At 45.9% G+C, this 110,000-nt stretch overlaps 3 protein-coding genes and 1 long non-coding RNA gene across 13 annotated transcripts in view; 2 read left to right on the top strand and 2 right to left on the bottom strand.

The window, feature by feature from the left end:
• LOC121715028 (hemicentin-1-like) overlaps positions 1 to 409 on the bottom strand; it is a 125,387-nt gene extending 124,978 nt beyond the window's left edge. Inside the window, 1 exon segment of the mRNA XM_042100316.1 lies at positions 1 to 409. This exon segment is cut by the window's left edge and continues 274 nt beyond it. The gene's annotated coding sequence lies outside the window, so the exon portion shown is untranslated.
• Positions 410 to 4,410: 4,001 nt separating this feature from the next.
• Positions 4,411 to 68,908, bottom strand: LOC121715046 (neuronal calcium sensor 1). Of its 5 annotated transcripts, none has more exons than XM_042100356.1 (9): positions 68,812 to 68,908; positions 65,002 to 66,464; positions 50,276 to 50,300; positions 21,432 to 21,570; positions 10,263 to 10,341; positions 10,047 to 10,135; positions 9,579 to 9,656; positions 6,499 to 6,618; positions 4,411 to 5,773 (listed from the first exon to the last, which is right to left on the bottom strand). In XM_042100356.1, the coding sequence occupies exons 2-8, from the start codon at positions 65,063 to 65,065 to the stop codon at positions 6,520 to 6,522; spliced, it is 573 nt and encodes a 190-aa protein (XP_041956290.1). In that variant the 5' UTR covers positions 65,066 to 66,464; positions 68,812 to 68,908; the 3' UTR covers positions 4,411 to 5,773; positions 6,499 to 6,519. The 5 variants fall into 5 exon arrangements, with proteins under 5 accessions (XP_041956290.1, XP_041956289.1, XP_041956287.1 ...); XM_042100355.1 differs by having other exon boundaries at positions 68,781 to 68,903; XM_042100353.1 differs by having other exon boundaries at positions 68,753 to 68,893.
• LOC121715049 lies at positions 27,588 to 46,812 on the top strand. The gene is made up of 3 exons (XR_006033515.1): positions 27,588 to 27,706; positions 33,193 to 33,202; positions 46,801 to 46,812. It is a non-coding gene; the product is annotated as an uncharacterized LOC121715049 (long non-coding RNA).
• A 19,225-nt stretch (positions 68,909 to 88,133) lies between the features above and the next one.
• Positions 88,134 to 110,000, top strand: part of adamts13 (ADAM metallopeptidase with thrombospondin type 1 motif, 13) — a 36,381-nt gene continuing 14,514 nt past the window's right edge. For 5 of the 6 annotated variants that reach the window (XM_042100323.1, XM_042100320.1, XM_042100319.1 and 2 more), the window contains exons 1-17: positions 88,134 to 88,337; positions 89,387 to 89,453; positions 89,648 to 89,925; positions 91,380 to 91,614; positions 92,168 to 92,301; positions 92,523 to 92,606; positions 93,940 to 94,064; positions 94,490 to 94,636; positions 95,549 to 95,683; positions 96,054 to 96,204; positions 103,453 to 103,557; positions 103,746 to 103,897; positions 104,412 to 104,475; positions 104,957 to 105,083; positions 105,482 to 105,630; positions 108,530 to 108,650; positions 109,133 to 109,213. In XM_042100323.1, the coding sequence (XP_041956257.1) occupies positions 88,248 to 88,337; positions 89,387 to 89,453; positions 89,648 to 89,925; positions 91,380 to 91,614; positions 92,168 to 92,301; positions 92,523 to 92,606; positions 93,940 to 94,064; positions 94,490 to 94,636; positions 95,549 to 95,683; positions 96,054 to 96,204; positions 103,453 to 103,557; positions 103,746 to 103,897; positions 104,412 to 104,475; positions 104,957 to 105,083; positions 105,482 to 105,630; positions 108,530 to 108,650; positions 109,133 to 109,213 (2,245 nt within the window). In that variant the 5' untranslated portion in view covers positions 88,134 to 88,247. Of the gene's footprint in view, positions 88,338 to 89,386; positions 89,454 to 89,647; positions 89,926 to 91,379; positions 91,615 to 92,167; positions 92,302 to 92,522; positions 92,607 to 92,705; positions 92,742 to 93,939; positions 94,065 to 94,489; positions 94,637 to 95,548; positions 95,684 to 96,053; positions 96,205 to 103,452; positions 103,558 to 103,745; positions 103,898 to 104,411; positions 104,476 to 104,956; positions 105,084 to 105,481; positions 105,631 to 108,529; positions 108,651 to 109,132; positions 109,214 to 110,000 lie in introns of those variants that run through there. The other variant, XM_042100324.1, reaches the window with a different exon arrangement.

The raw sequence follows: 110,000 nt of genomic DNA, 5'->3' as shown, positions 1-110,000 counted from the left end.
TCTGAATCCCGTTAACAGAGAATCCAAACAAAAGGGATATGTGATTCAAAATTAAAGTTCCAAGTTATCACACTTGAGTTTCCTTGATCGAAGAAGATCTGAGATTATCTTGATCTTAATTGTAGACAATGCAGTCAGCAAATATTGGCTATGAAAGATATCCAGTTGCTCCTAATTAAGTTAAAGAACGTTAATGGAAAGTAGCCTGTTCGATACTCCACGGTAGGTGTTTAGCTGAGAGAAGCCCCTTCTGCGGGATTCATCCTGAAGAAAAATGAGAGGAAGTTGTGGAGGGCCGGAGAGTGTGTTCTCCCCCTGAGAATGATCCAGCGAGCAAGCGGCGAGGGGCGGGGACAGGGTGTTAAAAGGGTCCCGAGTAGTTACAACCTGAGTTTTGGTGTGTAACCTGATCCGACTGGAACTCCCAAATCACAGTGCACATCCTACCCCGCTGAGATTGCTGTGATTGGGGTTTTGCGAGCCCGGAGGCACCCTTCAGCCAACGCACAGACAAGAGTGGATCTGTTTTACGCACTCGCTCTCTGACGCAAAGTCAGAATAAGACTGTTTGAAGACACATGATAGGGTTCGACATTATTTGGCTTTTATTAATAGCTGTCGTTTATACTCAGCTGGCGCAAACCGCAGCTAATAATAAACGGGAGGCTCAGAGGACTCCTATCCCGGACGCATCAATAGAGAGGACAGGAGCCGAGTGTCATGTCCACAGGCACGCCAGATGGTTTTCACAAGGCGAGGCTCCGGATGCGCCTTTCGCGCTGTTTTATTTAGACAAAAACGAGGCCACTGCCTCTCTTCGTCATTTATATTCACAAGAAACGGCCAACGTCGTCTTTGTCTAAGTTTACTTGTGTTGGTAGCAGACCAGCAATAACAACATTTCCATGCAACAGTACTGAAGAGCTGATGGATCTTGATAGCAGCGGCAGGAGGAAGGAAAGGCTCTGCGGAGTGTGCGGTTTCAGTGACCCCCCAGTAGAAAGGAGGCATTGACTTAAGCCCTCGACATGTCATATTTGTCTCATTGCCAAAGCAAATGAGCGCATTCTTCTATGTTATCTATCCAAAATAAATGACATAAGATAAGCGGAGAGCTGCCATGTTTTCTTTCTGATTGCAGATCCAGAGCACGTCGGGAAAGACTCCTTTGTCCACCATTGATGTAATTGCACAGTCGGATTAACAATCGGCGGACTGACCCAATTAGGTTTGCTGATTCATCGCGAAACTTTCTGTAGAGCTCGTAAAGTGTATTACGATTTTGAGTTTCATCATCGCGTCTTCAACGCCAGGCTTCACATCTACATGCGGTCCAGCAGCTGCCATTGTCGTTCCGCTGGCGTGTTGCATTAGGCCGCCTAGATGTGTGCCAAGATGTCAGGTTTCATTGTGCGAGACGTTTCAGTGTACACTGAAATCCAATTGCCTCTTTAGTTATTTATGGTTTAACTTCATGTAGCCTAGTGCGTGTTTATCTCCCTTGCCCTGGCATTTGCATTTTGTGCCGGACTTCAGTTGCTGTAAATCTTTGGAAATGTACCATGATGACTGCACATTGTCATTTGTTAAATCTGGGAAGAGTGAACACAAAAGAGTTTTTGTTTCCTGTTTTAGTAGGAGAAGACAGATGCCTGACTGACGCCTTCCAGACCGGCTGTGTTCTCCACCGTGCCGGGACTCTCCGCAGACGACTCCTTGCCTGTAGGGCTTCGGGGGTGTGAAGTCTGTTTTCTCTCAGCGCTGGCTGCGGAGCACAGTCTGCTAATCGCGCAGGGCTCTGGGCTCCATCAGGCCCGTGCTCAGCGCTGCTCTGAGCGGATCACTGAGTTCGGCTGGGGTCTGGCCCTACTCTGGCTCAGATCCGGCTCTGCGCTGCGCCAGCCGGCTGGCCTCCCAAATGTTCTGCGCTCAGCCTTTAGCCAGTATGCTGTGTCTGCTTCACACGAGAGTCCACGGCACACCAGACGGACAAGTCTCCAGGCACCAGATGTACTCACAGACCCCAGGACTGCACATTTACTCAACTCAACACAAGAACACACCACAGCCAAACAACAGCCTTTTCAGACAGAGACATCTATCCATAACACAAAACACAACCCAAGCACACTGCAACCAATCGTCACTCTTCAGACAACACAAGCAAACCACAGCTAGACATCTCCATTCTCACAACACAATAATAAGACACTGTGTGTGTGTGTGGTGGCCCAGTCCCCCAGTGGCTGCATGTGTGTGTGTGGTGGGCTGGGTGCCAGGCTGGTGGGCACACATCTGGGCAGACTGGGTCTCTAATGGCTGTCCTTATCAGCCCACACACGACCTCCTGGCGGAGTGGGCGCGAGGCCATGCTGGGGCTAATGGGTGGCGGAGTGGGCGCGAGGGCACGCGGCCATGCTGGGGCTAATGGCTGGACCGGGCGACGCAGGCCTGTGATCTCCGCCGCCAGTAGATGGACACCCCGGCTGGGCCACTCAGGACCTGCAGCCCCTGACTGAGGACCGGCTCGTCTGGGTCTGGGGGAACCAGCCTCTGATCCGTCACTGGACGAGGTACTGTTTTTTTTTATACACACGTTTGGAATCTGTTTGATACAGACATTTAGCGTCTAATACACGTTTTGCATGTCTGTTTGATATTCATGTCATCTTTTATAATGAAAAACCCCTTTCTGAAGACTTTGTTTAAGTCATTTCTTTCAGTGTGCGAACTACTCCTCTCTCTCTTCAGCTCTTGGTTCAAACGCACCTGGCTCAACTCTAGATCATCTGAGCGCAACAATACTCCCCTGCATCCTGATACTCATGTTGAACATGCCTGTTTGATACTAATGTTGAACATGCCTGTTTGATACTAATGTTGAACATGCTAGTCTGATACTCATATTGAACATGCCTGTTTGATACTATGTTGAACATGCCTGTCTGATACTCATGTTGAACATGCCTGTTTGGTACTTTTCCTTGCAGTATGTCTATTTGGCATTTCAATGCACATATCAGTGTTGTTTTGTCATTCAGTAGCCTAATACATTTACATTTTTGAAAATGTATAAAATGTGCACATTTGATTTTACAATGTATGAATGAATCCTCTTGTGTACAGAATAGCAAGAAGCAGGTTGGCACAGAGATATACAGAGAACATGATTATCAACTGGCAGTGAAAACATTGAACTTTGCAACCAGGTTTTATGGAACAGTGCCTGGCATTGTCTTAGTGCTCTGGCTAGACCTCAGTCCACTGGGACGTGTGTGTGCCTTTGCTTCCCCCAGCAATAATATTAACCCATCATCTGATTGACCGATGCACAGCACATACTCTGTCAGTTTGACAGCAACACATTCAGACCTATCATCTCTGACTGACCTTTGCATACATATACGTCTAATTCATCCATATGAAGTCTAATTCAAGTCAACACTCAAACACTTAATGTGCAGAGTGTAGCAGGAGGGCAGAATGATCCATGTAAAGATGACTTTTCCTCTGTGCTGGTCTTACAGCGTGTGATGAGCCCAGTTATGAGTCGGGTCCTCCACACACACACACTAAAGAAACCCAGTCCCCTGGCAGAGGAGCTGCCCTGCGTGTTTCAGGCACCATGGTGAGATGGAGGCAATTCAGTTCCTTGCTGCGTCCAAGAGCAGTCAGCCGTGCTTAAGAGACGGCCCTGGTCACTGAGGAGTTGAGGACATACATTTAATGACAGTCAGAGTTGAGGACCTGATTTTAATGTGAATGAGAGTTGGGGACCTGCCTTAATCAGAATTAATACGATTTAATAATACAAATCAGAGTTAAAGGAGCAGTCAGTGATTGTGCAGGAAATCAAAATTATGTTTATATCTAAATTTCTTAGCAGGTGCTTTTGTCCAAAACGTCCATTACATTACAAACGTACATTACATTTTAACCAAGGATCAAACAAAACACACCAGAGGTAGCTAACCCTCCCTTCAGTATTCTCAGAGAAACTCCACGCAGGGTTTTGTTTTTGTTGTTTGGGAAAGGGCAGCTGGCGGATCATGTGGCAAAACATTTTATGGGCTTGAAATTGCGTAAAATCACGGACTGTACCTTTAAGGACCTGTCTTTTATGTGAATCAGTTGAGGACAAACTTTTAATGAGAATCAGAGTTGAGGACATGCCTTTAATGTGAATCAGAGTTGAGGAAAAGCCTTTAATGCGAATGGGGTGCAGGAGGAGTCTTGCCATGACATTTATGAGGGGTAATGGGAGAAGCGTTCTGCCGATGGATGTCACACAATGGCGAGAGCCTGAGGAGCCGCAGCACGGCCGTGAGTAAACGCCATAACAACGCCGCGCTCCGCAGGCTCTGTTTACCACAAACACGACACACAGGAAAGAGACACAAAGTCAACGGCTTGCGCAGGCTTGCGTATGTCAAGGGCTTTTATAAAGACGACGAGCACAGACAACAGGCTGCTTGTTTGTTTCTCAGAGTACACCATACACACATGCTAAATCAGGACAGTGTGTGGCTACAGCGTGCGTGTGTGTGTGTGTGTGTGTGTGTGTGTGTGTGGGAGAGGGCTACAGGGGGGTCTGTACAGACGAGTCAGTGAGACAGACAGACAGACAGAGATACAGGAGGAAACACATCAGACTGGGAACTGCATACAAGTATAATCAGTCAACGCATGACCACACTTCCCTTCTCTCTTCATAAGCAATATGAAATAATCACTCATTTCTTTTTCTCTTCCACACACACACACACACACACACACACACACACACACACACACTTTTTGCTAGCAATTAAAAACAAACAAATCAAATAAATTAATGAATACATCAAGCATGTAAACTATTATGTAAGTGCAATCATGACTTCAGCAGAATGGATGCAAAGCAGGACGGCAGGTTTAAATGTCTGCAGAGTATGCACAGGTCATGTCTGAAGTATACTCTATGTCTGAAGTGTGCTCTGCAGAGATGGCACAGGTCATGTCTGAAGTATACTCTATGTCTGAAGTGTGCTCTGCGGAGATGGCACAGGTCATGTCTGAAGTATACTCTATGTCTGAAGTGTGCTCTGTTGGGTACAGGTCATGTCTGAAGTATGCTCTTGTGGAGATGGCACATATGTACAGGTCATGTCTGAAGTATACTCTGTGGGGTACAGGTCATGTCTGAAGTATACTCTGTGGGGTACAGGTCATGTCTGAAGTATACTCTGTGAAGTATGCTCTGTGGAGTATGTACAGGCTGAGATGAGTTCTGTCCTCATTCCAGAGTCCGGTCCAGTCGACTGCTCCTCTTCAAGTGTTCTTCAGCAAACAGGAATCCACATTACAGAGCTCCTCAGCGTTCCTCAGTGTAAACAAATTCAGACACACACACAGACAGACAGACCCACACACACACATACATACATACGCTCACTCGATTTCCCATTCTTTACCTCTTGTTCTACAAACACAAAATGTGTGGTGGATGTACTAGTGTACACACACTCTCTCTCTCTCACACACACACACAAACACACACGCAGAGTCCTCTTAACAATATCCAGAATAAACATGGAGTCTGGTCTGGATGCATCCTCCACCTGGTGAAAGTAAATTAGGGCCAAAGTTTGCAGCAGTGACGATGGAGAAGAGGCCAGTCGGGTCGTTTCCCACAATCCCCTGCACTTCCCAGGAGTCCTCTCAGACACGTGGCTCTGTAACACTCTCCTTTCCACCGTGTGAGAGATGCCACTGGGGCTCACCTCTCACCCCTCTGAAACACACACACACACACACACACACACACACACACACACACACACACACACACACACACACACACACACACACACACACATTTTAATAACACATATACAGTATATTACCATACACCACAAACACGGAGAGAGAGAGAGAGAGAGAGAGAAAAAACACACACGAAAGCCTGAGCCAAGTCTGCTTACACAGCACATAAGCAGACACGACACAAGCCAACTGCAGCTCATCAGCACATGCCAGAGGTCATCCATGCCTGACCCGTACACCCCGCACACACACACACGTCCTGCACTGGTGTGTGTGTGTGTGGTTGTGAAGACTGGAGAAAGGGGACTGTAATGACACTTGCAGCAGCCGTGAGCCCCCATCACACACACACACACACACACACACACACACACACACACACACACACACACACTCCCTGGCTGCCAGTGATGAGCAGATGGGAGGTGAATAATTGATAGAGAAGTGAAGGGCACATTGAGTATACACAAAGGCCAGTGCTCTGTGTGTGTGTGTGTGTGTGTGTGTGTGTGTGTGTGTGTGTGTGTGTGTGTGTGTGTGTGTGTGTGTGTGTGTGTGTGTGTGTGTGTGTGTGTGTGTGTGTGGGCAGTAGAGTCTACACCGTAATCATAGCAAAGACAGAGCTGTGTGTGTGTGTGTGTGTGTGTGTGTGTGTGTGTGTGTGTGTGTGTGTGTGTGTGTGTGCATATTCACCTTGGGGCAGTGCTGTGGCATCTACACCAGTCCGTCGTAAAGAGAGAGCGCCTGCACAATGGAGGGATCTGCCTTTGAGCCCTCCTGGAACTCCTGCAGCGTCAGCTTCCCATCTGCGTTCTACAACACACACACACACACACACACACACAGGACATGTCAAGGTCTGATCAGCGAGTAAACACAGATAAAACACATATCCTGCTTTCTGTGCAGTTATCAGTACCACACACACACACTTGGCAGTTGAGGGTTATTCTCCCGTCTGAGCAGCAGGGGGAGCTGTCTCTCTCCCTCCTCATCTCTGCGGCTCCTCTGCAGAATCTCCCCTCTCTGCCCTCAACTGACCGTGCTTCCATCACAGCGTGCAGGCTGGAGCCTAACCTCCAACCACCCCCCCCCCCCCCCCCCCCACACAACCCCCCCCCCCCCCCCCCGCGACCCCAAGTGACCTGAACTAAACCTCCCCACACACACCCCCAGCAGCTCAACTGAACTAAACCTCCCCACACACACCCCCAGCAGCTCAACTGAACTAAACCTCCCCACACACACCCCCAGCCTCTCAACTGAACCGAACGTTCCCCACACACACCCCCAGCCTCTCAACTGAACCGAACGTTCCCCACACACACACCCAGCCTCTCAACTGAACCGAACGTTCCCCACACATGACCTGAGTCGAACCCAGCTCTGATCTTCCTCCTCCTCCACCTCCTCCTGTTCTGTCCAGTTTACTGTAATCTGACCGTGCTGCGCTTCACTTATCACACACACACACACACACACACACACTCAATCCCAAGAGGCTCATAAGGAAGTGCTGTTCCCTCTGGCACTACTGTTATATGGAGAGGAGAGAAACTTGCCAACACACCCCCCCCCCCCCCCAAAACACACCCATGCGCACACACACATATATACACACACACACACACACACACACACACACACTCCCCTCAGCACAACACTCCCATGCTGCCAGGGGAAATGCCCACGGGCCAGCAGTGTGTGAGAAACCCTCTGATTAACTCACACTGCTCAGTCTAATGCACACAGATACACACTCACAAAGAACAAACACACACAATCACTACTAGTGATGGGATAATAAATGGACTGGAGTGGTGGACAGTGCTAAAGCTCAGGACCCAGTTCCCCGAAAGCATCTTAAGCCTAAGTCCCTCTTACGAACGTCTTAAGATTTGCCGACTGTTTCCCGAAACCATCGTAGCTTAAGAGCGTCGTGAAAACTCTCGTAGATCTACGAGTTCTCCAGAGTACTCGTTACCGGCTAAGAGCGTCTTAACAGTACTTCTCACTGAGGTTTCTATTCTTTATTGTGTTTAGCCTACCTGTGATGAATCAGATTTTAGCGTACAAAATAGCCTATATTTAATGGTCATAATAATGTGATGAAAAGCGGACAAAAATGCAATCAAGTTATGAAACGAGACGTTGCCAGAATAGTTTGACATTATCTTTGCTAAGTGAAGGCTATATTTTATTAGGCCTATGAGGTAAAAAGCAGAGAAAGCAACATGTGGTTTAGTCTGTAGCCTACTGCATAAAAATCTAAGCCTACACATTTCCTCTCTTTCTTACTCGACCTCTTTCTTATCTTCAAACGTGTTCTTAAGTGACACCGCGAAAAATGATTGCATGGTGCAACAATCTAATCTTAAAATAATTACAATTATTTATGTCTGTGTGGTATATAACTATACTTGGGATGCTTACATGCAGATGTCAAAGTGTTTCTATTTTCGTATTGATGTGAAATAATGTGTAGATCCGAAGTTTAAACGGTAGGCCTATAGCTGTGACGTGCAGTCACCTGACATCACCGTCAAATCAGAGGATATTTCAGAACTATTAACGTGGATAGCTCCCCTTAAGAGCATCTTAAGAGCAGTGCACGCGCGTTCACGCTACGAGCATGTTCGGGAAACAGTCGGAAAAACCAAACGAACGATCGTAAGATGAATCGTAGAAAACCCTCGTAAGACCGTGTCTCCGTCGTTATCGGGAAACTGGGCCCAGGCCTCTACTGCGTATGTGTGTGGACTATCCATCATGGTGAAGATGTGTTATATGTGTGTGTGTGTGTGTGTGTGTGTGTGTGTGTGTGTGTGTGTGTGTGTACCTTATCCATCACGGCGAAGATGCAGTATGTGTGTGTGTGCGTACCTTGTCCATCATGGCGAAGATGCTGTATGTGTATGTGTGTGTGTGTGTGTGTATGTACCTTGTCCATCATGGCGAAGATGATGTATGTGTGTGTGTGTGTACCTTGTCCATCATGGCAAAGATGCTGTATGTGTGTGTGTGTGTGTGTGTGTGTGTGTGTGTGTGTGTGTATGTGTGTGAGTGTGTGTGTGTATGTACCTTGTCCATCATGGCTAAGATGAACTATGTGTGTGTGTGTGTGTATGTACCTTGTCCATCATGGCAAAGATGATGTATGTGTGTGTGTGTGTGTGTGTGTGTGTGTGTGTGTGTGTGTGTGTGTGTGTGTGTGTGTGTCTTGTCCATCATGGCGAAGATGCTGTGTGTGTGTGTGTGTGTGTGTGTGTGTGTATCTTGTCCATTATGGCGAAGATGCTGTGTGTGTGTGTGTACCTTGTCCATCATGGCTAAGATGAAGTATGTGTATGTGTGTGTGTGTGTGTGTACCTTGTCCATCATGGCTAAGATGAAGTATGTGTATGTGTGTTTGTGTGTGTGTGTGTGTGTACCTTGTCCATCATGGCGAAGATGATGTATGTGTATGTGTGTGTGTGTGTGTGTGTGTGTACCTTGTCCATCATGGCGAAGATGCTGTGTGTGTGTGTGTGTGTGTGTATGTACCTTGTCCATCATGGCGAAGATGCTGTGTGTGTGTGTGTGTGTGTGTACCTTGTCCATCATGGCGAAGATGCTGTGTGTGTGTGTGTGTGTGTGTGTGTGTACCTTGTCCATCATGGCGAAGATGCTGTGTGTGTGTGTGTGTGTACCTTGTCCATCATGGCGAAGATGCTGTGTGTGTGTACCTTGTCCATCATGGCGAAGATGCTGTGTGTGTGTGTGTGTGTGTGTACCTTGTCCATCATGGCGAAGATGCGGTCCACGCGTTTCTCTGGTGTGTTTTCCTCCTCTGGCAGCTCCACTGTGTTTCCCTGGAACAGGAAGAACACGCCTGACTTGATATCCACCACCCCACTCACCCCTTTAACCCTGGAGGAGGAGGAGGAAGAGGAGGAAGAGGAGGAGGAAGGAGAGGAGGAAGAGGAGGAGGAGGAGGAAGAGGAAGGAGAGGAGGAGAAAGAGGAGGAGGAGGGAGAGAAGGAGGAGGAAGAGGAGGAGGAGGAGGGAATGGAGGAGGAGGAAGAGGAGGAAGGAGAGGAGGAGGAAGAAGAGGAGGAGGAAGAGGAGGAGGAAGGAGGAGGGAGAGGAGGATGAGGAGGGAGAGGAGGAGGAGGATGGAGAAGAGAAGAAGGAGGAGGAAGAAGAGGAGGAGGACTCAAAGGAGAAAGTGCAGAGAGGAGGAGGATGCTGCTGTTGCTTACCACCATTTGGTAGATGGCATCCACGATGTTCAGCATCTCGTCACGAGTGATGTAGCCGTCATTGTCCAGGTCATACAGTTTAAAAGCCCCTGGACAAAACATACATCAACAGTTAAAGTGTGAGGATCTGGATGTGTGTGTGTGTGTGTGTGTGTGTGTGTGTGTGTTTATGTGTTTGTGGTTTGTGTGTGTGTGTATCAGGATGTGTGTGCTAACATCTCAGCTTCTCATCCAGGGTTCCCCGGGACGTGACTGACAGGGCCTGAATAAACTCTGAGAACTCAATACGCCCATCCTGCAGAGAGAGAGAGAGAGGGAGGGAGGTGGAGAGAGAGAAGGAGAGAGAGATGGAGAGAAGAAAACGAGAGAGAGAGAGAACTTCTTTATTAAACCGTTATCTGACTTTCTCACATGATTACACTTATGACAGGAGACATGGAGAAAGGGAGAGAAAGTGATATGCAGGGAGAGGGAGAGAAAGAGTGATATGCAGGGAGAGAAAGAGTGATATGCAGGGAGAGGGAGAGAAAGAGTGATATGCAGGGAGAGGGAGAGAAAGAGTGATATGCAGGGAGAGAAAGAGTGATATGCAGGGAGAGGGAGAGAAAGAGTGATATGCAGGGAGAGAAAGAGTGATATGGAGGGAGAGGGAGAGGGAGAGAAAGAGTGATATGCAGGGAGAGGGAGAGAAAGAGTGATATGCAGGGAGAGAAAGAGTGATATGGAGGGAGAGAAAGAATGATATGCAGGGAGAGGGAGAGAAAGAGTGATATGCAGGGAGAGAAAGAGTGATATGGAGGGAGAGAAAGAATGATATGGAGGGAGAGGGAGAGAAAGAGTGATATGCAGGGAGAGGGAGAGGGAGAGGGATATGCAGGGAGAGGGAGAGGGAGAGTGATATGCAGGGAGAGAAAGAGTGATATGCAGGGAGAGAAAGAGTGATATGCAGGGAGAGGGAGAGAAAGAGTGATATGCAGGGAGAGGGAGAGGGAGAGAGATATGCAGGGAGAGGGAGAGGGAGAGGGAGAGGGAGAGTGATATGCAGGGAGAGGGAGAGGGAGAGGGAGAGGGAGAGTGATATGCAGGGAGAGAAAGAGTGATATGCAGGGAGAGGGAGAGAAAGAGTGATATGCAGGGAGAGGGAGAGGGAGAGAGATATGCAGGGAGAGGGAGAGGGAGAGGGAGAGGGAGAGTGATATGCAGGGAGAGGGAGAGGGAGAGGGAGAGGGAGAGTGATATGCAGGGAGAGAAAGAGTGATATGCAGGGAGAGGGAGAGTGATATGCAGGGAGAGGGAGAGTGATATGGAGGGAGAGGGAGAGTGATATGCAGGGAGAGAAAGAGTGATATGGAGGGAGAGGGAGAGTGATATGCAGGGAGAGAAAGAGTGATATGGAGGGAGAGGGAGAGTGATATGCAGGGAGAGGGAGAGGGAGAGTGATATGGAGGGAGAGGGAGAGTGATATGCAGGGAGAGGGAGAGGGAGAGGGAGAGTGATATGCAGGGAGAGAAAGAGTGATATGCAGGGAGAGGGAGAGGGAGAGGGAGAGGGAGAGTGATATGCAGGGAGAGAAAGAGTGATATGGAGGGAGAGGGAGAGTGATATGCAGGGAGAGGGAGAGGGAGAGTGATATGGAGGGAGAGGGAGAGAGAGAGTGATATGCAGGGAGAGAAAGAGTGATATGGAGGGAGAGAGAGAGTCATATGCAGGGAGAGGGAGAGTGATATGCAGGGAGAGGGAGAGTGATATGGAGGGAGAGGGAGAGAAAGAGTGATATGCAGGGAGAGGGAGAGGGAGAGGGATATGGAAGGAGAGGGAGAGAGATGAGGAAAAGGAAGAAGAGAAAGAGAAGTAGGGATGCACGATATATCTGCCGCCGTTATATTATTGGCCGATAAGTGAAAACATTAAAATATTATTATCGTTTCAATAGCAGTATTCCGGCCGATAATTTGCGCTGATATTTTTTTAAAGCCCAAATTTCCCAACTAGGCGTAAGGCCTGGCTACACTGACCTACTTGAGCTTGGTTGTATTTCACCATTCGAACAAGATCTGTGGATCTGCATTGAAACTGTGCATCCCAAAATCCTCTTGTGAATGATCCTCCATTTAACCTAAGCAGAGTGGAGCTCAGCCTACCTAGAGCCGTCTTGTACTGGTGTGTTTGCGCTTTACCGCGCTAGTCGGGGAAACAAACAAACTCTTTGGTGGGACGAGTAGATAAGTTGTTCTAAGTTGTATTTTAGTATTATATTTGCATTTCGTTCGCTTTGGTTTTGTATTATTACCGAGAAATATGCTAACCATTCTTGCTTCAGTTCCAGACAGGTCATCATTATAAGTTATTAAAACCTTCGGGGCACTTTCATTTCTGCTGCCACAGGTTGTGCACAACAGAGTAGACGGACACAAGATAGAAAGTCAGGGTTTCCACTCTAAGTCAAATGTAAAATTCCATGACTTTTCCCTGACTTTCCCTGACAGAAAAAAAATAATTTCCATGACTTACTATACTATTTACTAACGTATAGCGTTCAAGAATATTTTACTTTTTAGAGTGAGAGATGAATAAATGGGCATTGAATAAACAAAGTTGGGATACTCAAGGAAGCAGTAAAGCAAATGACCAGTTCTGCGTGGAAAAATTTGTATTGATGTATTTTGGCAGGTAAATTTTAAACTGCTACAACAAAATTCCCTGATATTCCATGACTTTGACCCAAAAATTATAAAACAATTCCCTGACTTTCCATGTCTGGAATAGACTTTCCAAAATTCCATGATATTCCAGAAATTCCATGACCCGTGGGAACCCTGTACAGTCCGAGGAGTTGCTGCTTTATTACAGTAAGTTACACTCCTCTCATCTCTCGTCCCAATACACACTCTCTCTCTCTCACACACACACACACACACACACACACACACACTTAAGACAGATCATTTGAATTGCTTTTCACACTGTCTGTAATGTTTGGGTGTGAAGGGCGTGTTTGTGTGTGTGAGAGGGAGGGAGAGATGTGAGAGAGAGGGAGATAGATGTGTGTGTGTGTGTGTGTGTGTGTGTGTGTGTGTGTGCGTGTGAGAGAGAGAGAAGTAGAGGGAGTTTGCTGTGGACCATTGGATGAGGCTAACAGGCTGAAATAAATCTGAGTGGTTAGGAGGAAAACTGAGACCCAGAACCCAATTGTAGAACTCCAGGAGGAATAGAATAGGACACCAGAACCGGCTGGGCCTCACCGAAGTGTCTCAGTCAGACAGGGCAGACAGAGGAGACACACACACACAATATCTCTCTCTCTCCCTTTCTCTCACACACATACACACACTCACACTCACACACACACACACACACACAGACTCAGACAGACAGAGTCCTCTGGGGAGAGGCAGGTGTGGAGCTGAAATAGAACTAGGCTGTCTGCCTGCACGCAGATATGGAGAGATGGAGAGATGCAGGGTTTAAAGTGAAAAAAAAAAATCGTTTGACTGAACTTTTTTCAGGCCATAAGTCATACGTTGTTCATGTCTACCTATAGAGATATCACCCCTTTTGCGGTCGCGGCCTATTGGTTTTTAATGTACAAAAAGATGCAAACAGCAAAGTAAAGGGAGTATTCGCCTTATTCACACGGCGGCCATTGTTTACACCAAAACGAGGCTACAGGGTACACTTACTATATAATTAATGCCACCTACAGGTGAATGCATAGAACATAATAATCCTATGGTTTGTGTACCCTGTAGCCTCGTTTTAGCCGCCAATGGCCGGCATGTGAATAAGGCGAATTGAAAGTGTTCTTGATCGAGGTTTTCCTGATTAACAAAACAATATTTCAGTACCATCCCTGACCATTGCTGATTAGCCATTGCCGTTCTTTTCTACTGCAGCAATATTGTAGAAAGGCTTTAACTTACACTCTTATTTAATTACTTCAGGCCAAAAGTGTTTAAAGGGGAGATTTTTTTTCTTATTAATATGCAATTCAACACCAAGTAAAATCTATAAAATCAAGTTGGCAAGACTTGCCATTTCCTTATCAAAGTAATGAATCAGAACATTCTAGATATTGTTCATATTTCCATTTGTTGCCTCATCCGCATTTAATGAAAACATGGTAGTTTTGAGTTTTACAGACAACTCAGTTTTCCAATGAGCAGCAATACTGTGTGTGCTAATCAGGGGCGGTTCTAGGGGCGGGGCCACAGGGGCCCTGGCCCCACCTGAAATCTCATTGGCCCCTGAATGGCCCCTGTACCGTTAATCATCAATAAGTGTAATTGTTGAGAGCAATGATCAGAGATGCAACTCCATTCCCAAACAACTGGTGGCAGTAATGCACCTTTTGAAGCTTGAAAGCTAAAGCACACAGCGAACTGCTTAGGTCTGTGCACGAAAGAAAGAATACATTTGGCTAACCAGTATCAGCTAACGTGAAGAACCGATCAATGGTGTTTCATCCTCCACAGAAGTTTCTTGGTGAGCCACAAATCTCTATGTTGGTGACCATTAATATTAGCCTGGCGGGGCCATCCTATATCATTGAGATGTATAGTCTGGCATCGAACCATTCACCTCGCTTAATCCAAGGGGCGGGCAGAGAATTGTCTTTCAAACTGCCTAGGCATGCAATAGGCCAGCGCTACGACCATATCCGTATCTAGTTATCCGGTCGGCAAAACGGCAAATACATCCTTCTTCGAAAGTAATGACTTAAGTGCATTGTGTTGCTCAACTTTCAAAGAAAAGCACAAGTCCAACTCCTCCAAAGTTGACGCCAACGCCGATTCAAACAACCGCTCTTCGTTCGCCATAGCCACCTTCCTTGTTGTTCACAGTCGCAGGACTGTCGTTATCCTGTTAAACCCGCCTTAAGACTCTCTAACAAAATAGAGCGCTGTGATTGGAGAACATCCACGGTGCTAAGCCAATAGAAATCCCTATGGTTCGATACTAGACGTACAGGCTGAGCAAATTTCTAGGCTACATTAATATGTGAAAAGGACGTTTATTTGTTGCTGTTAGGTTTGTCAATTATGAAGCAGCAGCAAGCTGCTAACGTTAACTTAGTCAGTGAACTGTTACTTAACGTTAAGTTACTTGAGTTCAGGTTTGAATTCATTGTTAGCATGCTGATAGATTTTATGCATGGAAAGGTAATGTATGAAATGTTTGAAATGGTGTTAAATGAAATGTCACTGCAGAGAAATGGACATCCTGTTTGTTTGGGGTCCAACATTAATAGTATTACATGCGGCAGTGCGCCTTACCAAATGTAAGGAAAGTTCAATTTTTTCGCTTGAGGAACAAGTTTAGCAGCTGCTAACATTAACCTTAAATCTCATGAGAATGCAGGCCTAATTGAGGTGTAACGTTAGCCAACACTACGTTTTTGTAGAGTTAATGTGAGCTATCATTTCATCATATCAGCTATCAAGTTATTAACCACTATTCTGAGTTTATTTGATTCATGGGCTTCGCATGACTTCTGTCTGAAAGTGTTAGGACAAGGAGAGTTTCATTGAGATAAATTGGTTAAATTTTCTACCCTATTCACCCAAGCTTTATATGATTTTTTTTTATAATAATAACTGGTTTTACAGTTCCTAGACGACATGCTGAATACAAGTATGGATTTTGTGACACGCATTAGTGTTTCACCTACAGACTGGGATGGCGCAGGCTGAGATTGGAGCTGGTGACTTCAACCCACAGTCTTCAGAACCACCAGTCACCAAGCATAGCTGCTCCAAATGGTACGATGCTATTTCCTATTGCCACTACAGTGAGCATATTTTGTCATTCATTTTAGAAACACCATGTTGACAGTGCTGTTTAGACTCTATGGGCTAAGCCCCGAATGTTTTCAACTGCTGGCGCCGCCCCTGCTTCTAGCCATCAGTAAGCTCACGTCATGTTTGCTTGTCAAGTGCTCACCAGAAATGAACATTGCATGACACTTCTCTGACTTCTCTGCGATCCACAACAGCTTCTCTTCGAGTTGTTTGGTTTTTCGGTTTTTCAATATTTATTTTAACTAATCAAATGGCCTTACATCCTCATATGCACATCTCATTTCCAAATAATAGCCTACAGAACGGACACAAGTTACTCTCCTTCTTAAAGTGAAAGGCCCCTAGACTTACACACCACTTATATAATGTAATCATGACATTAAAGGTAGGTGTTAAAAGGTAAGAAAGTTGACGGTGGGTTATGAAAGTTAATAACAATTAAGTTACTCAAACTTGTTTCATGTTCTTCTCTCCAGACATTTACCATTATAGAGCAGATGGTTCTGTGCAACCTCTCTTAAAGGTATTCCGCAAGATACATCATGGAAATAGGAAGAGGCCACTCAATGAATTCTGATACAAAGACTTCAAATGGTAGGAGTATTCCATCTTTAGTGTTTTGCTACCCCTTCTGTAATTTTTTCGCTTCCAAATGCCCCATCGTCAGTCTTCAAATCAGAATCAGGCTTTTCTAACTGGAAGCAAGACGGAGGCTTCAAAGACCATTCCAAATCAGACCATTGTAAAAATATTTGTTGGAAAAAGTAGTTGTTGCTCATGTGCTGTGTGTGTGTGTGTGTGTGTGTTTGTTTACATGTATGCAAACTGGCAGTGAAAGTGGTTTCTCTTATCAATAAAAGGGGAAAGAGTTGAAGTAAAACTTGTCCAATTGAACAAAAATGCATGTGATTGAACAAATATGATGTATGATTTCTGTTTAAAATATCAATGCATTTCCACTGAAGTGTCTATTATATTTTAGTTTTATATATTGTGTTTTCAATGCACATTATAAATAAATAGGACATTTGTTAAGATTTAGATCAGCTTTTTAGTTTTTTAGCAAACGTATTTGAACAAGGCGAGACTGGTGAAATATATGCACCTTACTGCTGTGGTGTAGTCTAGTTAGCTGTAGTGGGTATACTGTGATCAACCCCAAATGTTAATACCTATCCTTGCCTATTTTAAGTGGGTATACTGAGATGGTGATGCTTTTTAAGTGGGTATACTGCATAGTCCTGCATATCACGTAGACTACACCACTGCCATACTGAACAAGGAATTTTCTGTGCTTGGATCTTGATCGGTTTTTGGCCCCTCAGTGTATGATGTGGCCCCTTTGTGGCCCCTGTCTCAGAAAAATCCTAGAACCGCCACTGGTGCTCATGCAGGAGGTCTGTGCATTTGATAACAATCTGGAGAGGGTGCTTTTGTCTTCAGCAACAGATTGTATAAGGTTGACAAGAGGTTGCGATATGGTGAGGGACAGGTCGTGTTGCGCTATGAAAGAACATGCGTAGCCTACTTTCTGAGCGCAAAAACGGTCAACCATAGATAAACGTAGCCTACCTCTGTCGTGGTGGCTAGTTGCACCAGGTAGGGAAGATGTCCTGAAGTGCACGAACGTTAACCTTATGGCGGTCTTCTGATTGGTGGCATGCTAAAACGTTTTCTTGCAGCAAACCGCGAAAAAGCAAACCCCTGGCACTTTAATTTCTTTACACCATGGCTTGTTAGTTCTCCCCCGTTTCCAACAGCCACCCATCCCCATTTATTTTTTAACTTTGTGCCTTTAGCAATAACGCATCCATGACAGCTAGTGGCCTTGCCAAATAGACGCACACAAATCATGACGCTAATATGCGAGGTTCTGGTACGCATATACTGGTTATGGTTTTGTGCTATAAATTAATAATAGCAAAGTTTTTTAGGTTGACTATTTTAATTGCATGGTTATTTTTTGTCAACATACACTCACAACCTACTGTCGTTAAAAGTGAGGCCTAAGCAAAATAGGCTACAAGGCTGTCTGTGCGTCACAAACACGACTGACCCCCTTACTCACGCCTATAATAATATTGTCATCATCGCGCAACAGCAACTCTACACCTTCCTCCTCTTCCTCCTTCTCTTCCTCCTCTCAGCACTCTACACCTTCCTCCTCTTCCTCCTCTCAGCACTCTACACCTTCCTCCTCCTCTTCGTCCTCCTCTTCGTCCTCCTCTTCCTCCTCTCAGCACTCTACACCTTCCTCCTCCTTCTCTTCCTCCTCCTCCTCTTCCTTCCTCTTCCTCTTCTCAGCACTCAGCCCCACTGAGGGTCTGAACAGCTGCTCTCACTGCTGGAGAAATGAAATCACCTATGCCCCAAGTCATCACACACACACACACACACACAACTGCTCCTTCATGTCCAGCAACACCCTGAAGCCCTGAAGTATTTCAGGCTGCCTGAGCCTTACCTCTGCACACACGCTGTGCTGCTGATCTCAGATCCTCCAGACACACACACACACACACTGTGCTGTCTGCTCTCAGATCCTCCAGACACACACACACACACACACGCTGTGCTGCTGATCTCAGATCCTCCAGACACACACACACACACACACACACACGCTGTGGTGTCTGCTCTCAGATCCTCCAGACACACACACACACACACACACACACACGCTGTGGTGTCTGCTCTCAGATCCTCCAGACACACACACACGCGCACTACCACTGGTTGTCACTGGTGGGCAGTGTGGAGCGCAGCCCCTGTGTGCCACACCTTCCTTTGACATTCTGGATCCAAGGCTTGTCATCGTGTTTCTAACATTAGAACAACTAAATATACACTCTACAGTCTGTGGTAGCCTAGCAACAAACATCCTTTACTTACTGGCTTTAGTTACTCGGTTACTAACGGCAACTATCTCTCTACCTCACCCCCCTTCTCTCCCAATTTTGCTTTTTTATTCCTCTTCATTTCCACAGATATCTTGACGAATCCTAGATCAATGTGTTGACTACTGCAATAATACTAATGGCTGTAGCGTGATGGTTATCGAGTGCAAAGTATTGTGTGTTATTAGTGTGTTACTCTGAAGAGAGGAGGTGAGAGAGGAGAGGAGGAGAGAGGAGGAGGAGAGAGGAGAAGGAAAGAGACAAGAGGAGGAGAGAGGAGGTGAGGGTGTGAGGAGGAGAGAGGAGGTGAGGGTGTGAGGAGGAGAGAGGAGGTGAGGGTGTGAGGAGGTGAGGGAGGAGGAGGAGGAGAGAGGAGGAGGAGAGAGGAGAAGGAAAGAGACAAGAGGAGGAGAGAGGAGGTGAGGGTGTGAGGAGGAGAGAGGAGGTGAGGGTGTGAGGAGGTGAGGGAGGAGGAGGAGAGAGGTGAGGATGTGAGGATGTGAGGAGGAGGAGGAGGAGGAGAGAGGAGGTGAGGGTGTGAGGAAGAGGTGAGGGGGTGAGGGAGGAGGAGGAGAGAGGAGGTGAGGGGGTGAGGGAGGAGGAGGTGAGGGGGTGAGGGAGGAGGAGGTGAGGGGGTGAGGGAGGAGAGAGGAGGTGAGGGGGTGAGGAGGAGAGAGGAGGTGAGGGGGTGAGGAGGAGAGTTGCATAAAGACTGGTTTGGCTTCAGTAGTAATGACAGAGCAGCTTGGTGGAGCTGCTCATAAATAAAGTAGACATGTGTGTGTGTGTTTGTGTGTTTGTTAGGGCTTTCAGACATCCGTGTAAGACCGGAGGTCCTGCGGATGTTAAACGGTGGGGCCGTATATTTGAACGACATAAACGGTCATATGGAAGTCCGAACTTAGCCGGCTCTTACACTGCTCCCCTCCTAGTATTTCCTCCGGACATTATGTAAATGTGCTGTGTCTGAACGAAGCGTAGAACATCCGGTTAAAATTCACACCTAATGAGAGGGCGTGTCGGTGACGTTTCTTTCGTGCGTCCAGGTGGCGGGGGCATGATGGAGTGGCATAGTGCTGTCCAGAAATTCTCCAACCTGGAAAGACGCAGACATTATAAAGCTACTGCATGCCCATGAGGGCAGACAGAGTTGTGATAAAACACATGAAGGGAACAGCAAGAGACACGTTGATGTACAACCGCATCGCAAGGCCAAAGGAATTCAAAAGACCAAATCATCCTAAGCAGAAGGCGCTGAAAAGGCAGTAGCCTACAATGACGTCGTTGACAACAATATCAGGAGTATTTAATAAATTGTTAGCCAACACGGTCGGTTTTCTGTTCATTGATAGCGTTCTCATGACTTCACTGCTGAGCCCGATATTTGTTGAGAATGAATATGCCTAGAAAATGAAAATGAAGAAAACCCAACTTTGTTCCAAGCTCCTTATTATGCACATGGGGAGAGGATGCTTTTGGAAAAATAAACCAAGAAAAAACGAACCACTTCACTGTTATGTTAGTATTTTGTTTGTTGTTTAAAAACATTGTATATGATGGCCTTGAAGTCTTGAGTTAGCCTACTGAATTGGCTGGTACCATAAACCCTACAAGTTTGTGCAACGCAAACCAGATTTGGGTTCCATAGCCAAGTAATTCTGCTACAGAACGTTAAAAACAGATAAATGTGTTTTGAAGCACACATACAAATACTGTAGGTCAGCTTCAAGTATGCGCACTTACGTGACTACTTCAAGTATTAGCCTACGCACAATAGAGTTTTCTTCTTTAGCCTACATAGCTTAATGCATACATTTTGTAAACAAAAACAGAAGCTGTGACAGCGGCGGCATATATTCTGCGTCATATCTCGCCTCTTGCGAACTCTGCGAGCCCCCACCCCTCACTCGACAACCACACGGAGATTCTGTAATGTGCGTGTATGTCGTTCACACATAGGTCCGTATAAGGTCAGTATAAGGTCCCCAGGTTAGCATCATATCTGAATCATCCGAAGGGTAGGAGCTCCGTTTGATAAACCTCCGCATATACTCCGCAGGTTATATCTGAAAGCCCTTTGTGTGTTTATGTGTGTGTGTGTGTGTGTGTGTGTGTGTGTGTGTGTGTGTGTGTGTGTGTGTGTGTGTGTGTGTGTGTGTGTGTGTGTGTGTGGATGGAGGAAAGAGTGCGTGTGCTTGTGGTCTCGGGGGCCATCTTAATCACCTCCATTGATCAGCAAGATAACAGCCTCTTTAGTGAATAATTACTGACTAGAGCAGCCATCAACAAAACACATTTCAAACACAGCCCATTTACTGCACTAAACTCCTAATGGCCTACATGTGCGCTCGCGCTCGCTCGCTCTCGCTCTCTCTCTCTCTGGGTGTTTGAGGTTCTGCCCATCACTGGCCCACTAGAGACCAGCCTGTGAGAGTGTGGTGACCCCTACACACACTGATAGGAAAGCGGTGACCCCTACACACACTGATAGGAAAGCTGTGACCTCTACACACACTCATGTCTGATGAGACCCCTACACACACGCGTGTGTGTTGAATCCTCTACATATACGTGTGTTACATCAGACAGACAGGGCCAGTTTAACACGTTCACTCACATATGTGTGATGAGACCCATATACACAGACACACACACACACACACACACACACACACACAGGTCTGCTGTACCTTGTTCTCATCGAACACGTTGAAGACGAAGGAGGCGAACTTGGTGGGGTCTCCGAAGGGGAAGAACTGCTTGTAGATCTTCTGGAAGCCAGCAGCATCCAGCTGACCACTTGGGCAGTCTTTGATGAAGCCTCGATACCTATGAAGACAGCACAGCATTTTAACACACACACACACACACACACACACACACACACACACACACACACACACAAACACATCCAGCTGACCCCTTGGCTCTTTGATGAAGCCTCGATACCTATGAAGACAGCACAGCATTTTAACACACACACACACACACACACACACACACACACACACACACACACACACACACACACACACACACAAACACACAAACACATCCAGCTGACCACATGGCTCTTTGATGAAGCCTCGATACCTATGAAGACAGCACAGCATTTTAACACTCATACACACACACACACACACACACACACACACACACACACACAAACACACAAACACATCCAGCTGACCACATGGCTCTTTGATGAAGCCTCGATACCTATGAAGACAGCACAGCATTTTAACACTCATACACACACACACACACACACACACACCCAGCTGACCACTGGGGCAAACAGCAGGGAGAGCTGGGAAGGATGAAACACGTTTTAATCAAACGTAATTTACAAAACAATCGTACCACACTGAAAGGGAGGAAACATAGTTTCTCCCGAATTTTGTTTAGCAAATTTGATAACAGTCAGCTTACATTTCGAATCATAGCCTACTTCTTTCTCTTTGTCGCCATGGTGGTATTGAAAGAAACACATTTTTAAAAAATGATAATGTCGTGAACCCTATTGTTTTGTTGCCAGCATAAAAAACAAGTAGCCTATAGTAGGGCTGGGATAAACGATTATTTTTTAAACAATTAATCTAGCGATTCATTTTTTCAGTCCGATTCGATTATCGATTATCTCCCCAATAATTGACTAATAGCAACTTATAAATGTTGATTTACATATCTGAATGAAAAAACATGAATTCCTTAACTCATTGAATGCCAAGCTGTTTTCAGGTTTCAGCTTTGAAAGGTGAGACTTTAAGCTCTCAGTGGGTGCAAACCGTGTATTTCTACACGCCTCTGTTCCTGAGAAATCCCAAGCTAAACAGTGGCTAGTTTTCATCAAAATCCCTGTTTTTTTTCTAGAAATGGAGATATTGCGTCTTTTATGAGTCACTATCACCGACATATTCGGCACTCTGGCAAGGGCGACTCGGCCTACAACCCACTCCGCTAGGCCCGGCTCGTGGTGGAGATGGAACTCCCTCCTCAGCACGGTGTTCAGTCACTCCTTGTAATGTTTTTGACCTGTCGTGGTCAGAGTCATCTTGTCTTAGTAGAAAGGTGGACTCATCCAGCGTTGTCTGGCGAAAACGCACCTGCTGCAATATCTTTTTCTTCGACCTTTTAATTTCTCCCTTCAGCACCTGAGAAGTGTTGCCTGCAAAGTTTCTGGGAAGAGATCTAACGAGACCTGCCACCTAGTGATAAACCCACGAAAATAAATGACCTGATTTTGACCTGGCGTGCATGTCACTGATAGGCTAATCAGTGACTGATTCGAAACAAAGCGGCAACCATCAAAAGCCGAGTTAAGATCAAACGTCCAGATAAAATGTCCAGATCTTGCGTTTTCATGAGTTTTCGATCGTCATATATTTCATTTCCATTCATCAAAGAGTTCCCAAAATCACATATAAGGTGTGTTAAGAGTGTCTAGTTTCGTAATAAAAAAAAAAGAGCTAAAAACGTAATATTACGTTTTTGGCACTCAACGCATGGGAAGGAAAAACGTAATATTACGTTTTTGGCACTCAATGAGTTAACATTGGAATATATGTTTATTGCTCTTAAGATTCCAAAATAACGGCTCCCACACACAGCTGCGTGCATCGCGTTGCTGGAGACGCATCCCATTCACTTTAAATGGGCTCACGTGATCCGTTGCCGAACTGAATTGTGGGTCCGTCGCGTCGCGTTTCTCCCGCCGCTCGCGTTGAGGAGTTCAGCTGTTGCTGCACCGACAGACGGCACCGTTCAATCTAGCCAATCTACGGACGGCACCAACCAATCACATTACGGTTTTACTTCAAGTCATTTGCATAGCTACCGTCGGGAACACCCACTGGAATGCGTTGACGGAACGCAGCTGTTTGTGGGAGCCGTAAAAGACTATACAAGTGCAAAGTAATGCATTCTTAGTCAGAGGTAGCATTCAATAAAGTTCAGTAGTGTATAGGTCTAATTAAGTGCCTGTCACTTTAAGACGTTCGTGAGGGAATCCTTGCAATTAACATTAACATAGTTAGAAGGCTGCTGATGTGTGGATGCAATTCATAACGTAGTTAGTTCAAATAACGGTTCGTACTTCTCCTTGGGACAAGCACTTTTGAGTCTTGGAAAACACTTTTCCATTTACATTGGGATTTTGCAAACATTCAGAGTCAATAAAATGAGCCCTGCATGAGTAACGAAATTGACAAGCAGCTGTAAGTAATCATACTGAACTTGACATCCAAACAGTATTCTAACGTTAGCTTTGAGATACTGCTTGATTGCATAACTTAACTTAGTTTAGTCTCCTCAATGTACTATGTTGTGATGAGACCTTAGCAGAATTAACTTGCAGCAGTTTTGAACAAATTTGCGCAGCATGGTCACGATGCTAAGCGGATTTAATAGCAATTCAGCCCGCCGTGTTCTATGCAGTGCTTCTATGTGGCAACAACAATCCTTCAACAATCGTGAATATTTTGTTAAATGCACATGCAGAGGAGGGGCAGCGGGCTCGTTACGAGAGAGAGCAGCCGGGGCAAGGAAAGGCTGCGTGCGTGAAAAGCGCAGCTCAATGATTTCGTGGCGCCCAGCCACAGATTAGTCAACGTATGGGAAAAACTGAAGGTGTAAAATTAAAAATATTTAGCGGCACACGTTATGCTTGACGAATCAACGCGCATATTTTGCGTCAATGTATTTTTTGCGTCGACGTCATCGATTACGTCGATTACGTCGACGCGTTGTCCCAGCCCTAGCCTATAGGCTTACCATCGGCCTATCCTTGTCATGACCAGATATAATATCTTGTCTAATGCGCAAATTTGAAACAAAATGGGATGAACTGAAGAATGTGCATTGAACATAGCAGAGGCATAGTCCATATGGATAAAAGGTTTGGAACAATTTGGAACTCTGGCTTTCACCACCGCAGTAATACAAACCGAAACTAAAAAACATACCAGGCCTCTATTTGAGACCGGCCTTTATTTATCCAAACCTGTAGCAACACCAGGCGTGTAAAAGAGATAGGCGTATATTTGGGACTCGGCTTTTGTTTGATGTTTTACGGTAATTACATTTTTGGAAAGGACTGTTGAGTTTTGATTGCAGTGTTTCATTTTGGCATAGATGAGTTGTTTATCTCAAGGTGCTATGTCTTGGCTGTGGCTGTGCGTAGAGTTTTGACATAATGAGCCAAATTCTGCAAAAAGTGTGTAAGCAATAGGCAAACACTGTAACACAGTATTGTTTGAGTACATATACGTGTGTGTGTGTGTGTGTGTGTGTGTGTGTGTGTGTGTGTGTGTGTGTGTGTGTGTGTGTGTGTGTGTGTGTGTGTGTGTGTGTGTGTGTGTGTGCTGTGCTGTGCATTATTCAGGGTTAAATCTGCCAAGCCTGAGGAGGCGGCTACTCCACAATGACATAAGAGCCCACTAAGCATGGATATCACTAAGGAAGGATATCACTAAGCATGGATCTCATCATGACATGAACCATGTCCTCAGGCACTACACCCACTGGCAACACTGCTTACGGGGACATACGGCTCCCTCAATGCTGCCTTACACACATACACACACACACACACACACACACACGCACACGCACACACACTGTGTACACACACACACACACACACACATTTTTTCATAGACACACACCTTCACAGACATAACACACACCTTCACACACAAGAGGAGACTAGACATACATGACAAAATGGAGAGAGAGAGAAAGAAAGAGAGAGAGAGAAAAAGAGAGAGGTGCAGTGTTGCTGTCATCAGCTCTACACCCCTTAAAGGTGTGAGATGTGGAAATTACACTTTACTAGGGGGAATCCCTGCACAAGGACACACACACACACACACACACAGGCGAACACTACTCAAGTATACCAAGCAACACATGCCAAGGAGTATAAATACACACTTACAAACTCATAATACACACTGATCTACATGGCAGTAAATCCTATACCACACACACACACACACACACACACACACACACGAGTTAGGAACAGTGTGTGTGTTACAGTAACAGTGTGTGTGTGTGTGTGTGTGTGTTGGGAACAGTGTCTATGTTAGGAACAGTGTGTGTGTGTTAGGAACAGTGTGTGTGTGTGTGTGTGTGTGTGTGAGCTCCTGGGCCTGCAGGAGCAACAGAAACTGTAGTAGAGGCTCTTCTGTAAATGTGCACTCCACTGTGACCTAGTGTGTGTGTGCGTGTGACTGAGTGTGTGTGTGACCTAGTGTGTGTGTGTCTGTGTAAATGTGTGTGTGTGTGACTGAGTGTGTGTGTGTGTGTGTGTGTTAGTGTGTGTCCATTAACCACACTGCTCTGTGATCTCTCTGTGTCCTGCAGCAGTAACGAGGTCCAGCTTTAATTAAGACCAGCCACTGAGAAGAAAGAGAGCAAGACCCTTACGCAAGCACACGTAATCTCCCCTCATTCAGGAGTCACATTTTCATTCTCTTTTCCTCTCTTCCTCGATCAATCTCTCTCTCACTCTCATTCAATCTCTCTGTTTCTGTATTGTTCAATCTCTCTATCGTTCAATCTCTCTCTCATTCAATCTCTCCCCTCTCTCTCTCTCGTTCAATATGTCTCCCTCTCTCATTCAATCTCTCTCCCTCTCTTATTCAATATCTCTCTCTCTCTCATTCAATCTCTCTCCCCTCTCTCTCTCGTTCAATCTCTCTCTCTTATATAATCTCTCTCTCATTCAACCTCTCTCTGTCTCTCATGTTCAACAGGGTATCTGCACATTTTCCAAGTGCAATTTTAAAGACTTTTAAGACCTTTTCAATACATCTAAATGAAAACATTAAAACTATACCACGGCAAAAAGATATATACACGACTGTTTAATCAATATTTTTTTTTCTTTTTCTAATTTTAACCCCCACCCCATTTTGGATGTCTACAGAAGTTACCAAATATATTTTGGCGAAAGAAAAATAATTGTGTGTGAATTACCTTGACTATAAATGCCCAATTTTAGGGTCTGGGTTGCTTGCTTTTGAAGCTGGCTGTACATATTTGGTTGTGCTTACTGGCTGAGGCTGACTGTTCTTCACCTGTGTCTGTAGTAGCCTAGGCTACTTGCCAAAGATATGTGCACTGGACTGGATTCCCTTCAATATTTTTTTCAAAGTTAGACTAAGCTATTTAAATATTTTAATAGGCCTACTTTATATCATTTACTATGTGCATCTAACCAAAGTTTGACTGAAACATTGTAAAACCATTGACTTGTTTTAAATTAATTAAGAGACAGGTCCTCCTCGCATGATCCTGCTGAAAACTGCTGGTTTCATCTCAAGCATGCACGTATTATGAACGCACGTTTTTATTTATGTAGCCAGTCGCCGACATTCAAAAAATATGCGCTTATATTTCACAACTTTTGCAAAGTAGGCCTACTGGGAAACGCTGGCAAGCAAGCTGCTGGCAGATATTAGAGGTATTATAACTTAGACATATATTTTCTTCCCTAGGCTAGGCCAGCAACACACGCTGGAAAGATGCAAACAGATCAACTTAACATGTACAGTATTTCCTCCTGATTGCGAAAACGCTCGTTTTCTTTTTCTGTCAGTCCGTGGTTCCTTCATAAATTGCGCAGCAAAATATCAGACGAGTGACAGAATTTCAGAATTCAATAATTTGACCAGCAGTCTTCGCGTCTATAGTTCGTGAAATGATGCTGCGTCCGAGCAGATCCTAGATGCCAAGTGCAACTCCAAAAAGGAGGACAAATGAGCGTCTGGTTTGAAGCTGCGCCGGACGCCAGACAGGGCTTTTAAAATCCATATGTCCGGCTTAAATTCGAACCTATCGCTGGTTTAACTGGTTTACCAACTCTTTCTCCCGCTCATTCTACCGCTCACGTAGGTTACCTGCCTATCTCTCAGGCCTCGGCTACACCACGAAAACGTCAGGCATATTTGTACATACTGTATTATTACCGTTTTCACACCTTTATACACACGTGAAAAACATCTTCACTCTCCACTACACTTCTTCCCGTAGTCACTTATACAACTGCGTTTGTACATTTAATACCTCTCTTTCGAAAATTCAAGACATCCCAGACAATTTAAGACTTTTTTAGGCCTTAAAAACCGAAAGTTATATTTAAGACTTTTTAAGACTTTTTAAGGATCCGCGGGAACCCTGGTTCAATCTCTCTCTCTCTCTCTCGCTCTCTCTCTCTCATTCAATCTTTCTCTCTCTCTCCCTCTCTCCCTCTCTCTTGTCATTCTTCGTCCCCTGGGCGTACTGTGTGGAGTGCTCCAGACAGCAGCATCAAGGTCTGAGGCTGAGCTGTGTTTTTACTGTAAAGGGAAACTCAACCTAGTGTCGCTGGGTCAGTATAGAGGGGTATCTAAGGGTGGGTGGGTACGGAGGGGTATCTGAGGGTGGGGGGGTATAGGGGGTATCTATGGGTGGGGGGGTATAGAGAGGTATATATGGGTGGGGGGATATAGAGGGGTATCTGAGGGTGGGTGGGTAAGTATAGAGGGGTATCTGAGGCTGGAGAGAGGGGTATCTGATAGGGCTGTCACTTTACGTTCGTAAATCGATTGCATAATCGATCAGACCAACACTATTAATTTTAAACTAACTAAACAAATAAAAAAGATAGATGTAACAAAACTCACAAACAGGTAGAAAAAGAAACTAAAGAAGTGCAGTAGGCATTGTGAAAGCTAAAAACAAATTCCCACAAAATGGTACGCACTGGGAATAGTCTCATAGTCTCAATCGTAGTGATGGGGACGAGACCGCCTATGCCGAGTCCGAGTCAAGACCGAGTCTTTGAAGGGTCGAGACCGAGTCGAGACCGAGTCTGTTGGTTTTCAAATACAGTCGAGTCCGAGTCAAGACCGAGTCTTTGAGGAAGCAAGTCCGAGTCGAGACCGAGTCCTTTAGGAGTCGAGACCGAGTCGAGACCAAGACTATAAAAAATGTTCAGTTTTAATATTCATAATTTAATATCACTCCAGTTAATAATCAACAGTTAGGCCTACAGACTAAGCTAGATTGGGAATTGTTTAGAGGAGCAGTTTTAACGTCCTAATATGGACTATGCTGACCTACAGACACTCACCGGCAGCAGAGCCATAGAAATAAATAAACGGCTCTGACGGCAGTATCTTTGCATTGCACCATGGGATGTCATTTAACATTAAATAATGCCGGTCAACATTGCATTTTATTATTATTGTTGTTATGTGTTGTCTGTTTTTTTATATGAACATAAAAAATGCGTTGGTCTCGAGGACTCGGTCTGAAATTACGAGTCCTTCTCCTCCCACTGTGGTCCGAGACCGAGTCAAGACCGAGTCTTTGAAGGAACGAGTCCGAGACGAGACCGAGAAAGCAGAAATTGGTCTCGAGACCGGACTCGAGTACTACATCACTACTCAATCGGCTGCTGCTGGTGTTTTGCCAAAAAACGGCGATCAATATGTGCGTCATGAGAGACGAGTGCGGGGCTGTACTCTAACTTTTTCCATTCTTAGCACTGGTGCTACAGAAGTTGATAAGTCTCTATCTATCTATCTTTGATCGTTTTGTAGCACAATCCACAAAATCTCTAGCATCGGCATGTAGTTGCGCATCATCTGTAGGCTGCACTCTAGAAAACATTTTACTGTAAATAAGGTAAGGCTGGTAAATCATCCATAACAAAGACTGATTTTTTTGTAGCATATGTTTGTTTGTTTGTTTATTTTGTTTAGCACAAATTAGTACATCTGTACAAGGCGGGAACGAAGCCTAGAGGCTTGCACAGAGTTCCACGCCTATTGCCAAGTCATGTTAACATATTGACATGCAGGCTAAACATATAAATAATCTGTTTGATCCACAATAAGGAAGTATCGGAAGCAAAATGATTAGGATCAAAGCAAAACGTAGGAAGAAAAAGACATTCTGTCAACAATGGATGTAAAGCAAGAAAAGAAGAATCAAAGAGAGATGTTTCAGGTAGACAATAGATGGTTCTTCAACTGTCTTTAAAAAGCAGAGAATGATGCTATATGTAGCACTGTACAGCCCTGGATGACCCCTAATACTGTACCTTGAGGAGTTGGAAGCACTTCGGGTTTTGGACTGTAGATAGGGTTGGGCACCGAAACACGGTTCTAGTATGGCACCGGTGCCGACGCAAACGGTAGTAACTGAATCGAATAATAATGTGGATTTCGGTGCCTCATTTCGGTGCTTTCGTGTTTTTTTTTTTTTTTTATACCAGGCATGTCATGCGCCATCTCTAACGTCTTGCTCTGATAGCAGCACATCCGGATACAGTTAGCTAACATAAACACTGGATGTATAAACCAGAGGGGTGCAATACATAGGCGAGTGGACAGTGTTTGACAGCTTGCGTGAGCCTACGTAGCTTACTTTAAAGCGATATCACAAGCTCCTGTCAAAATCTAGCAGGGGGCCTTACATACTAGCAAAAGGCTATGAAACAACATCAACAGTATACGTTACACAATATCCTCGCTAATGCGCTAACTGGCATTTATTTGAAAGGTTATCAGCAAGTTGTGAAAACTTTATTTCACTAGTGTTCTAAACAACATAATGGCATGATATTAATCTTTCATGTGCATGAGGCCCATATAGCATCACAATGAATATGAAGATCATGTTAAAAGTTAGCTGGCAAAAACATAAATTTATGTAGGTTACATACCTGATGTCACTGAGCTGTCAAAGAGGCTACGGAACCATCTCCGTACGTTATCGCTAATTAAAAACTCAGCTGACTGGTGTAGCGCATAGCCATAGTTGCTGTTAAAATGCCTACTAGCGCTGGGAATCTAAACACTTTAACACCGACATAATGTAGCCTAACACGTTCAAAACTATTGCGTGTTATGGGGGAAGACATGAAATTCCTTGAAGCATTTGGGAACACACTGAATTAACTGGAAAGTAGAGTCCCTGTTAGAAAAGCTTGCTTGCAAATGCCGTTGTCCATGACTGGCAGTTCTATGGCAAGCGGTTTTAACATACCTTATGGCAAACCGCCTACACTGGGTAAACTTGAAAGCAGAGCTTACTTGTGTGTGCATCCATGGCAAGCTGTTTTAACATTTAAATGTATTATGCGTAGGAGCAATGAGATATTGATAGTAAATTGAATGTAACAGTTCAATTTCATGTTCAAATTTGTCTTATCAATAAAAAAAGCAATTCATGCTTTAGACCATTTTATTATATTTTATTATAAACTAAGTACCGGTTCAGGCACCGGCACCGTTTTAAAAGTATCGATTTAGCACCGGTATCGGATAAAACCCAAACGATACACAACCCTAACTGTAGATCAAATTATGGAAAAGGACAAAGTGGTATGCAAACGTCTTCAGACATACAGTAGAAAATTGATTTTATAATCGATTCAATGAACACTTATGGTGTCAAAAATCAAACAGGATTTTTCACAAAAGTGACAGCCCTAGAATCTGAAGGTGAGTGAGTGTGGAGGGGTATCTGAAGGTGAGTGGGTTTGGAGGGGTATCTGAAGGTGAGTCAGTATGGAGGGGTATCTGAAGGTGGGTCAGTATGGAGGGGTATCTGAAGGGGCAGGTGGGTGTGGAGGGGTATCTGAAGGTGAGTGGGTGTGGAGGGGTATCTGAGGGTGGGTATGGAGGGGTATCTGAAGGTGGGTCAGTAAAGAGGGGTATCTGAAGGTGAGTGGGTGTGGAGGGGTATCTGAAGGGGCAGGTGGGTGTGGAGGGGTATCTGAAGGTGAGTGGGTGTGGGGGGGTATCTGAAGGGGCAGGTGGGGGTCCTGAGAAGCCATGACGGAATCATGAAGGTTTGAGGAGCTACTAATACTGCCAGCAGAGATTAGACTTCAGGCCAGTAGAGGCGTTACATAAGGGGCCACACCACATTCCACCCCATCCCTCGCCTGCTGGGGCTCTCTACAGTCACTGCCCACTCAGGGCAGGGGTGCAGGAGAAAGAGATGGCGGGACAGAGAGAGGGACAGATACAGTGATGGAGGGAGGAACAGAGAGATGAAGTGAGAAAAAGAGATGGAGGGAGAGGAACAGAGAGATTGAGAGAGAAAAGACGGAGGGAGAGACAGAGAGAAAAAGAGATGGAGGGAGAGGAACAGAGAAATTTAGAGAGGGGGGACAGAGAGGTGGAGGGAGAGGAATAAAGAGATTGGGAGGGAGGGAAAGAGACAGAGTGAGAGAGGACTTATTTCCTGCTTCCTTTAACGAGTTCAGGAACTTCTCCTGCAGCCAGCATTCTTACTCATGAATGGAGAGTGGGCTCACAGCAGGCAGGCACAGTGACCAGTGACACACACACATCAAACACTCACACACACACACACAAACACACAAGCACACGCACACACACGCTCTCTCTCTCACTCTCACACACACACACAAACACAAACACGCAAGGTTAGATAACTACAGTTACTGTAAATGTCTTGGGGGAGGGCTAGGACCTTGTTAAAGAAAGGCCATGCAGCAGAATATCTGCAAGAAGCTGGAGGATGAATCATCTCTCACACACACACACACACACACACACACGCGCACACACACACACACACACACACACACACACACACACACACACACACACACACACACACACACACACACACACACACACACACACGCGCACACACACACACACACGCGCACACACACACACACACACACACACACACACACACACACAGTGAGTGAGAAGCCCGGTGGAAAATGTTCCCCATAGAGAGTGATTCACACAGGGGCTTTCATGGGGGAGTGGGCTCAGTTTAAGAGGAGACAGGAAGGAGGGCACACTGTGTGTGTGTGTGTGTGTGTGTGTCTGTGAGTGTGCGTGCCAATTTATTTGAGTGTGTGTGTGTGTGTGTGTGTGTGGAGGGTGGATAAGCTGTGGCCTGTCTCCAGAACACAACTGATAGCAGAGGCTCAACAGCTTCCTTCCTCTCATATCTCGTCACTCTGACCCTCACAGACACCACGCAGCCCTCAGCCGACCCCCAAACCGCCCTGATTTGGCCCTCAGTCAGCCCTGATTTGGCCCTCAGTCGGCCCTAATTCGGTCCTCAGTCGGCCCTGTTCCATCCCTATTCTGTTCCGTTCCTCAGTCGGCCTGTTCTTGCCCTACTAGCATCTCCAGAGCAGATCATAACTGGTCTGTTGTGTGATATTCACACAGGTGAATTTAGAATTATTCTTTCGCACACAGAGAGAAAGGACAGGGAGGGCGACCAGACGAGAGGAAGTGAGGGAGAGAAAGAGAGACAGAGGCAGAACAAGAGAGGGAGAGAAAGAGAGACAGAAAGACAGGCAGAACAAGAGGGTGAGAAAGAGAGAGAAAGACAGGCAGAACAAGAGGGTGAGAAAGAGAGAGAAAGACAGGCAGAACACGAGAGGGAGAGGAGAGAGGGGGGGGTGTTATAAAGTAGAGGGAGACGTGAGGCTGTACGTGTGTGTGTGTGGGGGGGGGCTGCAGCCTGTTTGATGTCTGGGCAATCTGCCTCTCTAATTATCTGCCATCTGACATTCCCCCACATGCTGGAGTCCCACTTCATCCTCCTCTCCACTCGTTTCTCTCTTTTCCCTCCATCTTCCCTCCACTCCTCTATCCCCCACATGCTGGAGTCCCACTTCATCCTCCTCTCCACTCGTTTCTCTCTTTTCCCTCCATCTTCCCTCCACTCCTCTATCCCTCTTCCTCTTTCCTTTAAATCAACTCCTTTTCTCCATCTTTCTTTCTCCACATCTCTCTCCCTCCATCTCTTTTTCCCTCCACATACTGCATCTCTTTATCTATCCCTTCTTTTTCTCTCCATATCCACCACTCCACCCTCTTTCCAGCTCTCTCTCTCTCTCTCTGTCGGAGTGCATGCTGGGAGTGAGTGGAAGGAGCGTCTGTGAGCGTGTGAGTTGCGCCCGCTGTGGCCTGAAAGTGCGTTCTCTATTTTCTAACTTTCTTCCTATCTTTTTTGTGTATTAATTAATTGTTGGTAAGAATAGATCCTCCTAGTCTTGTGCTTCTGTTATTCGTGGGTCGCCAGTGACCAGTGTTTAAACTGGGAGGCATGGCGGCTCCAGGTTTCAAAATGTTTGATACACTCACTCGTCGCCACGCAATTAAAGTGTTATCGTCTTTAAGCGTAGACGAGTGTAGTATTGCGGTAGGCAACATTGTTGGACACGATGATGTGGTTGCAGCCTCAAGAATGAACAATGCCATTGTTTTATTTCTGAGCTCTGTAGCTAAGGCAAATGAGGTAGTAGAGAAGGGGTTGTCTGTAAACGGCTTGTTTACCCCTGTCCTTCCTCTCTCTACACCTGCTAGAAAGGTGACAATATCTAATGTACCACCTTTTATAACTGATGACATGTTGAAAAGAGAATTGTGTCGATATGGAAAACTGGTATCGCCAATTAAGAAAATGCTGATTGGGACCAAATCTGAGCTCGTCAAACATGTTGTGTCATTCAGGCGCTATGTTTACGTGATCTTAAACAATCACAATATGGATTTAAATCTTTCGCTAAAGTTAAAAGTTGATGAGTTTGATTATACCGTGTTTGTGTCAACCGATTCAATGCGTTGTTTTGGTTGTGGAAAGGCAGGACACACTGTTCGAGCTTGTCCCGTAAAGGGAACAAGTAAACCTAATGAGAGTACCAAAGCAAATTGCGACAGTCGCGCCGAGCCTAGTGCAGAAGCGCAAACCGCCGCTGCTGCGGGAGAAGGTCCGGTTGGACTGACTCCGTCAGCAGAGGTAGGAGAGAAGCATGATGGTGCACAGGCCGAGGGCGAAATGCCAAGTGCTTCTAATGAATCATCGGAAAATCTGAACAACGAAGATTTTTTTAAAACTCACAACGACTCTAGAACAGAAGCACAAGCCTCCACTGCTGAGGGAGCGGGTCCAGTTGGGCCGGCTCCGCTAGCAGTGGCAGGAGAACAAAATCATGATGAGGCAGAAGGTCAGGATAACTCTGACAATGAACCCCATGTAAACAACGAAACCACTTATATTGAAAGCGAAGAGGTTAATATAGGCCTACAAGTAAATCATGGCGTGAGCCTTGATGAGGATCTTTTTGTGTCAAATGTTGATCAAAATGTGTTTAAGAAACCCAATAAAAGAAAAAAGAGCCTTAAGACAAAGCCTGCAAAAAAATCAGGACATGGGCCCGTAGACACTGATGTGGATGAGCCTGAATATGAGAGCGACTGCTCAGATTCGGGCGCTTCCATCTGCTCACAAGGAAGTGCGCCTTCTTTTGTGCCGATTCAATGGTCTATAGGTTACGGTGTGAGTGAAATTAAGCTATTTCTCAAGATCACCAAAAACGTTAAGAATGTTCAAGTTGCCGATTATTTTCCTGATCTTGAGAAATTTACTAAAGGCACGAGGTGCTTTATGAGTGAACGTAAATTTACTCAAAAAGAAGTGTACCGACTTAAAAAGTTTCTGACAAAGGTCAATCCTATACTGACGAATAATGATGATGATGATATGGCCTCATAGACGAATGCGTTTTATTGAGCGCTTTTCCTTTTTTGTAACGTGCCTTTTCTTTTATTTCCTCATGAATACAATAAATATAGCTACTCTTAATTTAAATGGAGCAAGGGGGAGACAAAAGAGGGCAGGACTTTTTGAATTGGTGAAACAGAGACGGATAGATGTTTTGCTCGCACAAGAAACACATAGTGACGAATTTAATGCAACTGAGTGGGAAAAAGAGTGGGATGGGCTTGCCATATTAAGTCATAATACCACCCTTAGTGGTGGTGTGGCCATTTTGTTCTCCCATAGTTTTATCCCACATTCTTATACAGTGGAAGAGGTCTTAAAAGGTAGAATTTTAAAAGTGAGAGCAATTTTTGAGAATTCTGTCTTTATTTTCATCTGTGTATATGCTCCAACGTCAACATTAGATAGGATGTGTTTTTTGGATGCACTTGATACAACTTTGGAGAAGTGCTGCAGTGAAGAATATTTATTTTTGGGTGGTGATTTTAATTGTACAGAGAAAGACATAGACAGGAATCACCTTGAACCTCACATGCCTTCACGCAGAAAATTAGTGCAACTTATTGAAGCGCAGGAGTTAAGTGATGTGTGGAGAAATTTGCATAGAAATGTGTCACAGTATACATGGACTCACATATATGCTAACTCTGTATCTCTTGCGAGACTGGATCGACTGTATGCTTTTAAACACCACTTAAATATTTTCAGGAATTGTTGTATTGTTCCAGTTAGTTTTTCAGACCACAGTTTAGTAACATGTTCCATCTTTATTAATTCTATTAGGTCTAAAAGTGCTTACTGGCACTCTAACACTTCTTTGCTGAGTGATAATCATTTTAAGAATGTGTTCAGTTTTTTTTGGGTTTCTTTCAGAGCTGAAAAGAGTACTTTTGAATCATTACAAAGTTGGTGGGAGTATGGGAAGATACAAATAAAACAACTATGTCAGCAATACACTTACAATGTCACTAAAGATACAGTCCAGGATATGAAAACTTTGGAAAATGACATTTTACATTTTCAGAATTTGGCACAGTCTTCTAATAACCAAGACCTATTGGATAAACTCTTTGAACAGAAAACTAAATTGTCTGACCTGCTAGGGCTGAAAACACAAGGGGCTTTGATCCGATCACGTTATCAAAGTGTGAATGAGATGGATGCACCCTCTAAGTATTTTTTTAATCTTGAGAAAAAGAATGGACAAAAACGTATGATTCACAATTTAAAATCTGAAACTGGTGCTTTGCTGTCAGATCCAGTTGATATTCGCAAGAGGGCCTTCAGCTTTTATGCCAAACTCTATACTAGTGAGTATAGAGAGGACATAGTTGCTGAACAGAGTTTTCTTGAGGGACTTCCTCAAGTATCAGATGGTTCTAATGAGATGCTCTGTGGGGTGATAACCCTGGAAGAAGTGCAAAAGGCGCTCCAAAGCATGGAGACTGGGAAAGCGCCTGGATTGGATGGACTCCCAATGGACTTTTATAAGTCATTTTGGACTGATTTGAAGGAGGATTTGCTTGAGGTGCTTAATGACAGCTTAGCCGGAGGGCTGATGCCAGTGAGCTGCCGAAGAGCTGTCCTTACCCTTCTGCCTAAAAAGGGAGATCTTAGTGACATAAAGTCGTGGCGTCCAGTCTCTTTGCTTGCCTCGGAGTACAAGCTTCTGTCTAAAGTACTGGCCACCCGGTTGGGTAAGGTCATGGAAGAAGTTATTCACCCTGATCAGTCCTATTGTGTTCCTGGCAGGTCAATATTTGATAATATATCATTGATTCGAGACATTTTAGATGCATCCAAGGTCTTTGGTCTAAACACAGCTTTTATCTCTATTGACCAAGAGAAAGCTTTTGATAGAGTGGAGCATTCCTATCTTTGGAAGACTCTGAATGCATTTGGTTTTAGCTCAAATTTTATAGATAAAATAAAAGTACTGTATAAAGACATTGAAAGTATGCTCAAAATTAACGGTGGCTTATGCTCTCCCTTTAAGGTGTTAAGAGGGGTGAGACAAGGATGTTCTTTGTCAGGTATTCTTTATAGTTTTGCGATAGAGCCTTTATTGCAAAAACTTAGGAATACTTTAAAAGGGATATCCATTCCAAATTCCAATGATACCTTTTGCCTTTCAGCTTATGCTGATGATGTGATCTTGATGTTCAGTGGCCAGTGTGATGTTGATACTTTGGTTGAAGTGTCTAAGGTTTTTGAAACTGTCTCTTCAGCCAGAATTAACTGGTCAAAGAGTGATGCCTTTTATGTTGGGAAATGGGAGGAGGGATTACCAAGTTTGCCAGGTGGTTTAATATGGAAAAAGGATGGTCTTAAATATCTAGGGATTTTTCTTGGAGATGACTGTTATGTGCAAAAGAACTGGGAGGGGATTGTTGACAAAGTAAAAGGGCGGTTGGATAAATGGAGGTGGCTTAAACCCCAAATGTCATACAGAGGGCGCACACTAGTGATTAATAATTTGGTGGCCTCTTTTTTATGGCATAGATTAGCGTGTGTTGACCCACCTATACATTTACTTGCAAAAGTTCAATCATTGCTATTAGATTTTTTCTGGGATAAACTGCATTGGGTTCCACAAGGTCTTCTTTATCTGCCAAGAGAAGAAGGAGGACAAGGCCTAGTTCATGTACAAAGTAGAACGGCAGCCTTACGCATGCAATTTCTTCAAAAACTACTAACTGACCAAAGAGACTTGAGATGGAAACCTGTGGCTATTGCGATTTTAAGAACTATTGGAGAATTGGACATGGATAAATCTCTGTTCTTCATGGATCCCAAGAGATTGAATACCTCACAACTGCCAATTTTCTATAAAAATCTGTTCAAAGTGTGGGGTTTATTTAAGGTGCAGAAAGTTGTAAGAACAACCTCTGTGTTTTGGCTTTTAAAAGAACCTCTGGTTTATGGAACACGCAGTGTTTCCCCTACAGTGTATTTAACAGCGGCGCAGCGCCGCCGCTGGATTTTCAGCGCCGCTGCAACATAATATCACGAGATTCACTTAACACACTGTAAAAGCACAACGGCCAACGTCATCAAGCCCAAAGACAAGTCTGCAGCCCATATGGCTAGCCTACGTTCTGAACAGGTTACATTGTTTAGCTATCCGACTGATGGGGTCTTGCTCCGCCACAGTGTAGCCTATGGTGTCATCGTTCACTTGTAGGTTACACAATAAATAGCCTACTTATAGGCCTGGTGACAATAAAAAATGATATTAGTTATATTTCATCACGAAGCTGTTTGTATGCCGTGAATTCGCTTGTAGCCTATGCCATATGTTAAGCTTGAGCAATTCCTCTGATCCAAAGCCTGCTTTGACACATTGACACTAATGTGAAACATGCATCCTCCTCTCCTAGCCTACATCAAATAAAAGAAACCAATTCATGATTACCGAAATGAATTTAACATGGGGGGAAAAAAGTTTGTTGCGATTTAGCCTACTGTTGTGATGCGGTTCTTTCTGCTGATTGGATTTACGTCCGGTGTCGTCAACTCTGAGAACTCTTGCTCCGGCTGACAATTTTATTCAGAGAGCTGATTTCCCAAAGATGAGCCTCCATCAACATTCAACGACAAATTATTAAAACGTAAGTAATGCAATAGAGTAAACCAATGTGCTACAAGGTGTATGGTCTTAACGTTAATTGTAGCCTAGACTTGTAACGTTAGCGTGGGGCTACATGTAATGTTTGCATGGGAAAGCTAGGCGAACACAGTCTAGGCCTGTTTAAACTTTCTGATAGTTAAAGGAAATATGAGCATATGTTGGCATATACGTATAGCCTAAATTCTGTCCACTTAGCTATAATAGGCTATCACAAACAGACCTTTTCTACGTTTGCGGCATTAGACATAGGAGCCTACATTCTCTTATCAGAAAGACGTTCTCATAACTTCAGCGTTCTCTTGACGGTGAGACGAACGGTCGCACTTCAATCAAGTAGCCTAGGTCCTTTTCGAGTTAATTGTGAGTGAGTTGTATGGTAACTGTGGGAGTGATGTAGAAGAAAAGTGAGTATTTACTTTTTTATACGTGGGTTTGTTGTTTTGGGACTGAGAAATAGACTACAAGGAGAGCATCTGGCTACGTGCATGCGTGTCAGCATTAATGGCCCCCCAATAATTCAATTCAATTACCAAAGAGCCTTAGAGATGTTCTTTGAAAAGCCCAGAAAAATTAAGTGCTCGCAGATTGGGTGTGGCCTTTGGCATTAAGACAAATTTAAATAAATTGTAAATAATCTTTTTCTGGGTTGTGCCATTTCATTTTTCTTCTATCATTTTTAACCAATAATGTAAAAGAAAGCTGAAAATGTCCACAAAAGAAACACGAAGGTATGATATAAAAAAAAAAAAATTAAAAAAAATGCGCAACAACCCTATTCACGCAACAACCCTAATATTCGCCTATTCACTTTTGGGCAATTACTAGATGTAGCTGGCGTTGATTTTAAAAAATGTGAAAATGTAGCAAGTGTTTTAAATATTAGGTCAAAGCGTGTTGTCTCTCAGTTGTTGCAGAGATGCTGTTCTTCACTTACAGCAGAGGAGAAGATGTTGTTAAAGGGCTACTTTGAAGGAAAAATTTGGGCAAATGAAAGTGACCCTTTTCCTAATCTCATGCTAACTCCAGAGTTTGGTGAGAATACTGGTCATTTCTTAGATGACATTGAACCTCTGTCTTTCTATGGGAATTGTGGTAGAGTGTTTTTGTTAAAATTTTTCATCAGAAAGGTTTAAAACAGAAGGTTGACACTCCTTGGCGCACTGTACTTGGGTTGGGTAATGAGGTAAAACCAGAGTGGAGAGCACTGTACAAGCCACCGTTAGCTAAACGAATTGGGGACCTGCAATGGCGAATTATACATGGAATTATAGCTGTGAATGCATTTATTTTTGTTTTAAATCGTGAGACGAGTCAAAATTGTCCATTTTGTTTTGAGCGAGAAACTGTGTTTCATGCTTTTATGCATTGTTCAAGATTGGCGGAATTGTTTAATGCATTGGAGAGAGTTTTTTTTGGTTTCAATGAGACATTTTCAGATAAGATTTTCATTTTTGGTTTTCGTTATGTTAAAAAATGCAGAACTGTTTGCCAGTTGCTGAACTTCATTCTAGGTCAGGCTAAGATGGCCATCTATTTGAGCAGAAAGAACAAAGTTGAAAATGGGCAAAATCAGGATGTTGTAATGGTTTTTGCAGCTCTGATTAAATCTAGACTGCAAATAGACTTTCACTTTTACAAAGCAACTGAAAATGTAACAATGTTTGAAAGTATTTGGTGTGTAAATGGAGTCTTATGCTCAGTTGTAAATGATGAACTTAACTTTTCACACTTGTAGTGCGTTTTTAATCTAGTGTGATTTATTCACACTCATGACACATTGTTTTTGTGTTGAACTTTTGTAATAAACGTTTTTTGAAAATTCAAAAAAATTCTCTCTCTCTCTCTCTCTCTCTCTCTCTTCTGTATGTTTCCTTCTGTTTGTCATTCTCTCATTCATCCCCCTCTATCTTCCTGCTTTTCCACTGTTCTGATATCATTGATACTAGAAACATGAATATGACTGTCTGGTCAAACGGTATATGGGTGTGGGCTTGCATTTGCATGGTATCTGTGTGTGTGCCTGTGTGTGTGTGTGTATGTATGTATGTGTGTGTGTGTGTTTGTATCAATCACAGCAGACAGATTTGACATGGGCACCTACGACTGCTCATCAGTACATAAATACTACACATTTAGTGCGGAGAGATCTGATATGGGCACACTGGCACAGTGATGGCTTTAGTGCGGAGTGATCTGACATGGGCACACTGGCACAGTAATGGCTTTAGTGCGGAGTGATCTGACATGGGCACAGTGATGGCTTTAGTGCTGAGAGATCTGACATGGGCACTGGGCACCGAGTGTGGCAGTGGCGTTATGCCCTCCTGATGGTCTCTCGAACTCAACATGACAGCAGGGAACAGGAGCGGCCCCAGTGCAGAGCCATAACAGCTCCGTTCCGAACATCAAGTGCAGCTGGAAATGGTGGAGAAAGCCACCAAAGCAGCTTTATAGGGCTCTCCACAGGCTACGGCAAACAGCGAAGGACATATGGAGGCAAATAAACTCACAATGTTGAGTAAGGGAGGCAGGCGTGGGTCCTAACGCCAGTGTATGAAGTGGTAATACTGAGCAAAGATGAACTCACTCACACACACACACTCTCTCTCTCTCTCTCCTTCTCACTTACACACACACACTCTCTCTCTCTCTCTCTCTCTCACACACACACACACATGCTCGCTCACACACACACACACACACACACGATGGAGATGAGCCCTGCTGCACTATTTAGTGAACTGGCCCTTCATGAACAGCATAGCAAAGGAACATAGGGACAGACAGGGATTGTGGGATAAATTTTATATGTCTCTCATTGAATGTTTAGTATACCTTACATACATGTAGTGAAATCTAATTGCCATCACCCTACTCTGACCCATGTGTCTTTTGCAACTCCTAGGTTAGAATGTTTGGTTAACTTAACCCTTGTGTCAGCGTATTTGGGTAACCCCAGGATGCGGGGTCATGAACATTTCTTATCTTTGTCAATACACCAGATGGTTAAGTGGGGTTGTAAACATTTCGTATCTCTGTTAAAATACTAGAAGGTTAAGTGATTAATGGAGGGCGACAACTTGTGATTTTCCATGGGTGTGGGATAAGGTATAAGTGTTGGCTTCACCCACAGATGTGTGGGCTTGTTACTTTGACATTTCATGTGGGTAACATGCTCCCGGCGTCGTGAATAAAGCTGCAGTCTCACACCAGTTGTCTTGGATTAATTTTGACAACAGGATCAACAGAGACAGGCAGACACAAGCCAAACCAGCAGCCAGTGTGACCTCTGAGGACTGACACCTGCCAGACCTGTGTGTGTGAGGTGTGTGAGGCGTGTGAGGCGTGTGAGGGCTGTTCTCGCTCCTGCCATTATCCTCCAGTATCCCACCGGGCACAGCAGTCAGCTGACGCGTGTGTGCGAGAGTTGCTCTCTACTGCCGACGCTCCATCTCCACCGACTTTGAGCTTTCCACACAAAAACACATCACGTGTCACAACACGTCGCTAACTGTTCCACTAAAGACTTGGTGCTGCTGTGCAGAGTACCAATGCTAACTGTTCTGTTCTCAGTAATCAGATGTCGGTAGCGAAGTGCGTCACACCTATGTCGCTGCCAGTGTCCGGTAGGCTTGGTCTTTCTCATGTAAAACAGGACCCATCAGATCTGTCTGACTGATCAGATTCCATAAGGGTCAGGTTCCAGTCAGGGTTCCCACTCTAAGTCAAATGTAAAAAACCATGACTTTTCCTTGACTTTCCCTGACAAAAAACCTGAATTTCAATTAACCATATAATTAATTGTACAATATACCGACCAATAATTTCAGAGCAGCCGCGTAGCAACAACAATCTTTTACTTCTATAGAGCAGGAGACAAATAAATGCCCATTGAATAAATACATTTGGGCTACTCAAGCAAGCAGTAAAGCTAATAACCAGATATACTCCAATTCTGTGTGTGATAAAATTATAAAATTAAAATGATGAAATTTCCTGACCTTCCATGTCTGGAATAGACTTTCCAAAATTCCGTCTCTGATATCATTTCCTCTTCTTCAGCACTGCTTCTGACATCATGTCTTTTCCAGGACCAGTATCTCTGACATCACTGCCTCATTTCCAGCAGAATCTCTGACATCATGTCCTGCCCCCCCCCCAACCATGCAGGCAGACTGCAGTGGTAAGTGAGTGGGTTAGGGGTCCTACTGTGGATTATGGCCCCATCCCAGCAGCATCTCGCGCTCTCTCCCTGGCTCCCTTTCAGACCCCCCTCCCTCTCTCTCTCCCTCCGTCCCTCTCTCTCCCTCCATCTCCCTCTCTTTCACCCCTCTCTCCCTCTCTCTCTCCCTGGCTCCCTTTCACCCCCCTCTCTCTCTCTCTCTCTCTCCCTCTCTCTGCTCTGTGGCTGGACTCAAGAGTCTGGCTGACCTTGGGCTTGGCACCCCTTCCATAGAGAGCACAGAGGCAGGCCTGCCCTTCAGAAACACACTCAGCAGGCAGACACACACACACACACAAACACAAACACCCACGCACACACACACACACACACACACACATTTATCTCAGTGGGACTGAGATAAACAACAAAAGAGAAGAGAGGAGCAGAGGAGAGGAGTAGACAGGACGAGAGGAGAGGAGGGGAGATGAACAGGGGAAAGGAGAGGAGATGAGAGGAGAGGAAAGATTAAAAGTTGAAAGAAGAAGAGGAGAGGAGTAGAGAGAAGGAGAGGAGAAGAGGAGAGATTAATAGGGGAGGAGAGGAGGAGAGAAGAGAGGAGAGAGGAGAGATTAATAGGGTAGAGGAGAGGAGTAGAGAGGAGGAGAGGAGAGATTAATAGGGGAGGAGAGGAGGAGAGGAGAGATTAATAGGGGAAAGGAGAGGAGGAGAGGAGAGAGGAGAGATTAATAGGGGAGGAGAGAGGAGAGATTAATAGGGGAGGAGAGGAGTAGAGAGGAGGAGAGGAGGAGAGGAGAGATTAATAGGGGAGGAGAGGAGGAGAGGAGGAGAGGAGAGATTAATAGGGAAGAGGACAGGAGTAGAGAGGAGAGAGGAGAGATTAATAGGGGAGGAGAGGAGTAGAGAGGAGGAGAGGAGGAGGAGAGATTAATAGGGGAAAGGAGAAGAGGAGAGAGAAGGATAGGAGGAGAGGAGAGATTAATAGGGGAAAGGAGAGGAGTAGAGAGAAGGAGAGGAGGAGAGGAGAGATTAATAGGGGAGGAGAGAGGAGAGATTAATAGGGGAGGAGAGGAGTAGAGAGGAGGAGAGGAGGAGAGGAGGAGAGGAGAGATTAATAGGGGAGGAGAGGAGTAGAGAGGAGAGGAGGAGAGGAGAGATTAATAGGGGAGGAGAGGAGTAGAGAGGAGGAGAGGAGGAGAGGAGAGATTAATAGGGAAAAGGAGAGGAGGAGAGGAGAGAGGAGATATTAATAGGGGAGGAGAGGAGTAGAGAGGAGGAGAGGAGGAGAGGAGAGAGGAGATATTAATAGGGGAGGAGAGGAGTAGAGAGGAGGAGAGGAGGAGAGGAGAGATTAATAGAGGAAAGGAGAGGAGGAGTACAGTATAGTGCAAGCAGTGACTCAGCCGCGCGTAAGCAGAGCACGTACAGTAGCATGCAGAGGAGTCGGTGTGTGACACGGCAAGTGTGTGTGTGTTTACACTGGACTGTGTGTGAGACAGTGAGTGAATATGTGTGTTTAGTGTGGTGGAGTGGTACATGCCTGTGTGTGTGTGTGTCTGTGTGTGTGTCTGTGTGTGTGTGGGCAGGGCAGAGTCCAGCTTGGACTCCTCTATAAACACACAATCCTCAGCTCACGACCCCGCAGAAGCGCATACTGTAGTTCATTAAAATTCATGAAGAATGTCAGACTATTTAATTCAGAAAGCAGGGTTCCCGCGGATCCTTAAAAAGTCTTAAATACAACTGAATTTTCGAAAGAGAGGTATTAAATGTGCGTATGGGACCGCCAGCGAGTGCATGTGCAAGAGAGCGAGTGATGTCTCCATCTAGTTTCGTGTATTTAAAACGCAATTGTATAAGTGACTAGGATATTATAGGCTACGGGAGGAAGTGTAGTGGTTGCAGAGTGAAGATGTTTTTCACGGGTGTGGTTAAAGGTATGAAAACGGTAATAATACAGTAGGCCTATGTACAAAATAATATGCCTGACGTTTTCGTGGTGTAGCTGAGGCCTGAGAGATAGACAGGTAGCCTACGTGGAATGAGGAAGCCTACGGTAGAATGAGCGGGAGAAAGAGTTGGTAAGCCGGTTAGCGATAGGTTGGCCATATGTTCAAATTTAGGCCGGACATATGGATTTTAAAAGCCCTGTCCGGCGTCCGGCGCAACCTGAAGCCAGACGCTCATTTGTTCTCCTTTTTGGAGTTGCGCTTGGCATCTAAAGTCTTTGCTCGGACGCAGCATTGTTTCACAAACTATGGACGCGAAGACTGCTGGTCAAATTATGTGCAGTGCTTCGCAATCAGGAGGAAATACTGTATATGTTAAGTTGATCTGTTTGCATCTTTCCAGCGTGTGTTGCTGGCCTAGCCTAGGGAAGAAAATATCTGTCTAGGGCGTTTCCCAGTAGGCTAGGCCTACTTCGCAAAAGTTGTGAAATATAACCGGATATTTTTTGAATGTCGGCGACTGGCTACATAAAAAAAACGTGCGTTCATAATACGTGCGTGTTTGAGATGAAACCAGCAGTTTTCAGCAGGATCATGCGAGGAGGACCTGTCTCTTAATTAATTTAAAACAAGTCAATGGTTTTACAATGTTTCAGTCAAGCTTTGGTTGGTTTAGATACAACTGGTATGCAAAATGTAAAGTAGTGGATTAACTTTAATTTGCTGTGCTGCATATTGGACAATAGATGCACATAGTAAATTATATAAAGTAGGCTTATTAAAATATGTAAATAGCTTAGTCTAACTTTGAAAAAAATATTACATTACATTACATTACATTACATTACATTTGGCTGACGCTTTTTAACCAAAGCGACTAACAACATGGTAAACAGTAAGTTTTAGAACAATTCTCACAATTTTAGGACAGTTTAAAAAACATTAGAGTACAGTAAGAATAAGTGCGTCGGTGAGTGCTGTTTTTAACAGTTACTTGTCAGTTTAAAACGGCTGGTGAGTGCTAGGATCAGTAAGACTTGTTGTAAGTGTTGCTATGAGAGTAGATGTTCTCTAAAGAGCTGGGTCTTCAGGAGTTTTTTGAAAGTGGAAAAGGATGTCCCTGCCCTTGTAGGAACTGGCAGTGTGTTCCACCAACGAGGAACAACAGATGAGAAAAGTTTGGATTGGCTTGAGCGTACCGGTGGTAGAGCTAGACGTCGTTCGCCAGAGGAGCGCAGCGGTCTGGAGGTAGTGTAAGTCTGTATGAGGGCATTCAAGTAGGTGGGAGCAGAACCGGAGACTACTTTGTAGGCAAGCGTTAGAGACTTGAATTTGATGCGGGCCGCCATAGGTAGCCAGTGTAGCTGGATGAGCAGCGGGGTAACATGTGCCCTTTTGGGTTGGTTGTAGACCAGGCGCGCCGCCGCGTTCTGGATCATCTGAAGTGGTTTCACTGCGCAGGCTGGGAGACCTGTCAGGAGGGCATTGCAGTAGTCGAGTCGTGAGATGACTATTGCCTGAACCAGAAGTTGGGTAGCATCTTGGGTCAAGTAAGTCCTGATTATTGAAGTGAATCCAGTCCAGCGCACATGTCTTTGGCAAGTAGCCCTAGGCTACTACACAGGTGAAGAACAGTCAGCCTCAGCAGTAAGCAAAACCAAATATGTACAGCCAGCTTCAAAAGCAAGCAGCCCAGACCCTAAAATTGGGCATTTATAGCTGTGAAGGTAATTCACACACAATTATTTTTCTTTCGCCAAAATATATTTGGTAACTTCTGTAGAAATTAGTAGGAAAAAAAACTATTTCATAAACAGTCATATATATCTTTTTGTTGTGGTATAGTCTTCATTTTCATTTAGATGTCTTGAAAAGGTCTTAAAAAGTCTTTAAATTTGCACTTGAAAAAATGTGCAGATACCCTGAGAAAGACCGTTGGTTAGCTAGCTCATTTAAAATATCCTAAACTTTTTTTGACCCTGCCTTTAAAAAAAATCGGAATCGAGAATCGTTAGGAACCGGAATCGAAATAAGAAATCGGAATTGGAATCGTTCAAATTGAAACGATACCCAACCCTAGTTGCCGGTTCGGACCCCGACCAGTAGGCACGGCTGAAGTGCCCTTGAGCAAGGCACCTAACCCCTCACTGCCCCCTGAGCGCCGCTGTTGATGCAGGCAGCTCACTGCGCCGGGATTAGTGTGTGCTTCACCTCACTGTGTGTTCACTGTGTGCTGAGTGTGTTTCACTAATTGACGGATTGGGATAAATGCAGAGACCAAATTTCCCTCACGGGATCAAAAGAATATATACTTATACTTATACTTAAAGGAACTATATGTAAGATTGTGGCCAAAACTGGTACTGCAACCCCTTTCAAATTATTGTAGAGCAGTGTATCCCGTCCCCCTCCCCCCTGACTCGAGGTTGCCAACCCGGATGCCGAAACACTACTGACTTTGTGATTAATAGATAGGTGGAGGGTGGCGCATCAGGCCAAAACACAACATGGCATGACAAAACACAACATCAACATCAGTTGAGGGCTGCAACTTCACTTTTTAAATGACAATATCCTGGCCGTACTACTGTTGTCAGTGATATACTGTAAGTATTTGAAATTATTATTATTACTTAATGTCTAGTGACATATCAGGGCCATTTTATGATTAATTGAAATACATTTCTTACATACAGTTTCTTTAAGTTGAGATACATGGGAGTTGATGGCAGCCCATGTCTTAGCTTACTGCACCACCACACTAGCTTGTGACAGGTTGAGACAGGTTGAGACACAGGCCTTGAACACGTGTCTGATACAGTCTCTGCATGTCATTCTCACCCTGGGAGATACAAGTCAATTACAGTGGATGAGTGTGTGGGGCCTCTGCGTTGCCACGTCAATCTGGAAGGATGTGTGTGTGTAGGGGATGCGGTGTTGCCATTAGCTTCATAGTGTTACATTAGCTATTAGCACAACAAAGATCACGCCAGCCTCTCCTGCAGGGTCTGATGAATCATGGATCAGTCAAAGCTGCTAATTCAGCAAAACACATTCACTCACACACACACACAGACACACACACACACACACACACACAGTGGCTATGGTGGGGCCGTATATCTGAACGACATAACCGGTTATATGGAAGTCTGATTTTAACTGGTTGTTCTACTACTCCCCCCCTAGTATTTCCTCCGGACATTATGTAAATGTGCTGTGTCTGAACGAAGAATAGAACATGCGGTTAAAATTCACACCTAGTGAGGGGGCGTGTCGGTGACGTTTCTTTCGTGCGTCCATGTGGTTAGATCTGACTAAAATGCCAGTGTTATGATGGAGTGGCATAGTGCTGTCCAGAAAATCTCCGACCTGGAAAGATGCAGACATCACGTAGCTACTGTCCATGAGGGCAAACAACATTTTGATAGAACACATGAAGGGAACGGCAGGAGACACGTTGTAGCCTACAACTGCATGGTAAGGCCAAACGAATTCAAAAGACTGAATCATCATAAGCAGAAGGCGCTGAAAAGGCAGTAGCCTACAGCAACGTCGTTGACGACAATAACAGGAGTATTTAATAAATTGTTGGCCAACACGGTTTTCTGTTCATTGATAGCCTTCTCATGACCTCACTGCTGAGCTTGCTGATATTTGTTGAGCATAAATATGCCTAGAGAAAATGAAAACGAAGAAAACCCAACTTCGTTCCAAGCTCCTTACGTAAATGCAATAGACACATGGGGAGAGGATGCTTTTGGAAAAAATAAACCATGAAAAAACGAACCACTTCACTGTTATGTTAGTATTTTGTTTGTTGCTTAAAAACGTTGTATATGATGACCTTGAAGTCTTGAGTTAGCCTACTGAATTGGCTGGTACCATAAAGTTCGTGCATGCTCTCTCTCTCTCCAACGCAAACCAGATTTGGGGTTCCATAGCCAAGTAATTCTGCTACATAACGTTGAAAACAGATAAATGTGTCGAAGCACACATACAAATACTGTAGGTCAATTTCAAGTGCGCACTTACGTGACTACTTCAAGTATTAGCCTACGCACAATAGACAATTTTTCTTCTTTAGCCTACATAATGCATACACTTTGTAAACAAACAACAGCTGTGACGGGCAGCGGCCGCATATATTCTGCGTCATATCTCGCATCTTGTGAACTCTACAAGCCCCCACCCCTCACTCGACAACCACACGGAGATTCTGTAATGTGCGTGTATTGGCGGCCTTACATTGTACGATTTTGGTCTGTTTTGGTTCACAGTCGGCGACTAAATTTCTAAAGTCGGACAGAAATCATGGGAGTTGTACTGGAATCGCGGCGCGCTCCCGTTAACTAGATCGTTAAGTGTAAGGTGCTAATCTTAGCGGTATCTTAGCAATATCAAACATGTTTGATATTATCGCAAGTCTTTCTAGTCGTGGCTCATGCAAATAGTGACGTGAACTATAAAAACCAATAGTGACTTCTCTCCAACAACAAACAGGAAGGGGCAAAGTAGGCGACAGCTGTAGCCTATATGATTATTTGTTATTCTTATAATATTTGTAATTTCTTATACATATTTAGTCGGCTCTTCCACATGACGGAACAACTCTATATCGGTTAGGGATGTCACGCATGAAACAATGCTGCAGAAACACGAAAATACGACTTTGAGTTTAGTAGGCTATAATTTTTCAGTTCCTGTTTATCTATTGCACGATGGGTAATAATTTAAAGGAATCTATTTGCAGTCTTGTAAATAGTGACCCTGCAAGATCCCTAGTCATTGCAAAATCATAGTCTGTGACTTCAAAACTCTACTACTTGTCTTTAGATGTGAGAGGGTCTGAGACTGTAGTCTTTCAAAAATCTTTTCCAAATCTTTGCAAATCTTTCCAAAGTCTGTCGGTGTAAGGAGGGCTTAAGTCGTTCACACATAGGTCCATATAAGGTCAGTATAAGGTCCGCAGGTTAGCATCATATCTGAATCATCCGAAGGGTAGGACCTCCGTTTGACAAACCTCCGCATATATTCGGTTATATCTGAAAGCGCTTTATGTGAAGAGAATGCCAGGAAGTCACAGCAGAGGGAGGGAGCGAGAGATGGAGGGAGGAGGAGAGAGAAAAGGAGGGAGGAGGAGGAGAGAGAAAAGAGATGGCAGACAGACAGGGATGATGAAAACAGGAAAACTTCACTCACCACTGTTGGACCTCCTTCTCTGTAACTGTGGAGAAAGAGAGAGAACGACAGTGAAACACAAACACATATACACAGCCATTCTGCTGAAGTATTACATTAAAACATTTGAAGTGCTATTTGAAGTCACTCATGGAAGAAACGCAGTGCTATTAACAGGCAGGACCCTAAATCTCCAGTTGCGCGTCATTTCACAGAAGCCAACCACTCCATGTCAGATCTTAAATTTTTAGGAATAGATAGAGTCTCTTCTACTCGTAGGAGGAGCTGTACAGGACAGATGGTCCTTCAGTGTGAAGCACGCTGGATCTACTACCTTAAAACGTTACATCCACATGGGTTAAATGATGACTTTGATTTGACTTGTTTCCTTTGAGCTGTTTTATCTGAGAATGTTCAATCTGCTTACTATATATCCATCTATTGTTTAATATTCACTTGCTCATTGTTAATCTTGTTTCCTTATGTTTTTCTTGTTTCTCTATTTTGCATGTAAATTTTTTATTTTTTCTCATTAACTTGACTACTTTCTATGACTAGGTCTACTGTAACGATGAGCCTGAGGGTCTTCTTTTCTCATGTTTCTCTGAGTCTACACTTCAACCTACCTAGCTAGGGGTCAATTTGATTGACAGAGCTGCAACCAAGTAGGCGCAGACTATAAATAGGCGCCACATCATTGTATATGGTTTGCACTGATGAAGGTCTGAGGACCAAAACGTTTGTGACCTCACTTGGTAGCACATTGGTTGATGGATTAAACACTTCGTTTATTTACTTTTCAACGGCAAACAATGGTGTGCGAGTTTTCTTCCATGACTGACTACTACGTTGCCTAAAACTAACGCACAGCCTTAAGTATTTGGCGTATTTAGCCTACCTGTCTAACCTGAACAAGTGCTATTTGAACACACAATGTATCCATTTTGTTTACACATCAGGAACACACAAACAGAATTAAACTGAGAGGGAGAAAGAGAAATAGTGGGGAGAGAATGAGAGAGAGGAAAAATGGAGCGGAACAGAGAGGCCTAGTGAGTGCAGTGGAGTAATGAAGAGAGCTGTCCGCGTTGGGAGGGACGCCATCATCATTACACACAGGAAGCTGAGAGAGCGAGCCACGTCCAGTAAGCCAGCAGTGTGATTAGGAGATCACTCAGAGCCCTCAGCCCTTCGAATCAGGACTTGTGTATTGGACACACTGGCCAGCACTATTCATTAACTACTGATCTCAGATCAGAGTATGGAGAGATGGAGAGAGAGAGAAAGAGAGAGAGAGAAATGAAATGAGAGAGTACTTCAGAGAAACACACACAGAAGAACAAAGGCCTTATCTGCAGCAGTCCCCCCCAGTGTAGTTGTTTGCTTTGGCAACACGGCTTCATTGAGTAATGCCACTAAAGCTCCATTGACAATGACTTGAAAATTGAGAGAAAAAAAAAAAAATATATATATATATATATATATATACTGTATATATTTATATAGAGAGAGAGGAAGGAAAGGGAGAGATAAAGGTGAAGAAAGATGGAGAGAAAGGTGAAGAAAGAGGTGAAGAGAGAGGGAGAGAAAGGTGGAGAGAGCGGTGAAGAGAGGGACAGATAAATGTCGAGAGAAAAAGAGAGATAAAGGTGAAGAGCGAGGGAGAGAGGTGAAGAGCGAGGGAGAGAGAGGTGAAGAGCGAGGGAGAGAGAGGTGAAGAGCGAGGGAGAGAGAGGTGAAGAGCGAGGGAGAGAGAGGTGAAGAGCGAGGGAGATAAAGGTGAAGAGCGAGGGAGATAAAGGTGAAGAGCGAGGGAGAGAGAGGTGAAGAGCAAGGAAGAGCGAGGGAGAGAGAGGTGAAGAGCGAGGGAGAGAGAGGTGAAGAGCGAGGGAGAGAGAGGTGAAGAGCGAGGGAGAGAGAGGTGAAAATAGGGAAGAGAGGCGAGAGGGGGGAGTGATGAGCAGTTGACCGGCAGGTCACAGGGGCACAGCACAGCACTCTCTGGTGTTCTGAATGTGTGTGTGTGTGTGAATCAGAGTGCCACCATCCCACTTAAATCAGCCCTTAAACCCTACCAAGCCACGGAGAGACCACCCCACAGAGAGCCTGCTTCATAATGCTGCCCCGTGCGTAAACTAATCACGCCACACCCACCCAACCCAGCCCAGCCCGGCCCGGCCCGGGCAGTAATGCTATCCTGATGCATTAGGCCCGCTCAGCCATGAGCACATCTCCCTCCATTTGAGAACGGAAAACTACTTTACTGCGGGAAAAGGCAGGCGGAGGTGATTAGATTTCACTTCAGGGAAAAGCAGCGTTTCCTCTGAGGACCAATCATGCTGGCCCTCCATGAGTCAGATGCATGCTGTTTCTGACAGGCCCTAGAGTCATGGCAACCACCGTTATTCTATCAACGGCCCATAGACGTTTTCATCGCCATCGTTAATGCTACCTACTGCAGAGCAGCTCCTGACTGTTCCAGCGAGTGGCCTCCCCCAGGCTGAGAGTCTGAGACACACACTCCTCCCCCAGGCTGAGTCTGAGGGGAGATACACACTCACCACACTGTGTGTGTTGGGGGGGCAGCTCTCCCTGAGTGTTTCAGCCAGTGTCCACTCCCCCCACCCTCCCTCAACCTCCAAATCACAGCATGGGGGGGGGGGGGGGGGGGGGGTGCACTGGCTTGACCAGTAACAGGTGGACTTTCACACAGGGCATCACCCAGCTGAAAAGCTGCTCTGTGATCTCCACATCATGATAGCTAGTATTGTCACGATACCAAAATGATGACTTCGATACGATACCTGTCAAATATCTCGATGCTCGATACTGAAACGATACCATGACAAAATCCTAAAATATCTGGAAAAGAAAGGACGCAGACCTCCTCCAAGTGTATTGAGCCATTTGTGTTGTATTTGGTGCACTTTTGTAGTGTGCAGGTCAGTTCTGGGTTCTAAACTTCCTACATAATTATTGTTTTTTTATAGTCAGTAAAATAGTCATTTGTGTGTGATTAAGTCCTTTATTGTTTGTTATAGTTAATTTACATTGTGTTGTGTTTTGGCAAAAAAGTACCTTCAAATAGCCAAAGTAGGCTAGAATGCTATGGATAGATAGATAGATGGATAGATGGATAGATAGATAGATAGATAGATAGATAGATAGATAGATAGATACTTTATTGATCCCCAGGGGAAATTCAAGAGGGGCCTACTCTTTAGGTCACCTGATGTAGGCTACCCTAGGCCTTCTCGTGTTTATGGGATTTTTAGGTCACCTGATGTAGGCTACCCTAGGCCTTCTCGTGTTCATGGGATTTCTTTGACAGTTGCAAAGGGGAAAATGTGAGGATAGTCTTCTTTGCTCCCAGTGTACAAGTACGACATTCCAACCAGGTCTTCGTCAGATAGGCCTACACCATTACCTGTTGCTATATATCTGTGTAGATTACGTCTATTTCTTTGATAACATTATTTGCTACCACGTAACAATAAGCCGCTATTATTATTAGGACTCAACACGCCGCAGTGGTATGTTGTGGGCTTTAATTAGCGCTTTTTGGGTGCCTACCCTACATCATCTGGGCAATAATTATTGAACAAATTGCAGTCTACATGCCATGACAAACATTACCAGTAGTACTGACTGAATATTAAATAGATTGTTTGCAAGTTATAGTAATGTTATAGGCCAGTGGTTCTCAACCTTTTTTCAGTGATGTACCCCCTATGAAATATTTTTTCAGCCAAGTACCCTCTAAACAACCACGACTCCATTGTTTGAGTTTTGACAGTGATTGACAGGTGATGGCTGGTGGCATGTGACAGGTTGGGTCGAACCATCCTGGTATGGGGGAGCTCTGGGTTTTTAGGATAATGAAATTGAATAGCCTACTGAAATATAAAGTTCATTTTATGAACTTATATTTTCCTGAAATATTTATTAAATAATTGTTTTTAAAGTATTTTTGCATGGATTCTACTTTTTAAATATATGTATATTTTAAAATCTCACGTACCCCCTGGAGTGCCTTCACGTACCCCCATTTGAGAACCACTGTTATAGGCTACTAGCGTTTTCATCACATTAGCACACTAATTATTCGTTATGTCTCGTCAAAATTCACTGATGAAGGAAGGTTCGCTTTATCCCAGAAAACCATACTCGTTTCAGTTAGGCTAGACTAAAACTGAAGGGATGAACTTGGCACTAATCATGTAGTGGTGTTTTCTATAGCCTATTCGTTAACCTTTCGTTCTTTGAACTCTTTAAAAATTATGGGATATGTCTGCGAGGTGCTTAACCAAGTTCTATGCGTAGCCTATCCTACTGCTTTTGAAGGACTTTGAAACATATTTTACAAACGGGCCTCTGTGTACCTGATGGCTTGCCTTCACTATCCGCGATGCAGGCTATCCGAAATACTTCCAGATTTCACTTCACCTTTTGTTTTATCCACAAGCCGAGGACTGTCGGCAAAGAACTATGTTGACGTTGGCTGCGCACTCACTCACTCAGATGCCTGTTTGACACGCCCACTTGCCTAGATGCGTGCAAGGAGCATGGAGAGTGGGAGCAGTCCACACAGACACAGAGCGTTATTATTTTAATAAAGTATCGATTCTAAAAACATCGGAAATCGTATCGTTTTTTTATGCGTGAAGGCATCGTGATACCTTTCTAGTATCAATACACTGGCAACACTAATGACGGCTTGAGCAGGCTGCAGGCCTCCTTACCCCAGCCTCCTCCTGTCTGGGACAGCTGAGATGGCCCATAGGGACACGGACACACACACACACACACATCCTCTCCCTATTCCTCTGCCTCCACACACAAACCAGGACAGCAGGCCTCAGTGTGTTAAATCAGCCTGGGTCCTGCGGAGATCTGCCCTGGACTTCGTGAGGTAGCCCAAAGTTTGTCTCGGCTTGCTTTTGGACACCTAGATAGACCTGGCTGGCAACAGACTTGGAAAATAAATACAGTATATTTACTCATAAGCCTGTCCTGAGGCTGCTATTTTCAGACGCAGACACTAAAGGCAGTAGATTAATTAAATGATCTTACATCTTCAATGACTATCCTGCTTCAGTTTCCATGGCAAACATAAATAGCTCGCTGTCTCCAGAAATACACCACCCCACGCCTATTCCACTCGTGTAGGTGTGTGTCCGTGTGTGCGTCTGTGTGTGTGTGTGTGTGTGTGTCCTGGCAGTGTCATTAACCTTCATGAAATATGAATGTGGATATGATGAGCAGCCGGGTGGCCTGGCCCCATGCTATGCTTCTGTGACGCTCAGCTCAGCTCCACTGGAACTGCGCAGGGCCACTGCACTAGTCTATTGTCCCATGCGCTCACGGACACACAGACAAAAACACACACATACTTACAGACTTCTTGACTGACCTAAAGCAAAGCAACATAAACAACACCATTATCTTATGAGACAGCACACCGCACTCACTCTCAATGAAACCAGCATCCAGTGTACTCTCTCTCTCTCTCTCTCTCTCTCACACACAGTGTTACTAACTGCTGCCATGCGGCTCATTATCCACTCTCATCCCATGTAACACACCCTAGTTTTGTCACATGCCCTGCCTCAGGTTCTAACACACTCATGCCCTGCCTCTGATTCTAACACACACATGCCCTGCCTTTGGTTCTAACACACTCATGCCCTGCCTCTGGTTCTAACACACTCATGCCCTGCCTCAGGTTCTAACACACTCATGCCCTAACTTTGGTTCTAACACACTCATGCCATGCCTCAGGTTCTAACACACTCATGCCCTAACTTTGGTTCTAACACACTCATGCCATGCCTCAGGTTCTAACACACTCATGCCCTACCTTTGGTTCTAACACACTCATGCCATGCCTCAGGTTCTAACACACTCATGCCCTAACTTTGGTTCTAACACACTCATGCCCTGCCTCTGGTTCTAACACACTCATGCCCTAACTTTGGTTCTAACACACTCATGCCATGCCTCAGGTTCTAACACACTCATGCCCTGCCTTTGGTTCTAACACACTCATGCCATGCCTCAGGTTCTAACACACTCATGCCCTACCTTTGGTTCTAACACACATGGCCTGCCTCTGGTTCTAACACACTCATGCCCTGCCTCTGGTTCTAACACACACCTGTCCTGCCTCTGGTTCTAACACATGCCCTACCTTTTGTTCTAACACACTCATGCCCTACCTTTGGTTCTAACACACTCATGCCCTGCCTCTGGTTCTAACACACTCATGCCCTACCTCAGGTTCTAACACACTCATGCCCTAACTTTGGTTCTAACACACTCATGCCATGCCTCAGGTTCTAACACACTCATGCCCTGCCTTTGGTTCTAACACACTCATGCCCTGCCTTTGGTTCTAACACACTCATGCCCTACCTTTGGTTCTAACACACATGGCCTGCCTCTGGTTCTAACACACTCATGCCCTGCCTCTGGTTCTAACACACTCATGCCATGCCTCTGGTTCTAACACACTCACGCCCTGCCTCTGGTTTTAACACACCTGTCCTGCCTCTGGTTCTAACACATGCCCTACCTTTGGTTCTAACACACTCATGCCCTGCCTTTGGTTCTAACACACTCATCCCTACCTTTGGTTCTAACACACATGCCCTGCCTTTGGTTCTAACACACTCATGCCCTGCCTCAGGTTCTAACACACTCATGCCCTGCCTCTGGTTCTAACACACTCATCCCCATTCTAATGTTCCTAAGGAAGGCCAACAAGTGAGGTCTTTACTGTAGCCTAGCTAGCACATGTGACATCAGTGGCCTGGGACTTATATAAGCCCAAATGACCCACACTTGGCAGAGAGAGAGGGTGGGGGGGTAGAGAGAGGGAGAGAGAGAAAGAGAGAGAGAGAGAGAGAGAGAGAGAGAGAGAGAGAGAGAGAGAGAGAGAGAGAGAGAGAGAGAGAGAGAGGGACACTCATTCTTCTGACTGGCCAGAGAGACGGTATGGTACAGGGAGAGGTCCGAGCAGTCGACTGGCCTCGGCTTCACTGCAAACACGGTTTTATTGGCCTCTCCACAGAGAGAGCTGGCTTTCACTGGCACTGCGGCGGAGATGTAATCAGCTCCTATTTCATAACCATTTCATAACTCAGTCTCAATGGCCAGCACAGGACAGTGGAGCCATTACACAGCGGAGGACAAGTCAAGAGCCCAGCAATTTGGTGTGGGTACAAAAGTACAAGATAAAGACTATGTGAGTAAGATAGTGTATGAAAAGAGTGTGTGTGTGTGAGTGTATGAAAAGAGTGTGTGTGTGTGTGTGTGTGTGTGAGTGAGTGAGAGAGAGAGAGTGTGTGAGGGGTTGGAACCTGAGCGTTTGTCCAGTGGACTTACTGGTTATACCATCCTGCCTCCACTTTAACAGGCGGCCCACGCTTTATCTGATGCACATTAAACACTACCGTTATTATGTGATTATGGCCTGCAGATCACTCCTAACACACCCTCACCGTAATTCCCCAACTATAAGCTGAAGTTTATACACAGAGCACCACTGCACCTCCCTCCCTCCCCTCATCAGACCCGTCACACAGAGCACCACTGCACCTCCCTTTCCTCATCAGACCCGTCACACAGAGCACCTCCCTCCCTCTCCTCATCAGACCCGTCACACAGAGCACCACTGCACCTCCCTTTCCTCATCAGACCAGTCACACAGAGCACCACTGCACCTCCCTCCCTCTCCTCATCAGACCCGTCACACAGAGCACCTCCCTCTCCTCATCAGACCAGTCACACAGAGCACCACTGCACCTCCCTCTCCTCATCAGACCCGCCACACAGAGCACCACTGCACCTCCCTCTCCTCATCAGACCCGTCACACAGAGCACCACTGCACCTCCCTCTCCTCATCAGAGCCGTCACAGAGCACCACTGCACCTCCCTCTCCTCATCAGAGCAGTCACACAGCAGTGTTTCCCCTAGAATTATTTTCCAGCAGTGGTGCTGTTGATCGTAGGAAGACCCCCCCCCCCCCCCCCCAAAAAAAAAAGAGAACATTTTGAAAAAATGACTCCTTAAATGGTGACTTCTGGTGGATTTTGTGAAAGAAAGAAAAGAAAATTGAGTTACAAATGATGACATAACCATCAGCACAAGCATTTACAAAGCATGATTATTGCACTACTTGAACAGGATTATTCATGTTTTTCTTTCACCTTTTTCATTTACATTATTAGTATTAGCCACTAGTAATAATTAGTATTAGCAACTGTACACTCACTGTAGGCCACTGTACAAACTATTACTATTTAGAATATACAGTGCTGTGCATACGTTAAGACATTTATATATATATATATATATATATATATATATATATATATATATATATATTTAACATTTATTTATTTACGATACATTAAAACATAATTTATGTCCTTAAGGCATTAAGACAAAAGGCAAAAAATGTTTTTTATTCCTCCCTTTAGCCAATTTCAGCATGGATGTCTTAACTTTTGCACAGCACTGTATAAACTATATAGACTTCTCTTTCATGCCATTACACTGTATTGGTGCTGTGCAAGTTGAATTGAGTGCCTGTCACTTTAATGCCGTGACGGCCCGTGACGCTGGCTTGATTATCACGGTTTTAAGCTAACTTAGTAGCGTTGTTGTGCATGGTGCATAAGAATATGTGGATGAAATGAATTATGTTTCCCATGTCATTTGGTAAAATAAATGGTCAAAAATTTGAAGAAAATCTATCTTGGATTATAGCAGATAAGTGTCTTGTATCAAATCTATAATGTTGGTGAGCTCTACAGGAATTACAAACTATCTCAGATGTAAATGCTTGTGTATCCAATAGGCTAGCTAGACCTTAGTTACACAGCCTAGGTATGTTAGCAACACAGGGCTTGAAAGCATTGCCTGTATCACAAACAAAAACAAAACAATGCGTGGAATTTATCTGGGAATAGGCTACTGAAGGTAGGGGCGAGCTATCTCGCTGGCGTGTTTAATTTGGTTCCTTGGTTAACATAAGGTATGCTACGTTTTTTTCCACAAAATTGCGTCTGCTAATAAACTTAAACATCAACACAAACAAGCGTGATCTCCTGTGGAATCCCTGACTGCGCCTTCAACGTTAGCCTACTATTATTTGTTGACATGAAACCTGAACGAACGGCAGCTGTTCCTGAAGTTCACTTGCGTCTATTTTTTTTTTATATTAGGCAACTTTTTTTGCAGTGGCGCTTGAATTCCAGGAGCGGCGCTGCGCCGCTGATGAACACATTGTAGGGGAAACACTGCACAGAGCACCACTGCACCTCCCTCTCCTCATCAGACCAGTCACACAGAGCACCACTGCACCTCCCTCTCCTCATCAGACCAGTCACACAGAGCACCACTGCACCTCCCTCTCCTCATCAGACCAGTCACACAGAGCACCACTGCACCTCCCTCTCCTCATCAGACCAGTCACACAGAGCACCACTGCACCTCCCTCTCCTCATCAGACCAGTCACACAGAGCACCACTGCACCTCCCTCTCCTCATCAGACCAGTCACACAGAGCACCACTGCACCTCCCTCTCCTCATCAGACCCGTCATACAGAGCACCACTGCACCTCCCTCTCCTCATCAGACCCGTCATACAGAGCACCACTGCACCTCCCTCTCCTCATCAGACCCGTCACACAGACAGGACGAGGAAGAGCCCGAGCACTGGCATCACACCAGCGTCTCTCTCTCTCTGTAGTCAGAGGCAAACCTTCGCCCACACACCAGCGTCTCTCTCTCTCTGTAGTCAGAGGCAAACCTTCGCCCACACAACAGCGTCTCTCTCTCTCTGTAGTCAGAGGCAAACCTTCGCCCACACACCAGCGTCTCTCTCTCTCTGTAGTCAGAGGCAAACCTTCGCCCACACACCAGCGTATCTCTCTCTGTAGTCAGAGGCAAACCTTCGCCCACACACCAGCGTCTCTCTCTCTGTAGTCAGAGGCAAACATTCACCCACACACCAGCGTCTCTCTCTCTCTGTAGTCAGAGGCAAACCTTCACCCACACACCAGCGTCTCTCTCTCTCTGTAGTCAGAGGCAAACCTTCGCCCACACACCAGCGTCTCTCTCTCTCTGTAGTCAGAGGCAAACCTTCGCCCACACCGCTCCGCACCGCTGGGCTGGGCTTGGCTGCATACAGGCACGTAATTTGGGGTTAAAGAATCTGAAAAGGGCTCAAAAAAAAAAAAGGCAAACCCCCTGGAATGTGATCAAGGGAATAATTAGCTTCGCGCTACCTGGGCCACGGAGGCCACAACAAGAACAGACGGAGGAAGAGGCAGGAAGTGGAAGCTCTTCAGATATACAGGCTGAGACACGCCGAGAGAATAGCGCAGCGGTGGAGGAGGGAGGAGAGTAAAGAGCGAGAGAGAGAGAGAGACAAGCGAGAGGGACGAAAGTAAAACTAAGGGGGGTTGGGAGTTCGGAGAAACCGCAGGGGGGGGCAGGGTGGAGTGAGAAATCTCCTGCCCCCCCCTGCTGTTGGACTGGACCCATCACGCTGTAATTAAACATTGCCCTTCCGCCTAGCCCCAGCAATCAGCGAGAGACTACAGAGGTTCTCTTCCGCCTAGCCCCAGCAATCAGTGAGAGGCTACAGAGGGCCAGCCGAGGAGAGTGCAGCGCTGAAGGCCAGTGACAGCAGCGTCCAGCCTGACACAGCAGGGGCCATCTCCCTTTGCTCCCAACTCTCCTATGAAGCTCTCTCTCTCTATCTATCTATCTATCTATCTATCTCCCGCTCTCTATATCTCTCTTGCTAACTCTCCCATAAGGCTCTCCCTCTATCTCCCGCTCTCTATATCTCTCTTGCTAACTCTCCCATAAGGCTCTCACTCTCTCTCCCTCATGCTAATTCACTCTTCTATTCTCATTCCTGTCTGTCTGTCTGTCTCCTTCTCTGCCTTGCTCTGAGCACAGTTATTACTCTACCAGCCAGCTGCCCACGACTACCCCAGCAGGGCCAAAGGGCCGTGCGGCCCTCTATGATGTTTCCATACAGGGCTGTGATTGACAGAGGAAGGACACACCCACAGCTGTAGCTAGAGCGCTGGGAGCACAGTACTCCTCACACTACAGTATAAACCACATCAGTATGTGCACTCTGCAAGAACTAATGCAATGTTTCCCATACATTGACTTATTTGTGGCGGCCCACCACAATATCAACATTGACCACCACACAATGATTTTCCAGGTTGTACTAAATTGTGCTTAAATCTGGTTAGCATCATAACCACGCTGTGCTAATTTGTTAAAAACTGTTGCATTCAAGTTAATTCTACAAACCAACCCAGGGCTTAAAATTCATTTTTCAAAATGGGGGGGAATTCCCCCCTTAGGTTATTCATGTAGGGGGGATTTACACAATTTGGGGGGGAGGGGGGGTCGATTCTGATACCAAGTCAAGAATTGCGATTTCAATACTTCGATACTTTTTAAAAAAAAGTGTTTGATTTTGGGGCCCCCACCACCCTGACGTCATCAGTAATATATACTGTAGTGGGATCATTCACAACAGTGGACATCCTAGATTCTGCTTGACTCTCTCCACACACACAAACACACACTGAAAATGATAGCTTATGTGATATGTTTCTATCATATATTTTTGAATTCATATAGAGTGTATTTATTTAATAATGCATTTTTTTAAAGTATTGCATTTTACTAGTAATTACTAGTAGCTAAACATATTTAGTAATTTGAATGCCTCATATTGACGTTTAACCTATAACACTTAGGCATATCTTTAATGTGGTGTGTAGGTCCAATTGAGTGCACATTGCTGATGAGTAGTTGTAATTGAGTGCCTGTCACTTTAAGAAAATACGTGAGTAATTCTATGGAGTAATTAGCCCCCCTTCAACCTGACGGTTTTAGGCTATAGTCGCTAGTGAATAAAAGTTGTGCATAGTGCGGTATGTGTATGCAAATCATTATGTTTTCTATGTCATTAGATACAATAAATGTTCAAAAAACTAACATGTCGAAGACAATCTTTCTGGGATCAAGTGTTGACGTGACCTGAGCTAGCAGGATAGTTACCAAGGGGCTCTTTCCAGATGTAAAAGTTTGCCATGGTAGCGTAGCCTATTTGCATAAGCGCAAAGTGGTTCTCTCTCTCGCTCTCTCTCCGTGTGTGTGTGCGTCTGCATGAGGCTATGTTCAATTCAACTCGGTAGTTGATCAGTCCGGTCAATAGCACCGCATTCACGCCACTTAATGATTGGCTATATTAACGTCATCAGACAGGCTGAAAAAGTGTATGCGGGAATTTCTCGCATTATGATGGCTAGAGTTGCGGGACTTGAACAAATTATGCGCAATACCCGCAATCCCGCAGTGAAATTTAAGCCCTGCAACCACCACAAATGGAATTTAATTCTGTGGGAAACACTGCAATGTCCTCACACTAAGGTATAAACCACATCAGTGTGTGTGCACTCTGCACTCTGTAAGAGCTAATGCCATGATGTCTGTCTATTCAACAGCAGTCCAGCTACCCCCATCTAAACCACTGAACTGTAATTGTAGATTATTAAATGGAGAAGTTCAGGAATGTCCCCTGGCTTGGGCTGAGGTAAGTTAAAACTGGCCAACACATTTCTTGCTGCAGGGACAAGCCGCTTCTTGAGAGATCACTCTGTGTCTGTGGTCCCTGTCCTCCTTCATCTTCCAGCGACGAGCCTACCACACGCCATATGTGTTTACTCTGCCTCCATGGCAACCAACTCTGGACTGGCAGCTGACGAGCCAGCTCTGCTGTTTCTGGGCAACCACTGGCTTGATTGGTCACGTCGAGAGCAGGCGATCTGCATATTCATCAGAGCAGGAGCTTGTTGTGAAGGCTCCTCATAACTGATTAGAGAGGTTAACACGCTTGAGGTTGATCACCGGTTGTTTTTGAGTTAGAGTTCTGATTCTCGCCAAAAAAACAGGGCTCCATTTAAGTGAATTCCTGTGTTGTTTCCATAGTGTTGTTTTCACACACTATGTTCTTATTTCAGCCTACAAACACAGCGAGGAATAATCATTAATAATACTTATGGCTCGAGTCTCTTGATCACCAATGTATGTTCACCAATGCATCCAGTGTGTTCACCAATCCATCCAGTATGCTCACCTACTATGACCTAATTTAATAGTTGACAACTAATTGATTAATTGTTGCAGCCCAATCCACAGTAACCGCTTCATGCAGGCTATGCATGTATGAATTTAACTGTGCAGGCTATGTGCAGGCTATGTATGAATTTAACTGTGCAGGCTATGCATGTATGAATTTAACTGTGCAGGCTATGCATGTATGAATCCAACTATAAAGGCTATGCAAGGAACCAGCCGGAGGCTGAGACTCTTCTAATGTGATGTGGATGAGTCCCATCATGCACCACTGCATTCATCAACTGGACACATTGCTGCGCTGTACTATACTGTACATCCTAACTGTAAATTCCTCTACATTTATCATGTGGATTTACCACGTGGGCTATAAGATTATACCAAAACTTATTACACGGCTCTTCACAATGCAAGTAGAACGCTCCATTGACTTGAATAGGATTTCCTAGCGGTTCTAGCGGTCATTATTTTCGACTAGAGGACCTCTGAAAAAAACAATGACCCCTGTCAATGGCAACGAAGTTTGTGCTTCTAATTCATGTCCTTCGTGAAGTTTGTGCTTCTAATTCATGTCCTTCATGAAGTTTGTGCTTCTAATTCATGTCCTTCATATCACTCCGCAACTACTGGAACTTCATTCAAAAGTGAAAGCAGACGGTTGATCAGCTGTTTTCTAAAGAATGTTTGATTCAAGTTCAGCGTGTGTTGGTAATAATAATGACCGGTGTTCTACACATCATCCCTTACATAATGTGAGTGGATGGAGCTGGACACGGGTGGCGAGTCACTCATCCTTCTGATATCCCATATTCATTCAGCAAAGAGCTGATTAAAGCTTTAGATATGCAACATTGCTGTTACTGTTACCTGCTCTGAATGGTCACGCACGCTCACACAACATGTAACATGAGAGTGATGAGGAGAGACATGGCAGCTAGAGTCAGCATTGGGCCATGTACAGTAGCCCTGCCAAAGGCTGGTGCAGAGAGAGAGAGGGAGAGAGGAGAGGGGAAAGAGAGAAAGAGAGAGAGAGAGAGAGGAGAGGGGAAAGAGAGAAAGAGAGAGAGAGAGAGAGAGAGGAGAGGGGAAAGAGAGAGGTTGGCAACACGCAGAAGGTGTTCCCAAGACAAAGTTAGAGAGAGATGGGAAAAGAGAGAGGGAGAGTGGAGGGTAGGACACTTACAGTAGGTTATCCTAGGACAAACGTAGAGAGAGAAATTGTGTGTGTGTGTTTGTGTGCGTGTGTGTGTGTGTGTGTGTGTGTGTGAGTGTGTGAGAGAGAGAGAGAAAGAAATTGTATGAGAGAAATTCCTTACAGTTGGTATTCCTGGGACAGAGACAGAGAACTAGCAAAAGAGGGGGCAAGGCAGAAAGAGAGAGAGAGAAAGAGAAAGAAAGAAAGAAAGAAAGAAAGAAAGAAAGAAAGAGAGAGAGAGAGAGAAAGAAAGAAAGAAAGAAAGAAAGAAAGAAAGAAAGAAAGAAAGAGAGAGAGAAAGAAAGAAAGAAAGAAAGAAAGAAAGAAAGAAAGAAAGAAAGAAAGAAAGAAAGAGAGAGACTACTTACAGTAGGTCTTCCTGGTGAGCTCCTCCACCACCTCTGGTTTCAGCTTGCTGTTGGACTTCCCCATTATTAGTGTCCCTCTCTGTGCTGATAAACCAGTAAACACGCGCAGAACCAAGTCCTTCCTGTTCCCTTGCCCAACCAGAGAGCACAGCTTTTAGCAGACCCGGTTCTGGTACCAAAGACAAATGGGCTCACACGAGGCTGGTGCCAGTCAGCACTGGCACCACTGAAGCCAAGATCCAGGCAGCGATGGCACACTGCAGCCAGAGTTCAGAGCTGTTGCAGCCGAGTCCAAAACAGGGTCACCCCTGTACCCCCGCACGTATCAGGCAGCTCCTGCTTGGGTTTCCACTGCCCTCCCCTCCTCTCTGCTCCTCTTGAGACCCTCTCAGCAAGTGCTGAGCCACTGGTCTAACGGACTCCTGGTCCAGGTCCTGGTCTCCTCTCCTCTCTGCTCCTATGACTGCGTTGGAGCTGTTTGTAAAGCCAGTGGCAGAATGGCAGGCAGCTGAATGCCTCTCCTCTCTTCTTCTCTCCTCTTCTCTTCTCTTCTTCCCTGCCTTCTGAGTGGGCGTTGGCAGCTCAGTCAAACCTCAGCACTGAAGCCCTGTTAGATGAGGAGCCTTGTCTCTCCGCTTCATGTGTGTGTGCACGTGGATCTCTCCCACACTCCCTCAACCTCTCCTTCTCTCTCTTTCTCTCTCTCTCTCTTCCTCTCCCTGTGTGTCTCCCTGACGCCGTGGGGCAATACTATTGGTGACTCTTGCCTGACAGTGCAGATAAGGTTTGCTGGTCAGCTCCGGTCAGCTCAGCCCCCCGTGTGAGTAAAACTGGCCTCTCCGTCCTCAGCCGCCCCCTTCACCAGCCCTGGCCATGTGAGTCACCTCGCTTCCGTGTGAGGATGTCCACACACACACACGTGTGTGCCTGTGGCTCAGGGCAGCCAGCCGGTGTGTGCTTAATGAACACTGTCTGACATGCCTGCAGAGATCCTTTCAGCCAGGACTGATCCAAACTGTGTGTCTGTCTGTCTGTGTGTGTGTGTGTGTGTGTGTGTGTGTGTGTATGTATGTGTGTGTGTGTGTGTGTGTGTATTTTAAGATGTCAATGTCATTCTTCTCGTTCTCCAGCCCTCTCTGGCTCACGCTGCAGTGAGCACCTCTACTCCAGTTTGTCTCGGAGACACACACACACACACACACACACACACACACACACACAGAAAATGGAGGTCCAGTCTCTGCTCGGATGTGCTGGTCTCTCAGCGCCCACTCAGACTGGAGTGTGCTGGGGCCCCCGCTCCACGTTAAGGGCCTTGTTTAGACCCCCGCTCCTCGTTAAGGCCCGTTTATCAGCGCCGTGCCGCCGTCAGCCAGGAGCCCGGTCCGTTTGCCCCTCAGTGATGCGCCCCAGGGCGGTTAGAGCGTGCAGCGTGTGTGAGTTTGGAAGTGACCTCCAGAAAGCTGAGGAGAGAGAAACAGCAACAAGGTCAGGCCTGCGCTCCAGGCACAGAGCAGCGAGCAGAGAGGAGAGGAGCGGAGCTCCCTTAATCCTATGACCTCATCTCCATCTCGCCATCTCTTGCACTCTCGCTCCACTGCCCTCTCCGCTTCCTCTCCCCTCCCGGCGATCCCTGCATTACTACAGTACTTTTATAGACCCTTTCAACAATAAAAACAAAAACAATGCTTGAACGTTCTATTTGGGCCCCAATCTACTTCCTCTGCATTAAGATAACATATGGAATGTTAAGTCTTGTGGGGCCAACTATGATGCTGATAATGGAACTCTCTTGAAAGGGTCCATATCTTTCAATTTATCGTATCTCTCTCTTTCATCCCTCTTTCTCTTTATCGCTTTATCGCACCCATTCTAACGCTCTCTCCATCCTTGCCTGTGCCTGCGTACAGTGCAGCACTGTGCAGTGGGCCGTGTGAAATGCTGAGTTTTCATTCTCCACGCTGGTGAGGTCGAGCCCAACTGTGCCTCCGACTTTCAGCATTCTCCTCGCGGACATGCAGAGCAGCCCCTCGCACACACACACACACATACACACATACACACACACACAGCCTACACTGCAGGAAGCCAATCAATAGTTGTCCTGACCAAGGGCACTATACCACATGACAACAGTAGCCTATCTACCCATTGGATCAAGGCTGTTGTTTCTATTTTCCAGAAGCCTTGCTGCAAATCAGATTTACATAACTGGTGAATATGCATCAGTCAGGTAATGGACTGATGTAGCCTGTAAACAACTTGTTGTGAGACATCATTCTATTAAAGTGTGAAATGAAATGTGCAAAAATGGCTAAAATGAACTCCATGCTATTCACTACTTCATTATCACAGAGAACACACATGCACTAGGGAGAACAAATCTAAATAGTTAACAAATTAGACGTGTGAGCTCTTTTCCCCCCTCAATACCAAGAGTACTGCAGCAACCAAGTCTGCAGCGTGAGTACAATGCCATACTTTAGCTCTACCACCGGCCACAAGACAAGCTGCCAGAGCAGCCGTTGTCCCTGCCGTCATACATGGTGGTAACAAGTGAACAGACCCTCCCTCAGCTGATCCTGTCGATACCACTGAGAGAGATGCTCTGCAACTGCAAAACTCTTTCAGTTTCTTCAGAAAGGGTATAATTCGAGTCTGTGCATTCGATCACTGTGCGAAGCCTCGAAGCCTGTGCGTTTACATCACAGCGCAGCCATATCAGACAGATCTAAAATACTCACGGTCGACTAGCGAAGATAGTCACCAAGTTACCTAAACAAAAGCAACAGATTTGCCGCTGTGCAAAAGCAACTCTGCTGTGATAGACAGACTGAGCGTAGGATGACAGCTGTCTGTTTGACAGCCGATGCGGTGGCGCAGCAGGTAATGCCTGGACCGTATACTGCACTTATCATTTGTTTTACAGTGCAGGAAATCCCGAGTAAATAAATCACTACCACCAAAATATTTGCCATACGTTAGGGTTGTTGCGCATTGCTACTCTCGGTAATATTAAGTTACGAAGTTACTGTGTGAACCCAGCTTTTCAGCATTATGGACGAATGAATGACGTGACTGTCCGTTAAAGTGGTGGATGAACTGACTCAAAGCTGTGTCTGATCTAAGAATGCATGAGCTAACGTTAGTAGCTAACGTTAGTATTAATTACTCAACCACTATTATTCAGAATGGTACAATTAACGCTAACTTTAACGTTAGCCAGCTAACAGTAACGTTACCCCAGTTAAATTAACATAATCTTTCGTCAATGGCTAGTAGAAGATAGCAAACCATGCTGACGGGTTTTGTTTCACTTTGTCATCGTCAGATTGATACTATTCACCTCTTAAAACAAGTTAGAGGCAGTTAATGGCAACAAAAACACTTTGGTTAGACACAGCTAACGTTAACGTTATCCTGTCTGGGTAAAGGCTGGCTATGGCACTTACAAGAATAAGCACGTGGACTTTCAAACAAACCGTTGCATTATACTTTTACGATACTTTAAATTACACTGACCATACTATTTAGGCTAACCGCCACTTCTTTTGTCTTGATCAGAAAAGTATCTCAATGTTGCTGAATAACATTAACAGAGGTCCTCTTAGTTTTGCCCCATGTCCGCGAACGTTAACGTTTCCCACCAGGCGTATCCTTAGCAACAACACTAACAGTAATGACTAATGTTAGTATGGCGACCATAGACTGTATAGAACAGAAAATGTGTTGAGCGTAAAGCTATATCTACCCTGTCTGTCGACTTCACGGAAACTGACCAAACAGAAGGAGAGTGTCGTCGCTCCTCACCCCGGTATGATGTGATGACTGGCTGGCGGCTCCTTCACTGAATCCGGCTACTGCGCTGCCCGCTGCTGCCACTGTGGCTTCATTCGGTTCTGTCCGGTTCTCTTCCTGACCAATGCAATTCATTTTAGACTCAATTTAGGCTACAGGCAGGCTCCCTTTCCCTGCAAGAAATATGTACTGTACTCTGTCTACTGCAACACAACATATTTGATTTATTATTTTTTGCCTAATTCAAGTCTCAAGTTTTATTTAATATACATGATGCATTGCAAACTCGCCAATTTTACCTTATTTGCCTAGGCTAGCCTACACACTGAACTATCACCAACTTATAGCCTCTACCACACTCTGAAACCCAACTTTAGACTTAGGCTTACTTTTACACCCTTAATCATGCTCATATTGAAGACACATTATGTTGTTCCATAGCCAGTGGGAACAAGCAAACTCAGTCCATCTGAGAACGTTAGGGGGCTGGAGCAAGCTACATAATCCACCTGTAGGCTATATTAGTCTGGTTTAACATTGCAAAGGATTAAACAACAGGCCTACATTTACTATTTAATAAAACATTCATATCCCAAAGCTAGATACACTTCAGATGTGTCTCAAATGGTCTGTGTGTGTGTGTGACACAGTCTATTCATGGGTTTCATCAGGTCCCTTTAGGTGTATTAATCAAGCACCATGCAGTCTGCATTCATAATCAAGGTGCATGACCTGTGGAAAGGGACCTGATGAAACCCATTCAAGGACTAAAAAACATATTAACAGGTCCTGATAAATTAACTGGCTGCAGGATAGCCTGATTACAGAGATCTGCAGTGTATCATGTGACAGCTCAGGTAAAGAGGCCCTCTGGCTGATTCCACTTCTCCTCACTGCTAATTAGCAGCTTGTAAGAGGCCTCTTAGCAGCCTGATGCCTCTCCTTTCATCTCTGTGCAGGTCTGAGACTGCAGGCATGGGACCGGCTCAGCTCTTCTCATCAAAGGTCACAGGTCACACGCTCCACCCTCACGCTCCCCGCCCAGATGCGGATTTCCTCTGAAGTTCATTTGGTTCAGATCTGGCCCTGAAACAGCCACTCTTTCCAGTGACCTGATACAGCATTTAAGACAAATCCAACAGTAGTTTGGTTCTCAGAGCCTCTAGGTTGTTGGCGCTCGGAGAATTCAACCCCCCTGTGTCAAAGTGTCATGTGGTGCCGCTGGTCACTCTCACTCGCTGTGTCATAGTGTCATGTGGTGCCGCTGGTCACTCTCACTCGCTGTGTCATAGTGTCATGTGGCGCCGCTGGTCACGCTCACTCGCTGTGTCATAGTGTCATGTGGTGCCACTGGTCACTCTTACTCGCTGTGTCATAGTGTCATGTGGCGTCGCTGGTCACTCTCACTCGCTGTGTCATAGTGTCATCTGGCGCCGCTGGTCACTCTTACTCGCTGTGTCATAGTGTCATGTGGTGCCACTGGTCACTCTTACTCGCTGTGTCATAGTGTCATCTGGCGCCGCTGGTCACTCTTACTCGTTGTGTCATAGTGTCATGTGGTGCCGCTGGTCACTCTTACTCGCTGTGTCATATATAGTGTCATGTGGCGCCGCTGGTCACTCTTACTCGCTGTGTCATATATAGTGTCATGTGGTGCCGCTGGCCACTCTCAATATGTCACTCAATATGTTACAGCCCCACATTACAGTCACATTAAAAGAGAATTCAGGCGATTTTTCACATAGATTCCCGGAGATCACTGAGTACTGTCGGTACAAAAAAAACAAAAACAATCGGTGCCTCCCAGCTCGAGTTGCTGCAGCCAACAGTTAGAGCTTCCAGGCAGCTACGGTGCTGCACTCTGGGGGCATGTTCATGAGTGCTTCACTCTGGGGGCATGTTCATGAGTGCTGCACTCTGGGGGCACGTTCATGACTGCTGCACTCTGGGGGCACGTTCATGAGTGCTACACTCTGGGGGCACGTTCATGAGCCCCCATGTGTAGCGCTGTAGCTCTCTGGCTCCCCTCAGGCGGGGCCTCTACACAAGGGTCAGTGAGCTGCAGTCGCCATCACTGCCCCACTCTGAAGGTGCTGTTAATGTGGTACATTCAGGTGGGTCACATAAACAAGCCACACACATGCCTCAGCACTGCGGATTCCTCTCAGTCGCAGTCCTTTACAGAACCAGGCAGGCAGGCACGTCTACAGCTACAGCAGTGATGATCTGCACAGGCTTCTGTTTATTGACAGATTTTCCTTTTTTTTCTGGAGGTAATTGCCTCCCTGCTGGTGCCATTTATCGTTCAAAATCTGTCATGTTTACTCCATTAGCCACCCAACTAGCGCTGAACCGCCATCACCTCAGCAAGACGCTAATCAGGATGGAAACGAGGTGAGCAGAGAACACTGCTGCTGTAGCTGCCATTGAGCCAATTGGAGTCGACAGATACACACGTATATATACACACTGTCTGTGTGTACATTACAGGTACGTAAGTGTGTTCACACTTCACATTTTGAAGAACATATTGAAAAGTTGAAAATGATATAGATGTGATGAGTCTGGATATACAGTACACTGACACAAATCCCTTTCAAATCACCATATTCTGCACATATAGTCTAAAAACACTTTCAGCTGAGCTTCAAACATTTCTTTCATTCAGGCAGCTGTTTATGTGTTTTTATTTTTTTGCTTGAGTGTGCTGCCTCAGTCTTGCGTAAACAAACATAATTAGGTTTCAAGGTGAACATGCAGAGCGAAAGTGACAGTTTTCCAGAGCACGGGGATGGGAGAGAACATTTCTGCTCTGTTTTCTGTTAAAAAAAAACAAACAAAAACAAAAACTAGTGGAAAAACAAGCTTTCTGATCAGAGGTGCGTTATACTGGCAGACCTGGAGGAAGATGGAAAATACGACGCGTGCTTTGTGAAAACGGAGTCAGATAAAACCTCACAGTGATGCGAAGCTGCTCCCAGGCACCAGGGGAGAGATGACACTTGTGTGTTCATCAGCGGAGGAAATGATAGCGGAACGAGCTGGAGGACAGCTGCAGTGCAGTAGATGTCCAGTGTCAATTTCTCCGCCACGTCTCCTGACTGTCATCTTGTCTCATCTGCCTCCAAACCTTCCATTAATTTCCCGAATCCACATGGACTGGAGCCAGCGCGGAGCGGCGTCTCGCCAGGCCTGGCCCGGTGCGGTGCGATGCGATGGGGTCGGTGTGCTGAGTGCTTTAAAGGTGCTCTAAGCGATGCTGGGCAACGTCACTTCTGTTGACTTTCAAACAAAACAGAGAGCTAGCTCGCTACTTCCTCCCCCTCCCTCCCATGCTGCTCCCCTGCAATTGAAACTCTCCTAAACGCGCATCTCGTCTGTGATTTGCTGGAACAGTTTGTTGTGTTTTCATGGGCTAGGTTTGCCCAGGTTGTTTTTGTTGCCATTCTTGGAGCCTGGGCTGTCCACAGAGATTGCATTTTTTTACAGTGTATTCAGGACACAGACCGCTAGCGGTTGGTTAGGTGATGTTTGCTGTAAGTGACATGAAATGTTTTAGCCTAAATAAACGCGTGGCATCGCTTAGAGCACCTTTAATGGGAGGGAGTGGCTCTGCTGGCTAGATCCTGGAGTTTCATTTCCCGCTGCCTCAGAATTCACAGCAGCTACGCCTGCGATCCCCCCATGCCAGTGCCAGACACATGCTGTCCCCATGCCAGCGTGAGAAGCCTCTGGCACTCGAGGGGCCCGCGGTGCCTGTGCCAGCTTGAGACGCCTGCGGTGCCCATGCCAACGTGAGACGCCTGCGGTGCCCATGCCAGCATGAGGAGTTCCAGAGTGAGATGAGGTAGGATGTGCCAACACAGCTGCTTTGGATGAGTCTAGCCCTCAGAGCCCAGATTGCTCAGTCTTCACCCCCCCCCCCCCCCCATCTATCTGCTTTAGAGCCCAGCCTTGTGTTCCTCCTCCACTCTCCTCTCCTCCCCCCCCCAACCCCCAACCTCCTCTCCTCTCCTCCCCCCCCAACCTCCTCTCCTCCCCCCCAACCCCCAACCTCCTCTCCTCTCTCTGCCCCCCCAACCTCCTCTCCTCTCCTCCCCCCCCAACCCCCAACCTCCTCTCCTCCCCCCCCAACCTCCTCTCCTCTCCCCCAACCCCCAACCTCCTCTCCTCCCCCCCCAACCTCCTCTCCTCCCCCCCCAACCCCCAACCTCCTCTCCTCCCCCCCCAACCTCCTCTCCTCTCCCCCAACCCACTCTCCTCTCCCCCAACCTCCTCTCCTCTCTCTGCCCCCCCAACCTCCTCTCCTCCCCCCCAACCCCCAACCTCCTCTCCTCTCCTCCCCCCCCAACCCCCAACCTCCTCTCCTCCCCCCCCAACCTCCTCTCCTCTCCCCCAACCCCCAACCTCCTCTCCTCCCCCCCCAACCTCCTCTCCTCCCCCCCAACCCCCAACCTCCTCTCCTCCCCCCCCAACCTCCTCTCCTCCCCCCCAACCCCCAACCTCCTCTCCTCCCCCCCCAACCTCCTCTCCTCCCCCCCAACCCCCAACCTCCTCTCCTCTCCTCCCCCCCCAACCTCCTCTCCTCTCCCCCAACCTCCTCTCCTCTCCTCCCCCCCCAACCTCCTCTCCTCTCCCCCAACCCACTCTCCTCCCCCCCCCCCCCCAAGTCAAGTCAAGTCAAGTCAAGTCAAGTCAAGTCAAGTTTATTTATATAGCACATTTCATACACAGAGGTCATTCAATGTGCTTTACATAAACAAAACCAAACGATAATAACAAATAAAAGCATAGAAGGGCAATATAGTCAAAGAATAGTTAAAAGGTAAAGATCATAATAAAAAGAAAACATAAAACACAAGGTAAAATCATTTAAAAATAAAGAATAATTAGTAAGCAAAAACAAAGGCAAAAGTAGTAAAAAAAGTAATAAAAGACAAAGTAGAATAATTATCGAGGCAGATTCAGAATTTGTAACCCCAACCCCCAACCTCCTCTGCCCCCCTCCCCCCCCACCCTCTTCTCCTCTCTCTGCCCCCCCCAACCTCCTCTCCTCTCCTCTCTCTGCCCCCCCCAACCTCCTCTCCTCAGCAGCCTCAATGTTTCCAGTCACCTCCACCACCTTGAACACATTTTGCTCTCACCGGTACAATAATGGCGCCCACGCATCAATGTTATTATGAGTCAATGGTGTTGTTTTTGGTCCTGCTCTGATTGTGAAACACATAAAGCAGTAATTGTCAGAGCCATTATGCTTTCACTCGGCCAGCACAAAACATTCATTTCGAGTGTGAGAGCAGGAAATGGGAAATGATGAGCAACAGAACTGTGACGCCATGAGGCAGGTGGGGGTTGGCATGCGCTGCCCTCCGGAATGCCAGGCTGACAGGGTAGGGGTTTAGGGCATGGTGGAATGCCAGGTTTAAAGGGGTAGGGGTTTAGGGCATGGTGGAATGCCAGGTTTAAAGGGGTAGAGGTTTAGGGCATGGTGGAATGCCAGGTTTAAAGGGGTAGGGTTTAGGCATGGTGGAATGCCAGGCTGACAGGGGTAGGGGTTTAGGGCATGATGGATGTGATGGACACACACACACACATCTCTCTCTCTCACACACACACACACACACACATACACACACATCTCTCTTTCTCTCTCTCTCACACACACACACACACACACACACACACACACACACACACACACACACACACACACACATCTCTCTCTCTCACACACCACACACACATACACACACACATCTCTCTCTCTCTCTCTCTCTCTCTCTCTCACACACACACACACACACACATACACACACACATCTCTCTCTCTCTTTCTCACGCTCTCTCTCACACACACACACACACACACACACACACACTCACTCATATACACACCAACACACACACACACACACACACACACACACACACGACACACCTTGTCCGTAGAGTCCTGGAAGACAGCTCAATATCTTCATTGTGAGATAACACTTTTGTCATCGAGAAGAATATCTTCATGCTGACGTAATTCATGCAAATTATTATGGACACAGAAGTTAATACAAATGCTTCTCCACACACACAGACACACACACACATACACACTCCTAACTTTCTGGGTGTTGTGGCACCTTGTTATGTTAAAAAAAACACACACAAATAAGACATCTTACTTTTACGTGTAAATCCCCCAATGCTGAGTAGCTGTAAAAAGCATTGTCTGGGCTACATAGGAATCTGGGTTAATATGCACTGTGAGACTCCACGGAAGGGGAAGGTGTGTGTGTGTGTGTGTGTGTGTGTGTGTGTGTGTGTGTGTGTCTGTGTTTGTGTGTCTGTGTGTGTGCCTGTGTTTGTGTGTCTGTGTTTGTGTGTGTGTGTGTGTGTGTGTGTGTGAGTGTGTGTGGTGTGTGTGCCCTGTGTTGTCAGTGCTCCACCATCATCAGCATGTGTTTATGCTGTTAGTGTTGGAAGCGTGTGTGTAACTAACAGGGACTTCCTCAAAGTCTCATCCTCTTTCATGAAAAGTTGTAAAAGATCAGGCGTACCCACCAGAGCCCTGTGAATATGATATCACACGGAGCGTCTGAAGCGCAGCGTCTCTGCCATGGCGCTCCGTTGTCCAGGAACGAGGCAGACCACTGAGGATGAGTGAGCGTCCAGGTGGAGTGCGGAGGAAAGGTAGACTTTTGATTTACAGTAATAACGTCTCAAAGTGAGACTCGTCTGCCAGCGGGGGTCACTACACGTCAGTCCCTGGACACAGACAGTAAGACAGCAGCCGCAGACAGGAAATGGGGGTCAGTTGGCAGGAAGTAAGGGGAAAAGGGAAGATGAATGATCAACAGGTGGGGGTCTGGATGATGCAGCGTCAGACTGGGGGAGGTGGGCGGAGTGGCTTTGGGAGCCAAAAGTGCTGGGCCTCCTTGTGGGGGAGGTGGGTTTGGGAGCGGAAAGTTACTGGACCTCCTCATTGGTGAGGTTGGTTTGGGAGCGGAAAGTTATTGCACCTCCTCATTGGTGAGGTGGGTTTAGAAGCCAAAAGTGGCTGAGCCTCCTCGTTGGGGAGATGGGAGGAGATTGGGTTTAGGAATGGAAAGTTACCGGGCCTCCTGGGGAGGTCGGAGGAGGATTGTTTGGGAGCTGTGGGGAGGAGGTGGTCTTGGGAGCCGACTGTGTCCTGACCTCATTTGGGAGGTGGGTTTTTGGAGCTGACTGTGTCCGGGTTTCCTCATTGGGGAGGTGGGAGGAGGTGGGTTTGGGAGCGCTGGCCTCCTCATTGGGGAGGTGGGTTTGGGAGCCCTGGCCTCCTCATTGGGGAGGTAGGTTCGGGAGAAGACTGTGCGCTGGTGTGTTGTGCTTGTGCTGGTCCACTCTGCACATCTGCTGTGTTGTGTACTGCAACAGATGGAGCCCATCAGCAGAATTCACATCAAATCCTCCTGATTTATCGGACGGCTCGCATCCCTGGAGCTTTCCCCCGCAGGAGCCATCACATTAACTTATGAAATACAAGCACCAAAATAGATTTAGGAAATGTTTGTTTTTTCTGCCCAGAACATAATCATCATAATCATCCTGATCATAGTGCCGGTTTCTGCACTTTAGCTACTAAACAGAACAGATACACATGTGAAGTATATTGAATGTTGTGTGTGTGTGTGTGTGTGTGTGTGTGTGTGTGTGTGGAATAACATCAGAGGTTATGGCCACAATGCAATAATGGTATGTTCATGTCATGTATAAGATATCTGTGCCTTATGTTTCAAGAATATGATCCAGTGGATTGAATGGATGTCTGTTGGATGTCTGAGTTATAAGATCCCATCTGAGTGGGAGTGAGACAGAGAGAGAGAGAGCGAGAGAGAGAGAGAGGCTTAACACTTCTTTATTGAAACAATATCAGGTGTTTAACCGCCACACAATAAAGACATTGTTACAGACACCTAGGTTACAAGGAAAACCTTCACAGAGCTTACAGAGCAAATTAATATGTTAAAAACAATCTGCCCATCCTCCCAACCCTCACACAGCACCTCCCCCCCACCACCACCACCCCATACTGCAAGAAAGCCCTCAATATCATCAACCATCTTGTAAAATGCATAATCAGTCTTGATTCTTCCCCCCCACCACCCCCCTAAAACTCGCCCCGCCATCTTGTACTTCATTGACATTCCGTTTGCCATTTTTTCCTGTACCCAACAAAAAAACTGACAAAACACACTTCCCCTTTCCTTTTGGCCTTGAGCAGCACCTCCAATAAAAACAGCACCTCCGCTAAAAAATTGAAAAGAAAACACTACACCTTACCTTCACTACCCAGGCAGTCAGGAGTTCAAAGAACTCCCCCAGTCTTTCACAGGGAGAGAGACAGAGAGAGAGAGAGAGAGAGAGAGAGAGAGAGAGAGAAAGGGAATGAGACAGAGTGAGAGAGAAAGGGAATGAAATAGAGAGAGAGAGAAAGAAAGAGAGAGAGAGACAGAGAAAAGAACAAAATAATGAGTTATGTTTCCGTTACTTTACATATCCATTGTGACAGCACACATGAACGTCTGCATGCTCCTGTCCAAACCCCGCTTCTGTGTCCTGTATGCAGCCACTTCCTGTGTGACTGGCAGGGGATGGGTTTGCCAATGCCACAGAGATGAAAGTTTTATCAAAACTAATTATAAAACTTCTTATAAAAATGTTCTTTATCATACAATTTCTAAAACAGTAGGCAGCCTGTTGTAATGGGATACAGAACTTCCCCCCACAGAGAGCATGCTCTACAGAGTGTCCTAGTGACTTACGTTTTACTTCCGCTACAAGGGACCTATCTTAAAAAAAAATATGAACGGGAGTTAATGGAGAGATAATTATTTTTTGGTCCAGTTTGAATTGTGCTACGAATTTCATGATGTGTGTGAATTTAAAAGATAATTTTTCACGTCAAGAAAGTAGTGATGTAGTACTCGAGTCCGGTCTCGGACTCGAGTCCGGTCTCGAGACCAATTTCTGCTTTCTCGGTCTCGTCTTGGACTCGTTCCTTCAAAGACTCGGTCTTGACTCGGTCTCGGACCACAGTGGGAGGAGAAGGACTCGTAATTTCAGACCGAGTCCTCGAGACCAACGCATTTTTTATGTTCATATAAAAAAACAGACAACACATAACAACAACAATAATAAAATGCAATGTTGACTGGCATTATTTGAAAATGACATCCCATGGTGCAATGCAAAGATACTGCCGTCAGAGCCGTTTATTTATCTCTATGGCTCTGCTGCCGGTGAGTGTCTGTAGGTCAGCATAGTCCATATTAAGACGTTAAGACTGCTCCTCTAAACAATTCCCAATCTAGCTTAGTCTGTAGGCCTAACTGTTGATTATTAACTGGGGTGATATTAAATTATGAATATTAAAACTGAAATTTTTGTATGGTCTTGGTCTCGATTCGGTCTCGACTCCTAAAGGACTCGGTCTCGACTCGGACTTGCTTCTTCAAAGACTCGGTCTTGACTCGGACTCGACTGTATTTGAAAACCAACAGACTTGGTCTCGACTCGGTCTCGACCCTTCAAAGACTCGGTCTTGACTCGGACTCGGCATAGGCGGTCTCGTCCCCATCACTACAAGAAAGTACTGTTGTTCGATAGACTTTAAAAGTTATGTTGGTTTTGTGCGAATCCGCTCAGTGGACTACATCTCTCGTCTCGAACGATGTACGTCACCAACGTAATTAACGATAAGATTAGCTGTTATGCTAGTTAACGGTTGCATCTTGCTGCCTGCTATGTCACTTATCAGTATCTAATGTACAGTCTATGGACGAATACAACTTACCTGATGTGTTTAATCCTCTGACTCATGGTATTTTCATCGGCAAGGAAAGCCCAATTAAGACCTGTTGCTGGTATGCTTGTACAATCTAGTGTGGCTGTGAATGAGCTAACGTCACTAGCGCGACTGATGGGTTTGTAGTCGTTGGAATTACGATCTTTCACAAACGAAACAAACTGCAAATGTCTTTACATGAAAAATTGTCTTTAAAATTGACAAACATCATATGGGTAATTCAAGGCACAAGTCAACCGGGACCAGAAATTAATTTCTTTTTCGCCATAGACTGGCGTTCAAAATGTATGTATCAAAATGGCGTTTAAAAAGTACTATAAAAACAACACAAAACAACTCTGAGTTATAAATCGGAGGAAAACAAGACTGCTATCATTGTTTTGATTTATAAGCGGATCCATGTGATACCCAGCGCCAGTGAGCAGGGAGGCTGGTAGACAGCTTAGCCATAAAGCCTTTTACAGGTAAATAAAATGGGAAGGGGGGGGGGGGCAGAGGGAGGGGGGCATCCTGGACCTAGGAAAGCAGAGCTGACGGATGACAGGTTGGAGCTGGCGGCGGGGATTGTAGGCGTCGCCGTCAGAAAATGGGAAAAGCAGGTCAATGAGCAGAGAATTCCAGCACCGGCAAATTACTGTCAAATCCCTCATCCTTCTTCCACATGAGTCAGACGATAGAGAGAGGGAGAGAGAGAGAGAGAGTGGGGGATAGAGAGTGGGAGAGAGAGAGTGAGGGGAGAGAGAGTGGGAGAGAGAGAGTGAGAGAGAGTGGGGGATAGAGAGAGAGAGAGAGTGGGGGATAGAGAGAGAGAGAGAGAGAGAGTGGGAGAGAGAGTGGGAGAGAGGGAGTGAGAGAGAGAGTGGGGGATAGAGAGAGAGAGAGAGAGTGGGAGAGAGGGAGAGAGAGAGAGAGTGGGAGAGAGAGTGGGGGGAAACGCTTCCTAAGCCTGCCGTGGAGGAGAGAGGAGTAGAGGATTAGTGCAGTGGGGGAGGACAAGAGGAGGCTAGTACTCCATGGACTAGAAGAGAAAGGGGGAGAGAGGAGAGAGAGAGAGGAGTGGAGGAGGAGAGAGAGAGAGGAGTGGAGGAGGAGAGAGAGAGAGGAGTGGAGGAGGAGAGAGAGAGAGGAGTGGAGGAGGAGAGAGAGAGGAGGGAAGGAGGAGAGAGAGAGGAGGGAAGGAGAGAGAGGAGTGGAGGAGAGATAGGAGTGGAGGAGGAGAGATAGGAGTGGAGGAGGAGAGAGAGAGGAGGAAAGGAGAGAGAGGAGTGGAGGAGGAGAGAGAGAGAGAGGAGTGGAGGAGGAAAGGAGAGAGAGGAGTGGAGGAGAGATAGGAGTGGAGGAGGAGAGATAGGAGTGGAGGAGGAGAGAGAGAGGAGGAAAGGAGAGAGAGGAGTGGAGGAGGAGAGAGAGAGAGAGGAGTGGAGGAGGAGAGAGAGAGGAGGAAAGGAGAGAGAGGAGTGGAGGAGGAGAGAGAGAGAGAGGAGTGGAGGAGGAAAGGAGAGAGAGGAGTGGAGGAGAGATAGGAGTGGAGGAGGAGAGAGAGAGAGAGGAGTGGAGGAGGAGAGAGAGAGGAGGAAAGGAGAGAGAGGAGTGGAGGAGGAGAGAGAGAGAGAGGAGTGGAGGAGGAAAGGAGAGAGAGGAGTGGAGGAGAGATAGGAGTGGAGGAGGAGAGAGAGAGAGAGGAGTGGAGGAGGAGAGAGAGAGGAGGAAAGGAGAGAGAGGAGTGGAGGAGGAGAGAGAGAGAGAGGAGTGGAGGAGGAAAGGAGAGAGAGGAGTGGAGGAGAGATAGGAGTGGAGGAGGAGAGAGAGAGAGAGGAGTGGAGGAGGAGAGAGAGAGGAGGAAAGAGAGGAGTGGAGGAGGAAAGGAGAGAGAGGAGTGGAGGAGAGATAGGAGTGGAGGAGGACCTGAGAGCAGTATTAAAGTTCCTCAGCTCCTCACACACAGAACACACACACACACACACACAGCTGTGTGTTAAAACGTATCACACACAGAACACACACACACACACACACACACACACACACACAGCTGTGTGTTAAAACTTATCACACACAGAACACACACACACACACACACACACACACACACACACACACAGCTGTGTCTATGGCTGTTAAAACTTATCACACACAAACACACACACACACACACACACACAGACACACACACACACACACACACACACAGACACACATACACACACAGCTGTGTCTATGGCTGTTAAAACTTATCACACACACACACGCACACACACACACACACACACACACACACACACACACACACATACAACTGTGTCTATGGTTGTTAAAACTTATCACACACACACACACACACACACACGCACACACACACACACACACACACACACAGCTGTGTGTCTATGGCTGTTGAAACGTATCACACACAGAACACACACATGGCTATTAGCAGTGCTATCAGGAAGAGAATAATTGCGTCTCGTAGCAGTGCCCGTATGAGCTTCCCGTCAGTGCTTTCTTCTGCCGGCTTTCTGCATCTCTGGGACAGCCTGAAGAGGCTGAGTGCTGCTCGGAGTTTGTTCTGCAGTGTTCTGTAAGCATGTGATATCTCACAGTGTAATAAATCCTCATGGCACCTCTCTGAAACAGACACTCAAATTAGCTTTGTATGTGTGTCTAAGTACCACAATTACAGTTTAACATTTTCAGTAAACTCATTATTTTTGAATAAATATTTCAATTCACATTTCAATCAAATCCACTGACCACTATGGAATGTGTTTTGTGCCAAAATTAAATAAATAAATGAAATATGAAATCAATAAATGAAATATGAAATAAATAATTAAAAGTTGAAATCAATAAATGAAATATGAAATAAATAAATAAAAGATTAAATAAATAGTTAAATAAATAAAAGATTAAATGTAAAAACCATATATACATTGACATTTACATTCCATATGCACGGTCTTGCAATGTGCCATGAAATAAATAAATAGTTCTACGTCAGTCACCCATCAAGGCGGGACCTAGCCGCTGATTGGTTGCTGCCTGAAAAAAAGAAATCAAACTTTGTGAGCATGACTGGCTGATCAGAATAAAGTCATTGATAGAAGCTAAAAGCTAGTGCTACTGCTAAAAGCCATAACCTAGGCATTTTCATTCAGAAAGATTGTGTGTTCTATGTTGCTAACTCTTGGCTGTGAGTTATCAGGACGTAAAAGCATAGCATCTAGTGCTGTCAAAAATCCTTGTCGGCTGCTGAGTCATACCCTCATATTGAGAACTAGCAGCTAAAAAGTCTCTGGAAAGTTGTGGACACTGCTTGGGCAAGCTGGCACTGACCAAACAGACCCATCAAATGACAGAACGCTTTCACACCTGATATCTTCCCAAAAGTATGAATTTAGAATGAAATCCTGTTGTATGTTTCGTGAGTTATGATACAAGTCTGAGCTATCTCCTTAGTCCAGTGTGGTTCACAGGTAGCAAGCCAGTACAGTCTGACTCAGAGCTGGATCACTTCACTTCAGGCAGCAATCTGTGGTTAGGTCCCGCCTTGATGGGTGACTGACGTATTTATTTATTTCATGGCACATTGCATGACCGTGCATATGGAATGTAAATGTAAATGTCAATGTATATATGTTTTTTACATTTAATCTTTTATTTATTTCACATTTTATTTATTTATTTCAACTTTTAATTATTTATTTCATATTTCATTTATTGATTTCATATTTCATTTATTTATTTAATTTTGTCATAAAAAACATTCCATAGACCACATGTAAAGTGATTACAAGTGTAATGGTAGCCAGTAAGTAAGCCTCCCTCCCAACACTTTACAGTAAGTGACGTGCTAGCGACACACAATGAGTAGCCGGGGGAGGGGAGGAGGTGGAGGAGGGGGGGGAGGAGAAGGAGGTGGAGGAGGAGGAGGAGGGAGGAGGAGAAGGGAGGAGAGGGGAGGAGAGGGGAGAGGAAGAGTCTCTGGAGTGGGGGATGTGGGTAGGGTGCATGGTGTGATGTGGTGCATTACATTATTAGTATTCTATTCTGTTCTGTTGTGTATTACTTAATGATGTGTGCGAAGCGTGTGTGTGTGTGTCTGTTCTCATTGCATCTCATCTGGGGAGGCAGATTAACTCTCCATCAGCAGTTGGAGGGAGAACGGGACCACATATAGCTTAGGCAGGAGACACACACAAGCTCTATCTCACACACACACACACACACACACACACACACACACACACTCACACACACACACACACACACACACACACACACAACACACACACACTTTCTCTTTCTCACACGCAGGCACAAACAGGCATTCATAATTCACAATCACACACAAAACAGAAACCCATCTGTTCCAACCCAGCTCCAAACCCAGTCTCCTTCTCTCGTCTGTAACACCCCAAACTAAACACTTCACACTCCATCAACTCAACCGTGGCAATAAGGAGACTGGTGTGTGTGTGTGTGTGTGTGTGTGTGTGTGTGTGTGTGTTTGTGTGTGTGTTTGTGTGTTGTAGCAATGTCAAGCAGGGTCATTATCATTAACCAGTAAACCAGTAAAACAGGGTAGTGTCCTTTACTGTAAACCTGGAAAACAGGGTAGTGACCTTTACTGTAAACCTGGAAAACAAAGTATATTATAAGTATATATACTCTTTTGATCTCTGCATTTATCCCAATCCGTGAATTAGTGAAACACACAGTGAATCCCGGCGCAGTGAGCTGCCTGCAACAACAGCGGCACTCGGGGAGCAGTGAGGGGTTAGGTGCCTTGCTCAAGGGCACTTCAGCCGTGCCTACTGGTCGGGGTCCGAAGCGCTAACCAGTAGGCCACGGCTGCCCCAACAATCATGATAACCAGCCATGACTAATGGAGGAAAAGGCCTGTGGTGAGTGTGATGGTCACACTAGAGTCCTGTGGATGGTCACACTAGAGTCCTGTGGTTAGTGTAATGGTCACTAGAGTCCTGCAGTTAGTGTGATGGTCACACTAGAGTCCTATGGATGGTCACTAGAGTCCTGTGGTTAGTGTGATGGTCACACTAGAGTCCTGTGTGCTGTCAGTCATTCAGACATCATACAGATTCCAGGAACTCCTCAGCATCCACTGGGGTTTGTGCAGACAGGATGGTGCAAAGCCTGATCTAGTGGCATTAACTCGGACACACACACACACACACACACACACACACACACACACACACACACACACAAACATACACACACACTGTCTGTCTCTTTTTCTCGCTCTCTCTCTCTCTCTCTCTCTCTCTCTCTCTCTCTCACACACATACACACACACACACACACACACACACACACTCACTTACTCATACAGATACACCACCAGCTAATGACAGATGGACAGAAAATCCTCAGCTTTGCAGAGATTTACACATGGTAGAGGAGGACACAGTGTGTGTGTGTGTGTGTGTGTGTGTGTGTGTGTGTGTGTGTGTGTGTTAGGGGGGTGGGGTGCACAGCCACAGACAGAAAGAGAGTGACAGTGAGGGAGACAGCACTGGCAGATGGAGAGACACAGACAGACAGATACAAAAAGAAAAATGTGAAAGAGAAAAAGGAAAAATGTGAAAGAGACAAACAAGGGGGATAGAAATAGAGATGATGGAGGAGTAGTCAACAGAGGAAAGATACTGTAGAAGGAGGGAGAGAGTTAACAGAGGAGAAAGAGATGGATGGAGAGAGAGGAGAAAGAGAAGGATGGAGAGAGAGGAGAAAGAGATGGATGGAGAGAGAGGAGAAAGAGAAGGATGGAGGAATAGTCAACAGAGGAGCCCAGTCTGCAGCCTGTGCTGAGTACTTTGTGAAGTGCTCCACATTAGGGATTACTATTAACTCCAGCTGATAGTGTTTCCAGCACAGAAGTGCCTCTGGTCTGGGGCGAGAGCGTCTAGTCTGGTCTGGGGCGAGAGCGTCTAGTCTGGTCTGGTGTGAGAGCGTCTAGTCTGGGGTGAGAGCGTCTGGTCTGGTCTGGGGTGAGAGCGTCTAGTCTGGTCTGGGGTGAGAGCGTCTAGTCTGGGGTGAGAGCGTCTGGTCTGGGGTGAGAGCGTCTGGTCTGGTCTGGGGTGAGAGCGTCTAGTCTGGTCTGGGGTGAGAGCGTCTGGTCTGGGGTGAGAGCGTCTGGTCTGGGGTGAGAGCGTCTAGTCTGGGACGAGAGCGTCTAGTCTGGGGTGAGAGGAAGTGCGTCTGGTCTGGGGTGAGAGCGTCTAGTCTGGTCTGGGGCGAGAGGAAGAGCGTCTGGTCTGGGGTGAGAGGAAGAGCGTCTGGTCTGGGGCGAGAGCGTCTGGTCTGGGGCGAGAGGAAGTGCGTCTGGTCTGGGGCGAGAGCGTCTAGTCTGGTCTGGGGCGAGAGCGTCTAGTCTGGTCTGGGGTGAGAGCGTCTGGTCTGGGGCGAGAGGAAGAGCGTCTGGTCTGGTCTGGGGCGAGAGCGTCTGGTCTGGGGTGAGAGCGTCTGGTCTGGGGTGAGAGCGTCTGGTCTGGGGTGAGAGCGTCTGGTCTGGGGTGAGAGCGTCTAGTCTGGTCTGGGGCGAGAGCGTCTGGTCTGGGGTGAGAGCGTCTGGTCTGGGGCGAGAGCGTCTAGTCTGGGGTGAGAGCGTCTGGTCTGGGGTGAGAGCGTCTAGTCTGGTCTGGGGCGAGAGCGTCTGGTCTGGGGCGAGAGCGTCTGGTCTGGGGCGAGAGGAAGTGCGTCTCGTCTGGGGTGAGAGCGTCTGGTCTGGGGTGAGAGCGTCTGGTCTGGGGTGAGAGGAAGTGCGTCTCGTCTGGGGTGAGAGCGTCTGGTCTGGGGTGAGAGGAAGAGCGTCTGGTCTGGGGTGAGAGGAAGAGCGTCTGGTCTGGGGTGAGAGGAAGAGCGTCTGGTCTGGGGTGAGAGCGTCTAGTCTGGGGTGAGAGCGTCTGGTCTGGGGCGAGAGCGTCTAGTCTGGTCTGGGGCGAGAGCGTCTGGTCTGGGGCGAGAGCGTCTGGTCTGGGGCGAGAGGACGTGCGTCTGGTCTGGGGCGAGAGCGTCTAGTCTGGGGTGAGAGGAAGAGCGTCTGGTCTGGGGCGAGAGGACGTGCGTCTGGTCTGGGGCGAGAGCGTCTAGTCTGGGGTGAGAGGGAGTGCGTCTGGTCTGGGGCGAGAGCGTCTGGTCTGGGGCGAGAGGAAGAGCGTCTGGTCTGGGGTGAGAGCGTCTGGTCTGGGGTGAGAGGAAGAGCGTCTGGTCTGGGACGAGAGCGTCTGGTCTGGGGTGAGAGGAAGAGCGTCTGGTCTGGGGCGAGAGGAAGAGCGTCTGGTCTGGGGCGAGAGCGTCTGGTCTGGGGCGAGAGGAAGAGCGTCTGGTCTGGGGTGAGAGCGTCTGGTCTGGGGCGAGAGCGTCTAGTCTGGGGCGAGAGGAAGAGCGTCTGGTCTGGGGCGAGAGGAAGTGCGTAAACAAGGGAAATGAGAGAAACAGGGTTTTTGTGTTCCTGTGTGAAGGGGAATCACATTGGGCTAATTGGGAGGAGATTAGGCCTCTGAGGTCCCAGTGTGTGTGTGTGTGTGTGTGTGTGTGTGTGTGTGTTTTGGAGAGAAAACACAAATTAGTCACAAATCAGGCAATTAGATGAAAGCAGCACAGTGCAGCTCAGATCACTAATGCTAATGAACCAGACGCTGAAATGGAACGGCTAAATTACCAAAGAGAGAGAGAGAGAGACAGAGGGAGGGAGAGAGAGAGGGAGAGAGACAGAGAAAGGGAAAATAAAACAGCCCATCGACAGCATGAAACAGCTAAATGGCCAAAAGACAGAGAGAGAGAGAGAGAGAGAGAGAGAGAGAGATGCAACACACCAAGGACAGTAGACATTGCGAGATCAGAGGCTGCTACAGAGAGCCGTGGAGTGGAGTGAAGTGGAGAAATGGAGCTTCCATGACATCACACTTTGGCCATGCTCACATTACCAGGCTGAAGTGATTGACATCAAATGACCTCCCTTAATGTGACACAGATCTCCAACTGGACGTGTTAGGGGACTTGGCATGGTGTTCCAGCTGTGGCATATTCTCCCATACTTTCCCAAAAGGCCAGGAGGCTAATATGGAGAGCTAGCACATAGAAGCCTCTAATCATATAAGTGCTCACACGTATCATATAATCCTGTCTAAGATCGCCATCTAGTACATCTCTTATCAGCTCTCTTAGGCGCAATGTAATCTTCTTCTCTGGCCAGAGCTGGGCTACTCTATGGAGGTATGTATGTATGTGATAATGAGACAAAACTCCCATGACTTACATGAAGGTGTCATAGAAAAGAGAATCAGCTGACTACAATAAATTGTACGGGTTATAGGATGTAATGTAATATAATTCCAAATAGGCTATAATAATGTAATTAATATATTGTGATGTTAGTTCATATAGCTAATCCATTGTCATATCAACATTCATATGTCTTTTATTAAATATTATTTTATCGGGGCAAAAGAAATCATCACTGGGTGCTTTGGTGCTGAACCAGACATACAGGACTGTATCTTCAGTAAGCGGCGACCAAATCTTAGGTGGCAATGGTGGGGCATTGGGCTCAGAAGGTGGGCAATGCCACCGTGTGCCTTCTCACCACGCCACCCACCCCACCCCCTGGTGCCAACCCCTGCCCTCTCCCTCCATGACAGTAATGTTGCTGGCATATAGACTATTGAAGTGGCACTGCTGTGTATTGTCTATAGCTCTGTGGTAAACATGAATCAGGAGTGCCAGGGCAATGTAAGGCTTACACTGCCCTCTACAGGCTGATAATTATATTACAACACATCAGCCTTATTTATAAACTAGAATTCAGAACTCAGTGATTACTCTGGTTTAATTTGTAAAGCAAGTTTAGTCTGGATCATGTTATTATTCTCATCCAGTACTGGTACAGAGACTAGAGATGAGGCGGATCATATCAGTTCACTGTAAAAGGTCCCAGATTGCTCTGGAAATGTTTTTATGCTCTCTGTTCTTGATTATGTTTCATTTGTTTAAACAGTTAACTGGAAAACAATGAAGTAATGTATAGTTTGTTTATTTAATTTTGGTTAAGGGGTTAAGTGTGTTTGGTCACTGCTTTATCATCATGTGTCTTTTTTTTTGGGGGGGGGGGGGGGGGGTATTCAGGTTGCATGTCTATGTATGTCTGTCTGTATGTCTATGCTGTTCCCTACAACCCAGTGAGTCAACTGCAGAGTTCTGTAACTCATCAACCCACAGCCTAAATATGTGTGTGTGTGTGTGTGTGTGTGTGTGTGTGTTTGTGTGTGTGTTAGCAGTGTGTTTGCTCTGTGTGTGTGTGTGTGTTTGTGTCCGCAGTGTGTTTGCTGTGTGTGTGTATGTATGTATGTGTGTGTGTGTGTTTGTGTCGGCAGTGTGTGTGTGTGTGTTTGCTGTGTGTGTGTGTGTGTGTGTGTGTGTGTGTGTGTGTGTGTGTGTGTTTGTGTCAGCAGTGTATTTGCTGTAGTTTCATGTGGGCCGTTAGAGAGACCAGTCAGTCGGTCAGTCAGTCGGTCAGTCAGTCAGTCTGGCACCTCTTGCAGCGCGAGCCGTCCTGCTCCGGTCCAGACGTGTAGTCGAGAAAGCGCAAATGGCGACGAGCATAGTAGCACTGGCGTTGCTCGGCCTGCTGCTGCCCCTGCCAAGGAGTGGACTAGCAGGAGCCCCAGCCTGGGAGACGGTTAGTGTGTGTGTGTGTGTGTGTGTGTGTGTGTGTGTAAAAGAGAGGGTGAGTGGAAATCTCTGAGCAGGGAAGGGGAAGCTCTGGAGTTTGTAAATAGTTGGGACATCTGTAAAGTGCATTGACCCCTCAAACCTCTGCTGTTTCTGCTCCCTGGGGAAAGCTTGATTTAAAATGTTTAATACAGTTTCTTGGCATGAAATCACTCAGCTGCATATGGAAGTCCTCATTTTTATCGGGTGAAGTTACAGAGCAGTCAGACTATTTGGTTTACGCTCTCCTCGACAGACAACTGTGTATGTTAACTCATGAAGTCGCACACAGAACAGTCGGTGACACCAATGACTGGGTCCTTGTGAATTAAAAATGTTCCTCAAACAGCCCTGACATGATTTACACTAACATGATGTTGACCATAGCCTGATTTATTTACACTAACAATAACATGATCTTGACCACAGCCTGATTTATTTACACTAATAAAAACATGATCTCTATCCTAATTTTCACCCCAATAAAACAGGTTTTATCTGTCATAATCCTCGCACCCAGAATGTCATCCGGCAGTTAGCTGATGTATAGTTTTAATGGATCGCCCAAATATAGTAGGGGAGTCTGACAGGACCATATGAAATGAATGGATGCCCTAGCGTGAGTTTGGGTTATTTTTCTCCACCGATAATGCCATATGAAATGAATGGATGCTCTAGTGTGAGTTTGGGTTATTTGTGATGACAAAGCCATATGAAATGAATGCATGTGCTAGCGTGAGGTAGGTCTTCTTGCTAGCGTGAGGTGGGTTATATCTGTCTTCTTGCTAGCGTGAGGTGGGTTATATCTGTCTTCTTGCTAGCGTGAGGTGGGTTATATCTGTCTTCTTGCTAGCGTGAGATGGGTTATATCTGTCTTCTTGCTAGCGTGAGGTGGGTTATATCTGTCTTCTTGCTAGCGTTAGGTGGGTTATATCTGTCTTCTTGCTAGCGTGAGATGGGTTATATCTGTCTTCTTGCTAGCGTGAGGTGGGTTATATCTGTCTTCTTGTCTTTCAGAGCTTCCTAAACTCACTGGACCCCCACGATACTGAATATTACTTTGGCACCATCGCTACTGATGCAGGTTGTCGCACTCCGGTTATAGACGCTTTTTTATCACATCACATTTACACACTCTGCGAGTCTAACTGACCAACTCTTTTTATTACATCACATTTACACACCCTGCGAGGCTAACTGACCAACTCTTTTTATCACATCACATTTACACACCCTGTGAGGCTAACTGACCAACTCTTACTGCTCCCCCCTCCTCAGTGCCTGACTTTGAGCTACTGTGGACAGACTGTCTTTGGGATGAGGCGTCTGCTGAGCTCCAGAGCCCCAGGCGCTGTGTTCTTCACACCCAGAGCGGGAGCTTGCTGCTGGGCCGCGGTGAGCAGGAGGGGTCCCTGTCCTGCCCCAGTGTGGTGGAGACGAGGCTGAACTCCACCGCGAGCACCGTGCGGAAGAGCGAGCCCGGGTGCTGTGAGACCCTGGAGGCGCTGGCCCCGCCCCACGCCAGAGCCGCCCTCTCTCTCTGCAGGGGGTGCATGGTGAGTCAGACCTGCAGGGGGCACTCTGGGGTATTAGTGCGGCTGTAACTGCAGACGGGGCATCAGTGCTATTACAGGAGTCAGGATGGAGCATCAGTGCATTTAGGGTGGAGCATCAGTGCTGATACTGCAGTCAGGGTGGAGCATCAGTGCAGTCAGGGTGGAGCATCAGTGCTGATACTGCAGTCAGGATGGAGCATCAGTGCAGTAACTGCAGTCAGGATGGAGCATCAGTGCTGTTACTGCAGTCAGGGTGGAACATCAGTGCAGTCAGGATGGAGCATCAGTGCTGTTACTGCAGTCAGGGTGGAGCATCAGTGCTGTTACTGCAGTCAGGGTGGAGCATCAGTGCTGTTACTGCAGTCAGGGTGGAACATCAGTGCAGTCAGGATGGAGCATCAGTGCTGTTACTGCAGTCAGGGTGGAGCATCAGTGCTGTTACTGCAGTCAGGGTGGAGCATCAGTGCTGTACTGCAGTCAGGGTGGAGTGGTGTAGTGCTGTCACTGCAGTCAGGGTGGAGTGGTGTAGTGCTGTTACTGCAGTCAGGGTGGAGCGGTGTAGTGCTGACCCTAAAGGCAGAACTCAGAAAGCACTGGCCAATCTTCCCTTACAGTAACTCTTAGAGGTGTTTCTCTGACCACCGTGGCAGCAGCCATCCATTTCTGACCACTTTGGCCTGCTGTTGCAAGACTGTATCATGCTTGTGTGAGTGATGACCAGTCCAGTGACTCTGATGTTCCAGCATGGTGTGGTTGTGATGGTGTGGTTGTGATGTTCCAGAAAGGTGTGGTTGTATCAGGCTGTATCATGCTTGTTGTGATGACCAGTCCAGTGACTCTGATGTTCTAGCATGGTGTGGTTGTGATGTTCCAGAATGGTGTGGTTGTGATGTTCCAGAATGGTGTGGTTGTGATGTTCCAGCATGGTGTGGTTGTGATGGTGTGGTTGTGATGGTGTGGTTGTGACGGTGTGGTTGTGATGTTCCAGCATTGTGTAGTTGTGATGGTGTAGTTGTGACGGTGTAGTTGTGATGGTGTGGTTGTGACGGTGTGGTTGTGATGTTCCAGCATGGTTTGGTTGTGATGGTGTGGTTGTGACGGTGTGGTTGTGATGTTCCAGCATGGTGTAGTTGTGATGGTGTAGTTGTGACGGTGTAGTTGTGACGGTGTGGTTGTGATATTCCAGCACGGTGTGGTTGTGACGGTGTGGTTGTGATGGTGTGGTTGTGATGTTCCAGCATGGTGTGGTTGTGACGGTGTGGTTGTGACGGTGTGGTTGTGATGGTGTGGTTGTGATGTTCCAGCATGGTGTGGTTGTGATGGTGTGGTTGTGACGGTGTGGTTGTGACGGTGTGGTTGTGATGGTGTAGTTGTGATGGTGTGGTTGTGATGGTGTGGTTGTGATGGTGTGGTTGTGACGGTGTGGTTGTGACGGTGTGGTTGTGATGTTCCAGCATGGTGTGGTTGTGACGGAGGGGAGGAGGCTGCACATCCGCCCGCTGCTACAGAAGCATGTCCCCCTGGCACCACCCAACATGCCTCCACACAGCCTGACCCTCATAGGCATGCACCTCACCCAGAGGGCTACTGGGGCTGCAGCAGCTGTGACCCCATCACCCGACAAAGCCCTCGAGGGGATACACGTCCCACAAAGGCCCACGGCAGCTACAAACCCTTCGTCCAGTGCAGGTCAGGCTTGGGCGCTCAACAGCTGTGAGAGGGGTGTCTTATTGATTATTGGCTGTGATTCTGTTATCAGGAAATGCACTGTGTAATGCTACAATTAAGCAATAAGCTCCGAGAGGCCGTAGGTTACACTGATTCTACAACAGCTGAGGGATGTTGTTAGGCACGACGCGCTAGCGGAGTAAAACCCCCCTTAGCTGTTGTAGAGTCAGTGTAGCCTCCGGACTCGAGTGGCTTATTGCTTTTCTAAAACTGTATAAATACCTGACAAAGTTTCATAAAGTAAAGGCACAGCAACTAGAAATATAAAGAGATAATCATTCTTAACTTTTGTATCAAGTTATGGTAGCGCAGTAATATAGAACGAAAAGCGGTCAAGGTGTATGTTTATGCTGGATTTTACAACGGCATCGAACGCGATTCAGCCAATCACAATCAAGGACCGGAACTATCAGTTTTAGAATATACTATAATACTGTGTAAGTAATGTGTAAGTAAATGTGTGTATGTTAGTAATGTGCATATGAGTGTGTGTGTGTGTGTGTTTGTCCTCCAGTCCAGCAGAGGCAGCGGCGGGCTGCTCTGAGCTCTGAGGTGTCTCATCTGGAGCTGCTGGTGGTCGTGGGGTCTGATGTCCAGCAGGTGCATCGTCAGGACACAGAGAGATACATCCTCACCAACCTCAACATCGTGAGTTGCACTGTGTGTGTGTGTGTGTGTGTGTGTGTGCATGTGTGTGTGTGTGTGTGTGAGTGTGTGTGTGTGTGTGTGTTTGTGTGTGTGTACGTACATTGTCAGGACCCCCAAGAGATACATCCTCATCACCAACCTCAACATCATGAGTGGTACGGTGTGTGTGTGTGTGTGTGTGTGTGTGTGTATGTGTGTGTGTGTCCCTCCTCTCTCTCCAGGCTTCAGAGCTCCTGAGAGACGCCACTCTGGGGGCCAACATGAGAGTCCACCTGGTCCGCATGATCATCCTCACAGAGCACGAGGTAAGAGTCCACCTGGTCCGCATGATCATCCTCACAGAGCACGAGGTAAGAGTCCACCTGGTCCGCATGATCATCCTCACAGAGCACGAGGTAAGAGTCCACCTGGTCCGCATGATCATCCTCACAGAGCACGAGGTAAGGGTCAGTCACCCCCCTCATGAGGTACAGTGTGTGACCATTCGGACGGGATTAGTTTTCTGTGGAGGAGGGTGAATTTGTGTGATATTTCTTCAGCTGTAGCCTGTAGAATACCCGAGTATCATCACAAGCACTTAATCGTAGCCTGCAGTTGTCCCTGATATATTGAGCATATAACAAATAAACTTGAACTTGACACTGAACTAATGAGTAAACATTACTCAGGCGCTTGATGGTGTTTTTAAGCCCCCACAGTGATGAGTGTGTGCTGAGTGTGTGCTGAGTGTGTGATGGGTGTGTAATGGGTGTGTGATAAGTGTGTGATGTGTGTGTGATGAGTGTGTGATGAGTGTGTGTTGAGTGTGTGATGAGTGTGTGTGATGAGTGTGTGATGAGTGTGTGTGATGAGTGTGTGTGATGAGTGTGTGTGTTGAGTGTGTGTGATGAGTGTGTGTTGAGTGTGTGATGAGTGTGTGTGATGAGTGTGTGTTGAGTGTGTGTGATGAGTGTGCGTGATGAGTGTGTGTGATGAGTGTGTGTGTTGAGTGTGTGTGTTGAGTGTGTGTGATGAGTGTGTGTGATGAGTGTGTGTTGAGTGTGTGTGATGAGTGTGTGATGAGTGTGTGTGATGAGTGTGTGATGAGTGTGTGTGTTAAATGTGTGATGAGTGTGTGTGATGAGTGTGTGTGATGAGTGTGTGGGATGAGTGTGTGTTGAGTGTGTGTGATGAGTGTGTGTGATGAGTGTGTGTTGAGTGTGTGTGTTGAGTGTGTGTGATGAGTGTGTGTTGAGTGTGTGTGATGAGTGTGTGATGAGTGTGTGTGATGAGTGTGTGTGTGATGAGTGTGTGTGTTGAGTGTGTGTGATGAATGTGTGTGATGAGTGTGTGTGATGAGTGTGTGATGATGAGTGTGTGTGTTGAGTGTGTGTGATGAGTGTGTGATGAGTGTGTGATGAGTGTGTGTGATGAGTGTGTGTGTTGAGTGTGTGTGTTGAGTGTGTGTGATGAGTGTGTGATGTGTGTGTGATGAGTGTGTGTGATGAGTGTGTGTGATGAGTGTGTGTGATGAGTGTGTGATGAGTGTGTGTGATGAGTGTGTGATGAGTGTGTGTGATGAGTGTGTGATGAGTGTGTGTGATGAGTGTGTGTGATGAGTGTGTGCTCTTTCTCATCTTCCTCCTCTCTGCCCTCCAGCCCGAGATCCAGATCTCCACCAACATCTCGTCATCTCTGCGAAGTGTGTGTCAGTGGGGTCGTAAGGTCAACCCAGCCAACGACTCTGACCCTCTACATGCAGACCTTCTGCTATATATCACACGGTCAGAGAAAACACACACTCCTGTGTGTGCTAGAGAACACACACTCCATAACCTCACACTGACCCCGTACATGCAGACCTTCTGCTATCACACGTTCAGAAGAAACACACACTCATGTGTGTGTGTTAAAAAGCATGTACTCCATAACATCACATTCACCAACTACACGCAGACCTCTGCTATATATCACACCGTCAGAGAAAACACACACTCATATGTGTGTGCATTAGAGAACACACACTCCATAACATCACATACTGTAGACATGGTCATATAAGACACTCGCCATAAAATTGTCTGCGGTCCCCATAGAGACTGAACACTCCATAACCTCTTCTGCAGTTGCAGCTGCAGTGTCTTTTAGATTACACCCATCCCCCTCTATGAGGTCACCTTATTTCTCTCTTGTCATTGGCTCATCACAGATTTGACCTGGTGCTGCCCAATGGGAACAAGCTTGTGAGGGGGGTGACTCAGCTGGGCGGAGCCTGCTCCAGCCAATGGAGTTGCGTCATCACAGAGGACACTGGGTTTGACCTGGGCATCACCATCGCTCATGAGATCGGACACAGGTAACAGCTCTCCCTGAGCTCTGTGTTATTTGGATAGTTAGTAAGTCCACTTTGTGTTATTCGAGTCTAAAAGATGAGACTTGGTTTTAATCCACCCTGAGCTCTGTGTTATTTGGATAGTTAGTAAGTCCACTTTGTGTTATTCGAGTCTAAAAGATGAGACTTGGTTTTAATCCACCCTGAGCTCTGTATTATTTGGATAGTTAGTAAGTCCACTTTGTGTTATTCGAGTCTAAAAGATGAGACTTGGTTTTAATCCACCCTGAGCTCTGTGTTATTTGGATAGTTAGTAAGTCCACTTTGTGTTATTCGAGTCTAAAAGATGAGACTTGGTTTTAATCCACCCTGAGCTTGTGCTCAAACTATAATGTACCAACCAACATTATCCACAAGACCTAACCTCTAGCTGCTCTTGTTCATCTCCCAGCCCCCTAACATACCATGTTCATATCATTAGCTAGTTCCCTCTGCTGGTCACATTATGTATTATAGTTGATTCATTGCATATCAACACACACTTGTCTCAGCGTATGCTCTCACCCTACATCAGAAATGTACAGGGTTTTCATGATCTCTGAAAATGTTATGTGGTGTTTACTGGCTATTTCACTTACAGGTTACGTTATTGTGAACATGTAACAGTAGCCAGTTGGGACGCAGATGTGTAGGTTGTTTGTGAGGTTAACTGCTTCCTCCTGGCGCCTTAGCAGATGTACTACTGAGTGATGCTAGCACCCTGGGGATTTAGCTCACTTGCTAACACACTCGATTACCATTTTAAGGTTCTGCATGTTGCGGGTGCGAGTGCAGAGCTGAGTCATGCAGCCAACACAACGCAGGTTTCATACACGTGATGAGCTTGTGAGTGTGTGTTTATTTGTGTTTTTGTGTTTTTGTTTGTGTGTTTGTTAGCTTTGGCATAAATCACGATGGGACAGGTAACACCTGCAGCAGTAGTGGCTTCATGATGGCGTCAGACGGAGGCTACAACAGCATGGATCTCACCTGGTCTCAGTGCAGCAGGGAGCAGCTGCTCCGCTTCTTCAGGTAGTTACAGCGCACTGCCTGCAGGGGTCACTCAATACATGGACGCTGGGTGATCTGAAAAGAAAAGAAACAAGACATACTGGACCTCCTAAACAACCAAACACCTTCCCATCATGTTGAGGCAAAATAAACACTTCTCAGCATCCCAGCCTCAAGCAGCCATAAAATGGGCCTAAATAAACAAAGAGGAACATTATTTACTTACTATTTATGTTTTGCTCAAACACACACTTATCACTCAAACAAACACTGTACACATCCATCTCAGGAAGCCTTACAGTCTAAACAAACAGCTTTGAGCCGACTAAACCTCTTGTAGGTGTGTGTGTGTGTGTGTGTTTAAGCGCACGTGTTTCCCTCTGTTTGGCAGCGCAGGGAAAGCTGAGTGCGTGGCAGACCTGCCAGTGATGGCCGGCTCTCTGCAGGACTGGAAGCCTGGCCTGTACTACGGGGTGGACGACCAGTGCAGGATCGCCTTTGGCAGCTCCGCCCGGGCCTGCTCCTTCACAGCCAATGACATGGTGAGAACACACCACCAGCCAATCAGCAGCAAGACAATCATAGAGTGAGAGCCAGCTAGCCAATCACATAGTGAGAACAAGCTAACCAATCACATACTGAGAACCAGCTAGCCAATCACATAGTGAGAACCAGCTAACCAATCACATGGTGAGAACACACCACCAGCCAATCAGCAGCAAGACAATCATAGAGTGAGAGCCAGCTAGCCAATCACATGGTGAGAACCAGCTAGCCAATCATGTGCTTGGAACACACTAGCCATTACATGGCAGTAAGTCCGATGAGAACCTTCTAACATGGTGAGAAAACCCACTAGCAAGTCTGATGAGAACCTTCTAACATGGTGAGAACCCACTAGCAAGTCTGATGAGAACCTTCTAACATGGTGAGAACCCACTAGCAAGTCCGATGAGAACCTTCAAACATGGTGAGAACCCACTAGCAAGTCCGATGAGAATCTTCTAACATGGTGAGAACCCACTAGCAAGTCCACTGAGAATCTTCTAACATGGTGAGAACCCACTAACAATCGCAAGTCTGATGAGAACCTTCTAACATGGTGAGAAGAATCCACTAGCAAGTCCACTGAGAACCTTCTAACACGGTGAGAACCCACTAACAATCGCAAGTCTGATGAGAACCTTCTAACATGGTGAGAACCCACTAACAATCGCAAGTCTGATGAAAACCTTCTAACATGGTGAGAACCCACTAACAATCGCAAGTCTGATGAGAACCTTAATGAAATGCTTGTGACCTTTACTGGCATCATGATAGAACAGTCTGTTCTGAGAGTGGTGATCTCACAGTGAGTAAGAGTCATAGCTGGAGAAAGAGCTGAGCTGAGGTGTGTGTGTGTGTGTGTGTGTGTGTGTGTGTGTGTGTGTGTGTGTGTGTGGAGAAAGAGGCTTTCTGGGTTTTGAGGGTGAGCTGAGGTGTGTGTGTGTGTGTGTGTGGAGAAAGAGGCTTTCTGGGTTTTGAGGGTGAGCTGAGGTGTGTGTGTGTGTGTGTGTGTGGAGAAAGAAGTGAGGTGGTGGTTTTGAGTTCAGGCCTGTAGATATTTTTAGCATCCCAGATTTCTGAGCTTGTCATGTGCTTCAGAACATTATAGGACTCAGGAGCGGAGTGGTAATCGGGAGAATTGGGAGAATTGGGAGAATTCCCAGTCAGCCGGTAATGTTTTGAGGCCAGGCTGATTTCTGTGATCTTAAATAGGGTATGATATCACTGTTGGCATGAATGGTTCGCTCTCCATCAGCCTGGACTGTGCAATCGCAGTCTCTCACTCTCACTCCCCACAGCCCTGGTCATAACGTAGTAACAACTATGGCCTGACATGCAGGTATGAGATGGGTATGAGACGAGTATGAGATGGGTGTGAGATGGGTACGAGATGAGATGGGTATGAGGTGGGTATGAGATGGGTATGAGATGAAGTGGGTATGAGATGAAGTGGGTATGAGATGAAGTGGGTATGAGATGAGATGGGTATGAGATGGGCATGAGATGGGTATGAGATGAGATGGGTATGAGATGAAGTGGGTATGAGATGAGATGGGTATGAGATGTGTATGAGATGAGATGGGTATGAGATGAGATGGGTATGAGATGAGATGAGTATGAGATGACATGGGTATGAGATGTGTATGAGATGAGATGGGTATGAGATGAGATGAGTATGAGATGAGAATAGTATGAGATGAGATGGGTATGAGATGAGATGGGTATGAGATGGGTATGAGATGAGATGGGTATGAGATGGGTATGAGATGAGATGAGATGGGTATGAGATGAGATGAGTATGAGATGGGAATCAGATGGGTATGAGATGAGATGAGTATGAGATGAGAATAGTATGAGATGAGATGGGTATGAGATGAGATGGGTATGAGATGGGTATGAGATGAGATGGCTATGAGATGGGTATGAGATGAGATGAGATGGGTATGAGATGAGATGAGTATGAGATGGGAATGAGATGGGTATGAGATGAGATGGGTATGAGATGGGTATGAGATGAGATGAGATGGGTATGAGATGAGATGAGTATGAGATGGGAATGAGATGGGTATGAGATGAGATGAGTATGAGATGGGTATGAGATGAGATGGGTATGAGATGAGATGGGTATGAGATGAGATGGGTATGAGATGGGTATGAGATGAGATGGGTATGAGATTTTTTTTTTCCCGTCATCTACTTCCTGAATTTTTGGTCAACGATACCCGGGACACCGAACCACCGGGGCACATGACATTTGGTGGGTATGTAGCCCCACTAGACTTTTACGGAAAAAATTTGTTTTGTCCCTGGGGGCCACTCCCCCCCCCGTGCTGGGCCCCCCGAACCGCAAAAAAGCAGTTTTTCCTAAATAACTACCTGAACCGTGGCACTGAGGATGAAGAATCTTTTATGGTATGTTGGTCTCAAGGGCCCACATCAATCTGGCCCATAATCACTCATTTGTGATTTGCACCCCCCCCGGTAAAAAATGAAAATGCAATATTATTCTGCTTTAATCGCCCCTATCTTCAGTTAAGATGTTCAGAACTGCACCAAATGTTATGTGTATGATTGACCTGGCATTCTCTGGGGATATGCCAAGTTTCGTAGAATTTCATCCATGGGGGGGTCTAAAAAAAATTAGGTTATGTGTACATTTAGTGACTGTACACTCATTGGCCTGTAGATGGCGGTGCACACATATACACATGCACACACACACAGGCACCCACATACTATCGGTATTAGAACGGCCGATACATAATTACAAATTCAGTAGGATTAAAAGAAAGCCAAAATAAATATTCATCATCATCATCATGGCTGCATTTCCAGTATTGGCGATAAGTAGTCGTTTGTCCACTAGATGGCGCGTCGTTGCAGTGAGACGTAATTTTGTTGGAAGTTAAAAGTGGGTTGGAAAAACAATGGACGCTTCATACAAGGAGTGTAGTTTACCGCAGAGAACGTCTAATAAGGATAGGATGATGTTCACATGAAATGTAATTTCCATTTCTTCTTGAAGCCGAAATAAATCTGAGGATGTTTATCGGACATGCTTGGTTTTTACTGCAGGTACGTTAATCTTATAATATCAATAAGGACCTAGGTAATGTTACCATTAGCGTTGGTTGAGTGATGGAGGCCAATTTGATTGATTGCATTTGTAGAAAACTATAATGCGGTTATACTGTACCAAGCAAATTGATAGCAGCACTGTAATTGTATCTTTCGACTGTCATTTGTTGCACGTGCTAGCCTGGGTGTTCCCATGCTGCCTTGCGCGCGATTTGATTCACGCTGCTAAGGCAGCCTGGAGACCATGGAGCAAATTTTCGCCTGAGATAGGGAACCAATCACATAACAGGTGGGAAAGCAAGACGATGATGAGCTATGCACAGACGCATTTGATAGACATCCGTGGCAGCCAATAAACGGATCTGGGCATTTTTTTCAAATATGAGAAAATGAACGTTTGGTTCCCAGACCACGTCTCATTGAGAAGTGGTGGCGCTAGCCAGGCTATGCACGTGCTACAAAAATCATTCTGTGCAATGGAAGATTTACCAACGTTACACCGGTCTGATACAGTTTTGCATACATGCGTGAGACTGAGACGCCTATTTATTTTGTTTTAGGTGCGTGCAGAGTGTGAGAGGGGAATCGATGTGCTTTGATTCCAGCTTGGTAGTTGTAGTCTGTGAAATTAAAAAGCACGTGTGTGTGAAGTATCCAATGACACCCTCATTTCATGATGGCTGCTTTAGCAACACACCTTAAGCTACTGTGTAGTGGGTCCCATTTAGAAGTGGCTACTTCATTCGCGCTTTCCTTGACTCATGGAGCTGCGTGAATTTTATTACAACTTTTCGCCACGATATGGCAGTTTAAGTCCGCTTGATACTGTAAGGCGTAGCCATTGGTTTCCAAAGGAGATTTTATTTGTGTCGCCAGCATAGCCTATTGACAATTTATGTTGTAAATAGGCCTATCTTATAAGCCTACCTGTAGCTTAGGGAAGCTAACAGCTTTCTATTAGGATCTAGTTTGTTAGTTACAGTTTTGTCATAACTCCCTAATGCATTTTTGCATTTAGAATAGCCAGAGCGTGGATATCTCAATCGGAAAATTATACAATATGGGTGAACCCAGCCTAATCTGCCCGCTATTTATTTTTTGATTTCTTAAAAGATTGAGCTTGGTCTGGTGAAAGCCAGACTAGCCATGGAACTGAGTTACACAATGCAAGGGAACATGAATCAGCCTATATTTGCACGAACAATAACGGACAACAGCTCTTCAACTTTGGCCCGTTAAAATGTGTATGAACAGTCTAGCGACGCATTTCATCAAGGCCCATTTGGACATGTCGGGTATTTGCACCACTGGTTAGATGTAAAACAGCATTTCGTTTCAGACTACTGTTACTTAATTTGTGCATTAACAATAACGTTTCAGACTACTGTTACTTAATTTGTGCATTGACAGTAAAGCAGGGGTCTCAAACACCCGGCCCGCGGGCCAAATCCGGCCCGCGTCCTGCCCAATTCCGGCCCGCGACGTATGACAAAATAATAATGTAATCCGGCCCTTGAGGCTATTAATTGCGACAAACAACGATACTGATTAAAATAGACGATAGATCCAGGTACGGTGACAAATCTCATTTGTAGGCCTACTCTGCTCCACTATGTGCAAGACATCCAGAGCTTGATTCAAACCTAAAATCGTTGCGCAAAGTTTTCAGGAAATACTTGTATTACACGCGAGAAACACAAAGACGTGCATATGTAATGACGCGGAAGCGATGCAGGCCATAGTGTTGCAGAAATTGAAGCAGAAATTAAGCAGAAATAGGCCTACACCAAATGTTGAAAAACGTTCACGTTTGATGAAGTCTTAGGTAAGCTATGTTATTCACCTATTCTAATTCTGAAGGAGAATATCCTTTTGGAGATTATGATCGATCGTCTATGACAGTGATAGTCACGGTGCGTCTGTGAATGGAGGTGCGTGTATACAACGGTGTCCACTAAGCATACCATGCTTGTTTCGACCCTCTGCCCAACATAGCTTGGAGGTTGCAGTGGTAATCGTGATGATAGTGTCCGTAATGGATGTGGTACAGACAGCAGGGCTAGTAGAAATAGGGCTCTAAAGAACTACAAAGTCACCCGCAATATGATGCGAACTTCTGGGTAGGCTACTGCAGATTACCCGCGATAGGAACTGTTTGACCAGAATACTTTATTGTAGGCCTATATTGTAGTAATCTATTACTAAACCACAACATCTTAGGTGTTGGCATACATCTTAGGTGTTTTCCTGTTCATTTGTTATGTGGGTAATATGAAAAAAGGAAAGTAAACCTGCTTAAATATGTTCATCCAGTATTTACTGAAAGGTGCATAATTTGAGGTGCTTGCCATCCAGTGACAAATTAGATGGGTAAATTTACCCCCTTCATAAACTTTTGTTTTACTCAAAGATTTTTACATTTACAGTAGGACTTTATCTCTGACCACTTTCAAGCCATGGCCTTTTGACATTTTGATATAAAAATCCAATGGTGTTGGCAATGGCTTTCTTAACCCTGATGCCTAGTTTGCCAGGTTTAAAAAAGTTATGAGAGGAAATATTTTTATTTGGTGTGAAACACACACACATACCTGTTTTTATGTTTTTCATTTATTTTATAATTTGTATTAATATTTATTTTATCATTATTTTATTTATAAGCTAAGGTTGCTAGCACAGGTGTCTAAAACTAGATAAAAACACTTGCACTTTCTGTTTGCAGTTTTGTGTGGTATTTGAAAAAAAGAACATTGCATTTTCAGAAATAGCCGGCCCTCCAATCAGATGACGTTGGCAGAATTGGCCCCCAGCTCATTTGAGTTTGAGACCCCTGCAGTAAAGTATTACATGAACTAAAGATGACTAAAATCTTATGTAGAAGAAGAAACATTCACAAAAAATCCATCCATCCAAAAATGACCTTTGTTTTTGATAGCTGTTGAAAACGGCATGGAACTGACAGAGATGTTTTTGTTTATAAATAAATAAATAACATGCTGATACCTTTTGCTTTTCCCAAATACAATGTTGCCTACAGGTGTAAGTGACCTTTCATCAATCCAGTTGCAATGGATGAACTGTGATGAACTGCCCTACTTGTGATTGTTTAGAGATTTTAAAGGTTTTATAACAATGCTACATCTTCTTTGGCTATTCTACAATCTATTCACCTTTTCAGCACCAGTAGGCTACTTTCTGTGCAGCCGCACACACACACACTCAGGCATGCCAAACAAGCATACACAAAAGTTTCAAGAGTGGGGGATGGAGTAAAATATGGAGATAAATTGAAGTGTGATTTATTTTCGCGGAACGGATGTACAGGACTGAGCGGCGGTCATATTTTGTACCGCTATGCGGTACATCTAGTTCTTTATTAGGATCCCCATTAGCTTGCCTAAAAAGGGTCGCTAGTCTCCCTGGGGTCCTGTAGTAAAAAACTAATTAATCATCAACATTACAAGTGTTAAAATATAACATTGGAATTACATTCCATTTATATTCTGTCTGTCTTAAAAACACAATAATAAGAAGAGGACATAGTGACTAATATGCCTGACTCTAACTTACAGTAAGAAAATGCCACCTTAGTGACATATCTGACACAGTTTTCAATGTTTTTAATATCCAAAGAGAGCCTATTGAATTGGGCCACTACCCATTAACCCCGCCCCCTGTCCAGAGGGAGCTGCTGGACCTTGAAATCTCCCAGTAATATAGCGAACGAGATAGAGGCTTTCTGGGGTATTAACAGTGATATAGCAGTCCAAAAGAGATAGAGGCTTTCTGGGGTATTAACAGTGATATAGCAGTCCAAAAGAGATAGAGGTTATCTGGGGTATTAACAGTGATATAGCAGTCCAAAAGAGATAGAGGCTTTCTGGGGTATTAACAGTAATATAGCAGTCCAAACGAGATAGAGGCTTTCTGGGGTATTAACAGTAATATAGTGTGTCTGTATGTGTGTGTGTGTGTTTATTAGATGTGAGCTGAGCAGTGTATGTGTGTGTTTATTAGAGGTGAGCTGAGCAGTGTGTGTGTGTGTGTGTGTTTATTAGAGGTGAGCTGAGCAGTGTGTGTGTGTGTGTGTGTGTGTGTGTGTGTGTGTGTGTGTGTTTATTAGAGGTGAGCTAAGAGATGTGTGTGTGTGTGTGTGTCCTCCTCAGGAAGCGTGTCGTGTGCTGTCCTGCCACACGGCTCCTGGAGACCAGACTTCCTGCACACGCCTGCTGGTGCCACTGCTGGACGGCACAGAGTGCGCCCCTAACCAGGTGCCCTCTACACACACACACACACACACACACACACACACACACACACCTGTCTCTTAACCCTGAGTCCTCTAACCCTGGTGTCCTTGCCTTGTGTCCCCTACCCCTGTGCTCTGACTCTGCTGTGCTGCTGTGCTGCTGCGCTGCTGTGCTGCTGTGCTGCTGTGCTGCTGTGCTGCTGTTCCCAGTGGTGCCTGAAGGGGCGCTGTGTCTCCCCCTCCTCTCTGAGCGGCTCCATGGTGGTGCACGGCTCCTGGTCCCGCTGGTCCGAGTTCTCCCCCTGCTCACGCACCTGTGGAGGGGGCATCACCTTCAGGAAGCGCCAGTGCAACAACCCCAGGTGGGAGACACACAGACTCTCACACACACACACACACATGCACACCCACACACACTTACATGTGCACATACACATAGGCTCACATACACACACAAACACAAACACAAACACAAACACGCACACGCACACGCACATGCACACACACACGCACATGCACACACACCTAGTTCTCCCCAGTTCTCCCCCTGATCATGTACTTGTGGAGGGGCCATCACCAACACACACACACACACACACACACACACACACACACACACACATACACATAATACACAAACATGCCCATGCACGCACGCACACACACACACACACACACACACACACACACACACACATACACATAATACACAAACATGCCCATGCACGCACGCACACACACACACACACACACACACACACATACACACACACACATGAACACACACACACACACTCACACACACACACACACATACACACCCACAGCTCAGCCACGCTGTTGTTAATGGTCACTGAAGTGTGTATCTGTCCCCAGACCTGCGTTCGGAGGGAGAGAGTGTGAAGGGGTGGACACTGAGGCTGAACTTTGTCACCGTCAGGTAACGTTCCCCAGGTCATATTTACAGTACAGGTCAAAAGGTCATGTTTACAGTGCAGTGGCCATCAAGGGTCCTACTGCTGTATCTCCCCTGCTCTGCCCTGTGTGTCAGTGGAGTGCCTGTGTGGAGGGGCTGATAGGCCATATGCACGGGAGAGCCTGATGTATTTTGCTCAGGGTGAAATCTCAGGATGCTTGTAAACATCCGTGCCCATAGACATGAGTGCCATGCTAGTCGCCAAAACAGTTGTTGTTGTTGCTGTTGCTGTTGCTGTTGCTGTTGCTGTTGTTGTTGTTGTTGTTGTTGTTTATTTGTGTTACTTCCATATACGTTGTTTACCTAATATCAGGAAAACGTGTAACCGTATGAAAATGTCATTTCAAAGACGGGAGGATTATGTGCTGCAATGGACAGTGTCTGCTAAATGTAAAACTATTATCTCCCCACTCCTCTCCTCTCCTCTCACTGCCCCCCCCGGTAGCCGTGTGTCTCTACGCAGTTGGACTTCATGGCCCAGCAGTGCTCCAAGACCAACCCCCAGCCCCTCTCCCTCTCCCCTGGGCACGCCCCGCGCTACACCTGGGCACCTGCGGTGGGACACGTCTCAGGTGAGCTGGGAGGGGGGGGGGGCTGGGCGCATCAGCCTACGCTACTGACCACATCTGCTCCACTATGTAGCAGAGCAGCAAGACTACTGACCACATCTGCTCCACTATGTAGCAGAGCAGCAAGACTACTGACCACATCAGCTCCACTATGTAGCAGAGCAGCAAGACTGTGACCTCTGACCATTTAAAATTAGACTCAAGCCACACAAACAAATCTCTTATGGCATGACTGTCCTGCTGTGTGACGCTGCAGCCACAGGACAACTCTCGTTATCTCTCTCTCGTTACGTCTGGGGCGTCAGTACACAGTAGGACCCTCTGTGCCGTCTGCTCTGTGTTGTCAGTTCTGTGCTCCCTGTTCCTGTTGATTTCCTGGTTCTGATTGGTCCCTTTCTCAGGTCACATGCAGTGTAAGCTCATGTGTATGTCTGAGGGGGAGGACTTCATGGTCAGCCGCGGGTCAAAGTTCACTGATGGGACGCGCTGTGAACCCGACCAGCCGGTGGCTCCTGGGATCGTCACCGCCTGCCTGGGAGGGCTGTGCGAGGTGAGAGGGGCGGTCAGGGAGGTGGGGTCAGCAGGTACTGGACATTAGGTAAGGGAACGCTGGTCAGGTACTGGACATTAGGTAAGAAGACGCTGGTCAGGTACTAGACATTAGGTAAGGGAACGCTGGTCAGGTGAGGTGGGGTCAGCAGGTACTGCACATTAGGTAAGGGAACGCTGGTCAGGTGAGGTGGGGTCAGGTACTGGACATTAGGTAAGGGGACGCTGGTCAGGTGAGGTGGGGTCAGGTACTGGACATTAGGTAAGGGAACGCTGGTCAGGTACTGGACATTAGGTAAGGGAACGCTGGTCAGGTGAGGTGGGGTCAGGTACTGGACATTAGGTAAGGGGACGCTGGTCAGGTGAGGTGGGGTCAGGTAGTGGACATTAGGTAAGGGAACGCTGGTCAGGTACTGGACATTAGGTCAAGTCAAGTCAAGTCAAGTTTATTTATATAGCACATTTCATACACAGAGGTCATTCAATGTGCTTTACATAAACAAAACCAAACGATAATAACAAATAAAAGCATAGAAGGGCAATATAGTCAAAGAATAGTTAAAAGGTAAAGATCATAATAAAAAGAAAACATAAAACACAAGGTAAAATCATTTAAAAATAAAGAATAATTAGTAAGCAAAAACAAAGGCAAAAGTAGTAAAAAAAAAAAAAAAGTAATAAAAGACAAAGTAGAATAATTATCGAGGCAGATTCAGAATTTGTAACTCGGCACAGTTAGCAGAAAGCGTCTGAGAACAGTTTGGTCTTAAGTCTAGATTTAAAACTGGCTACAGTTGGGGCCTTTTTAATGTCATCCGAAGGTTGGTTCCACAGCTGAGCCGCATAGCAGCTAAAAGCTGCTTCACCATGTTTAGTTCTAACTGTAGGTTTTACTAGCAGGTTTTTCACCTGGGACCTGAGAGGACGAGAAGGTGTGTACTGCTGAAGCATGTCTGACAAGTATTTAGATCCTGCTCCATTTACTGATTTATAAACAAGCAATAGTGCTTTAAAGTCAATTCTGTGACTTACTGGAAGCCAGTGCAAGGACTTAAGAATTGGAGTAATGTGGTCAGTTCTTTTAGTTTTTGTTAGAGTCCTAGCTGCTGCATTTTGTATCACCTGAAGCTGTTTAATAGTCTTTTTAGGAAGGCCTGTGAACAGTCCATTGCAGTAATCAACCCTGCTGGAGATAAATGCATTAATGAGTTTTTCTAAGTCATGTTTTGACATCAGCCCTATGAGTTTGACAATATTTTTGAGGTGGTAAAAAGCTGATTTAGTTATCGCTTTCATGTGGCTGTTAAAATTTAGATGACTGTCAATTAATACACCAAGATTTTTAACAGTATCCTTTGCCTTCAACCCTTTTGTGTCAAGGAGAGTGGCAACCCTAAGTCTTTCCTCATTTTTACCAAATATAATTACTTCAGTTTTTTCTTTGTTCAGCTGAAGAAAATTTTGAGACATCCAGGTGTTGATTTGTTCTATACACTGACACATAGATTCAAGAGGACCATAGTTGTTTGGTGATAGAGCTAAGTAAATTTGTGTGTCATCTGCATAGCTATGATATGAAATCAAATTATTTTGAATGATTTGTCCAAGTGGGAGCATATAGAGGTTGAATAATAGTGGCCCCAAGATCGACCCCTGGGGAACACCACAGGTCAAGGACGTTGGTGTTGAGGTACAGTTTCCGATGGCAACAAAGAAGCTCCTTTCTTGTAGATATGATTTTAGCCAGCTGATAACTATGCCTGTAAATCCAACCCAGTGTTCTAGTCTGTGTAGTAAAATATTGTGATCAACAGTGTCAAATGCTGCACTAAGGTCCAGTAGCACTAGGACTGATGTTTTACCTGAATCTGTGTTGAGGCGTATGTCATTGGAAACTTTAATGAGAGCTGTTTCAGTGCTATGATTTGCCCGAAAACCAGACTGAAAGTAATCAAAATACCCATTTGATGTTAGGAAGGTGGTTAATTGATTAAAGACTACTTTTTCAATAATTTTGCCAATAAAAGGTAGATTGGATATGGGCCTGTAATTGTTTAGCATGGAGGCATCCAGGTTATTCTTCTTGAGAAGTGGCTTTACAACAGCTGTTTTCAGTGACTTAGGAAAAGTGCCAGACAGCAATGATACATTTACAATTTGAAGGACATCCGCCGCTATGAGGTGAAAAACAGTTTTGAAGAAATTGGTAGGCAGAGTGTCTAAGACACATGTGGAAGGGCTGAGATTCTGTACCGTTTTTTCAAGTGTTTCGTAGTCTATCAAGCTGAACTCTGACATCAAGTTTAGTTTCCCTCTGTTTGTTGCTGGAAGTTCAGGTTGTTGAATTTATAATTGAGCAGATATGTTGAGTCTGATTTTGTCAATTATACCTTTAAAAAAAGAGAAAACTCATTGCATTTATTAGTTGAGAGAAGTTCAGGCGCTAATTGTGAGGGGGGATTTGTTAACTTATCAACAGTTGAAAATAGAATACGAGTGTTATTTGAACTAGGTAAAGGGAAGCTGGTCAGGTATTGGACATTAGGTAAGGGGACGCTGGTCAGATGAGGTGAGTTAGACATTTATTACATTTATTCACTTAGCAGACGCTTTTATCCAAAGCAACTTACAGACATGAATAATATTCAAGATACATTGTAGGAGGTACCAGAGATGTAGGAAGAGGACGCTGGTCAGGTGTGTGTGTGTGTGTGTGTGGGGGGGGGGGGGGGGGGGTCAGGTGAGTTGGTGAAGTAGAAGAGGCTTGGCTGTGATGGAGTGAGACTTTAGGGGAAGGTTGTGTGTGTGTGTGTGTGTGTGTGTGTGTGTGTGTGTGTGTGTGTGTGTGTGTGTGTGTGTGTTCTGTTTCGGACCCTGAGCATATGGTTTGTTTTTGGCAGGAGTTTGGCTGTGATGGAGCGTTGCATTCTGGGAAGGTGGAGGATGTGTGTGGGGTGTGTGGAGGAAATGGGTCCACCTGTCAACTCACCTCCCTCTCTTACCACGGAGGAGGAGCTAGAGGTAGAGATTACTTTCTGTCACATCTCTCTCTACCTCCTGTCTGCATCTCTGTGTCCCTCCCTTTCTCTCTTTCCATTTCTCTCTCTCTCTATCTCTCTCTCCCTCCATTTCTCTCTCCATCTCTCTCTACCTCCTGTCTGCATCTCTGTGTCCCTCCCTTTCTCTCTCTCCATTTCTCTCTCTCTCTCCCTCCCTCCATCTCTCTCTACCTCCTGTCTGCATCTCTGTCTCCCTCCCTTTCTCTCTCTCTTTTCTTGTTCCTCTATCTTAATCTGTATCCGTCTGTTCTCTGTCATCTGTTTCTCTCTCTCTCCTTCATGTGTAATGCTTTTCCTCCATTTGGAACCACCTCACTCAGTCTCACCCAGCTCACCTGCTCACCTGTCATCTCTCTTTCCTCTGACTCTGTGTGTGTGTGTGTGTGTCGTAGACTACTTCACCTGTCATCTCTCTCTCTGACTGTGTGTGTGTGTGTGTCGTAGACTACGTCACCTTCCTGACGGTGCCCATCAACGCCACACAGGTCCGCATCATCAACACCAGGCCCGTTTTCACACACCTGGGTGAGAGGCTGTGCATCAACACCAGTGCAAATCCTAAGGGAGTTAGGGGAGGTGGATGAGTTAGTGCACTTGGCCTGCATGACCCTCATATGACTGCAGATCTCACGTGTGCAGCATGTGTGTGTAGCAGAGGAGTGGTACAGTCCCTCAGTTGCTGTACCTGTCCCTGAAGAAGTGAAACAAATGATTATGTGAATTTCCCCATGTGTGTCCTGTTCCTGTGCTGGGGCTGTCCCGTGTCTGCATACGTGTCTGTTGCTGTGTGTGTGCTGTGTATGTGTCTGTTGCTGTGTGTGTGCTGTATCTGTGCTGCATACGTGTCTGTTGCTGTGTGTGTGCTGTATCTGTGCTGCATCCGTGTCTGTTGCTGTGTGTGTGCTGTGTATGTGTCTGTTGCTGTGTGTGTACTGTATCTGTGCTGCATACGTGTCTGTCCCCGTGTCTGCATATGTTTCTGTTGCTGTGTGTGTGCTGTGTATGTGTCTGTTTCTATGTGTGTGCTGTATCTGTGCTGCATACGTGTCTGCTGCTGTGTGTGTGCTGTATCTGTGCTGAATACGTGTCTGTTGCTGTGTGTGTGCTGTGTGTGTGCTGTGTATGTGTCTGTTTCTATGTGTGTGCTGTATCTGTGCTGCATACGTGTCTGCTGCTGTGTGTGTGCTGTATCTGTGCTGCATACGTGTCTGTTGCTGTGTGTGTCCTGTATCTGTGCTGTGTGTGTCCTGTATCTGTTGCTGTGTGTGTCCTGTATCTGTGCTGTGTGTGTCTGCATCTGTGCTGTGTGTGT

This window comes from Alosa sapidissima, chromosome 8 (assembly GCF_018492685.1).
Source record: "Alosa sapidissima isolate fAloSap1 chromosome 8, fAloSap1.pri, whole genome shotgun sequence".
In the NCBI taxonomy this organism is placed as follows: Eukaryota; Metazoa; Chordata; class Actinopteri; order Clupeiformes; family Clupeidae; genus Alosa; species Alosa sapidissima.
The sequence above is the reverse complement of the archived record's forward strand: the minus strand, read 5'-3'. Positions and strand labels throughout refer to the sequence as shown.

What these genes read in the sequence shown, in the direction of transcription:
- LOC121715046 (XM_042100356.1), bottom strand. Translation starts at nt 65,065, where the DNA reads ATGGGGAAGTCCAACAGCAAGCTGAAACCAGAGGTGGTGGAGGAGCTC. An exon ending in GAGAAGGAGGTCCAACAGTG is followed by an intron (nt 21,571 to 50,275) that starts GTGAGTGAAGTT and finishes CTGTCTTCATAG; the next exon opens with GTATCGAGGCTTCATCAAAG. An exon ending in ACGTGTTCGATGAGAACAAG is followed by an intron (nt 10,342 to 21,431) that starts GTACAGCAGACC and finishes CTCTCTCTGCAG; the next exon opens with GATGGGCGTATTGAGTTCTC.